The sequence below is a fragment of the Cyprinus carpio genome, chromosome B12, assembly GCF_018340385.1.
Source record: "Cyprinus carpio isolate SPL01 chromosome B12, ASM1834038v1, whole genome shotgun sequence".
Taxonomy (NCBI): Eukaryota; Metazoa; Chordata; class Actinopteri; order Cypriniformes; family Cyprinidae; genus Cyprinus; species Cyprinus carpio.
Window position 1 is genome coordinate 19070 of NC_056608.1, and position 144179 is coordinate 163248.

At 36.6% G+C, this 144179-nt stretch overlaps 4 protein-coding genes and 2 pseudogenes across 5 annotated transcripts in view; 2 read left to right on the forward strand and 4 right to left on the reverse strand.

The window, feature by feature from the left end:
• The first annotated feature begins 417 nt into the window (after window positions 1–417).
• On the forward strand, window positions 418–13884 carry LOC109052515 (germ cell-specific gene 1-like protein). Of its 2 annotated transcripts, XM_042734873.1 has the most exons (5): window positions 419–889; window positions 2964–3011; window positions 4400–4552; window positions 12272–12383; window positions 13477–13884. In XM_042734873.1, exons 1-5 carry the CDS (start codon window positions 595–597, stop codon window positions 13775–13777), a joined length of 909 nt encoding a protein of 302 aa, XP_042590807.1. In that variant the 5' UTR covers window positions 419–594; the 3' UTR covers window positions 13778–13884. The 2 variants fall into 2 exon arrangements, with proteins under 2 accessions (XP_042590808.1, XP_042590807.1); XM_042734874.1 differs by lacking the exon at window positions 2964–3011 and having other exon boundaries at window positions 418–889.
• A 2698-nt stretch (window positions 13885–16582) lies between these two features.
• On the reverse strand, window positions 16583–28934 carry LOC109112845 (annotated as a pseudogene).
• A 27497-nt stretch (window positions 28935–56431) lies between these two features.
• On the reverse strand, window positions 56432–63123 carry dhrs7cb (dehydrogenase/reductase (SDR family) member 7Cb). The gene is made up of 7 exons (XM_042734875.1): window positions 62957–63123; window positions 61625–61776; window positions 60136–60253; window positions 59009–59219; window positions 58830–58922; window positions 58033–58194; window positions 56432–56986 (listed from the first exon to the last, which is right to left on the reverse strand). The coding sequence occupies exons 2-7, from the start codon at window positions 61771–61773 to the stop codon at window positions 56775–56777; spliced, it is 945 nt and encodes a 314-aa protein (XP_042590809.1). The 5' UTR covers window positions 61774–61776; window positions 62957–63123; the 3' UTR covers window positions 56432–56774.
• A 1411-nt stretch (window positions 63124–64534) lies between these two features.
• Window positions 64535–112034, forward strand: LOC109073551 (myosin phosphatase Rho-interacting protein-like). The gene is made up of 26 exons (XM_042736024.1): window positions 64535–65437; window positions 74877–74954; window positions 76466–76531; window positions 81947–82098; window positions 82177–82261; window positions 83578–83752; window positions 83967–84393; window positions 86167–86293; window positions 89662–89815; window positions 91245–91393; window positions 94260–94328; window positions 94436–94525; window positions 95185–95294; window positions 95383–95908; window positions 96692–96826; window positions 98513–100702; window positions 103204–103351; window positions 104535–104652; window positions 105110–105250; window positions 105886–105907; window positions 107635–107745; window positions 107828–107914; window positions 108964–109126; window positions 109210–109295; window positions 111545–111557; window positions 111597–112034. The coding sequence occupies exons 1-26, from the start codon at window positions 65315–65317 to the stop codon at window positions 111653–111655; spliced, it is 5604 nt and encodes a 1867-aa protein (XP_042591958.1). The 5' UTR covers window positions 64535–65314; the 3' UTR covers window positions 111656–112034.
• A 13335-nt stretch (window positions 112035–125369) lies between these two features.
• On the reverse strand, window positions 125370–130418 carry LOC109099876 (annotated as a pseudogene).
• Window positions 130419–137514: 7096 nt separating this feature from the next.
• Window positions 137515–144179, reverse strand: part of LOC109099841 — a 25816-nt gene continuing 19151 nt past the window's right edge. The window contains exons 15-19 of the mRNA XM_042734877.1: window positions 141708–141819; window positions 141201–141329; window positions 140901–141089; window positions 139755–139908; window positions 137515–138440 (exon numbers count right to left, since the gene is read on the reverse strand). Coding sequence (XP_042590811.1) covers window positions 137870–138440; window positions 139755–139908; window positions 140901–141089; window positions 141201–141329; window positions 141708–141819 — 1155 coding nt within the window. The 3' untranslated portion in view covers window positions 137515–137869. The remainder of the gene's footprint in view (window positions 138441–139754; window positions 139909–140900; window positions 141090–141200; window positions 141330–141707; window positions 141820–144179) is intronic.

A 144179-nucleotide genomic window follows, 5' to 3' on the forward strand; every position in this document is an offset into this window, starting at 1 on the left:
TCAACACAAAACATTCTTAAAGTAATGTTTATAGAACGTTCTGATAACTTTATTCATATTTGGATATGTTCTCTTTGAGAAAATCTTCTGAGATCAACATGATGAAAACGTCCTTATCATGTTATTTGTAGTTGAAGTCTCATAGGCCTAATGTTGAGAGAAAACGTTCTTAGAATATTAAAAAATAATTATTCAAATAAAGATCGTTGTAAGGAACGTTTTTTTGTAACTTTCAAATAACATTCTAATAACATTCGAATATTAATATAAATGTTGAAATTACGTTATATTTTGGATTAAACTAGTTTTTTTTATAAATTTTTTTTATTTTTTTCTAGGTTTCAAAACAACGTGTTTATAGCCTAAACTGAAAAATCATAACCTAAACCCAAACGATGTCAGAGATGATGATAGCAAACACGCTTCAGCTCGAGATCCAGACGTGTTCGGGCTTCTCTGTGAGCGCTGGTGCCTCTGCTTTCACTGTGTGTCTGACATCACCGGGGAATGAAGCGCGCGGGAGTCAAGAGGAGACACATGACCGAGCTCCGGGGCTAAACGGGACTCGAGCAGCAGCGGGGTCTGATCGTGGGGATGGACCGGCGGCGGAGAGCCTCGCTCGCGCTCACCCTGAACCTCCTCGCGCTGATCCTCGCCATCTCCGCGCTGACCACCAGCTACTGGTGCGAGGGAGACCGGAAAGTTGTCAAGCCCTTCTGCACCGGACCGGTGACCGTCAAACAGACGCACTGCATCCGATACAACAGCTCGAACATGAACGACAGCCGGCTGGTGCAGTACATCTGGGAGACCGGAGAGGATAAGTTTGTCCTGAGGAAGTTCCACACCGGCATCTGGTTCTCCTGCGAGCAGAACGTCGACCTTGTCGGTAAGGATGCGGCTTTTCTTCCCGCCTTTCCCGAGCCTTTAGCTACCATTATACCACTGAGTTATGAAAAGATCATTTCTGAAAGTTTTCTAAACGTTAGAAACGTCCAGGGTTTTTTTTTTAATTTTTTAATTTTTTTTATTTTTTTTTTATGTTTTTGGTTATGTGAACGTTATAGGAACATTCCAAAACATTAGGAGAATGTTACATTTGAATGTTCTCTCAGCATTTAAAACCCATTTGTTACATTTAAAGAATTTTTGTTTGTTTGTTTGTTTGTTTGTTTGTTTGTTTTTGGTTATGTGAAGGTTATCTCACATAATTGTTTTGAAAACATTAGGAGAATGCTACATTTGAATGTTTTCTCAGCATTTAAAACCCATTTGTTACATTTTAAGAATTTTTTTTTTCTTATGTGAAGGTTAAATGAATATTCCACTGAATCGTTTTGAAAACAGTAGGAGAATGTTACATATGAATGTTATCTCATTAGAGGAATGTTGCATTGAATCGCTTTGAAAACGTCATGAGAATGTTACATTGTTATAATTACTGATGAATGTTACTGAACATAATTCTGCAAATATAAAATAACATCACAAGGACGTTCTAAGAACATTGTTTCCTTTTGACATTATGAGAACATTCCATAAACATTATTTTAGGAATGTTTTGTCCTAACATTTACGTTACTTTATAAAAAAAAAACTAGTGAAAGTCATGGTAACGTTCCCTGTTAGATGGGTTTCAAAATCCATCACTGTGTGAATATTCCTTATTATTACCACTTCTGAAGCACATAAACCTTGTTTTTGCCTTCCTGACATCACTGAATAAATGATAAAGTCTGTCTCCTTATTAAAATTTCTGCTTTTGACTTATTCATTCACATCAGGGGATGCTGTAGCCTGAATAATAGCTCAGAAACCTCTTGTTTTCATCATGTGTGATAAACCGTTTGACTGGTGATCTGGTTTTTGGGTGGTTTTGTTAGACTGTTAACTAGTTCTGTCCATCAGTTACTAGACACACCTCTAAACCTACTAACCTACATCCAAACACATACTCAGTCAGTGAAACAGCTGCTTTCCTCTGAGACCTGAGCATAGTTGTTTGAATAGTGCAGACTTTATAATAAGGTTACATTTTTTAATATTAGTTAACTACAGAATAAAAATTCTAAAGCATTAATCAATCTCAGTTGATATTAATTTCAACATGTACTAATACATTATTAAAATCAAAAGTTTTATCTGTTAATGTTATATAATGGACCTAATGTTATATTATGGAGCTAACATGAGCAAAGAATGAATAGCTGTATTTTTATTAATTGACATTAACAAAGATAATAAATACTACATAAATGTACTGTTCATTGTTAGTTAATGTTAGTTAATGCATTATATGTATGTATATATATATATATATATATATATATATATATATATATATAAAAAAAAAAACAAACAAAAAAAAAAAAAAAAACAAAACATATTGTTGTATAGTTCATTACTGTATGTGATTAAATCATATAATATTAATATAAAACATATTAAACACTTGAATGCACATAACTGACAACATAAGAAACATTCAAATGTATTTGATGGTTTATGCAGAAAATCTTGAGAATGCCCATTTCCCATAAATTGTAAGTAAAAATGTCATTTTAATAAATTTAACCAGAATATAAAAGAAAATATATTCAAAATATTAAAAACAAATATAAAAAAGGCTTGTATACAGTATATAGTTTATGGTTTACTGACAATAAAATTACATGTTTTTTTTATACTAAAGTATGATGTGTGTGTGTGTGTGTGTGTGTGTGTGTGTGTGTGTGTGTGTGTGTGTGTGTGTGTGTGTGTGTGTGTGTGTGTGTGTGTGTGTGTGTGTGTGTGTGATTTACCATAACTTACATCTAACCGTTTAACAGGCTTTTACAGTATAATTTATTAATAGTCATGGAGGAAAGTGAAGCCATGCTTTAGTTCTGATCCATCAGTCATGACAGTGAAGATCTCAGTCAGTGAATCTCACAGCGTTGTGTTGAAACTTTTTCCTCTTGCAGGTGAGAAATGCAGAAGCTTCATAAACGTGGCTCCTCCTCACGAGAGAGGTACGTCTGTCACTCTTCATTATGAACTCTGGGGAATATTCAGATTGTGCACGATGTTTTAAAAAACGGTGTCGCTCAGCGCCTCGGGGAAAGCGATTCTCCCGATGTCTGCTCTTTTATTTTGCACGTGCTCTCTGGAGGTCCAGTCACTTTTAATCAAACTTGATTTTATTAATCTTTCTAGCAGCCGAGCACCTGCCTCATTCTCATTCATGTAGATTTATGAACATGTCAATACGGACTCATTCCCTCAGCAGGCAGCGCCAGGATCTTTAGCATGATTGTTTCTGAGTATAACTGATAGATGCACGATCCAGACTAAAGATCCATCAGATATAATGATAGTTAATCATGACGATGATGACACAAGGTGACTCCTCACTGTAATTCAGCTCATTCTGCAGTGACTCTGACACAGATGAAGTCTAAATCAAGCGTGAGAAATAATCATCTTTAGGTTTTATATCCCAGAAAATGAAATGCATGTATCAGTATAATGCTATTGTTGTAGATTATAGAGTTTTTTAATGAGTAATCTGTGTTTATCTGTGGGTCATATATGGGTCAGTGACGAATATGAATGTCCACCATAAAGGAAAATCAGCTATATATATAATCTTAAAGAAATAAGTACTTTATGACACATTAAACTAATTAAAAGTGACAGTATTATTTCAAATAAATGCTGTTCTTTTGAACTTTCTATTCATCTGTGAATCCTGAAAAATCAAATGTACAGTATCAGGTAATCAAGTAATGATGCTGAAAATACAGCTTTGATCACAGAAATAAATTACAGTTTAACAGATATTCACACAGAAAACAGCTGTTTTAAACTGTAATAATATTTCACATTTTTACTGTATTTTAGATCAAATAAATGCAGCTTTGTTGAGCAGAAGAGACATTCAGAAATAACATCTTTCTGAAGTATTTCATTATTTTCAATCAAATGGAAAACCTTTTGTCCCTCGCAGCCTTGTTTTCATTTATACTGAGTGTGAAACTATAAAAACTAGACAACATCTTCCACATGTTGGCATTTGTGTGAATATTGTCATCATCCTCTCACTTAAAGTGCATGTGACAGCACGGAGACTTCCGCCGAGCTCTATGAAATATGTAGATGCATCCGCATGCTTTCAAAGCTGAGTTCTCCTTTTAAATCTCAGTGTCATGTTTCTGGTATTAATATTTCAGCCGCTCCCCGAGCGCGTCATCTCAACGAGCCCCAGCGGTTCAGTTTGTCGTTCTCCAACTCCACATCATCTTAATCAGCAGCTCTATCCACTTTCTGTCCTCGTCTTGATAGAACCATCCATAACTTCCTCAGGGCCTGTCAGAAACTCCCTCGATACACACCTCCTCTCTCTCTCATATCCTCACAGGTGTTCTGTGGCTCTGCATCGTGGCCGAGTGTCTCTACATCTTACTGCTGGCCACCGGAGGAATCCTCATGTCCATCGAGGTTTGCCATTTTGGAAACGTCATCGATGGACTGAAACTGAATGCCTTTGCTGCCATATTCACAGTCCTGTCAGGTAACGTGATGCATTTCTATAACAGCAAAACAGAGGACAAACGGACTATATTTAGTCCCTTAAGCTGATTTTCAGGGGCATTTTTATCTTTAAAAGGGACAATTTTCGAAACTTAGTAAAGAAGATGTCACCTATTATGAAAATTCCAATTAAATGAAATTGATATTAACCAAAGCCATCTTTGTTGACATTTAGATGTATTTACGCGCACTGGATAATGCAGCTCAGAGATGCAATGAATGCATTTACACCACAGTTACAACTGCATAAATAATGTTAAGAGATTAATGCATAAATATACTGAATATAGAACTATGAAATGATACTTTAAATATGAAACTAAAACCACCAGTAGGTGGCGACAAATCACTGCCTTAATAAGTGGATCGTTGATTTATTAATGATTCTGAAATAAAGCGTGTGACTTGCTGATTTTGGAACCATGTTCCAGCATACTATTACTATTTCTGCCATAAAAAGATGCTAAAAACTGTAAGAGGAGTATACTAGAATGCAGTTAGGCAACTATATGAATGACTTACTGAATCACTGACTCATTTGATTTGTTCAAACACTGTGAATCATTCAGGAATGAAACACCACAGTGTTGATCGTGGATGCAAAGACTGGTGAGATAGAGGAAAACAGTCCATACTAGACAATATTGTGTCTAAAATGTACACCACTACAAATTAACTTGAACATAACATTAACAAATTTCATTTATTTATTGCCACCGATCTTAAAAGGAGGACAAATGAGCATTCGACTCAAGCCTGCACCGGTAGGTCCAAAACCGGACTGTCTGACCTAAACCCAGATGAAGGGTCACTCTAGTTGTACGATCAGCACATGCTTGCTGTCGTTGTCTCTGATTATGAGGCTGATTTGTGAGTGTTCGTCTTTCGTCAGGCTCTACCCTTCAAAGGTCACCAGACTCATTGTGATTCTGTCCTGTTAGAGCCACATTCAAGACACATTGTGTCTGACTGACTAGTTAAAAAAACTCAAAACCAGGTGAAGCAAATATCCCTTTTCTATAGCATTGCATTGCTCTGAAGCGCTCTCCGCTGTCCTCACAGAGATGCATGAGTGGTGATGTCTATCTACCTGCAGGCTGTCCTTTGCCTGTTTTTTGTGGTGAATGTCTTTGCATTTATGTGCTTTCCGAGCCCTGCTGTTCCCCAGATACATACAGAAACATCCGGTCCACATCCCATATAAGCCTCACAGTACTGGTTAGCCAGAATGTCATCCAGGCTATTTTGGACAGATTTCTCAATTTAAGGGCTTATGGTGACATATGCGTTGAAATTCAATCTGCTTAAATCCTGCTCTGCTTATTTATTTATATATTTCAGTGTAGCATTGTCTATGTAACTCCATTGTTTGGCCGAGAAGTTACACTGTACAGCCAATATCCTACATTTATTATCATTATTATTAATATTATAATATCTATATAGGATAATATTTTCATCTTATATTGCATTAAAGGAGATGTACTACTACTACTATTAATAATAATTATATTATATTATATTATATTAATAGTCAAACTGATAATATCTTACCTTAATATATTATTATTTCATGTTATTATTATTATTATTATTATTTATTATATTATATTATTAAGAGTCTACAATAGTCAAACAGATATCTTAACTTTATCTTACTTATCTATCTTACTATTATTATTGTTGTTATTATTATATACATTGTATTATTATAATGTCTTAGCTGTAATGTATCATAATAATATGTATTACATTTTACTGAATCACATTACATTACAGACAAGACATAATAATAATGATAATAATTAATAATATTAATAAAGTTAATATATTATCAGTTTGACTATTCATATTATATACTCTGCATATAATTATATTATATTATATTATATTATATTATATTATATTATATTATAATATAATATATATATTATATAATAAAAAACTGATAATAATAATTAATATTATACGTTACCTTCTACACACTTCAGAATTACAGATGAATGTTTGCACATCACATGTATTTGTATTAAAATGAATACCTCCCATATCATAAGAAAAATGAAAAAAGATGAAAAATGTGTGACCAGCTGAATGTGTGTCAAACACAGAGTGAGATTGTTGAGAGTTTTGTTTTTGCATAAAGACTGAGGGATGCACTTACGGCCCACTGTCATCTCTTTCTTGAGCTTCATGAGAGAGCGGGATCCTGAACGCCGTGCATCATGGGAAACCACCTCAATTAACTCCTGTCTTCACCTGACACAATCAACAGAAGACAGCAGTCGACCGTACTCTTAACACACAATAAAAATACAAATGCACTTAGTCTCATAGCTAATTATGTTTTGTGACTCTAATAACCCATTACCTTTACTTCTTATAACTCAGATTTTAGTGCTGTTCACAAGCTCTGAGAGTGCTGATAGAAGTGATCTACTGCATCTTTGCATTGAGATGTAGTATTTGATAAAAATGCGATTATCTCAGCTTTTTGCTCAAAATGTTGCTTTTTTATGAAACCTACAGACATTCAAGTGTTGATAAAAAAAAAACAATGGTTGAAGCTCGAATAAAACAGATTTTTAATGACATTTTTTACTGACATGTGGCCTGACAACGTCTCATCTGACCACAGTTCACTGATGTTATATTGAAGCCCAGTTTCAGTCACCTGTACAGTTTTTCTGTCAAGCATCTAAAAAAGAAACAGAAGCAGCAGTTTGTGGAGTGGAGTAGCTCCCTGCATTAACGATGTTAAATATTTTTAATGCTATTAAATTAATCACCTGTGATAGCACTAATTTATATCATAATACTAACAACAACCAGCAGGAGTGCCCGTGAACTCCTCCAGAGAGCACTCCATCCCATAGCTTTGCCATTCACCCTTTACTTCATTTCCCATACTCCTTTGCCTGGTATCATCAGATCACAGCTGTCACATATTAGGAGGGACTGTGAAGGTTGCACTCATACTACCGGATACATGACTGACTATTGTTTGCCTGTACATTTCATTGTCTCCTGTGTTTTCTAACCATGTTTCCTTGCCTTTGTGTTTATACCTTGGACTGTCTTTCTGACTTTTGATTGTTTGCTGCCTGCCCTGACCTTTGCCTGTTGTTGGATTACGCTTTTTGCCTTGGATATTGTTGTTTGCAATGCATGTCTGACTACGCTCTTTATTAAAGCCTTGCATTTAAAACAACTCCATTGTGTTAGTAAAACACAAAAGTGCTTGTAAAAGTGCACAGTGCAGGAATAATCCAAAAACAGTCCTTTAATGATATATCCAGACAAGAAACAGAAAGAATCCAGGTGCAAGTGGTAGTACAACAAAAAAGATACAAACAATAGCAGACAAAGGAACCGGGGAAAACACAGGACTTAAGTACTAATAGACAAATGAGATAAACACAGGTGGAACCAAATTAACTAGACAGGGCAACTCAAGAAAACTTGGTCAAAAGGAAGAATAAGGCAGGAACAGGAACACAAAAGTCCATAACCTGTGACAGTTTCGCCCCATCCCAGAATGGCACATCCTCGCGCCGACAAACAAGTCCAACAGAGGAGAGAGGTGTGGGTCAGGAGTGGGCGCGTGGGGCAGGCAGGAGAAGGCAATTGAACAATGAGCAAAAGTTCATTCGGCTGGGATGACGAACTGACTGACGAACTCTGTTTGAGGGGGCTGGAAATGTCTTCTCGGCGAGGCAGACAGAGGAAATACAGTCCATTCTCTCCAGCACCCACGTCCATGAAAGCGGCGAAACGAAATCCTCTTGGGGACGTTAACTGGCAGAGTGCCTTACACCGCTCGTTAAGGCTGGTGTGATAGAAACGCTGAGGAGCAGTCAGGGAAGTGTGTAAGGCACGACAGATCTACAAAAAATCCCTGGTCTGTCCTCCAGCAAACGGATCATGTTGCTCCATTGATTTTACACCATTTACAAGGGGTTAGTCAGTGATTTTTAATTGCCGTCCGAATCCAGGGATGTTGGTGTTTTTCCGTCTCACCCCCCCGTAAAAATTCTCGGCGCAAATTACCTAGTGTTTTTTGACAAACACAGAGGTCGGTGGTTCTGGTAATTTAATTGCCGTAAGAATCAAATCTCGGTAGTTTTACAAGAAAATAGAAATTGATTCAAAATTCATGCTTAAACCCCTTTTGAGCACTCCCGCAACACCGTAAGGTACGTTTAACTTTTGTAATTCGGTGTAATTGCATACATATTATTTCTGAAATGCTGCTGGAAAAAATTTTAAAAGAACAATACTTCATAAATGCTCACAGCGACTGGGAGCAGAAAGAGAAAGAAAAGCACGCAAACATCTCGAAATGGGTCTTCTTTATTATGCCAGCAGCAGCAGGTATGCAAAAACAGTTTTAATATGTGTATTATAAACGGATATGTCGGCTACATAAAATCTAGTCCGTATATATATACAACTATAGCGCGTCTTTTTTTAAATAGGAGATTTTAAATAATCCAAATAACAAATAGGATTATTATATTATAAAAATATGTTTGGAATAATAAGATACATTTTACAAGTATTCTAAAATGCATTTTCCACAATAATTAAGAATAAACTTCATTGTATTCTACAGCAGGACAATTATGTGGACTTGGTAATCATGAGCAGCGCGTTCCCAGGTTTGTAGGATCACAGAACTCACTCCTCCTCTGTGATAGATCACCATCCGACTCCATTCATTCATGAGTGTTACACTGAGGTGATATGTAAATTTATTTTTACAGACGTTCTACATGCGGAAACAATTACCGTTCCGAATCAGGCTTAAGGCAGGAACCAGAAACGCAAAACAAAAAGTCCATAACTGTGGCAATTAGATTAGAGTATATTTATAGATACGACGTACTAAGAATAGTAATAATAATAATCATCAACAGTAATCATTTACTTTGTTCAAAACGTATATCAAAAAATATCCAAAATTTCATTCAGGCAAAAAAATAAAAAAACATAAAAGTACCATAAAATGTCCTTCGAGCTATATTGTAAGTCTTCTAAAGTCAATAGGGTTTTTGGGGGAGTTTGGTGGGGTGGGGGGCGGTTTTGGGGGTCAGTCTGGGGGTGTTTTTATGATAATGTTTTTTTATGTTTTTCTATTCTTATGTATTTTGTTTTTTAATTTCTATTATTTATTATTTTTTTTATTATTGTTTTTTTTGTTTATTTTATTATTATCTTTTTTTTTTTATTATTTTCGTTTTTTTTTTTTTTTTACCATATTAAATGTCCTTCGAGCTATATATTGCTTTTTTAGATAGTCATTCTAAAGTCAAATAGTTTTATTTATGAAAAAAGATTTAAGCTTATTGGTTTTTTTTTAAAATGCCTCCGTACCCAATGCGATTGTGGCAGGTTTGAGGTATGAATTGGACAGCAGAGGGTCATTGGAGGAATCTCCTGAGAATTCTATTTTGTGTTTTTCACAGTATTAATCTATTATAGGGAGTAAGCCTGAAGGAATCAGTCACATCCTATGCCCCATTGGTGCACTGGCAGTTTGCTGGGAAATGAGGCAAATAAAAATAACTAATTCATAATTCTGATGGGTTATTGTAGTGAACGTGGGGATGGGCTGAACAGAATTCTGCCCTGATTCATGAATTAAATGCAGTTAACAAGCGCTTTTTTATTGTTATTATTCAGTAGTGTGTGTTGTGTTGAAGAAGATGGTCTTGCCCTATAGACGGAGCGCTGCGCGGTTGGCATGGAGAGAGGTTGAGGGTAGGGTTATCGGTCAGACATGCATGTGAGGATTGAGATCGGACTGATACCTATAAGAGACACAAACTGCTTTTTATAGGGAGTCTGAAAGCTCAGACTGTCTTTTTCAGGTTGCTTTTGTTGTTTTTCCACTTAATTCTGTGATTTGGCTTTAGTGAGTGGATTTGCTGTGGCTCAGTATGCAGACTTAGTGAGCTGTAAATAATGTGTAATTTACCTCTGTCCTTGCTATTTCTGGTGAGGTGACTTTGATTGTCCGGACCTGCAGGTCTGACGCTGTTGATGTATGTCAAGGTTTGCATATCTGGCCAGAGCATTTAGAACTGCTTTCACTTCCACATAATGACCACCATTAAGCAGGAAAAGCCTGACCAGCGCTGCTTCTGCTGCCTAACAACACACTCATTCGTTTATTCATTCATTCATTCACAAAGTTTCCTAGCATTGTCCTCTGATTGATATTGACGTGAAAACTGCATTTTTATACGAGATTATTCAACTGTAAACATCATATACAAGATGAGAATTTTCTAAATATATTGGACAACACACAGTTCAATGCATTGAGATGAAATACATATAATACATAAGATAAAACACACATATATGCGTGTGTGTGTGTTTGTGTGTGGCGTGTATATATATTATATATGTAGATGAACATAAGTAGATGAATGGCTATGCTATGATTTTGTTTTAGGCTATCTATGATTTTGTCATTACAAAGAAAGTCATTACAACTGAATGTAATTTATTAGATTAGTCAGTCAATCTTCTGGACATGAGTGATCTATTTGACACTGTATTATGTTGAACATCAACATATTGTGTCTGTTTGTTAATGAAAACAAAAATTTTTTGGATACATTAATGTTTTGGACTTCGTGGAGTAAAAGTTTTAATTTTTTGTTGGCACGGAAGGCCCAGAGTGGCATGATGTTACTGGTGTTATTTATTTTTATTTACAGGGTTATTCAATAATCCCATGCATACTTATTATTCCTTTAAACCTAAAGGGCTAATGAGTGAAATCATTTCACTTGCATTCAAAGATGTTGCTATTATGATATTTCCTCAACTACATCATGGACGATTAAAGATGTAAAAATTCATAAGCCTGTATGTAAGTCACTGAATAAATTATAATTTTCCATGTTGTGCTTAAACAACTAAATTAGGAAGTGTTTCTATTTGTTTCCTAATAACAGGCTGGTTGATGCCATCATCATCCTGCACACGATAAAAAAACCCAACTAAATATGTTACACTTTTTTAAATTTAAATGCACACTTGTTCTGTGGGAATCTTTCCCACAACTTAACTTATACACACATAGGGAACCATGGAAGCATTGTAATCAGGTGCCGTAACACCCCCGTTTTAATGAACAGGTTTGGCTATTTCAGCAACACACAAAATACTAAACAGGTGCAAAAAATTCTCTGAATAGTATAGTAAAGCTATGAAATCTGCTTTACTACCAACATTTAATATAGATAGAACAATAATAGATAGAACAATACCTCAAGATATATTCTCTGAAAAAAATCTTCACAATATAGCATTTTCTATTATGGTTTGTTTGTTTGTTTTTCAATTTTATTTTATTAAAATTAATAATTTTTTCTTAATTTATAAAAAAATTATACAATAACACCTCATGATTTTCTGAAATTATACTAAATTTATACCTGGACACTTTTGGTTATGTAGTGTAGTTAATATGAGCTCATGAAAAATGGTCCATTAGATCAGAGTTAGATGTTGTTGAGCATGTGGACCTGCAGGATTCTGTGGTCGCAGTTTGAGGTGCAGTGTTATATTGTGAGTGTGTGAGATGCTCCTGGTGTTCATCTGTGCCGTGGTTCATCACTGCCTCCTGCTGGTGACAGAGGGATCAGTCTGTAACAGTGTTTGTCTCTGCTCTGGTTCACAGGTCTTCTGGGTATGGTAGCACACATGATGTTCACTACAGCGTTCCAGCTGACCGTCAGTCTGGGTCCGGAGGACTGGAAGCCACAGAACTGGGACTACAGCTGGTCTTATATGTACGTTCACTCATGCCATGTTTTCTGTTGTCTAGGTTTAAATAAGTGTTTAGAATGAAGCCAGCAGGGATGCATGTCTTGGTGGTTTTAACTTCTCTGGAAACAATACACTGCAAATGCAAAACCAATATTAACAATGCTTGAATGTGAGCTAAAAATTATAATATAATATAAAAATTAACAGCGTTAATTTACTTGGTAAAGTTAAATAAGTCACCTGTGATTGGTTCATGCGATAAATCCCGCCCATTGTGTTTGTGCACATTCCATATTCGTGAATCACAATATAAATTAATTTATAAGATTTAATAAAAATAAGACAATCAATAAGAAGACTAACTGAAAAAAGTAAGTAAACAAGTCACACACATAGATATAACCACGTTATATCAAAAAGTATACTTAAAATGCCATGGAAAACATGAACTTTTTAGTAAGTGATCAGCTTGGTGCAAATTTCAAGAAATGAATTTATATTTGATTTAAAGAAAAAAAAAGAAAAAAAACCTTTGAGGACTTTGCCTCCTCAGAACACCACCACATACCACTTTATACGTATATATTAGTGCTAACAAACAATTAATTGCGATTAATCGCATCCAAAATAAAAATTTTGTTTACTTCATACAGCGTGTGTACTTTTATATTTATTATGTATATATGTAGATACACTCACATACAGCATATATTTTCATACATATACATTTATATATTTATATTCTTATATTTTATATTATATACAAATATATTTAATATATAAACATAACATATTTTTCTTAAAATATATACATGCATGTGTTTGTGTGTGTGTGTGTATATATATATATATATATATATATATACACACACAGCACACACATACAGTATATTGAGTAAATGAAACACTTTTATTTTGGATGAGATTAATCACGATTAATATATGTATGTATGTATGTATGTATGTATAACAACAAACTTGTGAATTATTAGTTTCAAGATGCATTGATCTGATTTGAAACCCTCTTGACGTTGTTTCCTCCAGCTTGGCCTGGAGCTCGTTCACCGCCTGCATGGCCTCCTCGATTTGAAACCCTCTTGACGTTGTTTCCTCCAGCTTGGCCTGGAGCTCGTTCACCGCCTGCATGGCCTCCTCGGTCACCACCATCAACAGATACACCAAGACTATACTGGAGTTCAAACACAAGCGAAGGAACATTGAGAAGAACCTGAAGATCAAGCAGAAGCTGCTGGACCTGGACTCTCCAGACCAGGTATGGGATATGTACATCAGCTCCGTCCCCAGCACGACCGAGGAGTTTCTGGACTTGTCCAGTTCTGGACGCAAGCTCTCCGCCAATTCAGTCTTCCTGGACCTCAACGACCTGCCGTCTCCACAAGGAGAGGAGTACTGCTGAAGCCAGTCGTCATCTACGTCTCGCTCTTCTAGTGTCATTAACAGATGTGGAAACTTTGATTGGAGGTGATACGTTGAGATTATATAACTGTTGCATAAATGTTTGGTTTGATGTTGTGCTGTTGTCTGAAGGTGGTGCTGTGAGTTTTAGTTTGTTATAAATGTGCTGAAGATATTGTATGCGTAAAAATGGATTCTGGAACCAGACCTGTGACGAATATGAAACGACTTTCCAGAATAAAATGTGACACAAGGCATTTTTTATAATCTAACCATTGAAATTGCATTAGCAAAATATTCCCATTTTCTGAGAGCCACCACACTCATCCAGTAGAAAACATCTTTTTGTGAAAGCTGCCTGCTGCTTTAGATTTTCCCTCTCTGCTTTATTATGAAGTCATTTCCAAATCGATTCTGAGGGTCTGTTTTTTTTTAGATCAGTTCTAATGAGACACAGATTACATTGCTGAGTGCCTTTGTTTGTGCTATTGATCTTGGTTCTTTAACCGTAGCATGCAAAAGTCCTCGATCTGTTTATTTTATAGCCTATTTGATCATCCATAATAATCTCAACACATATCAAATTATGTAAGGGTTGCTATTTCATTTAGCTCAGTTTCATTAAACTCATCAGCTCTAAAATATAAATGAAAAATCAAGAGAATTATTTTGTTTTTAATTGTTATTCAAGTGCAAAGATCTATGTGTGTCTGTGAAAAGAAGAAGAATTGAATTCTAGATGAGCTAAGCGCATGCTAATGTTTGGGATAAAAAGAAGTGATTTAACTGTGGGACGCTGTGTTGTTCTGATTAGGATGGAAAAAACATGATCCATGAGGTCAAGTTACTTGAATTCCTTATCATCTCTTTCGATTCTGTATATTTGATCTCATTCAAATCATAAGATTAAATCACTTATCAGTTTAATCCATTCATGTATGAACCGTCTAAAGAGTCTCTGTACTGCCAAAATTTACTGTTTACATTTAATGTGCAATAATGAATGAAACATATACATTAGATAAATTATACTTTTTTACAGTAATGTACAGTGACCAACTCCTTCTAGACTAAAGGTGTAAAATGCATGTCAGCTTATGTCAGATTGGTCATGTTTAATTTCTCCTAAGTGAGCTGTTTGCTGTGTTTATTTGTTTGGTTTGATAGGTTGTTTTGTATTTATTGGATTTCTTTGACTTTATTTGATGAAATGTAAGCAGCAAGACACAAAGTAATCACTATATTAAATCAATGCATTATTATAATGATAAAGAGAAACTTTATAACCTGAATCATGCGTTTATTTTTTGCTTAGAAACACTTGATTGTTTTGGCCAGAGGGTGTCGCTATAGACAATGTTTTACCAACACTGCTAGAGGGGAAAATGAGAGTTTCTCTTTTGCATTTCCCTTTGGATGTCTTTTTTTCCTAGATAAATTAGTCAAAAGTGCCACTCTTAACAATCGTGAACAATAATATTGTGGTCAATAAAACAAAATGCATTTGTATTATAATTAAAATGACAACGTTAATAAAACGAATCACTCAAAAGTTGGAAAATCCTCGTTTATTTTTAGGTACATAATTGACCAGCTTGCTTGCTAACTTTGTCCCCACTATTATTTTTCTTTCTTTCTTTCTGTTGTAATTATTCTGATTATTTTAAAATAACATGCAAGGTGTTTATCAGTAGTGCCTCTTAACTGTGACCACACTGTCCCCCCCCCCCCCACTGTTTACATTACAGGCATTGCCTAAAAAAATTTTTTTTTCAGAAATAATCAAAGTTGTGTGTCAATTAAAGCCCACATATCATAGGCCTATATTTCATATACAATAATGTCTATTTTTCGTGTACTACCAATCGTCATGTGACACAACAAGGTCAACCCCTTAACTGGAGTTTGATTGACAGGTGATCTGACCAATCATAACGCCACCAAACAAACAAAACATTAGTAGATTAACGTCGATGGACTCAAACTTGAAAAATGGTGTGTATTGACGTCTTCTGATGTTCATTCGTGTTTATTTCATGCTATAACTAGTAAAGAGGAATAGATGAACGGTGCACGTGCCGCTTGAACTGGACAGGTCTTTGTTAAGGGTCAATTGTGTTGCTTAAAAACTGGATGTGCATGCATATTGATTAAAGGTTGAATCAAAATATAAAAATAAATCTTATGCATATTGATTTACCATTTGATGAAACTATCATAGTTGAGTAAATGAAGTTACCTACAGGCTGATACAGTAGAGAGAAAAAAATGATGTTCTTTTGAACTTTCTATTCATCAAAGAATCATGAAAAATAAAATGTATCATGGTTTCCACAAAAATATTTAGCATCTCAACTAACATTGATAATAATCAGAAATGTTTGTTGAGCAGCAAATAAAAAGGTATTTGAATGAATTCTGAAGATCATGTGACACTGAAGACTGGAGTAATGATGCTGAAGATTCAGCTTTGATCACAGTTATAAATTGGGGCATAGAAAAGCTGTTTTAAATATTTAACGTTATTATTGTTTTTACTGTAGTTGTGATTAAATGAATGCAGCCTTGGTGAGCAGAAGAGCCTTCTTTTAAAAACATCAAACTCTCTCCACACTTTTGAATGGTAGTTCACCTTTTGCACTCTTATTAGCCAAAAGCACTGTGAGGGGATTTTGTTGACGTGATGCAATTAATCATTTTATTTCCGAATTATGTGAAACATTAAAGAAATATATTACTTTGCATTAACATATATATTACATTTTACCAATTTGGGGGATTTAAACAAAGCAAAAACAACTACACAGGAGCTTAAAATAATTTATTGGCTTTCTAGTGGGCTGCATTTCAGACTACAGCAAATTCATGCATGCAGAGGGGAAATTCAAAAGGACCGGCCTCATATGCATATTGTCTACATCTGAACCAATTACAGCAGGCAATCAAAACCAATTTGAGCCACTGGATGTAGAATGTGATTGTAGACCAGCCCACACAGAGGCGCTACGATGTCTGTTTCTGTTCTGTGTAAATACTGCAACTATACATCTATGCTACACAGTTTATTTCAAATCCAGACTCTTTCTGATGTGAAGGATGGAACAAACATGACTGAAGCTTGACTAAGCAACATAAAAAAAGACATCAAAATGGCAAGAGCAGAAAAGTGTCTACTGAAACCGATGATTTAAGGTCATTTCTATCAGTTCCCTCGAGCTCACACCGACGGTCTGAAAAGACTATTGTAACCTGAAGTGCGCAGACCTCTATTTATCTGGCAGACGCATTGATTGGAACAGCTACAGAGCCATTGACCATCCTAGGATATCGTTTTTCACTTCGATCACATTTTAGACCAACTCAGTTTAATCTTAAGCCTCAGTATAGAGCCGTTATGTGTTAATGGTCAAAAAAGGTCATTGCCATCCGAAGTCCATGCCTGCCATTTGGTAGAACTCGAGGTTGTGAGGCTGGTAGAACTCCCTCAGGCTCTGAATGACCTCCGGGTCGATTCTGGGATGCGTCCTGCCTTTGGTTTTGCCCAGACAGTGGGGTTTGCTACTGCCTTCTGGCTTTTTGAGGCAAGGGAAGCCCTTGGTCTTGTTGAAATAGAAGTGTTTATCTGTGATGATCCTCTGCAGGCCGAGGAAGTCCTGTACTCTGCCCAACTCGCCCGCCGGGTCGCTTATCAGCCTCTCACCGTGGACGAAATGGATCTGCGAGAGCGGAAAGTAGGCCAGCCATCGCTCCAGGTGTCTGGCGTACACAGAGAGAGTCTATCTGTCCCGTGGATCGGTTCTTGAACGTCAGGCTCTCGTTTTGAATGTCAGGCTCTCGAAGCTGGGGATGTCGGGCGTCTTGGAGATGATCTGGGTGTAGTCTGAAACGGCGCGGGTGACGGGGTCTCGCACCACCACGATCAGCTTGATGTCTCGAGACGTGGTGTGGATGCGGCCCGGCGTCTCTGGGCTGACGAAGTATCTGGGCGTCTTCTCCATCACGATTTGCCCGGTCAGGGCTTTAGGCATCGTGCTCCTAAAAGATGAGAGAAGAGCAGGGATACTTGATTACTTCTCCAACAGAAATGTGCACTTGTTTTGAGTAACCTGTGCAGTAAGTCAAAAGTACATTTAGTACATTGAAGTTTCATTCTCTGGAAAGCCTAGGCTTGAGTAAATGTATCTTGTTTTAACTAGTTTTTAAATGTTTTAATTTTTACTGAGAAAATGGCATTTATTTAGAATACGGTGTATCAAAAGGTTATTATAATGAACTAAAACTTAAACTTGAAGCAACAAAATGAAAAAAAAAAATTTTTTATCTGAAATGCAATAAAATAAAAAGTATAACTTAGGTAAAAAAAAAAAATTACTTAAGCTATTTGCAAAAGCAACTTTTATCATTTTTATTTAGTTTAACTTAATGTAGGTTATGAAAATGAATAAAGCTAAAACTTAAAAATGAATAAAAAATATATAGATACATTTAAATAAAATTGACAAAAACAACAAAATTACTAGTTTAACTAAAATGGAACATTTCGAAAATGGAAAAATTATACAAATATTAAAACTAATTTAGAATATTAAAAGAATCGTGCTATAAGAAACCAATTATTATTCTGATATGGATTTTCTACATAGAGTTCACCATAAAATATGAACATATTAAAACTGTAAGAGTTAAAGCATCTGGCTTAGGATAAATGCAAAAGTAAATTACTTCTGCTGTTTAAAAATTGCTTCAGAACAGGGTTTATAAAATGACTTTTTATGATTGCACGTGGATTCTTTTTGTAGAATAAGTAAGAACATATATTATTTGTAGTACATTGTGTACTATTGTATACAATGTAAAATGCTAAAGCATTTCTTATCTAAACATTTATTATTGTAAAAAAAAAAAAGGAGACTACATGAAGAACATAAACAAATCCTACATTATCATAACGTAAACATAGTTAAAACTGCAGCCAAAAAGTAAAAAAAATGAATGTTAATTAATGTTAACTAATTTGGGACATAACAGCGGAATGTAACACAGGTTAAAAGTGTTACTTAAGCTGTATACTTAGTATGTCGACATTTTTTTTTTCTAACTGAATACATTTTAAAGTAAACAAATGACAATTCAATCTGAAATAGTCCCTTCAGACATCTAAATACCAGGGTTATTATTAATGTTAAATTAAAATCATAAAAAATACATTTCTTGAAATGGAATACATCTCAACTGAAATAAAATAAAATAAAATCAATAAAAAACATTAAACTTTTCTTTATTTCAGCTATAGTTGCCAGGGCAAGATTTCTTATTTTTGTTTAGTAAGTTGAAGCAAATAATTAAAATTAAAGAAAAAAAAAATCTAATGACAAAATTAAACAGAAATAAAAACAGAAAATATAATATAAAAATAACATTTTATTCTAAATATTAACAAAACCTGTATTATTTTATATCACTGATACTAAAATAAAACTGCAACATAGGCCTACTTTTTGCACTTTTGAACTCTAATCTGATTACCAATAAAGAAGAGTTAGGAAAGTCATCAAGTAAATAGACTTACTTTAGAAACTTACTTTTCCTTCCCTACCACCATCAATCTTGTGTTTCCACACATCTGTTTTACTTAAGAGCTGGATTGCGACTGCCAGCCCAGTATTGATCATCTAAATCACATCACGCCCCCAGCAGCCCGGAGCACATGACCTAATGAGGGGACACAGCGTTCTGTCCTCGAGCAGATCAGCCCGGGCCACACGCTCCACTGTGCCTCTTATTGGCTGTAAATGAGAAGTCAGCCGGCTCCGAATGTGCATCAGTAATGCTGCTTATCGTGCAGATGTGCAGCCAGCATCAATCACTGCGGGTTACCAACATACACAGGAAAACAAATGGAATGTGCGCATGTCTTTCTTAGCGTTGGCAGATGGGACTCATTTGTTTTAAGTGGCTCACAGGCGCAAGCTTTAATAGTCCACCTGCACCCCACCTGCCTTTGCTACACGACCACAACTAATGTCTATTTAAGGGACTCCAAGTCCAAATCTATCAAGCTCTGAGAAGTCAAATAGACCAACAAAAACTGAGCGTCAGAATGTAATGCCAGAACAGAGCAGCAGTCAAACACAAGACAAAGTAAATAATGAAGAATGTGCTCAAATAATACAAATGACTTCTGTGGTGATAAAAGCCATTATGTTATGAGGAACAAAGTTCTTCTGATCTGTTATCAGAAGATAAAAATGATTGATGAATCAGAACTTTCTGAGACTAAACTACAAAGAAGACTCTTTCTGAACTTCTGTGATTTGGTGACATCATAGTTGATAAATGCATGGATGCAAGACATTTCCATGTCAGTGATGCCTATTGTGATCAGAAACCTGGCCAATGAGGAGAATAAGCAGTATTATTCTTTTTTTACTCTTTAACTATTTAATTAAAATTGAACGTAAACAGGATTCGGAATTGTGGATCAAATGAAAGTAAAATTAAAATGAACTGAAATTTAAAGAAATATATCTAATAGAAGATAAAATAAATAAAAGAAATAGATCTAAATAGATGTAATAAGTGTCATCTTTAACTGTACTGGCAATTTTGTCAAGACAAACTTTGATTGATGGTTTGACAAAGCCTCGAATGAAATTGAGGAAAATTAAAAAGTTTTTAAGTTTAATAGGCCAAATCTGTCATCTATAGAAATTATCTTTAGTTCTTTATATTTGACAAACAGAATGCATTACTTGTTTTCTGAATTGTAAATTTCACATCATTGCGGTTCAACTTCCTGTGGGGTGTGGCCAATGAAATTCACAGTGGTTGTTTCTTAAAGGGACAGTTCACGAAAACATGAAAATCTGCTGAAAATGTACTCATCCTCATGCAATCCATCATTAATGCATTTAACTTTAAACCTTAAAATACAGGTCTGTAATCTATAATGACATAATAAAAGACCATCTCCTGTTGTCCTCTCACATCAAAATCCACCCACATATTTGTTTAGAGCTGTTTTGGCTTGTAAACGGTGTTTCATTTGTGCATGTTTCTCTCCTGATTCAGACCAGATGACTTTTTCACTGGAGGAAGTGTTATTATGGACTCGTTTTAGTTAAAAAGGTTTTGTTTCTTACAAACATGCAGCTTTTGGCTTCTCCAGATGTTAACTGATGGACTGGAGTGGTGTGGATTATTGTGATGTTTTTATCAGCTGTCTGGACTCTCATTCTGACGGCACCCATTCACTGCAGAGCATGCTGAGACACTGATGCAATGCTACATTTCTACAAATCTGATGAAGAAACAAACTCATCTACATTTTAGATTTAAAATGAAAATGGTTTTCAGCAAATTTTTATTTTTGGGTGAACTATTGGACATAAAAATTGATGAATATTACCATTCATAAAATGAAAATGGTAATAAAAAAACTATATGTGACCCTGCACCACAAAACCAGTCATAAGGATCAATTTTAGAAAATTGAGATTTATAAATCATCTAAGCTTTCCATTGATGTTATGGTTTGTTAGGATCGGATAATATTTGGCTGAGATACAACTATTTGAAAATCTGGAATCTGAGGGTGCAAAAAAATATAAATACTGAGAAAATCACCTTTAAATGTTGTTCAAATGAAGTTCTTAGCAATGCATATTACTAATCAAAAAAGAAGTTTTAATATATTCACAGTAGGAAATTTACAAAATATCTTCATGGAACATGATCTTTACTTAATATCCTAATGATTTTTGGTATAAAATAAAAATCAATAATTTTGACCCATACAATGTATTTTTGGCTATTGTTAAAAATATACCCGAGACTTAAGACTGCCTTTGTGCTCCAGGTTCACATATATTATATAGTTATAGTTTTATACATATGATATTTTACGACAAGGCTTTTACTAACATTACAAGTAGACCTTTAAAAAAGCAAGTAATTGTGTAATTCCAAACTTTCTACCACAATCAAGGACACCGTTTTTAAATGTATGAGGCTCAGTCGGTCAGACCCAGATTGCATTTGAGAGATGACAAAGACGTACTGTCCGTCATGCTGTTCTGATAGGTCACTGAGGATGGGCCATATAATGCCTCTAGTGTCCTCTAGCAAGGGGACAGACTCACATCGGTGTGCCAGCCGTCCCTGCAACGCAAGCTCCTATCGATACAACAACACATCAGCCCTGCCAATCCCCAGACCTACCTGCATTACCAATGACTTCATCTGAGAAAGCACTTAGCCTAAAGACTTCCCTGTTTACCTATGCCTATTATGGGGCCAGCAAGTCTATTAGATCCCTCCATTAATTATTCACTTGCTTCAAGCGATCTGACCGCTTCGTACTTGCATGTGCCCCTCAGAGTTTGTCCTCTAGCTAATGCAAGGATTTCTGATGTCCACCGACCTTTGAACATTACGGGATACAGAGGAATGAATGCAGTATTGGAATATGAGTCAATGATTATTTTTCACTCTATTAACTTATCCAACAATACCATATTATTATTTAATATACAATAATATTTTATTGTATAATAACAATATTATTTACATTCACACTTTTAATGCAATTCATGTATACAGTAACTTAAATGCACCTCCTCTGATGAGCATGTTTCTGATTCCTGAAACAATTGTGATATCTTTGCGAGCATAAAGTGAAAAATGTCAGGGTGATATAACACCATAGCATAAAAAGGCTCTTTAAAAAATTTAATTCTTTAAACTAAAACTTTTTAAGTAGATGTCTTTTATAATTATTTCTTAGAAAAAAAAACAAAGTTGCTTCACTGCATATTAAATATTTGAAAAACATTTTATCAACAGGAAAAGTGTCCATAAGGCTCATAAAATAAAGTATAATTTGACCTTTAATGACGTGTGAGTGCACAAAAACATCAGTGATATTTCTGAATTTATATTTTTAAAAATGTTTTACTGTGAAAAGATACCTTTAAAACATTTCTTAAAATAATGCCGATTATGACTCAGTTTCTTAAAACCAGGAATAAATAGATATATTTCTGATGTTTTACTAGATCTTTACTTTTTTATTGTGGACACTAGTGAATATATATACACAATTCAGTAGAATCTTATTTGCTTTAAATTAACTGAGACAATCTAAGATAAGAACAAAGATACTGATCCAAAGGAACATCAATTTAATTCAGATTAGTCTGTGAGTTGAAGTCAGTAATTCAGTTTATATTGAATATATGCTTGCTTGTGAGAATTTACCTAAAACTTGAACAGCCTTTTTGTAATCTGGGCAAATGCTTGATAGGTTATATGAATAGCCGGCATGATATTCTGAAGAATTAAAACTTAAAATACAATAGAGTAGACACATTTTACAGAATCCAACACAAAGCCAGGCCTGATTCAGAACAGGTAAGTCTTTGTTAGTTAGATGTTCACGGATCAATCTAAGCAGTATATATTTCCCCTAAGACCTAAACCGGCTTCATTGTTTGGCACATCACTCTGTGTCGTCCAATCCCAGCAGCCCACAGGAGCCGTTGGATAGGTCTCCTCTAATTGAGGCTGCATTTGGCCGGGCCTCTCTGAGGTATCCTGAATAAACCAAATGGTGCCGTGGGTATTGATCATGATGGGGGTATGGTAATGCGGGCCTCAGCTGCTGCGGGTGGCAGGTGGAGTTTGTAGATGGGCCACTCTATGGCCTCATCAGCAGCTTGCTGTGCACAAACAGATGTGAGGCAATTACCCTGTCTTCTGTCCAGGCATCAACTACAGCAATGGATGTAATAGGAATTTTTTTCATTCCAATGAATCTGTTTAATGGGATGATGAAGCCTTCGTTTTTCATTTTTAGAATTGCTGACTTACGAATAAACAGCTCTCGCACACCTGGGCGCTCATGGACAGGTGCGTTATTACAATTTAAAGAATAGAATTGGCTTGAATGTCTTTGTTTTAACATTTTGGCAAAAAGAAGCATATATCAGCATATTTGAATGATTTATGAAGGATCTGTGACAATGAAGACTGGAGTAATGATGCTGAAAATTCAGATTTGATCACAGCAATAAATTATATTTTAACATATTCTCATACAAAACAGCTATTTTAAAATATAATAATATTACACCATTTTGGATCAAATAAATGCAGCCTTGGTGAGCAAAAGAGACTTTTAAAAACATTCTGAAGTACTTCATTATTTTTAGTAAAATGGACTGAACTTTTGAAAATACTGTATATTCACACAGAAAACAGCTATTTTAAATTGTAATAATAATATTACACAATATTCGTGTTTTACTGTATTTTTGATCAAATAAATGCAACCTTGTTTAGCAGAAGATCTAAAAATGGTAGTGTGTGTGTGTGTGTGTGTGTGTGTGTGTGTGTGTGTGTGTGTGTGTGTGTGTGTGTGTGTGTGTGTGTGTGTATAAGGGAATTGGTCAAATTTTCTTATACATAAGAAAATTGGTCAGACATGTCTAGTAAATTTCGTTAATAATGACAAAGGAATGGCAAGTAATACTGAATTCAACATGAAATTTCGAAGTAGACAAAACAAAATAGAATTTTCTTGTGTAATGTCCTCCAATAATCTTTGTTTATAGTGTATAATAGTTGGTATTTGACTCATGCAGTACATTACCAATAAAAAACTAACTGCAACAAAAAAAAAAACTAACATAAAAACACTGAAATGCACGACGTGTTATGAACTGTACATTTTTTGTGCAAATACTTAAACATTTTTCACTACTGACACTTTGGAATAATTTGTGAAAATTAAGCATTTTGAGATGCTAAAATTTTGTCAATTCGTGAAAAATAAACAATTTAATGAAACCAATTTTTTATATTAAATTTTGCAAAGCAAAACGGAATATGCACTTGCAGTAAGACAATGGGGATTAGGAAATGTGTGTGTGTGTGTGTGTGTGTGTGTGAGTGTGTGTGTGTGTGTGTGTGTGTGTGTGTGTGTGTGTGTGTGTGTGCACGTGTGTGTGTGTGTGTGTGTGTGTGTGTGTGTGTGTGTGTGTGTGTGTGCACGTGTGTGTGTGTTTGGACCCAACCATCCGTTTCTTTGCATATAGAGGCCATTAAAGAGCCAGTCAGTTGTAACTGTGCCCTGTCCACTTCCCAGAAACATCCATCATCAAGGGGCTCAGACGCCAGATCCCCATTCCCACTCCCCTGAGACACCTAATGAGAGCTGAATTACCATTGGACCATCTAGCCTTATGTTGATTCCATAAACTACAGTTTACTCACGCCAATACAGACACCTAGCCAAAATAAACATACATACACAAACATTTCACACCAGACTCCCACATGATGCCATCAGGCATCTATTTCATGTAGTGTTATATATAATAACTGACAATCAGATCTGACTCTTGTAGTACGAATCATGTTGTTTAGTTGTGTTTTTGTGAAAAGCATGTGGAAGTTGCAAAATCTCATCGTTTTCATTTGTAAAAGCTCCTGTATTCCTCTATTAATATCACCATCCTATTCAGCAGCAGTATTTTGATGAGTCTATGTCCTTGTGAAGTAGATGCACTACTCATATAGACAGTGCTTTAATAATTAATGGCCTCAAAAAGCTCCTCTCGGGACAAGCCTATGAACTGCTATAAAGGCATGTCTTATTTCTGCATAACAAAACCCAAGGATACTCACAAACTAATTACGTTTTTTGGCGCGTAAACATATGCACGTTAAAAAAATCAAACCCTCTTGCCAAAATAAAGGTTTGGCTTTGAATACAAGGGTATGAATTTAAATGCCAATTTTAATGACCGCTCCATGAATTGCAAATGAATTCCCATAATGTGATGACATCAGATGCAACATCAGCAAACCAAATTACAGCGTGTGACGCAGCACTATTATCACAGTGAAGGTGCATTCCAGAAGGACTGAAGAAAACACGCTGCTTATTTTACCGGATGGTTCCAGGAAATCGGTCTTGAGATTTTCGGTTTGGCTCGCCTGAGCCTCTAGTACCTCTGAATCAATATATTGATGCTTTTCAGACTTCAAAAACTGCAAATGTGTGTTTCAAAGCTCTCACGTGATGGATAATGTTTAGATCTCACATATTGTTCACGTTCGCCCTCCTTCTTGTGCACTATTGAGGGTGACTTACAGCAAATAGATTTCTTTAAAGGAAAGTGACAGTATTGGCGTTTGAAACTTGAACTCGGGAGTCTCAGCAGAATAAAATCTCTTGCTAATTGTAACTGAATCTAACCGGTTTAATTCTAGCGTGAAGTGAAGGTCAAGCATTGGCACTAATCAATGGTAGAAACACTATAAGGACAAAACTCCATCTATCACCTCGGCCTTGTTACAGATCTTATCCGCACTCTTTTGCCATTTATTCTCTTTGGAAAAGATCTGAATTGAGATTGCAAAACCAGCATCCCACCCCCATCTACACCTACAGATTTAATCTACGCTTGATAACAAGATTAATGACCAGTCCATTCCATTAGACCTGAATAAGTCAGCATGGACAGATTCCAGTATCTGCGTTTGGCTGCTTATCTGTGTCTCCTCTGACCATATGAAGTCCCTGGCGCAGATCATTATGTTTGGTGGAAAATGTGACTCGGGTTAAAGATCAATTGACGGGTCTCACAATAATGTCAAGTGGCCCGTCATGCTGTGAGGTCCATCTGGTCCCGGGAAGATGACAATCTGCCTGCTCTCGGCTCGTTCCTCTGAGCAGAACACTGGGGATTTATGTGCAGAACACAAAGGAATATCAAAGCAATATGCTTACAGACAAAAAACAACCTTGCAACTATTTCAAAATCACAAAAAAACCATTCAACTTCTCAAAATACAATAAACAGGCTGATTTTGAATTGACAAAGCAATCAATCAGCTGCTTAAAAGGTAAGTAATTGAGTTTTGTCAACTCTCTGAACAGCTCAAAGGCAGCGTGACAAACCATAAAATTGAGAGTGAGACTTTATTGAGGATACGGACAGAATCTGCAATGGGCTTGTTGATCAACCTGCCACTCTGTTTTCTAGAGAAGCAAATAAATAACCGATTGACATGATGCCTCATTCCCAACAACTGCAGACTAAATTCCCTTTCCACCAAATTTGCCAGACACTTTTAGATGTTTCAAGATACCAAGACACATTTCAAATGCAGCAGTCGACACAAGTGTTTTCAATATAAAGGAACATCTGGCAACAGCTCCAGAGATGATTAACACTGCCAACTATCCAGCCCCACTTCAGTGGATTGCAATAGCCAGATGGCATTATTTTTCTCACTCAAACCTTTACGAATATCATAATATGGCCTAGTGTTATACTGATACCACGCCTCGTCAAATAATACGCTTTTGGGAGTAGATTGCACTGAGGTCACACAGAGGTGAATTTCACACTTTTGGACAGTAGTGTTAACTTGTGCAAATGTAACAGTGCCTGCTAACATATTACATAATAATATAAAGGAATGTACTACAACACAAGCTATCCTAAAGAAACTGTTTAGGAAAGTGTTAAGTACACTGTAAATAAAATGTGTAACTTTGTATTGTATTCTTAGATAACAGTTGCTGCTTAGTTTTACAGTAACAGTTGCAAGATTATGATGCCTACTGTCCAAGGAAATGCAGTTGCATTTTACTTTGACTATGCACTGATTTATTTAGCTCTTGCAGCCATTGCTATTATGATGTTGTTACTTTCTTATTGGTATGTAATGTTTTTATTGATTGATTGATTTAAAAATACTTCACCATTGAGTCATTTCACAACTTTCTCCGTGACTTCATTCTGCTGTACACAAAAGAAAATATTTTTTAAAAAGTGTTTTTTGTCCTTTAAAGAAATTTAATGTTGTTCGAAACCCAAGATTAGTCCAAATATCTTCTGTGTTCCGTAGTGACATTAGGATGAGTAGTTATTTATTTTTTTTTTTTTAAGATTTATTTTTCATTTAACATTACATTTTAAAAGAACAAAAGACAGAAAGCAAAGTATCAGAAAAGTTCCAACAGGAAAGGTCCACAAGCCGGGACTCGAACTCGGGACACCCGATTATGTCGGCACACTGCCCACGAGGATATCGGTACCGACTACAATGAGTAGTTCATGACAGAATTTTAATAGTAGGTGCACTTGCCCTTTAAGTGTCAATCACTAAACTTTGCTTGTTTTCATGACACCAGCTAATTAACAGTACAAAAGGATCCCCCCACCCCCGACGCAATTTTCATTTTTGGGTGCATACATTGATCTAGCATGCTCTAAGTCCGAATGCAGTGTTTAATTTTACTTTAAAGTACTCTAAAGCATTATTATATTGCAGTTCCAATCATTAACGGGCTAAACATAACAACATGCATTTATTACCTGTACCAGCCGAGTCCGCGTATGTAGTGCCTGTCAAAGAAGTGCGGTTCGGAGCCGAGCGCGCGGACGTCCGGATGAAGCCTCAGGAACTCCAGGAGCGCACGCGTGCCTCCCTTCTTCACTCCGATGATGAGCGCGTCCGGGAGGCGCCGGCTCGCGCTCCACTCCTTCCCTGAGCTGTTGCCATCCACGCTATCATCCGCCACATAGTGAGGAGCCGTCAATGTCTCTCTCAGCACGGTCTTATTGTACCATCCCAGCGGTGAGTTCTGCGAACTGTCCACCAAGTCCGGCTCGCAGCATCCCAGCAGAACGTAGAGGATCGAGACGCAGATGATGCTGAAGGAAAACATGATGACTAGTCTCTGCAAGAGTCTCCGGAGGTCCAGGGGCGCGTTGCTAAAAGTTGCCATCCCTTTGAGGACGTTCTGTAGACGGCCATTCTCTTCAGGACTTTATTCGCTTCACTTTGACCAGCTGGAAGCCAAACGCGCGAATGACAGCGGGCGCGTCCCATTCCGTGCGCTTCGCGGAGCGGCATTCCTCAACAAAATCCGCTTTGTAGAGTGTCATCATGTCAGAGGGAGATCGAGGGGACTCGTACTTCCATGCTTTGCGCGGACGGTAGAGACAGAGGTTGTAATATCCGTGCAGAAGAGCGAGGATGTGACTGTCCCTGGAGGATTGCTGTCCTGAAGCCGCTCTCATTCATTCATGAAAGTGCGCGCAGCGCTGCTGCTGAGTATGATTGGAGGGTGACGGCTGAAGGCGGGTTTAATGCTGCTCTGCTGATACATCAGATGAGCATGGGGTGAAATATGTCATCCATTATATGGACATAGTAATGTGCATTAATATTTTCTCTCCTTATAATAGGTTAATAGTAGGGTTGTTTACCCCAGAAAAGTGCAAACAGAGAACGCAAAAAAAAGGGATCATAAAATGTAGTCCACATTTGGTGCACTTCCCAACTCTCATTCAGTTATGTGCATATTTAAATATATTAAAACAGGACAGAAGTTTTCACACTTTTTACTCCAGTACACATTTTATTTCTGAAACAAAGTTTCTGTACATGATATATACTCTATGCTCTGTATATAACCTATTCTTGGATACAAAAAAGTATTGGCAATTTTCAAACTATTGAATTAGATGACTTGTTTTCAAATTGATTAGTTATTGTTCAGGACACAGCACCTGTCACCATATTATGCAGGGTAATTTCTCACAGCGAAGCCTGATTACAGGCTTTAAATAGCAAAACAAGGTAACAAACAAAAACATGGAAACAAAAAAATGTAAAACAATAAATATAATACTTTAAACAAAAATTATTTTTAAAATACATTGTTGTCATTGGTCATTTATAACACATTGTTGTCGTTAAAATGTTACAACTTGCCCCAAACTGACAAAGTCCTGTGAACACTTTTTAAAGGGATACTCCACCCCAAAATGAAAATTTAGTCATTAATCACTTACCCCCATGTCGTTCCAAACCCGTAAAAGCTTTGTTTGTTTTTGGAACACAATTTAAGATAATTTGGATGAAAACCGGGAGGCTTGTATCTGTCCCATAGACTGCCAAATAAATAACAGTGTCAAGGTCCAGAAAAGATATGAAAGACATCGTCAGAATACTCCATCTGCCATCATTGGATCAACTGCAATGTTATGAAGCGACAAGAATACTTTTTGTACACGAAGAAAACAAAAATAACAACTTTATTCAACAATTCATCTCCTTTGTATCTCTCTGCATCACCGCAACTCCATATAATATAATATAAACACAACCAGATTAAGCTTAAACTCTTCTGTGTCAGCCGCGCTGCACAGATGTGCAGTTTTTTTGTTCAAATCAAAGGATAAATACATGTAGAAAACATATCCTTGTGGCGCGGCTTCAACTCATATTCTCCAAAATGGCGCTACACTGATTTGAAGAGACACAGAGGAGAGGAATTGTTGAATAAAGTCGTGAATTTTTTTGTCTTCGTGTACAAAAAGTATTCTCGTCGCTTCATAATGTTACGGTTGAATCACTGATGGCAGTTGGAGTATTCTGACGATGCTTTTCATATCTTTTATGGACCTTGACACTGTTATTATTTATTTGGCAGTCTATGGGACAGTCACAAGCCTCCCGGTTTTTTATCCAAAATATCTTAAATTGTTTTCCGAAGATGAACAAAGCTTTTACGGGTTTGGAACAACATGGGGGTAAGTGATTAATGACAAAATTTTCATTTTGGGGTGGAGTATCCCTTTAATTTGCGTAAATTTAAATGACTATACGAGAGCTATGGCAAAGTGATTCCCAATAAAAATATGACCAGTTGCTTAGAGAAAATTTATATTTTAACATTCTTGCCTTCCTTTGCATACATGACTGCACAAAGACAGTGCATTGTTTGATTTGTATTTGGCAATTTTATTATTTTCACAACTATGGTAAATATATATTAATTATATATCTATATATATATATATATATATATATATATATATATATATATATTAGATATATATATATATCTATATATATATATATATATTGGGGAAAAAAACATGGAAGATAATATGAAAATATCCAGAGAAAAAATACTTTTATATATATATATATTTTTTTTTTTTTTTTTTTTTTTTAACTCCCCCCACCCCCGAAAGCGTCCAAACAATCAATTTAAGGCAAGGCCAAGATATCCACATATTTTTAAATACAAAATTGCAACACATATCAATCAGTAGAGTGAGAGGCATTTATTGCCTGGGTCAATATTTGGTTATTTTCCAGAAACTAAACAGATCCCAATTTTTATGGTAGTCCTTTAGTAGTTTTTCTTTCCAATACAATGTAATGTGCCTGAGCTTTCAAACAATTGTCAATGAATGGACCTCCTATGTTCTTCTGGTAGAATGCTACTAAACATCTTGCAATAACTAGACAAATGTCAGTCAGTTTAGTGTGATAACCTGGTAATGATAAACTTGTATTTTTATGGTAACTGGAATTTGAAACATATATCTGGGATGTTTGGGTTAAACTTATTTAACTTTTCAGGGGTGACATAAGTATGCATTATCCAGCTAAGCCCAAATTCTGGGCTCTAACACATATCTGGCTCTATTCTAAATCTGAAAGGTTATATTGCAAATCTATACCCCAAGCTTCACAAATATGGTAAATTACTGGTACTTATAGATGCACTGTCCTATTACAATTTTCGGAAATGTGTTTTCCATAAGCAAGTTAAGTTTTTACAATCGGTTATGAATATATATATTTTTTTAAGACTTCAACTGCTGACCAGTCCAATATGGAAGCTCCATTGACCCATCCCAGAATTTTTTTGTGAATAATGACTTAAATTTAGTTATCGTACGGCTTCAGAAGATAATATTTGGATTAGATTTGGATTTGCATTCAAGGCTATAAAACATCAAAACCTTCAAATTTCTGCATGACTCCTCAGACCTCCAGCAGAGCAAAGGCCTCCTTCTGTGACCCTCGACCAGATCCTAGCAATCTAATCGTCCTTTGTAACCGTTTCAAGATGTCAGGCGGGTGTTCTTGATCTCTTAATTGGTTTGGCATGTAGTACAGTGATCAGATCAGCACAGTAAAGCTGGTGATCACATTATACTTCACACAGGCACATGAGGACAGTGTATACGCTCTCCGTTAGAAAGCATCTGCAGACATTTATTACATACGACTGTTATTTTTAGGACACTATCATTAATGTACAGGGACCAGATGACAGACAAAGTGCTGGACAGGGCAGATATAACTGTGATTTTGTTACCTGCAAAAGCAGACTTCAGTAATGCTATATCAAGTAAACACTGAAAACATTTCATAGCTTTACAGTTCTGATATTTATTGCATTACCCTTAATGATCCTTTCTGCATCATGACAGCATCAGGGTAAATGCATTACATGGCCATTTTGTGCTGATTTGTCTGGTTTATGTTGTGATTTATCTCTCCCATCTTCCGAGTGCAGATGTGACCGGGGTCAAAAGGTTAAACGTGCCCTCTCTTTAAAAGAGCCGTACTTAGTCATTCTCCAAAATTTGTTGTGTTTTCTTCAAATCTATACTAATGTAATAATACATCATGATAATGTATGACATAGTGTAAATATAATGCAATACAACACAAATATAATAATGTAATTTGTCTTTCCACCACTTTTGTCTGTATAAGCATCATATCTAAACAATAATGAGACTGCATGATAAAAAAATAATTTTTCTATGTGCGTATTTTTCTAAATGCATTTAGGTGTCAAGCCATTTTTTATTAGTGCATTACTTTTTTTGTTACATGTGTTTTTTTAAATGCTATATTTAATTTTGTAAAATATTAAATATAGAAAAAAAAGACATTAAATAATTGTAAAATCAACCAAAAAAAGTAGCACTCTTTAAACCATGGCATATCACCTGAATGCGCTGGTAAGTGGCATGGCAGTATATTTGGCTGGATTTGTTTATTTTATCAATGTAACTTGTTTTCAAGGATCAGAGAACAAGGTCGCTCGTCTTCTGTGTGCAGTCCAAAAAGGGCTCGCCGGATGATGAAGTAGCCATCTATTAAAATGTGACCCCTGGGTCAAAGCCAGTGAGCAGCAAGACTGATTTATTTCCTTCAGGCTAGAAAACACTGTTTACAAAAAACTATAACCATCAAAATATAACTATCAACAGAGCTTAACCAAACCTCTCACCCATACCTAAAATCCCATTCTTAAAATGTTCAAATAAGAAATAATTGCTTTGCTTGCTGGCTGGCTTTCATTTTCTGCTGTGTGCAGGCAACGCACGCCCAACCAAAATCTGTATCCCAGGTTGTTTTCCAAGAGATATATGCTGTTGTTTGCGTCGAGAGGCAGTAAGATAAAGTTGCAGACGAAACCTTTCAATCTTTTGAAGGATGGAGCGGCCTGCCATAATTGCACAGAGGGCAGACTGAAATACCATTAGAATAGCGCCTTTCTACATTCAGAAGCTCGCTTGGCAATTGACAGTCTATTATTCATCATGGATTAATGTTGTATGTGACACGGATGAGGAAAACGAAGCACGGCGATGCACAGTTTGATGATGTCACAATGAGCTTAGTGTAACGCAATGGAAATATAATGGCTAGCTTTGCATCTAAAACATCACAGCTTCATTGGTTGCTCAAAATAAACAGGCTTTTTCTACTTTCAAACTTTCTTCTCAAAGTCATTCAAGGGAAATCACTGCGGCTGAAGTAAAGACAAGCGCTTCATGAATTAACCAATGAATTGGCATCTCTAACTGGGCAACATGCACTATGGAAAAGCAGCTAAAAAACCCCCGACAGCCTGGTGACGCGTGTGCTTAATGACCAGCTTGCGCCCCAACAGACATTAATATTTCAGACGTCAAGGCTCTCATGTCATACATTACTGAAAACATCCTCGCCATGCTTTGTTGTCCCCTGTAGTCCTTTTGCACTGCCGCAAGAAAGACCTTAAAGCGATAGTTCACCCAAAAATGGAAATTATGTCATCGTTTACAAACTTTCAGGTCATTCCAGACCGGTATTAGTTCACTTCTTCTGTGGAAAACAAAAGGATTATTAGAAAAAAATATTCTGGATGACCTTGTAATATAAAGTCACATGTCTAAAGCACTTTATACAATACAGGGCTGTGTTTCCCAAAAGTATCATAAGCATAAATTGATCATAGGACCATTGGTGACAATGGTTCTACAATCAGTTTAGGCTTACAGTGCTTTTGGGAAACGCAGCCCAGATTGTTTCAAATTGGCTTCACATTAACAAACCGGAAAACAGTGCTATTGTTGTAAAACTCATAAATTACAACATCAATAACATTAATCCTGTTGCTCCAGATGGCCAGTCCGCCACTGTGCCTACAGATTAAAAACAGACAACGAAATAGTGAGTACACTACAGTAGCCTACATGTTTTCATATCTTTATAAAGTAATTCATATATTGACTAGATGCTGCATTAGTGAAGAAAAGACAGCAGTATGTTTGCTTAGAGTACACGAACATTAGCAGCACCTCACACGCTTTGACCAAAACTCACGCAAGTCTGACCCAAATGTTTATGTTATCATGTATTTGCATTAGTTTGTATCCAGCTGGTCGCTTTTAGGCATTCGTTAACCAGTGAATTTGCATATTTTAAACTGGTCTCATAAAATACAAAGACATAACATGTGAGAGTCTTAATACAATTTACATATCATGTGTAGGCTACTCTCTATTTGCAATGCTATGGCCTTTGTGTAGAACCTTAAAGATGGCCATCTAAGCAACTGTTAGAATTTATATTAAATGGTAACACTTTGTTACATATAAGTTTAATAAATGCTGTAGAATTAGTTGTCCATTGTTAGATTATTAATTTCAACATTTACAACATTTTAAAATTTAAACGTTGCATTTGTTAAAAGTAGTTAATAAACTAAAATAATAGTATAAACAATAACTAACATGAATGATCAAGGTATAATTAATATATTAATATTTATTTATATTTAAAAAGCACAGTACATTTTCGTAGTTCAGTATACAGTTTTTTTATTGGATTGTTGGAAAGTCTTTCTACTTAAAAAAATTCTAATTAATTTAATGTTTCTTGGTAATTATTTGTAATATTTCCTAGCAATTTCTGAGTAAAAATAGTATATCAATTTTCTTAGAGTAGTTTATGGTCATTGTTTATCTTGATCACATTCATTTTCATTGAATAAGATAATGAAAAAAAATGTTGCTTCAATTAGTTACTGTATAACAGCTTAAAATATGTTGAAATAACTTAATTATTAATTAAGTAAATTAAACATATCATTTTAAGTCAAGCATGAACAATTTATTTTGTTCTAATGTTGAATTTTAAGTTGTGATAACTAATTGCAGAAATCTTTTTTTTTTCTTCTTCTTCTTCTATTTTTTATTTATTTATTTATTTTTTTACAGTGAGGATCATTTTGTGTTCCATAGAAATCAAAGCAGTTTGTTAATATCAAATGTTGGTCATTTCTGGGTGAACCATCCGTTGAAAGATATTTAAAGCTTCACATAAGAAATGTTTTTAAAACACTGTAAAAATGAACATAATTTTTGCATAACGTAATGGGAATTGTATTAGAACATCCGTGAGCATGAGCACAGACAGATTGTGAATGTGTTTGCTGTAAGCTGGAGTGAGAGGTGTGAGGCAGATTATTGGATCAAGTGCTTTTGTGTTTCAGTTTTAGAGCAGACTGCAGCCTCTGTTCCTGCTTCTGCTTCTGGCTGGTGCTGAAATCAAGAAGCTTCTGTTTTACATGCATTCAGTTTGTAAAAAAAAGCAGACATGCTTTCATTGTGTCTAATTAATCACTAAAAAAGGTTGCATTTCTAAGTCTGCGTGATTTATTCCTGGCTGTCCCTGTGTTTGGGCTCATCTGAAGTCCTCTCTTCAGGTCTCTAAACACACTAATCGCAAATACTATAACCCAGTTAATCGTCCCAATGCCGGTGTTGGACAAGCTCCTCTGTGCAGCACCTGTATTCCTAGCTGGAGTTAATCACTCTACTCATCCTGTGAAGCACAAAACCCTCGTAAGATGAAAGCCAGATTAGACAGGCACTTTAATTCGGCGCTAAAGATGCTTAGATTGTGCTGTCAGAAGATTTAAGGCTGGATAACTATTGACCTGCAAACCTAACTGGAACATTTCTGCCTTTCAGTTGCATGTGTTTTATCCAAGTCACGACTCATGGAGGATAAATACTGTATTCTCCATAAATGTCCACTGACATTTAGTTTTATTAAAAAGAACATTGCATTATGAAGGGTTTGAACATCACTAATGCTTATTAGTTGTCAAATAAAACCTCATTCCTCAAAAGTTCATTCTCTGAAAAACATTTGGTGTAAGAAAGAAATTTCACTTTAAAAGTTGTTTTTATGGATTAAAAAATCTAGTCAGTGTGATGTTGAGAGTGTCATTTGCACTGAATAATTCTGTGTTTTTTCCTCTAAACAAATTTTTATGTTATCGATTAATTGTGGACATCCCTTTTTTGGAAATACTCAGAAAAAAAGTTTGTTTTTTTTTTGTTTTATTTATTGAGATTTATTTTGAAACAATTTTCATGCAGAAATTGGCAAGCACAACATTCAAGAGAAATTAAATATTTGTCTTTTATTTTATTACTGCACTTAAACAGTAAATTATTAAAATATTATCTGCAAAATATTAACTTGAGCTTTTACTATACACTATTAGATGTACTGTATTTTTTAAAGCAATACATTTTCTTTCACAATAAACGTCATCCCACACAATTTTTTTTGCAAATGAACTTTGACAGCCCTTAAAAGTACATAATAATAACTCTATAATTTTCTTCTCTCAAATATTTTGAAGATTCCCTAAAACTGAATCCTCCAGTTTGGCAATCCCTGACATAGAAATAGATTATTTAACATGTACTGTATTTAACAGATTATGTTAAAATAAAACATTTAAGCACATTAGCACTATAGATGTACAATGGAATATAATATGAGCCCATTATTATGTGACATATTATTATTTATGTGACGTCTTAAATAGGTGGAAAGGGGTTTTGCTTTGAAAGGACGATGTTTTTAGGACACATGAGTATCTGAGATGGGTCTCAACTCAAAACAAGCTCATTTAACACAGAGAGCGAGCGAGAGAGCGAGCGAGAGAGAGAGAGATTACTACCTGCTGAATGTCTGACCTGATTCCCTGTGAGCCAGAACACATCTGGTATGGTTGTTTAATAAGACTGTTGTAAATAGTGAGGATTACAGATCACTTTAGGGTGGGGGTAAAACATCATGACAACAGAGCTGTTATCCTCATAAATCTGCCTGTATTTGTTCTGAAAAGTCCGCCGGATTAATGAGTATGGAGATATGGGCCAGTAATCGGCTCCGTTGTTGGCGTCACCTTTCCTGCTGCGCAGGGTGTCTCTTAATTCCACAGCACTTCCTGTGGCGTCCCATTTGTGGCCATTGTGGATGTTACATTGGATTATGAACTTAAGTGTGTCACTTTTAAAACCATTCTTTGTTAGATTTGAAATGTCTGTTCCGTCCAAATTCAGTCACATTGGTTTTATTATAGTTCAGAAAACCTTCAAAATTAATTTGGAGTCCAGTAGAACAACTAGCTTTGAAAAGAAAATGAAAAATGAGTTTGAATAGTCCCAATCAAGTCATACTTATGTTTCGATATGAGATGGTCATCTGATTTATTTTATTTATTTATTTTTAAACAAGGAAAGTTTAGGTTTTGGTAGTAAAAAGATTCAAATAAAATAACCAACAAAACAATTATAATCGAAACGTTATAAACTAAATGACAGTGGTGTTATTATCTATATGGGGTGACAAAGATTGCAAATTCAGTTCTCCCAGAAATTTACTTTTATTTTTATAGAACAAGTAAAAATTGAATGTTTATGCTTGTGGGTTAATATTAAATTTCTATATACATGTATATATTCATGCATTCTCTGAGAATTGAACCTATGATCTTGGTGTTGTTAATGATGTGCTATTAGGAGCAATTTATTTAAGTTCAATAATACATTCAGATTTATAGATACATTAAAATGTATTTATTTAGTTTTTTATTTTATTTTTACATTTTATTTTATTTTATTATACATATTTATTTTATTTATTTATTGCTTGCTTGCTATGGCTTTTAATTTTAGAAACACCAAGTTGTCCTTACATTCTCATGCTTAAAGGGATAGTTCACCCAACCCGTACCAATTCCCATAAAGCCTTACTTCAACTTTGGAACACATAATCCATGTAACATCAGGGGTTTAAGCGTAATTTTTTGAAGCTACGAGAAAAAAATTTGTGTGCACACAAAACAAAAATAATGACTTTATTCAACAATTCATCTCCTCCGCGTCACCCTAGCGCTATTTTGGAGTGTATTGCAACGTATGCGCATGCTTTGAATGCTCTTCTGTGTCATCAGAACCACGCGCTTACTTTGTTTAAAGGGGTCATATGATGCTGCTAAAAAGAACATTATTTTGTGTATTTGGTGTAATGAAATGTGTTTATGCGGTTTAAGGTTAAAAAAAACACATTATTTTCCACATACTGTACATTATTTTTTTTCCTCTATGCCCCGCCTTTCTGAAACACGTAGATTTTTACAAAGCTCATCTCTCTGAAAAGTGAGGTGTGCTGTGATTGGCCAGCTATCCAGTGCGTCGTGATTGGCCGAATGCCTCAAGTGTGTGACGGAAATGTAACGCCCCTTACTATACTGTGATGCCTTGTCCAGCCGAAGCGAAAAGACATAAACATAAAACCCATTATAAACATGATATAAACATGATTTCTAGTCGTGTCCTCTTTTGGAAGGCCAAACAAAGTAGTTTCGCTTTCTCAATGAAACAGCATCACACACCACGGCCATGAGTGAGCAGAAGCCGGATTCTACGAAGGAGCGTACCTTGTGCTTGCAGCAACCACATGTGATGACCCCGGACTGGACTTCGCTTTGTCCATGGTGAAAGCCGATTCTGTGATCCACAGAGCAAAGTTGATGTATTTCCTCAGCGACCAGCACGGATCAGCCCCAGGCATGACGAAGCGGATATCGTCCTCTTTTGGAAGGCCAAACAAAGTAGTTTAGCTTTCACAGTGAAACACACAGCGTCTATATGACATGGTGCCGGCAGCAACAACAATACTACAGCGGAGAAATAGCCGTTTCAGTGGACCTCCTTGAACAAACATCTTAGATATATATGTGCGTGTCATGAAAGAACCATCCCATTGCAGGCGGGGGGGCGTGGACGAGTCTCAACTTTTATAAAGAATATCTCTTTGGATTTGAGACTTTCAGTCTTTGCAACTTACAGATCTTCTTTATTCACCCAGACCTTGTAACTCTCCTAAGAGAAAAGAAAATTTTAAATCGCATCATATGACCCCTTTAACTTCAGATCAAAGCACGAGCATATGTTGTGATACTCGGTGTGACGCGGAGGAGACGAATTGTTGAATAAAGTCATTATTTTTGTTTAGTTTGTGCACAAAAAGTATTCTCGTAGCTTCAAAAAATTACGGTTGAATCCCTGATGTCTCATGGATTATTTTAATGATGTCCTTACTATGTTTCTGAGCCTTGATCGTGTTAGGATCCTTGCTGTGTATATGGGAGGGTCAGAGAGCTCTCGGATTTCATTAAAAATATCTTCATTTGTCTTATATGTTTGGAACAACATGAGGGTGAGTAATTAATGACAGAATTTTCATTTTTGGGTGAACTATCCCTTTAACATTTTTCTTACAGTTTAAATGGGTTTTCATTGATGAAAATATATAGATGTCTTTATATCTATATTTAAGGAAGGGGTTTCCTTTGGGATCATCAAAGTGGGGTGTCATTGGCATCAAAACATTAATTAAAAAAAACCTTTTCTATGCCATTATACACCACAATGTTAAGCTGTAGTGATTTTGTGTGAAACATCATTAATGTTGAGAAGAATTATCACTTAGGACTGTATAGATTAATATTGCCGACTCATTTTTAACTCATGCTGTTGTAATTATAGCTTGTCTATTAATGATAAATAATGTCAAAGTTGATTTACTTTTATTACATTTAATGAGTGCGCCTAATAGAAACAATGGTAGAAATCATAGAAGATTTTTCATGCATGTCCTGTTGAGAAACCTCTTTATAGATGTTTCTTTTGTATTTTTATTGCAAACTGCTTTGTGTTGTTTTTCCAGGAATCAATGGGTTGGTGTCTCAGAAACACAGGTTTGGCAGAACTCACGCCTCTCGCACAAGTAGGTCATCACTCATAAAGCTGCTGTTTAATTGCTGCTCCCCTCCACTGACCCATGACAGCGGCAACTATCTGAGGACTGATGACCCTCTTCATTTGGCCCGTCCCATGGGACGTCCCGCTCATTGTTCTTAATAGGATCTGATCAACACCCAGCTCACTCACCTCCAGCTCTCTGACTGTACAACAGCTTTGGTAATACAAACATGCATTGTGTTACACAGTTTACATACTTCATAATTCATAATTTTAGCTGTGTGAATTTGAAATAACACTACAGGAAGTCAAACTGAAATGACAGGAAGGGGAATTTACGGAATTACAGTTCAGAAATTCAACAAAATCACAAAACAGAAGACCTTCATCAGTCCAGAAACAAGAACTTCATTTTAACTAAATTATCTACGCAATTTAGACTAATTATGTTTATTTACTCCCTGATTTTTTATTATTATTTTATTATTATTATTATTTAGCTTTTTTTATTAAACATAGAACTTAGTTTGGAAAAATGTATGAATCATGTGACACCGAAGACTAGAGTAATGATGCTAAAAATTAACCTTTGATTACAGGAATAAATTAAATTTGTACATATATTCACTTAGAAAATGGCTATTTTAAATTATAATAATATTTCACGATATTACTGTTTTACTGTATTTTTGATTAAATAAATTCAGTTAGCATAAGAGACTACGAAAACATTACAATTTGAAGCATTGGTTGATTGGTTTTGATATTATATGTGTTTAGGTTTTTCACTCAAAATTAATAAAAAAAGTGAATATTTTAAGCATTGATTGTCAAAATCATCCAGTGTTTCTGAAAAAAAAATCACATATGTTGTGTTTTTTAAATTATTTTTATAGATATTTCATTCGAAACTAATAAAAAAATTAATTCAATAAAAAGTTTAATTTGAAGCATTAATAAATCAATGTCAATATTATCCAGTGTTTCTGAAAAAATAACACATTTGACAATATGTTTATAGGTATTTCATTTAAAAATGAACTGTATTATCAAAACAAAATAAAAAATATATAAAAAAATGTTTTTATAATTTCATTCACTGTAGTTCTTTTCTTTCTTTGTAAAATTTGAAGTGTGTAGTTTCTGCATGACTAGAGACACAAAACTAAAAATAAAATCGAACAGGTTTTCCAAACACTTAACTAGTCCATCACACAGTCCAGCCCTAAACCATTTCTGAAGTTATATTTTTGGCCGTTTTGATAGAACAGAAAGGAAGCAGTGGGAGAAGGGAACAAGATCAGGAAAGGGCCTTGAGCAAGGACCGAAGCGCAGGTCGCCTGAAGCGCTACTGTGCCATATGTCAGAACGACTCCAACTCCCACCATACGAGAACAGCTCACTTACATCGTCTGTCTACATCAAACTGGGCTATAGAAAATGCAAGCTTGTTTACAGTAACTTTTTATATTTACTATTTAAAATGGTATTGTGTGTTTTCTTCTTTGTTGTTGTTGTTGGCAATGATGTGTAACAGTGTAAATCTATAGGACACAAGGCAAATTTAGAAAGAAATTCTGGCTAGATCAAATCAGATTTTAGGACTTTATTCATTTTTTTTTTTTTTTTTTTTTGTGATTATACGTTACTTTTTTGGCACACTTGCTGCCAATCTCAGCAAGTGTGATTTCACCCAAATGCGACTCCTTTGGTGTTTTCTGAATGTGAAAGGCTTTAATCCTCAGCCTCTTTACATTGGAAAGCAAAACATTTTTGAACACGCATCCAAGAAGGTAATTGTTCTCCGTGTGCCTCCACATGCGTGTGTGTCCCTGTGGAGAGCAGATGTGAGATCACAGCCCGGCATATGCTCCACGACCCTAATGGACATTAGATTACTGCCCATTAGCCAAACACTATTGATAAACCGCAGAGCGCTCATCTGATCCCCCCACTGTTGTGTTTCGGTGGGTGATCGGTTAGCCAGGGAGAGCAGCCAGGAAGCAAAGATTTTAACGCATGAAATAGATTTTAAACGCATCATCAGTGTGTTAACCTTCCCAGAATCCCAGAATAAGGCCACTTAAACCCTGGGTTAAGAAATGTTCTCACAATGCACTTTTAACCTCTGGGTAACTCGGAACAAGGGGTGCTAACTTTGGCAACAGAACCAATCATAAGGTGCCCCAGGACTTACCTCATTAAATATTCATGAGCTCTATACAGCCACAGAAATGCTCAGATGATGTGTTTAGTTTCAGTATCTGAGAGGAAAATTGAAATATTGTATGAAGATTTTGAATGTTTTAAGAGACTTAAAGCTGCACTACAGGACAATTTTGGGTAAAATGTAACAAAAATGTTATTGAGCAAGCAGATGATGAATTTGTGTTTTTGCTTTACCCTGATTTACTACAGTATACCTGTATTTTCATAGCATTTTATACAATACAGATTGTTTCAAAGCAGTTTTAAAGTGATAAACAAGCACATATTCTAAAATGTATTTGAAATACATTTATTTCATGCTAAGTCTACTACATTTACATATTTACTGTATGTACTGTACTTAAAGGTGACATATCATTAAAAGCTTAGTTTTTCCAGGCTAAAGTGCTAAAATCCCCGTCACCAATACCTACACAAAAACACATCATAAATACTTAAAATAAAACAAATTTTAGGCTTAATATTAATAAACTAGTATAAACCACTAGTAGTACTCCAAATAAAGTAAGTCTTGGGCGATTTGTCAGTAAATATGATAATAGATTTGAACTATACTTATTATTAAATGTATTTTAAATATATTACTTTTTTACTAGGGTAGTAATGCAATGATGCAAACAGAAATCAACTCTGGTATATAAAGCAGCTCTAAAAATACAATAGTAAACAGTCATTATTCAGTTGCAATCAGTTCATTGTTGACCTACCATGATTATTTATTTTGAGCGGTCGGTCAGATTTGGCAGATATTTCATGCAAATTAAATTCCCCCACATGCACTTGCTCGTGGCATTTTTCCACCTCAAAGCATCAGAATGATCCTTGAAGAAGCGTTGTGTCATAACAGCTAATGTGGAAAAAACAAGTCTGCAAGTTACTTGCCGTTTTAGAGAGCCAGTTTTATAGTGGCGTTTGTGTGGCAACATGTTCACAGGTATTTAAAACCATTAGCAGGCTCGTTATATTACTATGGAGCCCGTTTCCACTACAGAATAAAAAAAAAAGATAATTGTGACTTAATTCTAACACACAATCCAACAGTTTAGTCTTTTCTCTTGTAATTTTGAGGAAAAAATTGCAAAATATTAACTAAAAAATCAGATTTTCTTAGAATCTTAGAATTCTGACTTTTTCTCTTTGCACACAATTCTGAATTTACATCTTAGAATTTTCACTTTTTTTTTCTTTCTTTGCATCTTGCGATTACGTTTTTTTTTTTGTTTTGTTTTGTTTTGTTTTGTTGTTGTTGTTTGCCATATAATAATAGGTAATTTCAAATTTTCTGTCAATTCTTACTTTTTTTTTGCAGAATTGTGCGAAAAATGTCTGAATTTTGAGATAAAAAGTTGCAATTACTGAAAACAGGCTTCCATTTATTATAGGTCTCATAATTATACAAATAAAAACATTAACTCATAGTTTACAAATATACAGTGTGAATCTTGAACATGATTTCCCAGATAAAATAAATGGTGTATAGTATGAAAGTAACATGATAAACCAGGGCTTAAAGTGGCCCTTGATTAACCATCCATACAGACATAGTAAAAGCTTTCTTTTAGCCAATAATAATGCAACATGCAAACTTATCAAAGGGGTCATATGATGCGATTTCAATGTTTTCTCTCTCTTTGGAGTGTTACAAGCTCTTGGAGCATAAAGAAGATCTGTAAAGTTACAAAGACTAAAGTCTCAAATCCAAAGAGATTTTATCAATTTTATCAAACTTTATCAAAGTTAAGACTCGTTCTAACACTCCCCCACATGTCTACCTCACTATGTGGGAAGATTTGCATAACGGCACCCAAATGTTCACGCAAAGAAAGAAGGAGTAGATTTTATTCTTGCTGTTGCCGCCGGCGCCATGTCGTGGAGACGCTATTTCATTGTGAAAGTGAAAATACTTTGTTTGGCCTTCCAAAAGAGGACACAACTATAAATCAGTGGTTAAGTTGTATTTAAACACTGTTCCAGAACAGTTCAACCCAAATATTCAGACGTGTGCTGCACATTTTGCAGAGGACAAGGACTGTTTCCTGTGAGAGTAGCCTACAATGTCAGTGTCCGTGTCTATAAAGTGGGGGCAATTCCAACTTTGCAAGGACAGTCTGGGCGCTTCTGACTCACAGCCTGTAAGTACGTTCATATTTAAATAAATTATCACTCACTAATCAAACAAAACAAAATTATCAATCATAGAATAGCACCTCTTGTTTGTTCATCACTCCTACCACAAAAAAATAAAACATTTTATTATGTTTACACGCCGCAATACGCAACGCAACACGTAAAAAGACAGTATAAGTCATTATAATCAGTATTATGTCCCCACTGATGGATGCATAATTAATTATATAATGGGTTTTATTGTTTTGGAGGCCAATCTGAGCCCACCTCATTGACATGGCTTCACAGTGCGGTAAGGGGCGTAACATTTTTGTCACATGCTTGAGGTATTCGGCCAATCACAACACACTGGATAGCTGGCCAATCTGAGCCCACCTCATTTTTCAGAACGATGAGCTTTGTAAAAATCGATGCGTTTTAGAAAGGCGGGGCATAGAGGAGAAACAATAATGCACATTATGTGGAAAATAATATGTTTTTTGAACCTTAAACCGCAACAACACATTGCATTACACCAAAATAATGTTCTTTTTAGCAGCATCATATGACCCCTTTAACACCAAGTGGCTTTGCTTCAGTGCGAGAGTGTCTGTGTGAGTTTCTGTGTGAATACATTTCACCAGTGTTACTGAGAGATGACAGCTTGTGTATTCAAGACTTGAGGAAAGACGTGGTCCACGGTTTGACAGGGGTTTTTGTTCTCTCTCCTGATGCCCAGATCTCTCTCTGTATGCAGCAAGCACTAACAGGTCTCGGATCAGTGATCCTGAAAAGAACACAGGAGCAGCTGCCATGTTTGCACTGTGAGCGAACGCTGTTTCATACGCTGTGTTATACAGTTTATTTTTAACATCTGAATGAAGGTTTTGTACTCCAATCTGAATGCGAGCTGTTGCCGGTGTGAAGTCTGGATTTACATTTTTCCTTCCAGTTGACATGATGTGAACCCACAACAGAAGTATAGATTTAAGTTTTTTTTTTTATGATTTCTAAGACACAAGCCTTCTCCCACAATGTTTTGACAACGTTCCTTTTAAGTCATTAAAATATTACTTATGAATGTCCAAAACATCCAGTGTACAAATGATTTTGTGCTGACGTTTTAAGAAAATTAATAAAAACCAGGTAACTTTGAACAAACGTTCTATTAGTGTTACTGGAGGAACATTACTGTAGTAATATTTTTAAAAAAACGTTAAACGTTCAACTGAAACATTTCAGAAAACACTAGGCTAGTGTAAATGATGTTTTTGTGTTAACATTTTGAGAACATTATAAACATTACTGGAAGACCGATTGTGTCATAACTTTGAGAGAACCTTGCAGGAACATTAACCAAAGATAGAACAACATCCAGGATTCATCTGAAGATTTGTTCAAACATATTTTGTATAATTTTTTTTTCAGCATATTTTGTTCAAAATATATAAGATGTCATTTTGATGACTTTACCATTGTCCAAAAATGTTGATAAACAACAAGTAGATAATCTGATATAATCTTATATAAGTGTCTGTATCATGTCCTAAAAACACTTCTTGCTTTGTCCTAGACATCATATGAAGGTTAGCTCTTATAAAGTGTAGTAAGCCCTATAGTGTCATATATGTGCCCTATAGCCTATACTGCTGGAACAATATAGCAGGTGATAAGAAAATGTCTCAAATCTCATCATGAGAGAACCATTCTAAGTATTTATGTCTAGTTCTACTTCTACAACGTAATGTTTTGGGGCTTGAAAACATGTGATGACTTCATTACCTGGACTGTGACGGCTCTGGTCCATCGGTTAATGACTCTTTTCATCTTTACCAGGGGAATCATACATTTCTCCGCACAGTTTTTCTGTGGTTTTCTCTCGGTGTGTAATGACCCTCTCCGTATGAAGCATGACTCTTCAGGGGACAGAGAGAGCATTTAACATCAGTAAAAGTCAAAAATGGTTATGGTTGCAGTTTACCTTTTATATTCACATTCAGTCATTTAGCAGACACTTTTATCCAAAGCATGTAAAACTTCATATGAATAAGAACAATTATCAATCTAGAATCAAAAATATTAGAAGTACTGCCATATCAAATTTCAAGGTTAAGCAAGAGTAAAACAATAACTTGAACAGATGTTTATGAATAAGTAGAGGAAAAAAGAAAAGTCCTATTTTGGTTAATAAGAAAGGGGCTGTAAATATTTATGATTATACATCGGTTCCAGTCCTTGAATTTGATTTACTAAGTGTGATTATAGATATTTAGCACTGGGAATTTCACTGTTTGTATGAAAACGCTTGTCTGATTTTTCTCGTTAATACACAATCCATCAGTCTGGCCATTAGTGGTGGCAATTTTTCAGTGACTCTTTCTGCATGTTACACAGTTACACCAGTGGGTTGCAACACAAGACTTCATAAGTGAGTCATTGAACCAACCGATTCATTCATACAAAAAAAATATTCGGTCAAGAGTGAAAAAAGTGACTGACCTTATGAATGAGCCATTGAACCATTCACTGAACAGATTTGTTTAAAACAATCATTCAGTCAGAAGTGAAAAAGCAACTGACTCTATGAGTGAGTCGTTGAACCATTCGCTCAAACGATTCGCGAAACCAATTATTCATTAAGGAGTGAAAAATTTGACTGACTTTTTGAGTGAGTCATTAAACAATTCACTCAAGTGATTTGCTTAAACTAATTATTCGTTCAGGAGCGAAAAAGTATCTGACATTATGAGGTGAGTCACACAAAACAAAACAAAAATTTAAAAAATTAAAACAGTCATATTCAGAATCAAAAAAGAAAAAAGCGACTGACTTTATGAGTGAGTCACTGAACCATTCACTCAACTGATTCACTTAAAACAATTATTATTTATTCAGGAGTGAAAAAAAGGAACTGTTGTGAAGTTGTGAGTGAGTCATTGAACCATTCACTCAACTGAGTTATTTAAAACAGTCATTCATTTAGAAGCCAAAAAGTGCCTGACTTCATGAGTGACTCATTGAATCATTCACTCAACTGATTCACTAAAGGCAATCATTCGTTACGGAGCTAAAATAGTGATTGACTTTATGAGTGAGTCATTGAATTATTTACTCAACAGATTTGTTTTAAAACACCAATTCATTAAGATATGTAATTCCACTTCTGCATATTGCTTGGTTGATTTTTTTCTACTGGATTCGTTTAGAGCTATTTTCTGGGCCTAAGCAAAATTCACAAAGTAATTGGCAATATTGTAACTCACTGTTTATTAAAAGAAACACTTTTTGCGCTTGCAATGATGTTGTTGCAGCTGCAGGTGAGGTCTGTTTTTCGATGACGTGTCTTACATTTGGTTTTTCAATGTTCAGCAAGGTGAGGAAGAAACGAAATACGATTTCTGATAGAAGATTCATATTTTGGAGTGAATTCTTTATGTATTAGGTCAACACCGCGCCATGATTTTTCATTTGGATCTGGAAAACAATCAAATTAGTGACCCTCACTTGAAGGTGTAGGTCTTATAATCACTTCAAGAAGCGGTAACCCATTTTTTCCTCACTAAAGAAGACATAAGATGAGCAGCCCGCTGCCCTTTGACCTGTGCATCATAAAGTGGTTTTCCAGTCTTCAGCACTGGTCAATAAGAGCACAGGTTTGAAGGGGCGACTGTAGCAGCACCGCTCATGAGAGAGCCAGGGTCACGCTGAGGTCACTCAGACAATCATTCTTTATGAAGTCCATCACACCCTCCAACACGTACCGTGTGTCCCGGTGGGCTCCAAAATAAAGCGCTCAAATGAGTACCTCTATCATTCCTTAAATCACATTAGGAATTCCATGACCCAACTATCAAGGAAATTCGATTTCTGCCAAGCAATAGTGAGTCTGCCGTGATGAAAGGCAACGGTTGTCATCGCTCCTGGTGGCAATAATCAAAAATAAAAAAGCAAGCCTAGAGCACAGCAAAAGCAAGAAGTGTGCGCATGGGATTATATGAATTATAAGTGTTCCTTTGCCCAATATTATTCCATAAACGTCTACATCTCTCTCTCTTCCAGCACATGTCCGCAGCAGCTCTGTTTTATTAGCTGCTCCTCCCTTTACACATTACCACACCAATTTAATTTCAGCTCAGGTGGAATGATCTGCCAGCGCCGCAACATTCCAAGAGCCAAATCCGTTTTTATGGCCCTAAACGGCTGTGGACCTAATGACCCCCCTTAATTACAAAGAGTCAATATTGTTGCATTCTAATCTTATTCCAATCACAAGAAGCTGAGCAATCGCTCACAGCCCACAATTCATGTCTATAAACAACGAGTCAATGTCCATTTGTTATGTCAGGACCAATGGGCTTTCCATTTCTTCAAAGCTTCATCTTTTTTAAGTTTGTAGGAATTTAAGTAAATGGGCTTATGATATGATGATAATTAAAAATGGGTGCGTTTAAGCACAAAGTCAAACATCAAATGACATTGGAGAACAGCGGCCTGATTGATAATGAGTGAAGCAGTCGATAGAAGAAGACGGAGACTTTATTAACGTCTCCAATCAGACATGAGATCAATATCCGCTGTGACATCCTGCCAATGAATGAGATCATCTGACAAACAATGGCAGACGGTCGCCTGAATGTGACAGAATCAAACACAACTGTGGCTGAACGTGTCATTTGGGATTTCTTCATCAGAAATCACGGTGTTTAGGGGAAATCCCACTTTGCACGAGCAACTGTAAATTGATATTGCAATGAAAATTCTGTCATCATTTACTCCTGTCATTATAAACCTGTGTGCATGATTTTTTTTCATGTAAACCACAAAAGAAGATATTTCAGAAAAAAAAAGTTGTAAATAAAACATTAGTGGAGTAAGTTTTTCTGTAGTGCACTTAATTATGAAACCCTGTTTCTGCCACTGAATAAAAAATAAAACAAGGAAATTGGTATTTTTTTTATTTATTTATTAATTTTTTTTTTTTTTTTTTTTTTGCAATTGTAAGTTTATGTCTCACAATTCTGGCTTTGTGACACTTTATAAAGTCTTGTTCTTACAGAATTTTCTTACAATTGCGAGTTGATATCTTGCAGTTCTGACGTTATTTCTAAGAAGTACAAGTTTATATCATGCAATTCTGAGAAAAATGTCAGAATTATGAGTTTATTTAATGCAATTCTGAGAAAAAAATTAGTTATAAACTCACAGTTGCACAAAGAATTGTGAGATAAAGAGATAAAATTACCTTTTTTTCTATAGTAATTTACAATTTATTATACTATTCCAGTTTCTCATTTAATTCAGTGTGTTATTTGCTGTTTCTTTGTATTTATTTTTGAAATTTACTAGCAATTTCTGTGTGAATTTTTATTCCTTTTTTTCCAGTCTATATCAAATAAATTAATTCTGAACTAACAAACAACCAACCACTTGAATTCAATATACAAAAAAAAAAAAAAAAAAAACAGACGTTTTTCTAAACTTCTTTTCCACAGAAGAAAGAAAGAACATTTGTAATGACATGAAGGTGAGTCAATGATGCCAGAATGCTAGGTTTTGGCGATTCATCCCTTTAAAAAAGCACAATGTGACAAACGTCAAACACTGGCTTTATCATGGTGCAGCTTGTGTGTACGGTGCATGTTTTTAATCTGGTATCATTCTCTTGGCAGCCGCTGACAAACAGCATGAAACAACAATCCCTCCATTTCTACAGCATCCTCTCTTGACCTGTCATAATCACAATCGGATTCAGTGCCGTGTTGGATTAATGGAGCGAAACACAAAAGCAAATCTCTTTTAACATACTATCATGGGATTTACAAAGGAAATCCTGAGGTCGACGTCTCAAACATTTGAACTCGGTGAGATACAGGCCTGTTTGTGCACGTGCATCATAAACACGCGTCCGAAAACTACTCTTAAAAAGTATCCTGTTAGAGGAAAGAAGATAACTAACATAAAAACTGATGTTAAGAGTGTACTTGGAGAAACAGGCTGCAGTGCAAAACTAAAACTGGGCTGTGCAGGAAATATTTTAGATGCATTTCCCGAGTTATTTAATGCCTGTGTTTGCTGCAGCCTCATGCTTCATTCATTTGGTCACAAATTGTGTTCTTGTTTTTCTTGCTGTCACTCAATATGTGTTGACACTGATCAGAGACAAAATCAATGAAGACTGTCATGTCAGAAATTGCTTGTAAATACCGATAAATGTAGCTTCCTTTTCAAATGAACTGATAATATAGGATGCTTTTAAACTGATTGTCAGTTAAACAACAGGAGATCTGACTGCTTTGAGCAATACCCAAAATAAATATTAATTCATTTATTCATTCATTCATATTTATTTAGATATTTTTTATAGTTAAATAGGTTTATAGTTTAGTTTTTATTTAAAATGTATTTATTTGAAATTATTTAATATAAATGATTGATTTGTAATATTTGTTTGTTAATTTATATTTTTACTTTTTATATTTTTATAAATTATTTGCTTAATATTATTTAAGTATCTTAAATGATTCATTCATTTTGCATTTGTTTCTTTGTTTATTTTAAATTATTTAAATTGTTATATTTATTTGTTCATTTATATTTTTTTATTTATTTAGCATTTATTTATCTTAAACTATTTCATTTAAATTATTTATTTATATTTTTAATATTTATTTGTTAATTTATATTTGTATATTTTTTATTTATTTATATTTTTTAAATTAATTTAATGTTTATTTATCTTAAACTATGTATTTATTTAAAAAAAATATTTAAATTATTAGATTTTTATATTTTTAATATCTATTTAATTTATATACTTTTATTTTTTTATTTAACATTTATTTATCTTAAAATTATTTCTTTCTTTCTTCCATTCTGGTAAATGTGTTTTGTCCCACGTCTCAACAATCTGTGATTTCAGTGCAAAGGCAGTAAGATTCGTAAAGACTGTAAAGTTTGTTTCAATTTTATTTTGAAATGAAATTGACATTTTGAAAATTCATTTACTGCTGAAATGAAAGACTGAATATAGGCAGCAGATTCCCTTCATTTGGATGAATGATTTAGCTTTCTGCCATGTGTGTCATAATGTCTGCCCATTAGTGTAATTAATGCCACTAATTAGCAGACCATCATTAATACAAGTCTAATGACAACTGCATGAGCAACAAAGACTTCATTTATGGCATCTGCTGTCTCACGAATCCTTCAGTCGCTATGTTTGACGTCCAAGCCCATGATGCACAAATGAAATCTTAAACAATGCTTCTTACTGTAGGATGGATTCATGTAAAGCTTTTGATTTGTGTTAAATAAAATCAAAGACTGACTTAAGGTCTCTCAGTATCTAACTGCAGCGACTTTCCTCGGAAATGAAAAATGAAACGCGGTAAATCCGGCCAAGTATCCTGTAAAGTAAGAGTTTAGTAAAAGATTAATTCAAACTCCATCCTCAAGATTAAAGTCTAATCTGGGATAAAGCATCCAGTGGGATGTGTTTGTTTCCATCAGTCAAACGAGACAAACGATGCTGAGAAACTCCAGTCCTGCGTGCACATTAATGAAAAACACCAGGACATCCATCCAGGCCACAGCACATTCGTGAGAAAATCAGGGCGTATTTTAATTCAGTGAGTGAGGCAGGTGTGCAATCAGAGGCTACGCTTGATTCATTAGAGCGCTGCCACATCACCCGTAAATCAACACGCTGTCAATAAATGTAGCCTTTAAATATTAATAAGCGAGGCTCCTTTCTTCATATGAGGGCGGCATCTTAACGCATCCCCCTCCTCGTGTCAGCTCAACCTCACGAGTATCTACTCAGCGTTTTTTTAGTAGGCCATTTACCAAATCACCAGGACAGAATGACACGCAATATGAAAAACCATTGTCTTTTTATATTGAGTTGTGTGCGTCAAACGCTTTATATCGTGTATCGCTCAAAAATATTGATGGTCTGTGTTGCAACAAAATGCAAAATGCTACACTCTCAAAATGTTTTCAATGTAGTGCTCTTGAATAAAACATTTTTTAAAAGCCACTGTGGGGCTTCCTAAGATATTGTTCAGAAATTGTAACTTTTAAAAACAATATTTATTTATTTATTTATTTATTTATTTATTTTTTATTTTTATTTTTTTGAAGTACATAACTTAATTTTTATAATGAAATTGTATCAAATTTTAATTATATATATATATATATTAAAATTATATATAATAAAATGTATTTATTTATTTGTATTTTATTTTATTTTGGCTAATTTTTAATTGAGAAGTTTAGTCTGATTAAACAATAACAGACCAAAAATAGTAATATTCCGTGTTGCTACAAAATGCAAAGTGCTACAGCTTTCAAAATGTTTTTCAATGAAATGCTTTTGAATGAAATATTGAATAAAACACACTATTATAATAAGGTTTCATTTTAAACTACATTAGTTAACGAACTATAATGATGAACAAAACTTCTACAGCATTTAATGTGAATTTATTAATACATTTTTAAAATCAAATGTTGTATCCATTAAAATGACTAAATGGTTATTATCTATTAACATATATTTGTATGATATCATTAGCAAAAATTTATCGATTGTTGTTTAAATCCTCGTTTTTATGTAATTTTGGGTTTATGGCGTTGCATTATCATGGTAACAAAGTTGTGAAATTATAATTTAAACACACACAAAAATTGTCACCATGTCTATTGTTTCTGTCATGCACATATACTTTGTTACAATGTTACAATGTAAAAACTATATTAATGTTTATTTTAATGTTTAAAAAGTGTTTCTCTGAAACAGATTTTCTTTCTTTTTTTTTCTCGTTTTTTTTTTAAGTGGAGGGACAAATGCATTCTTGAGGTATTCAACATTATGCCTCAAATGCATGGATTATGCTTATGAATCCTAGGCCTGTGAACACAACAGAGATGTTTTCTCATTCTGCAGTACAGATTTCATACAACTACTCCTGTTTTACAGATCACTACAGCCCAAGATCCAGTTCACATAAGTGCCACAAATACATTTTTGTCACTTTTCAGCCACTTTCTGAGACGAATGTTGCTCACATTTGAGGTGTTGGTAAATTAGCATGATTCATTCAGCTGTCAGTATGAAAGCAGGGTCAGATCCCCGTGGGGCGAGTGACCCGTCGGATAAAGCCTCGCGGAGGCCAGCTGGACTTTAACTCGGTGTCAAGGACCCTTCTCATGCTGGCATTAACATAACAACATAACAGTCTGTATTCATTAGGATCTGTGTTTGTGTGAGTGACGTGTGTGCCGTCAGGCGTCTCCTCACCTCTCCTACAGATCCGCTCGCTTTCAGCATTTGCCTTCAGCGTTCCTGCAGGATTACAGCCTGTGCCGTTCAAAATGAGCCCAGCTGTAGATTACTCATCTTTAACAATGTCTGCTCACAGCGCTGGTGCATAGAAACACACACACATACACACACACACACACACACACAAATCATTATTTCTAACCACTCCCTCACTGCAGGAACTGGAGAAAGCCTATAGGGGGCAAGTTGTCACGCCTCTTTCTCCAGTGAATATTTCCCCAGATAAGAGAGAAAGTTCTGGCAAGGTTCTCCTAAAGCGATAGTTCACCCAAAAATGTAACTCTCACAAAAATATCACACCCACATCTCTCCAAAAACCAACAACATCTCTCATCATCATAACAAAAAAAAATAAGGTATTTTTGATGGAATCTGCATCACACGCATGCGTCTTGGTGCTCTCGTGAATGTGCGTCAAAGACTGACACGGAAGAGAAGAATTGTTGAATAAAGTCGTTATTTTTGTTTTTTTTGTTCACAAAAAGTATTCTCGTAGCTTCATAAAATTACGGTTGAACCACTGATGGACATGGACTATTTTAACAATGACCTTACTACATTTCTGGACCTTGAACTTGGTATAGTTGGTCTATGGAGGGTCAGAAAGCTCTCGGATTTCATCAAAAATATCATACATAATATGAACGAAGGGCTTATAGGTTTGGAACAACATGAGGGTGAGTAATTAATTACAGAATTTTCTTTTTTGGGTGAACTATCTTTTTAAAATTAGAATGAACATTTAAAAAACACACACACATTTACACACATTGTCCGTGAACATTTTTCTGAAACATTTTAGTTGGAGGTTCTTCTAACTAGATGTTTGCGTAATTTTTTTAATGTTATTACTTGTTTCAGAACATTTAGGGAACAAAGTAAAATTTCCATGACAAAAATTGTTAAATTGAAAGAAAGATTTCATTTGCCATATGAATAACCCAATAAATAAATAAATTAGTTATTTAAAAGTTACAAAAACTTTCGGTAACACTTTAGTGTAGGAGAATCAATTCTCACTATTAAAGTTGATTATTAGCATGTTTATTACAACAGGATTTTTTAACTGCTTACACGCTTTTTCAAAACCTTGCCTCTTTTTTTTTTTTTTTTTTTTTTTTTTTCCACAAAACGTTACACACAAATCCAAGAATTGCAAATGCAAAATGCCTCACATCTCCTGCAAAATGAAGCTCTGCGTTCAAAATATCACAAACACATCTCAAAAGCAAACATTTGTCTTACACTGCAAACACCTTTGCCATAAGATTGGATATACACACAGTTATTCAAAACCTAAGCTGTTCAGGAGCTCCTGTGTACATTTCTGTACATTGAGATTGAAAGTAATTGGCAGAGAGATTCACAGTAAACACAAAAGCAATTTTTTTCACACATTACCAAGAATAGATGTACATCAAGCATGTGTAGTTGTGTAGATGTGTATTTAAAGCCATGATTGGTTGGTGTTCAGTAAAGCACATGTGAGGAGTAAGTGTGGGGCGCTGATGAATTAGTGTTGCATTTTGAAAAGTAAATCAAGAAAAAACCAAATAAATATACTTCCTGTTATATCTTTGAAATACATAGAGAATTGTGTGTTGTGTTTTGCAAAAAGTGTCGTATGAAATTGAAAACTGAGTCAAAGGCTGAGAATTAGTGAACGGTTTTGTGTCTGGAGTTTGTGTGTCAGGTTTTAGACATCGTGTGGCAAGTAAAGATTTTGTGTGTATGCAACTGTAACATATTGGCCGTTTATTAAAGCACATATTCTGCATGACCATATTCTACATAGCAAATTAGGATTGTATTGAGGCAAAACTCATAGTTAAATGGTTAGATAATATTAAGAATTGAACATGAACATTTTTTTTATGTAATGTTTTAATAATTGTATTTTTTACCCAAAACAAAACGTTATTTAAATGACAATTAAAAATACACCAATAACATCTAAATTACAGACTTATCTAAACTTCACCTAAAACTTTTCTGAAATTTCATTAAAACATTCTAATAACTTTTTCACCTCAAATTTTTATCATCTTTATGTTTTATATTTTTTGTCTGAATGTCATTAAAACGTTCAAGTACAAATAACATGTTTTTGTGTTTACAATATCTCTCATGTGTGACTATAACATATGAACACTAGATTAATTATATAACAGACGTGTATTAAATGTATTATTCATATGCTTTATGAAAGGCTGACTCTGTGAATATCAGTAGGCCTCATCAAGCACATGTTTGTACCATGTCTCTATTGTTTCCTGGTGTATGGCTTGTGCTTACTGCCCTCTTCAGGTGCAACAGTGCTTCTGTTTCATCACTAGGTGCCACTAACAGTGTCACATCACCGCAGCTTTATATGTGATTTCTACATGATGCATTGAAGAAAAAGACACAAAACACAACAAGCATTTAAATTGCACTATTTAGTTTATCTTATTCTTAAGTTAAATGGATGAAGAATAATCCTTTTCAAAAAAAATTATTATTTTTTTTTTTCAGATTTTAGACTATTTTGCTTTCATATAATGTCTTCTTTCAGACTAGTGGAAATAAAACATCCAAAATGCACATAGAAGAGTTTATTTTATTGCACTTTATCTATTTGCATCTGTATATTTCAATTCTTTAAAGAGTTATTTTTTTTCTCTTACATTCAGCAAACTTTACAGTTTTATTCATATCAATAGACTGAAGGGAGGTTTTTACTGAGGGGCTTGTTCATATATCATTCATACTGATGTATACAGCACTGGTGAAAATGTCTTTGTTTTCTGTCTGTTGACAGTATTTTCTGATGTATGGAGTGATAAAAAGAGAAATCCCAAAAAAAATCCCCTCTGGAGAAAACCAATAATGTGTCAACAAATTTCTAATTTCTGTTCTGGAAATGTATGCAAATAAGTGCATATTTAATTAGATGATGCCTCATTTGCATATTTAAACATACCATTCCAGAAAACTTTTAATAGAATGTAATAGTACTGGGATTAATCAACTGGAGAAGTATGATATCTATTGTTTAATACACTCGATCCTGTAGCAGTAGGCGTCTCTCTTTATTTCAGCTGCTCGTCCATGGCTCCGTCCTTCACGCCGGCGGCCACCACAGCGAAGAAGAAGCTGGGCAGCAGCGAGCGGATGTAGAGGGCGACCCACGGCACGGGATGGGCGAGGAGAACCTCTCGATTCTGCCGGTTCACCGTCCTCACGATCTCGTGGGCCAGACTGCTGGGACTCACGCCGTGAGTGTTCAGCTTACTAGAGATGTCTGGAACAAGACTGGAGTCAAAACCTGAAGAGCAGCCCTCGCTATTTATTGCCTACATAGGCAGCTGCCTTCTAAGGAACTGTGTTAGAGACAGATTTGGAACGATATACATAGACAACCAACTCTGTGCTTCATACAAATAGAACAGAGTCTAACTTTAGCAGCTGTTAATCTAACAATGTGATACTCTAATAAGCTAACTTTTAATTAGATTGAACTGTGTTTTAATCAATCCTATGAGAAATGTATATGTATCAAATATATTTATAATTATAATCAAATCCCCAAAAGCCATTTTGATAGGTTAGTTTAGTTTAATGTTTTCCAGGCTGTTGATTGGTCAAAACGTGCCAAATTGTAAAAAAATAAAAAAAAAAAAAAAAAAAAATTTAAATTATAGATTTTCTGTATTTTTCTGTATGTACATTTTGTATTTATATACTATATACATATATATATATATATATATATATATATATATATATATATATATATATATATATATATATATATATATATATATATGTATATGTATATATATGTCATCTGAACATAATTTTTTGTGCCACTTTAACTGCTCGATTGAGTGACATTTTCTTCATTTTAATATAAATATATATATATATATATATATGTGTGTGTGTGTGTGTGTGTGTGTGTGTGTGTGTGTGTGTGTGTGTGTGTGTAATCTAATATTTACCTATTTCATGTATACTTCAATAAAAATGTATGAATCATACTTCTGTCAAAACCAAGCCTATACCTACCCAATCTGGCAACACTCTATAGTGCACCTATGATGCCTTAAAGTCCTGTCTACACAGGCAGGTTTCTCACTAGGTTTCTGGACCAGAGCAAAGGTGTGACACTGACAGAGACTAGCAAACAGAAGGTGTGTGATGCAATTAGTGAATCACAGATGTCAGGAACTAGATGTATCTAAGGGTGTATGTCAGCATTTTTACAGTACAAAATGAACAAGTAGCTACACTAATACTTTGGATTATTGAGCGTTGCTGTGACTCAGTGGCTGTCGGGTTACTCACAGGCCCAGAGGGGGTTGGTGGGTGGTGTTTTGGAGGGAGCGCCGTTCTCTGCTACTGCGTTAATGAAGGTGTGGCTGATGGTGCTGACGGAGATCACATACTCCTCCACCTCTGCTCTCAGACAGTCAAAGAACGCCTGGACTGCATGCTTGGATGCGGCATCTCAAAACACATCAGATGCAAAGTAGTGCATATTTAATTAATGAAGACCTTATTTGCATATTTTGCTCAATTTGAATGGGTGCCATCAGAATGAGAGAGCTGATAAAAACATCACAATAATCCACAAGTAATCCACACCACTCCAGTCTATCAGTTAACATCTGGAGAAGACAAAAGCTGAAACAAATACATCATTAAGATGTTTTTAACTTCAAACCGTTGCTTCTAGCTAAAATATGATGTAATCATATAATCCATAATCTATAAGAACCCTCCCTCCAGTGAAATAGTCTATCTCCTGTTGTGTCTCACATCAAAATCCACACACATATTTGTTCAAAGCTGTTTTGGCGTGTAAACAGTGCTTGATCTGTGCAGATTTCTCTCCTGATTCAGACCAGATTACATTTTCACTGGATGAAGTGTTATTATAGACTCGTATTTTAGTTAAAAATGTCTGTTTCTCACAAGCACACAGCTTTTTTTGCTTTACAAGACATTAATTGATGGACTAGAGCAGTGTGGATTACTTGGATTATTGTGATGTTTTAATCAGCTGTTTGGACTCTCATTCTGACGGCACCCATTCACTGCAGAGGATCCAATGGTGAACAAGTGATGGAAGTGACTCTTACAGCATGTTCTGAATGGTAGAGCCAGTTTCCCTTGGATGCTGTTGACCAGCACAAACTGACCCGTCCGTCTCGTGATCATCGACGGAAGAATGCCTGCAACAAAAACAAGCAGTGCTTTAACATTCTTTCTGCAAGTAAACCATCGGCATGTTCCTCGCTGTGTTTCTGCAGAAGTCTACCTTTGGCCAGCGTTATGGGCCCGAAGTAGTTGACGTCCATGACGGTTTTGTCCATCTCCAGGGAGAGATTCTGCACTGGTGCTTTGACCTTCATGCTGCTGTTGCATATCAGCACATCCACACAGCCGTAACACTCTCCAATCTCTGTGATCACGTCCGAAATGTTCTCCATATCGCTGAAGTCCAGCAGCACTAGCTTGGGTGTGAAAGTCTGACACAGGAAGTATAGATAGTAGGAAACCAGATGCCACATTAATGCAATGAAAACAAAATAGAATTATTTTGGAGGTCAGTAATGTGTGTGTGTGTGTGTGTGTATATATGCAGTATATATATATATATATATTATAAATTGCATTTTAAAACATTCAGATGGTAAACAGTTATTTTTAACAGTTATTGCTAATAATAATATACAATATCACTGCTGAGCAGAAAAGTTCATTGTATTCAGATATGTTTAATGAGAGAAAAATTATCTTCAATGGAAGAAAAATTTGAATTGTTTTGGTGCACTATTTTTTATATAGAATGTTGTAGTATACGTATATTTTATGCAGTACCATACAATTTTTTTTTAGATGAGTTAAATTTTTAAAGATTAGTTTAATATTAAATAAATAAATTTAAGTCTTTAAAAGTAAAGTTGAGACTAAAATATCAAATATCTTATGCAGTTTTGCCTCTTAAGTAACTATTTTGTTTTAAAGGTATTTTTTTGGGGGGGAAAATTATGTTCTGCTTTATAATGAAGTGTTCTTTGATCATACTAGTACGGAGTGCTTTAAATAATTACCGTCTTTATACACTGCAACCATAATTTAATTTTTTTTTCCTTTTTAAAAGGAATTTAAAAATTCAACATTTCTCATGGCAGTATGATTATGACAAAATAAATGAAGTCAACATGTTGTTTGAAACAGCAGAGGACCAGTATTTTAAGAGACTCGTGGACATTCAGGAGGAAATCCTGCCATTGTTCATGACAGAGGAAGAAACGCTGACAGAGACACACAGACACAGCCTGAACTATGAAAATCCTGAAAGTGAAGAGAGCGAGTGATCACAGTGAGTATGAGACAGGCTTGCTGATGATGTCTGTCTTAATATTGTGGTTCAGTACTCACTTTACTGGGGTCTGATCCACTGCACAGAGAATCATACAGAGATTCAAGCTTATCCCAGCTCGGCCCACACAAAACCAGCCTCGCGCCGCCTTCATGAAACAGTCTGGCACATTCTGACAAACAGGCAGAGACAGGATCAGAGGATGACAATACTGGAGAAATGCCCTCTCAGTGGAGGATTCATGCAATGCAAATCTAGTTTGGCCAAAATGGAACACTAATACAGTGTAATTAAAAAATATATTATATATTTTAAGTTTTCTGAAAAATTTAGTTTTTAAATAAAACAAAAAAAACTACCTCAAACTAATAAAAAAAAAACTAAACTTCATTTAAAGTTACATTTATGAAAGCTTGCTTCTGCCATTGAATACAAAATTTTAAAGGTAATTGTGCCTTTTCATTTCAAAACTTTGACGTTTTTTTCTGATTTTCTTAGAATTGAGATAAGCAAATTCAGAATTGCAAGATATAAAAATAGAAGTGAGAGATATATACTTGCAAGCAATTATTGAAAGCAATACTTAATATCTTATGTTATTTTGATTCTCCAGTAAATGTGTCTTGATTTAGGAATGTTTAGATAAACAAGACAAAAGTACTGAGTACAAAATATCATTTTAGCAGTGTACAATAGCGGAAAGACCGGAGGACCTGCAAATAGTGTGATGAAATGCAAAACATGATAAAAGTGTTATCTGCTCGTTCCTTTCAGACACAAATATCTGTAAAGACAACAAAAGTGTCTGCTGACTCAATCACAACACTGAAACCCCCACAATCCCATCAGTCTGAAAGCACACAGCTCACGTTTTATCAGTCTTTCTGCTCTCTGCTTTCTTGCAGACTCACACTGACTGCTCTTTGTCCTCTGTACAGATGCATGGATGAGATCTTTTCACCAAACCCGTCACACATGAACTGTACAGAACACTTTGAATAATTGAAACAATAATATTTTCATGCAGTTTATTTTGTTTTAAAGGTATTTAAATATGGAGAAAAACTAATCTTTGATATTAGTATCGAGTGCTTTTAATAATTTAATGTCTTTTGAATTACAGCCATAATTATACTTTTTGGTAATAATTACTCATGGCAGCATGATTATGACAATAAACTATTGTTTAAAAAATAAATAAAAAGGGGTGGGCCATCATAAAATATTCTCAAAAACATAAAAAGAATTTATATGGTTCCATGAAGAACCTCCAATATCCATGGAACCATTTCACTGGACAAAAGGTTCTTAAAGATTATTAAAATGTTAGAAAAAATGGTTCTTTTAAGAAGTGACCACTGAAAGGTTCTTCAGGGAACCAAAGATGGTTCTTCTTTGGCATCATGCAAAAACTTCCCTTAGGAACCTTTATTTTTGAGAGTGTCATATTGGAACTAAAAAATGAGTGGAAGCCAAGTTTTATGCTGGCTTTGTTCAATTTTGTGGTGAAGAAATAATCAATAGACCATTAATAAAGCATTATCACTTCCCATTTCGGACACAGCATCTGTGATCACCACCACTTTGTTCCGCACCATGGACTTGGACATGAAGCGCATGACCTCATTGTAAACATAGTAAACTCCAGCGAAGACCACGATCAGCAGCGGCAGCACCATAACCGATGGGACACCCATCTTCTGAAAACCAAGAAAAATAGAGTTCATTTCATAACTAAAATAAAACCTTTGCATGTGAGCTTACAAGGAATGATCCTTCATTACTTTCTAAACTGGAGGCATATAAAAGGTGCGATGAACACTTCCTGTGACAGATGCTACAGTATCATTGTTTTACAAGTCAATATTTTTGGCTTGACTACATTTAAATTAATAGTTCACCCAAAATGAAAATCCTCTCATCATTTATATAGCATTGCATCACTTGTTCACCAATGGATGCTCTGCAGTGAATGGGTGCCGTCAGAATGAGAGTCCAAACAGCTGATAAAAACATCACAATAATCCACACCACTCCAGTCCATCAGTTAACATCTGGAGAAGACAAAAGCTGCATGTTTGTAAGAAACAAATCCATCAAGAAGTTCCTCTCACATCAAAATCCAGCCACATATTTGTTCAGAGTTGTTTTGGCATGTAAACAGTGCTTGATCTGTGCAGATTTCTCTCCTGATTCAGACCAGATCACTTTTTTTTTCATTGGAGAAAGCATTATTATGAATTATGGACTTGTTTTAGTTAAAAGTCTTATTGATGGATTTGTTTCTTACAAACACAACTTTTGTCTTCAAAAGACATTAACTGATAGACTGGAGTGTTGTGGATTATTGTGATGTTTTTATCAGCTGTTTGGACTCTCATTCTGACGGCACCCATTCACTGCAGAGGATCCATTGGTGAGCAAGTGACGCAATGCTACATTTCTTCAAACCTGAAGAAGAAACAAACTCATCTACATCTTGGAAAGCCTGGGGGTGAGCACATTATCAGTTTATTTGTGTGTGAACTATTTGTTTAACAAATGCTGATCAGCTGTATACAGTAATGTGTGTCACTAGCTCCATAAAAGTGTGGCTGAGGACAAGCTCTAAAAATAGCCAAGCTCTCGCCACAAACACTGGACACACAAGAAGCACATATTTGGACATACATGAAGAGAATAGATGTGCCCCTCTCACTGTTACTGAATTCTATGATTTAGCCAACAACCATTTTGTTGCTGTTTATCAAAACATTTCTAAGTCCAACACAAGCAGCAGTGTCAAAGATAGATTAACGCCTGACCAGCACTGAAATATAGCACACACACACTAACCTACATGCAGGCAACCATAATCTGTTTTATTTTCAGTGTACTTACAGTATGCGTAAAGAGTTAAGCCAGCCTTCAGTGGAAATGTGTGTTGTTGTCCGGTCAGGAAAGCAGACTGAAGCCTGCTGTCCTCCCTGTTCATTCAGAGCCAGTGGCAGCAGCGATACTCGTCCGGATCACGGCTCTTTTAATAGCATGTGGCTGAGCAACTGACGGCTCATGCATGTTGTGAATACTATCTCAGGCATGTAGAGAGGCATTCAAGGGTACCTTGAGGTTCTTTCTATATTGCATTGCATAAAACTTTATATTTTAAGATGTCTTTGTTAAAATGTAATTATACAGTCAAGTTTTGAGTAATATTAATTAACTACATACTTTACAGTTAGGGTTAGGAATAGGGTTTGGTTTAGGGTTAGTTGGATGTAATGCATAACGTACTGTTATTAATACAGTAAGGACATGTAATGTGTACACTGTAAAATAAAGTTTTTTATTGATAGGGCATATGTAAAATATTGTTAAATTGCACAATTTTTATTGATAGAATTTGTATTGATTTTTTTCAATGTTATTTTATTGATATTACATATGTAAATATATTGTTAAATTTCTCATTTTTTAAATGCTCATTTTTATACTATTGTTAAAATATATTTTACATTTTATTTTATTGATAGTGCATATGTAAAATATTGTTAAAATATACAGATTTTATATTTTTTATAGATTTTTAAATTTTATTTTATTGATAGTGCATATGTAAAATATTGTTAAAATATACAGATTTTATTTTTTATAGATGTTTTTTAATTTTATTTTATTGATAGTGCATATGTAAAATATTGTTAAAATATACAGATTTTATTTTTTTATAGATTTTTAAATTTTATTTTATTGATAGTACATATGTAAAATATTGTTAAAATGCAAAAAAAATCATTTTTATAGATTTTTACATTTTATTTTATTGATAGTGCATATGTAAAATATTGTTAAAATATACAGATTTTATTTTATTATAGATGTTTTTTAATTTTATTTTCAAAGAACAACACAGGAAGAATGATAGTGCATATGGAAAATATTGTTAAAATATACAGATTTTATTATATATTTTTATACATTTTTAAATTTTATTGTATTGATAGTGCATATGGAAAATATTGTTAAAATATACAGATTTTATATATTTTTATACATTTTTAAATTTTATTTTATTGATAGTGCATATGGAAAATATTGTTAAAATGCACCATTTTTATTGATAGAATTTTTATTGATTTTTTTCAATGTTATTTTATTGATAGTACATATGTAAAATATTTTTAATTAATGTGTGATTGCAAAGATGAACCGTTTGTTTTAGAATGGCTTGTAAAAAGGTTTTATCTCTTAATATGCATAAAGAAAGTAGACCTAACAGGAAAGCATCGGGAAAGGTTTACAAATGTATTTGCATTATTTGACAGCTACATTATTATTTATTAATTTTTTACCCCAGATGCCATTTTTAATTTATAGGCTGCTCCTTTTGTACTGAATTGTGCACATGTTCACTAGTGTCCACAGGGTGGATATCTATCTTCTCCGCTCCGGGACCGTCCTGCTCTCGCGCTCCGAACTCTCGCGAGAGAAAATGAAATTCCAGCAGCAAATCTGCGAGCTCGCGACGCGACCTCCCTCCATTGGGAAAGCTCGAGCGCGACTGAGGGGAGAGAAAACAGACCCTCGTTAGCCTGGGAAAGCTTCGAAACGACGCGTTCATCGCAGCTCACGGAGCCGTAAGGTTCGAGCTAAGACATGCCCGGTACCGGCGGAGGATATCGCGTCAGGTTCGCCGAGCTTTGGGATTTTAAATTTTTAACGCTCCGCTAAACGAGCAGGGGGAGAGGCTTCATTAGCGAGCTAACTGACGCTAGCAGCGAAGTGCGTGAAAACTTCGAGCCTAACAGACAATTTGCCATTGGGATTGAAAACCAGGATACCTCACCAGCGGGTTTTTTCCTTCTTCTATCGCTTCCTAGAAAGTCTAGCTTCATTTGACCGGAGGAACACGTGAAGTAATCGCTTTGTTTACCGCTTGCACAATTCCAGCATTGATTCGCGCAGAAATGAGATTAGAGAGTCGCTTTGTGAGGCCAGGCCATGAACTCAAGCACATCAGCCAAAACACTGAGCAGGCCTGTTAACTAGAGATCTGCTTATATAAACTACTCTCACTCTGACTCATTAGTCCGGCCGCTGCAGAGGAGATTCGAGGAGGAAAGCTGCTGATACCGGTCATGTTTTGCATGACGACCGTGTCAAGAATCGGATGAAAGAGCGTCGGGATAAGTTACGTTAATTGCTGTCTGTTTTCTTCTCGTTGCTGGGATTTGATACGCGCACAAATAGACGAATAAGATGTCTAGCGCCAAGGAAAACACGTGTAGGAAATTTCAAGCGAACATTTTCAACAAAAGCAAATGTCAGAACTGCTTCAAGCCCCGAGAGCTGCATCTGCTGACGGACCAGGATCTCAATCAGGTATGAACGGTTAGATGATGGTTATATCACTTCGAATTCGTTCGTGTGAACGGGTAAAGGCGAAATGGCTCGTTCGGAAAAAATGCAGTTTGTTATGTAGAGACTTATTGATTGTAGACAGTGAAGCTGACAATGGATTTCCATTAGCTGACAGCGCTTTATCGATCAATTTGCGGTGACCACTAATCAGCCTTTTAGGCTTATTTTGTTTAGAAAGGGTTTGTTGTGTAAACTCTAAACTGGTGTAATTATAGCGTTTTGACAAGGCTTTTTACATTGTTTTAGTGGCGCATGCAGGTACTTTTTAATTTTTTTAATTATTCTAAACGGATGATCTAAAGTATATACTGTATATGTGTTTTCAGTTGCGCTAAAGTGGTTGGAACGCTAAAATGACCAATCAGAAGTCAGTAGAGGTCTGCTCCTGATTTCTGATTGGTCAAAACCGCGTTACAACCGTTCTGTAATCTCTGTCGCTGCTCAGCTTCAATCACATATTTTTTTTTTTTTCTGCACAGAATCGTTAATTTATGCTCTAGTTGAAGTATGGCAAATAATTTTTTTAATAAAATGAGGTTTAATTAAATGTTTTTTAATTTTTATATATGTAGTAACTTTTAAAATCAGCCTGTATTTCAGGAATTGAAGTTGAATCGCTGCTGAAATTGTTTAGATTAGCGTAAAGATTCTCAATTTTTTGTTTTCGTATAGATCTAATAAAAAATTCTGAATTGATTTAGAAGTATTTTGTTAGACTTTTACAACCATTGAGCACTAAAGTGTTAAAACAGTGTTGTTACAACAACTACATTTTTTTTCTTCAATCATATTTTGACATTAAAGGTCTCTCACAATTCAGATGACTATATTTACAGTATGGCTACCATTTAACAAACCACATTGGCCATTGTACTGTACATTGGCTGCATGTAAAAACCTCCCATTTGAATATTTCTAAGATGTAAGAAGGCATTATTTTCTGCTAGAGGAGACTTTTAATTGTAAGGTAAAGGTGGCCAGAACCAGGGGTGCATTTTTCAAAAGCATAGTTAGCTAAATGTGGTCGTTAGTTCTATTGAACTCTATTGGAAATGGCCGAACTTGCAACGCTTTTGAGAAATGCGCCCCAGAGCATTTCCAAACCTCGTCAGGATTACAGATTAAGATTGGGAAATAATTGGCCATCTCCGTGCGTTTCTGGATGTGTGTGATTTGAGCTCATGTTGGAGTCCATTTCTTAAAAATCCAATGTATTTCCCCCCCTCTAATTATCTTATTCAGTGAAAGAAACCTTTGGTTGATTGCATAATAATACAAACTGTGACCATATTTCCATATGAGCTCTTGAAAGGGAATGAATGAGAGGAAAAGTTTTAGACCATAAGGGCCTGTTGTGTTTTTTTAATTGATCCCATACTCTTCAGGGCCGTCGAGCGACGTCAGCATCCTCCAGCGTGTGTGTGTTGTGGTTTGAGTGAGATTACCAACGGTTAACCCATTCTGTGCCAGATTCATGAGTCATTGTTATGGATTATATCACTCACTAATCCCGCTAAAATGACCCAATATTCATTACTAAATCAAACCCTTTTGGGCTCTGGTGTTGTGCAACAGTCATCTTCAGACATTGTTCATGATTTCTTTATTTCTGTTTTGACAACAGTATTACCAAATATTCAGATTGGACTCAGACCATACAGTTAGACCAAGTGCATTCTCCAATTTTAATATGAAAGTGAAAAAGTGAAAGTGCCCGGGGAGCACTTGGGGGTTCGGTGCCGTGCTCAAGGGCACCTCAGTCGTGGTATTGCCGGCCCGAGACTCGAACCCACAACCTTAGGGTTAGGAATGAAACTATCTAACCATTAGGCCAATACTTCCCCTGTCCATAAAATAATTTCCCCTGTCCATAATTTCCATAAAATGGAAATTAAAGCAATGGTTCAGCCATTGTGTTTAGGACTGCATCTCGTTCCTGAAAGCTTTCATTCCCTCTGTTGAAAGTCAATCAAAGCTTTGACACTCAAAGTTCATAAAAAGAACGAAATACAATCCAAGTCCAGAATTAATTTAGGCTTTTATTCATCGATCCACACATGTTCATAGAGCTCATCGGATATGGTCAAACTTGTGTGCTTGATGTGAGTTACGTAATGTTATAAGTGATCAAAGTGAGATCATCCATGTGTCAGACGTGCCGCTTGTTCACAGATCAAATCTAATATTCCTGCATCATCTTTTCTGTTTCCGTGGCACAGCAGAATATTCCAGTCACAACCTTTAGCCTCCATAAAAAAAATAATGAAAAAAGCATTTTGAAATGTTTGTCTTATTCTGTTGATTAGTAAATAACTGTCAAATGTAGTTTACGATTTCAGAGATGGTGCCTCTTAGGGCTTGTTTCTGAATCTGGCACAATCGCTCCCTTAGTTTGGTTTGTTTTGGCATATATGAACACAGCAGTTATGCTTGGATCTGCATCAAAACCGGAACAAAAAATCAGTCAGACATATCCTGAAATGAGATGGTCTTGGTCTGATTGAAAACCAACTCGAGCAGCTTGGTTTTGGTTGAAAAAGCAACCCGACTCAAACAAACCAGGCTTGATTGTCAATCCATCTTGGTGGATGATGATATGAGGAACATAAAGGTGCACTCTGACCAATGAGAGGACGGTTTTACTCCCATGTGACTTGCATAAACACTTTTTGATACACTGTGAATTGTTGCTGTGTTAAAGCAAACAGATCAAGAAAAAAATGCAACATTGTAACCGTTTAAGTAGGGCTGGGCGATATGGCCTAAATGGCCCCGATTTTTTTTCACCAAAAATCCGATTTACGATTTAAACCCACCCTACATGCCCACCCCCCTAAAATATTCAAATGACAAAGAAATTGTTCAAAACACGTTTTAATATAATTCATTATTTATTATTTACCAGTCAAATTTATAACTGAGAAGATGATTTTTAAAAAAAAATTATTTAATACTAGCCCATCATGCATCTAATCATCCACTCGGCGTTAAGAACTGTTAAAATTAAAATTGGCAACTACGCAGTGAGTCATTTTTTTCTTATATAAATTATTTGTAAATAGAGCAGACACTGTCTAACTGTGTCTACACTGGACGCGAGAGTGGTCGTGCTGCGCCCGTTGTGTTAAAAGTCTGTCTAAACTTGACAATCATCTGAACGTAGTGTCAGAACATTTTGTCATAAATAGAACGAGCATCAGTTTACTGATGGGGATCGTGTCGCATCACGCCGCGTCCAGTTTAGACAACATCACTGGGTTCTATTGTCTTTTGTCGGATCGCACCACTCATGCCCGGTGTAGACATTGCATGCGTTTTTAAATGGGTTATGTTACAGCCCTGCTTGTTTTTTATTTTTTTATTAAATATCTGTATTGACTGCATCATATCATCGTATTATTTACTGCCATGCGAGCCACAAAAGTAAAGCTTGGCGAGACGTGCAATGAGCATTGCTGCAGGTTGCTTTTTGGCGGATATGCTGTGCTTGTGCTGCCGCGGTATTGTTCATTTTGTAGGGCAAAACATCTCTCTCACTCGGTAGCGGAGTATGTGAGTGGAGTGGAGCGGCAACTATTTCCCTCCGCGTTCCGAGCATTTAACAATCACTCTACGCTCACTGATACCAGAAACACCACTCCGCCTTCGCTCCGTGGCTAAAGTCGATGCATTTCTTACAGATTTCAAAATCAGATAAAGATGAAGTATTGTAAGATTACATTTGTTTGAATGCATTATTGCATTAAATCATGCTTTAACCCAGAAATATTCAGTAAAAAAGAAAAGACAAACTCCTTGAGAACTAGCCTATAACTTCCCGCTCGGTTATTCCTGTCATTATAATCTTCTGATTTGAGAAATTCATCTGTATCAAGCTATAGCTAAATATGTTTAACATGTGAATTATTGCTTAAATATGCAGTTATATTACGGGCCGTTGGCATGAATTGTACTCGTGATGGAGCAGTGGAGGAATGCTCTTGGAGCGAGTGAAAACCACGACGCTCTGACTTTTAAAAAAACCCGCGCCTCGCTCCAGTCAAAATCACACCGCTCTACTCCGCGCTCCGGAGAAACATATTTTGCTCGCCAGCATGTCTTTATGGCAAATGCACGGAGGAGGGTTGAGCCCAATCGGAACAACGGGAGCCCTGAGTGGAGCGTCGGTGGATGTTAAAAAGAAAACCGATTTTCATTCAAACAAACCGATGTAAACTACACATTCGAGTTAATCGATAAAATCGATTTATCGCCCAGCCCTACGTTTAAGTTCAGACTTCGTAACAAAACAAATGTTGTAAAAGTCTGAAAATAACCTTAATTTTCATAGCTAGACCATTGCAGATCTATGAAATGTATACGTTAAAATCATCTGAGTTGCCTTCTATGTAATTTACAGAGGAAGTTGAACGTTACAGTACATGTTGGAGGTTTAAGTCAAACGGTTCCTTTCAGGAAATGTTGGCAGCACATAGTCATTTACTCACCCGGGGGTAAAAGGCTTTCAAAATACTGTAATCTTCACAGACTCATTCCTTTAAGAATGCTCCTGAATTCTCTCAAGGCCTTCCAGAGCGAGCTCAGTGGAATTGACTCTATGGAAAAAGGCTTTATAAGCATTTCCTCTGAAAACTCTAGTTCTGTGCAAGCTTCCCAATATCATATTTTCATATGTGTTCTTATTTGCGTGTTTTTGTTCCTGTTCGTATATTACATGTATATATAATATTTCACAATATTATTTTTTTACTTTATTTTTAATAAAGTAAATGCAGCCTTGATGAGCATAATGGACTTCTTTAAAGAAACATCAGAAAACTTTTGAATGGCAGTGTGTATATGTATGTAAAACATTTTAGCATAGTATATTAAACCTAACATTTTCAGTAAACCTAACAGTTCCAGAAGCTTTAAATATATTTTTTTGTGAAGGTGGATTGTATTAGTATTGCTCTGTCGTGTAACACTTAGTCAAAGATTTAATTTTGTGCTTAAATTTCTCACAATTTCGATACACTGCATTGCACCTGAAGTTGAGGGGCTAAATGAGAAAGCAATCATGCATGGAGTCTATTAAAAGAGATTAGCTCATATGGGATTTGGCTTTTATTAGCTTTACAGGACTAGATGTAAAAAATAAAATAAAATAAAAATTCTTCTGATTTTGAAAGCGACACTGTTGACATCTTCAGAAGCTTGATGCAGAAATAAAATTGCTAGAATATATTACAGTTTCCTACTGATCTCATTGCGAGAGCAACAGGAATCATACATGTATTGCATTTTGCTTTATACTTGTCTTCTAGAGTTGTCTTTTACGTCAAGGTCTAGCCCGCATGTTAAAAATGGAAACTTGCATCAAGTGGCTTGAAGCGTCCCAGTGTGATTCCCATGCAGAAGGAGGTCTGCTGTGAGCAGGCGGAACGGGGGCTTGTGAAAGGAAGTGCGTGTTGGGAAAGTGGAGCAGAGTTTCCCAGAGGTCGCTCCCACTTCTGAAGCTGCGGTTGGGCCCGGGGTGGGCGTTGGGTTTGTTTAGGTGGGGGTGGAAGGTCAGGGTGAGTGCGTCCAGGGGATGCAGGGATAAAGTGGACCATTGGGAGCCGGCCGCCCTCAGGATTCAGCCCGGGAGGAAATTGGGAGTTGAACGTGATGCGGCCGGTGGGGCCGTAGGGTTAGACGTGAAGCTGGAGAGAGGAAGGAAAGTGCAGGGGTGTGCCACTGCACACATGCTGGAGTCACAGCTGTGTTTTGTTTTGCTTCCAATCCCCCACCTCTTCCAGAGAGGAAAACGGATAAATTTGGTCCCCAGGTATCCTCTGTTTTTTTAAAGATGTATTTATGGGTACTTATGGGGGAGGACTGGGAGAGAAAAAAAAATCGATGCACTACGATTCTCTCTTCAGTGATTCTTGTAAACAGTTTTGTTTTAACAACAGGACAAAACATAGGAAATGTCAAAATATGTCTGTGCATTTGTGTGAATGCAGCATATCAGACCTGCTGCTGTCTGTGATGCTATCAGTAATAATCAAACAGCAATAATGCTCAGCAAAAGAGGCTGTAAACTGTCTGCTCTTTAGGGCCTTTCGCACCGCAGGAACCTGAACTAATTGTGGAACTACCCACTTTTGGGCGTTTTCGCACCGCCGGCACTGGGTGCGATTTTAGTACCGGACTGCCTTTTTCGAGAACCAAATTAGCTCCTACTCCAGAGCAGGGTCAATGATGTAAGTAGACATTGATTGTCCAAACACGTACGAAAATGCCCTCACACGCCATGATTTAAAACGCTGTGTAAACATACTGTAAACATTGTGTCAACTTATTTCGCAAGGATGGAGAACATAGATGGACGGACGCTGAAGTGCAGGCACTTGTAGCAAATGTAGCACTGCCAGTTGTCATTGAAGATTCTTAGTCCTCCTTTCCGTTCTTTCAATCGCTTTACGTATACGTCGACATTCCATGTCCATTATTGTGAAACCCGCGAGACACAACAAAAACACAGCTCCGATCACAGCATCCTCCATCCTCCTGTTGTTAACGTTGCTTTTCTTTGTTTTCATTAATGAACGCAGTGCACAAATGACGTGCTGTCGACCGGCTTACTGTCGGTGCAAATGCAACCCTTTAAAAGTTACTCGAAAATATCTCGTGCAAAACCATTCCAGTATTTGTACATTTAGTTCCAGAACTAAAGTGGTGCGAAAGGCTCTTTTGTCTGGAAGTTTTCCAGAGAAATTTCAGGCAATCTCAGATACTGAAAACACTTTTTGTTTGTTGCTTGTATTGCATTTCTTTGTTCTCCTTCATTTGATATATTGTAAATTTTTAAACTTTATTTAATAATTCTTCACATACAGTTGTTTTAATTTTATTATTAAATTTGTGATTGTGATTTTGAGTACTTATAATCATACAAGTAATTTAATAAAAATGCACAACTAAATTTGACATTCAATTACTAGGGCTGTGCAATGAATCGCATTCTATTGTCATGCGTATCTCGTCAGTAAAGCGGTTCCGTGATTAGTAGTAAATCACCATCACCTGGTTTCAGACTGAGCGGCTTTCACTACACAGAGCCGTAGTTCACTGACAAGCTAGATGATATCGCGTTTGTAATCGAATGCGATTCATCTGCGATTATGAGAGCGATTTTGCTTAATTGTCAGTTTCACTCTGTGTAGTGAAAGCCACTCCATCTGAAAGCAGGTGATGGTGGTTTACTACTAATCATGGGACCGGCTTAACTGACGAGATGCACATGACAATCAAATGCGATTGATTGGACAGCCCTATATTCAGTAGTGGTAAACTAATTCATGAATTGATTAATTAGAAAAAAATATTGTTTAGAACTGGAACGGATCATGAGGTGCCTAACGATTCCCAAGTAAAGTTATGTCACTTGAGCAATGCAGATTGTGTCAACGCAGCTTCAGAGTAATAAAAAGAAAAATGGCAAAATCAGTAGCAGAACCTCAACTAAGACAGTTCAGGTTCTGCTGTAAAGACAGTAGTGTCATTACAGTGCTTCCCACAGGTTTGAAATATATTTGCGGTGGTAGCCGGGTGGAAAATCCTCCTATTACCCATGACACAAAAATGGTCTACATGTGACAAATAACAAATAATGTGTAATTTTTAACAGTATTTTAATTTAGGCTACTATTGGCTACTATTATAGGCTACTATTGCATTTAATTACATACTGATATTATGCATTATTATATGCATTGTAAATTATGCAAAATTACAGCATTTAAATGGCAGAGTTCTCCTTACTTTGTCATATAGTGTCTCTCTCAGTGAATGAGATACAGATTTTACTGATACTAGTGAAATCTATATATTGAATATGTCAAATAATGTTCTTAGTCTTTTCTTCCTGTGGGGAAGCATCTCTGCCAAAAACTACAATAGTTTACTATGAATGAAATGGAAATTAAATGGAATTCAATTAATTGCCTAACCAAATACCAATAATGCCAAGAAAACAAACAAACAAAAACAAAAAAACCATAACGTGTGACTTTTAATCATAAACAAGCCCCGAAATACACCAGGACTCTTATTTCAGGAGTGTCAAAGTCGTCATCATATTGGTTGAATTCTACAGGATTTCTGCGAGACCTGTGTGTCGCGTTCTTTAAAGTTCTGCCTGGAAACAAAGATACAGTGGCGCCAAACCCCCTCACTAAAGAAGAAAGCCTAGTGTTTACAACTGTGACAATGAGTGCTTATCAGGATCAACTAAATGCTGGATTTTCAAAAGTATGTGAAATATTGAAAGTTTGCGGCATAGAATCTTTAAAATATGTCGAAGAGTTTTACACACTGGTCTGTTACTGAGGTGACATTTCCACGCCTCGAAACGTGACGATGGACAAAACGAACTGTGATTGGTTGTTTGACATGTCGGTCAAACGCCCTCATGGGCGGGGCTTGGCCAAAGAAAGCTGCCATAGATTCCTTCAATCTGAAGGTCTGGCTATGCGAGACTAATTGCGGGCTGATCCTACAGATGAGAGAGAAAATATGCATTCTTACAACCGTCTAAAACACATTAAATGAAGGTCATAAATTAGACATTGTCATAATTCATCAACTCGAGTTCATAAGCAATCGCTTTGCATAAATGTGCACTATTTATTGATTGAGAATCACTTTGAAGCAGTCTGAAGCGCATGAAATCATTAATGAAATCATTTTGAAGTTTAATAATCGAAAGCCTGTATCGTGATTTGTTTTTCCATCTCCAAAATATAAGACGACTTTAAATGATCATTAAGACGTTTGTTTTACCATTTCATGTATTGAAGACTTTTCATGGCAGTAGGTTTAAGAAAACTCATCCAGAGGGATTTTGCTTTATTCGCACACGTGCTCCTTAAATACATTTTACAGTTTGCGCACATCTATTTTTATTTGCGTTAATATACCTGGGCGGCCCACCCAAGTAAAGTCTATGTGTGGGCAGCACTGCATTATTTAGCTTAAGCTCAACTGATGGATAATATTACAACATCAGTCTTGCTTGTTCCTTTTTTTGTATGCATGCATGGGTAAAAAATATTCAAGTCATAATTTCGAGGTCATTGCATTCAGTGAGAAGGTGAGACGCTGCTTAATAACACTGCATTTTTAAACCTTTGAGGCAAACATCTGCTTTAAAGTGAAGTTATATTAACTTGCCTAGTCCTGCTTAGCTGCGTCTAAGCTTGCACCTGTAGCTAACACTTTAAAAGTAGTTATGTCAGTCACTCAAAATTAACAAAATCTAAAGTTTTTTACAGAAAATGAGAGCATTATCAAAATCAAACCACAAATTGTTTCTTTGACTCGAACATGTACAGTTGTTGACTTGATTTAAGAATATATGTTGATTGTGTTGCAGGCCAAGCCGATCTACGGAGGATGGCTGTGTTTGGCTCCAGAGGGGACGGACTTTGACAATCCCATGCAGAGATCCCGGGTAAGAGGACGTGACGTTATTTGTATGAAAGTTTGGCGTCTGTTTGCATTATTGTCTTGACACTGTACACAAATAAAGCTCACCTGATGTGTATTCAGGTGTGTTGGATACTGTATTTGCTTCTGTTGATGAATCACTCAAAACTTTGTATTAGAGCTGTCAAGTCAGAGCTTTAATTTGATGTGATGAATTGGTAACACTTAAGTATAACTATACACTTATAAAGTACTTATAAAGCAAACTATTAGTTTATAGTTTATTTGTAGTTTATATATTGTAGTCTCTACGTTTGTTAAAGAGTTACTTCTCTTAGAAGAGCTTAGAAGTGCCAGGACAATTTTTAATATAACTCCGATTGGATTCGTCTGAAAGAAGAAAGGCATATACACCTAGGATGCCTCGAGTGTGACTAAATTAATTTTTATTTTTTATTTTTTTTTAACACTTTAACAAATGGAGAGACTGCAATATATAAACTACGAATAAACTATAAACTAATAGTTTGTTCATTATTTGTATAGTTGTACTTGATGAATTTGAATTGGTAGCACTTAAGTTAAATGGCTTAACATGGAAAATAGAAATAAAATGGAAAAATCTGGAGCTGGACTTGGTTGGAGATGATTGAAAAAGATGAAATAATCAGAGAAGTCCAGCATTTCACCAGAAATTCAAGTTGCAACATATCGATAAAAAATCAGAAACTGAAATGCACGGGAGGATTGTTTACAGTAAGATCAATAACATGCATTTAGAATTTTAAGGAAAATTTCATTTAATGCAGACTTAAAGGGATACTCCACCCCACAGAGAAAATTTAGTCATTATTCACTTACCCCCATGTCGTTCCAAACCCGTAAAAGCTCAGTTCGTCTTCAGAACACAATTTAAGAAATACACAATTAAAACCTTGAGGCTTATTACTCCCACACCTTTAAGTAAATAAATAACAGTGTCAAGGTCCAGGAAAGATATGAAAGACATCGTCAGAATAGTCCATCTGCCATCAGTGGTTCAACGTAACGTTATGAAGCAACAAGAATACTTTTTGGACGCGAAGACAACAAAAATAACAACTTTATTCAACAATTTGTCTCCTCTGTGTCTCTCCACATCACTGTAGAGAGACACAGAGGAGACAAATTGTTGAATAAAGTTGTTATTTTTGTTGTCTTCGTGTACAAAAAGTTTCATAACATCGCGGTTGATCCACTGATGGCAGATGGAGTATTCTGACGAGGCTTTTCATACTTTTCTGGACCTTGACAGTGTATTTTATTTGGCAGTCTATGGGACAGTCACAAGCCTCCCGGTTTTCATCCAAGATATCTTAAATTGTGTTCTGAAGACGAACAAAGCTTTTACGGGTTTGGAACGACATGGGGGTAAGTGATTAATGACAGAATTTTCATTGTGGGGTGGAGTATCCCTTTAAATGTGTATTAACCAATAGACAGTGTATTTATTTGAGTAAATATGAATAACATTACTAATCTTTCCTTTCAACACAGAAATGGCAGCGGCGATTCTTTGTTCTTTATGAACACGGCTGCTTGCGCTTCGCTCTGGATGAATCGGTAAGCTGTCTGTTATTTACATCTCACACAATTGCACATGAGTGATCTGTGAATCTAATCGCATAGTTGAGAGATTACATTTGTTCTCTTTAAAGCTGCCCTGACCAAAGCCGAACCTTAGTGAAATCCTCTCCACTAAAAAGACAACATAACCATTCCTGAACTAAAATAATCCAAGAAAAGTTTATTGCTCCATCAGCTGCTCACAGATGAGAAATGCTGAGGGAGTCCATCGGATGTGAACTAGCAGAACACGGTCCTGTGGTTAATGAGAGGTCCAGCTCAGCCTGTTTGTTTCACAGGAATGTGACATGGGTGACCAAATTATCTGTTTTATCTGCCCGGAGATTACAGCGTTTGTGTGTAAACAGTGAGGCCCACACACAGGCTCAGTGCTAGTGCTGAGTCCCGCCAGACCCTCGACTCCCGACGCTTAGGTTGCTTACTGTAGCAATGCCCATTAACGCCATGCAATTCATCATCCTGCATTGCAACACGAGGCAGAAGGTTGGAGTCGCATCATTGTGCGAGATGGCTGAGAGAGGACATTGTTGTTATTTCCAGTGAGTGGTGAGGACAGTCCAAACTAGTTCAGGGTACTACAGAGTTTCCTGCTATTGTTTTGCTTTGAAAATGCTGTCAGCCCTGTTGTCTTTATAGTCTTTTCATCTGTGTGGGGAGTTTCAGGAAATACTGTTAAATTAGGTCAAGAAAAAAAGACTCTTCAGAGTATGGATATAAGCAGGAACGCTTTGGCTTAGGTTTTTTTTTTTTTGTGCAAAAATGTGCTTAGGGTTAAGTAGTAGGACTCTAACTTTGTTATAGTATTGAAATGTTGTGTCTCTAGTAAAGATGGTTGCATTACAGCTGTGAATTGAACTGATATTTGAGCACAAGACACACTAGCTCACTTCTAAGAGGCTAAATGGATTTACGTGAATGTCTTAATTGATTTTTCTCTTCTCTCCTGGGAATCTTCTCATAGCACAGAGTCTGTTTTACCTCTATATAGTCAGAGATACTGTTTCCTTAGTGAACGTTCCTTTCAACACTGGTTCATTGGTGAAACGTGCCCCTAATTTTTTTCAATAAAGAACTTTTTTTACATACATTTCACTTCAGTTTCCAGCCGAATTAACACTAGTAGCAGAAAAAAAACACCAACAACTTTTATTCCTTTTCACACAGATTATGATTACAGTAGCAGAACTCTTGCACAGTACTATGTTATGAGCTCAAAACACTTTAACCATAGTGCATTTGCAAACTAATACATTTTGATATTTGCATCACATAGCAAACTCCATATTTTTGTCTTTTTCTGGGGTAGTAAACTTGCTCGGTAGCGCACCCGGTACAGCTCTGCACTTGTGACGAGTCCGTCAAAAACACAAGTCGCGATAAAAGAACTTAAAGACTTGTAGAAGCAAGATAAAGTGGCATGATTGCTTGATCAAATGTGTTTTAACTCATTTCCTTTTGTTAACACTATCAGTAACGACTTGGGGTCGGGTTTAGTTATGCTATTTTCAAAATGCGATAGAGCATTCACCTTTTAGCGTATTTCATTTTTGAGAACTGAACACACTTTCAGTGTTGAGAAACATTCAAGAAGCAACGTAATATTATTTTACAGACATGTCATGATAGGCATGTTTTTCCATTGAACCTATGTTCTTTTTATGGCTAGTTTTTATTTATATAAGGGTTTGTTACATATACTGTGAACTTCAGTTGAGCTTAAGAAATGCTCAAGTGTGCTCATTTCACTCCAGGCTCTGTTTTAATCATATCCCAGTATGGTTGAAGTTGTTTTAAAACACATGAACTCTGTAAACCCATAACTTGTCAGCTGCATTAAGAGAGTCAGCCGGTAAGTAGCCATTCATACATCATCACAAACGAAAACTACAAACATGATGTGCGTTCAGCTGAGTACTCCAATAAAAGTATAAAAATCTTAAGACTGAGATGTTCTGAACGTGGAGTCTGCGCTCAGGATTGTGTTTCCCCCAGTATGCCCTTATTAGGAGAAACTGCAGAGGACTGTGGGTGACGGTGCTAAACTCTGAGAACGTTATCCCCCTAAAACCACATCGAAATGTTAAATATGCTTTGAGATTCTCGTTCCGCTGAGGGCTTTGCCACAACACCTAGAGAAAACCAGCTTTACAGAATAAAAGCAGACTTTCAGAAACAGATTTATTTTACATGGTACATCAAGCGACCCCACATTTAGCTTGGTTTTTCAGTCCTCTGATCATCTGAGATCTACTGGAGTTCACCGTTTGCTTTAGACAGAAGGGGCTGCCGTTTGCCAGGTGTTTAATATGAAATGCGTCTGTTTTACAGCCCTCAGGTGTTCCAGAGCCGGAAGATTCACATAGGTGTGTTTTAACAGAGGACATGGCACGTCTGGGCACATATGTGCTGTAAAATAAGAAGAGCTACCTGAAAATGGAGCAGCTTTGCTATTGTGCCACTTATATTTGCGATAAAACAGTTGTTGTGACCCAAAACATTGCTATCACTCCTAAAAACTTGTCCTTCTGGCTGTTTTTGTGTTTTAATCTGCCCTCATCAACAAATGGGACACTGTTGAGCTTTGCATCATGGCATGTTAGTATTTTCTTGTAAATCATTTTCCAGTAGTCTTTGTTTTATACAACTTTGAAACATCATTTTTGACAGTGTAGTTCATATGGCTCATGGGCTGTATTTTAAGCCTCCGAGAACCAAACTGAAATTTAAAAACAATGGTTTAGCCAACAATGAAAGTTTTGTCGATCCAAATCTGTATGCATCCATGATGTTTTTCTGCTTTACGCAGCCCTTTCCATACATCGACAGGCTCCAGAAACTACTGTTTTTAAAGATGGACAGTGGTTATAGAGGACCTCATTCACTGATCCTTGTTTTAACTGGAACATAGAGCCATTAAAAAGTCTTTTATTAAACAAGGAATCTGTTTTCATTCTGTTTCTGACTGCAGTTTAAATTTTTTACAATGCAGGATAAACTGGCAAGTGAGCATAACATTTTTAGTTTTATTACAGTTCTAAAAAAAGCTGAGCATAGCAAGACAATGAAAGGATATGAGATTTGATGTGTTTTGGAATAAAAACCACGATAATGTGAAATGAATGAATGGTGAGCTTGGCAAACGTAAAGTCTTTGTTTCCGATAAGCCATTGATTCACCGCCTATATGCGTGTTTACTAAGTGGTTATGATGGCTTCATTAACCGTAGCACACATTAGCGTTTGGCCCGGGCCGTTGCTGTAATTCACAGGGTCTGTGACTGTATTTTTAATGCGTGGGCCCCTTGTCCCTGCAGGGCAGATGTTTGAGGACCTCAGCGGGATGACATTCCCCTTGATGACAGTCCTGCTTCCAGCTATTGGCTCTTCCTGTTTTTCTTTTCTTTTTTTTTCATGCATTGCCTCATATTTTCCTCTCTTATCTGAAGATGACTTAAAGACTCACACCCCTAAACCAAGCGAGTCCAAAGATCTAAATGAACTGCTTGCGAACCTTAGCACACATAGCTCAAATTATTTGTGTGCTTGTGGCTACTGGCACTTTTACAGGGATTTATGCTACAGTTTTGGGTTTGTTCTTGAACGGCCTTCTGGATAAAATAATATGAAATTAGTAATCCGATACATCTAGGTTTCTATCATGATTTGTGGTGGAACAAAGGGATAAAAATGTCTCGTTGTGTGTTTTCGGGGCTGTGCACGAAGTGACGTGAGACTCTTTGTTGATGTGTCTTCTGTTCTTATGCTGCTGGTGTCTCGTTACCCAGATTTCTTTCCCTCCGCAGCACTCACTCTGTAGTGAAACAGAAACACTGCTGCAGTTTATAACTGTGACACACTGTAATTTCCATATTTGGCATTCCCTGGAGTTTACTGGCAGCTTTTAATAAAGCAAAATCAATCAAAAAAGGACATAAAAAAAATCTGAAAAAGACGGCACCTGTTTTACATCTCGAGTCTGCAGAACGTCTGATAACAGCCCGGGCAGAAGTTGCGAGACGGTGGAGTGTGAATCTCTGGATCTTAACACTGACAGAATCTCAGTCCAGTGCTTTAAAGAAACAGTTCACCCAAAAAATTAAGCCATTATATGCTCTGTTCTCATATCTCGTTCCAAACCTGTTTGACTTACTGTCTTTGTCAAGCTCCAAAATAGCAAGAAAGGACCACATATACAGAAAGCATGCACAGAATTTCAAGTCTTCTGATTTTCTGATTAAAAAAAAAATTGTATGACCTCATGTGAATTGAGATTAAATGAGGTCATAGTTAACATTCTAAAAAAAAAACAAGTGACACCAGAGGATATTTTAAAATAAATGTAGTCAGAAAGCTGGTTTTAAAATTGTGAAAACTTCAAAGAAACTTATGCACACATGACATATACACTTTTCTTTTTACAATTTATACTCTTTATATGCTTTTCTTTGTCCAAAAGTTTGCAGTCAAAATTGCTAAATATTACAATTTAAAGTAACCGATTTCTATGTGAATATATGTTAAAATGTAATTTATTTCTTAGATCAAAGTTGAATTTTACACAATCCATCAAAAATCATGAAAATATGCCGATTTGCTGCTCAAAAAAAATCTCAAAACATTATCAATGATTAAAACATTTGTGCAAACTCATACATTTTATAAACTAATACACTTTTATAAATAAAAATTCACAGATGAATAGAAAAGTTCGAAAGAACAGCATTTATTTGACAGAAATCATTTGTAACATTATAAAAACCTTTACTGTTGCACTAAACCAATTAAATCAATCAACAACAAACAAAAATATTCAAAAAAAGTACTAACCCCAAACTTTTGAATGGGTTTGTACACGTTGATCTGTGTGAAGTACCCATGTATCATGAGTCCTGAGCCACTGAGGTCATTGAACAGCAGTCTGACAGTGTTTGTATTGTTGATGTGGGACTGTAATGGATCTGCTGTCATTAGATCAGCTGCTGGGGGTCCAGTACAGATTTAATGTATGACGTGATCGGCATCTCAAAGCACACTAGGATGACAGGCATAAATAAAGGCATGTTTCCAGTGAAGTGCTTGGCACGGGCTGATGGTGGCAGGCCTCGAGCATCAGGGAACAATGGCATCAGCACTATAGTAATGATAAAGGCTGGTCCCAGCACGGATTTAATGATATGAGAAAAATATCAATGACGTACATGTTTACTCAGAAACTGTTGCTCTAGAACAAGCGGCTTCAGCCGGAAGTGAGGTTAAATGACAAAGATCACAATATATATTTTACTCATGTAGATGTATGAAATATCCCCATCTGAGCCATTGCTGTCTCTGTCGGACCAAAATTAATCTGGACTTTTGTCATCGTTAACTTGTCATCTGTTGTCGCACACAGCCAAGCACACTACCGCAAGGGACGGTCAACATGAACCTGTGCAGCGATGTGGTCGACGCCGAGGCCAGGACCGGTCAGAAGAACGCTCTGTGCATCATCACCCCGGAGCAGGAGTACTATATACGAGGAGACAACAAGGAGATCATCAATGGGTATGTGGCGTGTTCAGGGCGTCAGTCTCACTACCGATGGGACACGAGATCAGCTTGACCTCTTCTGTCTTTCACCAGGTGGAGTGAACAGCTAGTGGTTTATCCAAGAACCAACAAGCAAAATCAAAAGAAGAAACGCAAAGTGGAACCAGCAACCTCACAGGTACTTTATGACTACAACCTGTGCTCTGAAATCAGTTTTATTTGTACCAAATTCAAACTGAATTTTTGTTTTCCCAAATTCTGTGATTTTCTGGAAGTTTCTGGATTGTGGTTTTATTGCATTTTAATAATCAAAAAGGATGTCTAATCAATAGAATTCACAATTTTTTTTTATCTGTGCCTGTGTTTTATTATTTAATACAATATTATTATCAAAAAAACTAATCAAATGAATGCATAAACAATTTAATCTTTTAAGATGTTAACAAATGAAGTTAAATCAATTTCTTTCTGTTTAGCAAAGAAAGTGATGCACAACAGGTTAACTGTTTAAAGGGGGGACCTATTATGCCCCGTTTTACAAGATGTAAAATAAGTCTCTGATTTGCCCTGTGTATGTGAAGTTCTAGCTCAAAATACCCCGCAGATAAATTTGTATAGCTTGTTTAAGTTGCAACTTTTTAGGGTATGAGCCAAAACTCAGCATTTTTTGTATTTGTCCCTTTAAATGCAAATGAGCTGGTATTCCCACCCCCCTTTTCAGAAGAGGGCGGAGCTTCAGAGTCCGGGACATCGGCAACAACAAACAATCTTGCACACTGAAACTATCAGAAACTCTCAAGCGATCAACTCACATTGCTTTCATATGCATTTTTTAACTACCACATTCCTATTTACAATGGTTCTGGTAGCACGTGAAGGCAGCGTCAGTGAAAACAGCCAGAGACGGTGGTAGCTTTATTAACATTAGCCTCACCGAGTGCCAAGAAGCTCTTTCAGAGCGACCATTCGAAAACAAAATATGACGTGCTTGCTTTGTCTGGATCTGACGTTCGAGCATGAAGCGTTGGTATTGATCCCTCTTTCAGAATCAGACTTTGCGAAAATCCAGCATTGAAATGACCCTCGTTTGTGAGGTAGCCCGGTGTAAAATGATTGGCATGACTTTATCAATTTTTTTTCCGGGATATTTCCTTCGAAAATGAAACTTAACCACAGTGTCCTTAGCGGCTCAGATGTGTCCTGTGTCTAGGCTAATAGGGCAGAGAGCATCACAAATAGGTGGGACTTGTACCTAAGGGAGAAATCTGGAATCACTTGTTCTGAGAGACTGTTTATGATTTATTGGGATTATAAAAAAAATGAGTGGGTGTATTTCTACCATTACTGGCTAGTTGTTTTCACACACTGCAGTCACACAACTGTTAAAAAATGATTCCGTGACATTCAGCGTTATACAGTTCCGTTTTTATGACTGAATTCTATGATTCAAAACAGCGAGTAATGAAACAATGGGTGTTTTGTGTTTGATTTCAGGAACCAGGCCCAGCAAAGGTAGCGGTGACCGGCTCGGGCATCCCAGAAGCAGAGAAGACTCCAGACTCCAGTTCTATCATATGGCAGGAGGAGCTGCAAAGCAGAGAGGCGGAAGTGTCCCAGACGTGGTCCTCCAGCGAGATGCAGCCCCTCGGCTCACCACTGCCCTCTGCAGGTGTGGCAGACCTTCGGTTGTTGATTTAACACGTTAATTTGGTGCGATTAATTGTGGGAGAAATAATGCTTTAAAATGACACGGCTGACCAGTCCGTCAAATTTCTCAGGCCAAATAATTAGTCAGCACATCATTTAATTAATTAAATGAATTCAAATACATTAGTTTGGCTAAAACCCTTTATTAAGTCACTCTTTTCCATTGCACTTTATAGGTGAGGGGTCGATGGTGAGCCGGAGCTCGGATCAGAGCTCAGTGAATGGTGACGAGGTGGACCGAAGCGGGCTCTCCTTCCACTCGGCTGTTTCCCAGCCCTCTCATGACCCCCTGTCGCCCACGGGCAGCTCGTCCAGCCGGCACAGTGTAGAGATGGGGGGCGTCCCGCGCTGCCTGTCCCCTGCGCCCAGCGACCCCTTCCCCTCAGGCAGCAGCCTGCTGTCCAACGGCTCCCACATCAGCGGCTCCATGAGCTCTCTGGACTCGGATGCCAGCGGCAGCACCGACAGCCACCCGGCCGATCCGCTCGGACGCGTGCACCGCGCTCTGTCCCGCCGCGGAGACGCAGAGCACCGCAAGCCTGAGAAACGGAGCCGTCTGCGCAGCCTGGAGAGACAGGAGTCTGTGTTCAGCCCCGAGAGAAGGTGAGCGCAGGCCGTTCCCTCACACACTTGCTCTCTGCGTCTCCTTTTAAGGCATGCTGATTACACTCGGTGTATAACAGGGATAAAACCACATGTGCCTTATAAGGCCAGAGAGTGTTTTGCAACATGCTTTTGTCATGGAATAATGGAGGTCATTAGATAGGCGCCCTGCCGTAAACAGTCAGTAAACATCACTGCTTCCCCAATTCTATTTTATTTTTGATACATTTTGTTTTAATGTCCAAAGGGATTACATAACCCTGATTCTGTGTTTTTCTTTTTAATGGTTTAATTTAATTAATGGTTTCATCTATTGAATTTATACAATTTAATAATTTATTACAGTTTTAACAATAATTGGGACCTTTGAAGTAACACACATAATAACACTTATAATTTTCCCACCCCAGCATTTATAATAAATGTAATTAAATTATAATAAATAGCTTAAATTGTGCTGATAACTGTAATCTAAATAATTAGTTTTTAAATTATGATAAAAATACATTTGTTAAAACTATCCAAGTTATAGTTATCAGTACAATCTCTTATTAAAAAAATAAATAAAAAACAGAAGACCCTCACATCTGTGATTTGCAGGGTTATTTTAGTTAACCAAACCTATAAAAAAAAAAGTCACCGAAATAAAATATCAAAAACTCTTACACAATTTAGTTTAACTTGATGTACTAGAATAACTAAAACTAAATAAAAAATAAAAAAAATGTATGTAGACATAAACCAAAAGTGCTAAAAATAAACATGAAAATTAAAATTACTAAAATTTTAACTAAAATTAAAATATAAACAAAAACTGATTCAAGATCTAGTATAGCATCTCACTGACACACTGGGGATTTGTTCAGTCACTATTATCTAGCATTCCACATTATTTTCTTGTTAATAAATTGTAAAAAGAGACATTTGTTTAATCAAATGAAAGGAGGAAGGTCTCAGAGTCCTGAGCCTGTATTCAGCTGAAATCTATAAGCTTACATTTGCTTGCGTTTACCACTGAATTAACAGGATAAATGCTGCTGTCTTTAAGGAGCTCCCATCAACCCTCTGAGGTCAAAGCCTCGAGAGCGCCGTCTCAAACAACATCTCTGACGCACTTTAAGACGGCTCGGTTTTTTTAGTGACAAGCATAGATTAGCAGCACTGAAGAATTCATAGAGAAAGAACGGAACGCTCTCTACTCTGGTTGAATTTGGGTTTATGGGAATTGTGCCACTTTGTACCCAGTAGCCAATGAGGCTGTGAGCAGTCATGTGACACAAATACCTCACTGACTGGCTTTCTTGCTTCCTTTTAAGGAGGCTGACAATGCAGTGCAGAACCCAAATAAGGGCAAAATTTGAACAAATTCATTTAATATTTTCAGACATGGTTTTGTGAAACTGAATTCCTGACTGTATGTCGGGAAATGTTCGAGTGTTTGGGGTCATCAAAACCAGGAGACAAAGTGAAAATATGCAATAGAAACCTACACAAAATAACAGCTTTGAGATGACTTGAGATTTCTAATAGATACTGAGCAGCAGGTCTGTAATTAAAATGAGCTGTACATTTTACTGAATTTACACTGTAAGACGTGATGTTTTGATATTTTGGTGCACATTTTTTTTGGTTCCTCCAGTTTACCTTTACTGGTGATTTCCATGCGAGCACTGAGAGAGCAGAGGATTGAGAGGCAAATTAAGCCGGAAACTGCAGAATCTACACTGCACTGTGATGTCTCTGTTAAGATCTCTTTCTGTTTCTGCGTTCTTATGGGCGCTCGAATGTGATCGAGAAGCTGGAGGCGTTGGAGCTGGAGCACGCTGAGAGAATGGAGGTGGAGGAGAGATGCAGTGGAGTCCGGCAGGGCCGCAGTGAAATGAGACGATTCCAGCGGGAGGTAATGTATACTTACCCAGACCCCCAGTGTTCATATTCACAGACACTCTGATGGTTTCACAGCCGGCACTGTCATCAAGCACTTCCTGGAGACGCCGTCTCCTCACGCGAGCTCTCGATGTGAATGTTTCCAAAACTTGGAATCCCTAGAAACTCAGCATTTAAAGTTCTTTAATCGTCTTCTTAAGGGATACTTACCCCAAAAATGATCATTCAAGTCATCATTTACTCACTTATGTTGTTCCAAACTTGAATGAGTTTTTCTTCTGTTGAACATTAATTAAGATATTTTGAAGAATGTTGGTAATCAAACAGTTGTCGGCAGCCATTGACTTCCATAGTACGAGAAAAAAAAAAACATCTTCTTTAAATATCATCATGTGTTTCGGAGAAGAAAGACACTTACACAGGTTTGGAATTACATGAGGGTGAGTAAATGATGACAGAATTTTCATTTTTATGTGAGCTATCCCTTTAAAGCAATACAGAAAAGATGACCTAATGAATTTTTTTTTAAGAAAACGTTTAGCTGTGTTTTGGCTCTTGCACGCATGACCTTTTGCTTCAATTAATTTCCAGTTTCCATTATGTGCTCAGATTCCCCTGACAGTTTCTTTCCTTTCTCAGTCTTGTGCCTTGGGCCGAATAAATTTCTTTGACAGAAATTTATAGTTGCCACGTCTCTTTTTCGTCATGGTTTATAGAGTGCCGCATCTTGTCAGGGTCTGTTTTTTTTTTTTTTTTTTTTTTTTTTTTGCACTTGACTCAAATAATTTTTGTATTTCATTTAGGGCTGGTAGATAAAAAAAAAAAATAGATTAAAAAAAAAAAAAAAATTCAAGGGCTTCCATATGTTTTTTTTTTTTGTTTTTTTTTGAACTAAAGCATAAAATTACAATTATATGTTTGCACAGATTTCGGAGACATGCTTAGTTCACCTACTTGCTTCTCTAAAAAAAACAATGCTACTGCCAGGTATTGTACATTTAAATGCGTTCCTTGTTGGAATGTCTGTTTTTGTTTTGGTCTGTGTGACTCCGCCCACTACCATTTTAAGTTTCCATGTTGCCAGTTGTCGGCAAATACAGCGTACTGCAGTCATGTAGGCGTGTAAACGAACTGGGTCAGAGATAGCAGATTCTACAAAACCTAAAAAAAACCCTCTGCGTCCATCTAAAAATCTCTATGACCAGAGGAATATTAAATCACGAATAAATCAACTCATCAGCTTACAGAGTAAGGCTTGTTGCCTTTAAGTGTCAACTGAGCTTGTTTCTATTGCGTGTCCTCAACCTGGCAACCCACAGTTCTGAATCCCCCCCCAGTATTTTGAATTTGGACTGCAGTACCCATTTCAACCACTAGCTCTCAATATTACATACTACACAATTAAATAGTCAACTTAAAGGGATTAGTTCACCACCCTAAAATGAAAATTCTGTCCATTATTACTCGCCCTCATGTCGTGCCAAACCCATAAGACCTCATCTTCGATTTTTGATGCATCCCATGAGCTCTCTGACCATCCCATAGACACCAAGTGTCCTCAAATCAAGGTCCAGAAAAATGTAGCAAGGACATTTTTAAAACACAAAATAACTTTATTCAACAATTTCGTCTCCTCCCTGGTGCCATTTTGGAAAGTATCCACTGATAAAAGAAAACAAAACAACGATTTTATTCAACAATTCGTCTCCTCCGCGTCACCCTGGCGCCATTAAAAATAAGTCTGTTGCGCACACACGCACACACATGCCTACTAGTCGAGCTAGTATAAGTTCACTTTCCTTTGTGTCTGTTTTCCACTTACGCTGGTTCATAGTATCGTCCTCTCTCTGCCTCAACAAAATGAGCAAAAAAAACATTTATCAATCCTCTTCTTTCAATGAAATACCACAAACAGCATTTGTTTCATTCGCTGCGTAGGGTTTTACGTGTGTGTGATCATTGAAGGAGCACAAACGGCATTTGTTTTTCGCAAGCAAAGTGCTCCTGAAAAATAACAAGGATTATTGTCGCAAGTACACGCATCTGTCAGTGTAACCAAGGCTCAAGTTGAATCTGAAATGAGGCGCTGAGAGCTTCTCAGGCTGAAGATTGTTATTGTTTGTGCTGCTTTCAAGGTCGTCCAGGGTTTTGATGTGTGTAACTGGTGGTTTTCTGCCTCTTTCCGAAAGGCAGTTGATCTGTTTATGAAGCCTCTACAGCATATGGACCTAATTATGCATCTCTATCCAAGCAAGATGTTCAGATACGAGGCAAAACATATTCATGTTCAGATACGAGGCAAAACATATTCACTGCTCAGACAACAGGCAAACCATCTTCACGAATGGAGAAACAAGGGTCCACAAACTCTTGAATGAAAACTTTAACATCTGATTGTAACCCTTTAATAAATACTTTTATAACTATGGCAATCTGTGTGGATGCATTTATCACTCATTGTCCTTCATTAGAGACCATCTGGTGTTGGTCAATGTGTGGTTATATGTTGGAAATTTTATAATGCCAGTGCATTACATTTAGTTTACCTTTGCCTTCATTTAATGCTTATTTTAAGTTTGACACACTATTTAATGAGATGTTAAATGTGATTTTTTGCAGATGTTTTGTTTTTAAATGTATTTTCGCAGAAAATGTAGACTACCTTTCAAAAGATTTTTTAAATTAAGTTGATTTAATTATGAATGTTTTTATTCAGCAAGGCAGCATTAAATTGACAGTAAAGATGTTTCAAAAATTTTTCAAATAATTAAAAAAAACATAAAAAGGTTTGTTTCAAACAAAAGTTGTTCTTTTAAACTTTCTATTTATCAAAGAATCCTGAAAAATAAAATGTCTCATAGTTTCCACTAAAAATATGAAGCCCTCACAACTGTTTTCAACTGATAATAATCAGAAATGTTTCTCTGAGCAGCAGATCAGCATTTTAAATGATTTCTAAAGGATCACGTGACACTGAACACAAAAAAAATAAACCTGAAAATTCAGATTTGATCACAGAAATAAATTACACATTACAGTATAATCACACAGAAAGCAGTTTTTTTTTTTTTTACTGTATTTCTGATCAAATAACTGCAGCCTTGGTGATCAAAAAAGACTTCGTTCAAAAATCTCACTGATTCCAATCTTGTGAACACTAGTTTATAGCATTTGAAAACTAGCCATTTAGTGGTTTTCAGTCAACATGAAAATATTATTTATTGACTTTAGATATATTAACAAGATTAGTGCTTTTCTTGTAGATTGCTTGACTTGTGTTTGCAACCATCCTGTAAGCAATAGTGATGTTGTCTTCCCTGTATTCTGCGCACTAAAACATCATAAAGAGTAAATCTTCTTCTGTTTCTTTCACACATTCAGGAGCAGAAGATGGACCCGGCGCAGGGCTTAGACTTCCATCCCTGCACCCTGCCGCCTCTGAGACGAGCCAAATCACTGGACCGCAGGACCACCGAGTCCGTCATGACCGTAAGATCTGTCTCTCTGTTTTTCTCTCCAGCACACATGCTGGACAGTCATACGGCTTTTTCATTATAATCAGCCTACATTGTGTGTGAGGTGAACCGCTGTCAGGTCCTCCACAGTGGCTCTGTTGTTCTCTGAGGTCAAGGTTAACGAGAGCAGCAGCAGGATTTGGCATGATTTGAAGGACTACTGTTTTGGAATATTTTAGTCAGCATGATATAAAGAACATACTCGGTTTACCTACAGACTTTAGCATTAGATGGAGATCACTGCTGTCCAGAAATCACTCATTGCTGCTTTTTAATGCATTGTACAGGCCACAGTGATGTCATCCGGTGTCCTTTTTTTTTTTTTTTTTTTTTTAATGGAAATCTTTATTATTTTAAAATAACCACTTCTTCCTTGTTTATGAATTGCAAAAAAAACTTTTGTCAGAAGTGTCCTGTGCTAGAAATTCTTGTGACTCAGCGTCAGTAAATATCACATAATTGAGCCAAAGTTGAGGGTGTTAAAGTCATTTGGTAAATATTTTTAGGTAATAGATTTAATAATTCATGATATTTGGGAAAAAAAAAACTTTTTTCAAAAAAAAAATTTATATAAATAACTCAAAATAAATTTTCTTCGTAAATTTAGAATAGTTAACTAGAACTTAAATCATAAAAATAATTATTTTACTTGAGGTAAAATAAACTTTAACTAAAATATAATAAAACAACAACTAAAATCAAAACTGAAATATAATAAAACACCAACTCAAAATCAAAAACTGAAATAACAATAAATACAAATTCTATGTAGACAGTAATAAAACTGAAGGAATAAAAAATATTCAATATAATTGTATAAACTATAATTAAAAATGTACAAACTATAATTAAAATGAAAAGGAAGATATAAAAAAAATCAAATTATTAATAAGAACTTTAATAGTATGTAGATTACTAAAACTTACCATGAAATGGAAAATACAAAATAGGCTCTAATTCAAAATTTAATAAAAAAGTATAATAGTATATACATTTTCTAATTCTTTCAATGTTAAGTCATGAAAACAGAAAAAAATGTAGAAATTAAAAATCTAAATAAAAATGGACTGTACTTCAAAATATTAATTAAAAGCAAATATATACTATATCAGTAATACTAAAATTATGACTGATGAACAAGTGTTATATATATTTTTAATATAATTTTTCCTTTAATCGTGGACAACTCTCATGTGTCTTGACCCTGAAAACTTTCTGCTGGTATCTCCACTCAGACTAATCCTGGTCGGCCCTCTTGTTTCTCTTCTCTGTGCTATTTGTGTACTTCATTTGTTGTAAGCCGCGTACGTCCTATTCCTCGGGGGTGTCGCGTGTTTCCTCTCTCCTGCCCAGGTCAGCTCCAGCGCGTCCTGCATCCAGCTGTGTGTAGTTCATGTCCTCCTGTGTGCGCGGTCTCACCATGTTAACATATGTTTCTCTCTTTTTCAGTCTGTGTGTTAGGAGAGCAGTCCTTATCCCAGTGGTTTGTTGTGTGCGTGTGTGTTGCTCTGTACCAGCACTCTAACCCACAATGCTCTGTTGTGTTTGCTCCTCAGCAAGCTGTGAAGTATAAAAACAGATGCTCTGAAACTGGGCAGGTAAGTGGTGTTTTTCTCCTGTCTGTCGGGTAAAATCAGTATTTGACAACGTCACCATTTTTCGCAGTAACTCTATTCTAAAGTGCTGCTGACATGACACTTTTCCACTAGATGTCGTAACGAACCGAATTCACCTATATGAATAGAAAGAATAATCAAAAACAAATAGAAGTTATGTCATGGGGATAAAAGTGGCATGAACACAGAACAAAGTACTGAACTACTGAAAGGTCTGTATTGCTTCGTGTCAAATGCCTTGTTTTGGTTACTGGACATCTCAAGAGGCCTTCTTGTATGGAGAAACAGTCACATGTATTACTCAGGTGTGATTTGGGGCCATTCTTCCACACAAACTTCTTCGGAATCTGAAGGGTGTCTTTGGGCCTCTTCTATGAACTCTGATCTTTAGTATCTTATTTGTGACCCTGTAGCACAAAAAGCAGTTCTTAAGTCTCTGGGTATATATTTGTAGCAATAGCCAAAAATACATTGTATGGGTCAAAATTATACATTTTACTTTTATGCCAAAATCATTAGGATATTAAGTAAAGATCATGTTCCTAGAAAATATTTTTTTGTAAATTTTCCTACTGTAAACTTAATTTTTGATTTCAGAATATATCATAGCTAAGAATTCAGTTGGACAAACTTTAACGGTGATGTTTCTCAATATTTAGATTTTTTTTTTACATCCTCAGATTCCAGAAATTTTTAATAGTTGGATCTCCGGCCACCAATTTTGCATAGCATCCTAATAAAGATGCATGCATAAATCTCAATTGTGAAAAAGTGTCACTTAAAGGTGCTGTATGTGTAGGCGGATTTTGACTCTACTAAAGACATAAACAACATACCATATTATTTTGGCCAGATATTTAACTATACATGCTAAGTTTAACATAACTGTAGGTTATAAGTTTATCTGAAAAACAATGCTACGCTCGTTACTCTTCTTGAAAATGTGCGTTCGGGCCGGAATGTCGGTGTGTGTTGTGGCGCACACTGCCAGTTTACCCAATTGTATCGCCCCCGGTGTCTGCCAGTTGGTGGAAAACACTATGCGTAGTGCTTCGTTCATCATACTGCGCCGTTCTCTTTGGTGTGTCGTCAATTGGCAACCTGCGTGTCGTGCAAGTCTGAGGAGGAGGGGCTGGTGCAAAAACCTCTCCCACCTTTGAATTGGGCACTGCGTCCTGGTTAAACACCTCGTTGGCAATCCGGACATACTAGACCTTTAAGACGGTTTTGTGTCGGGGTCACATTTTCTATTTTGATTCGAGTCAGGTGATTAGCTGAGCCATTCTAGCAGCTTTATTTTTCTTTCTCTGAAACCAATTGAGAGTTTCCTTTTTGGCTGTGTTTGGGATCATTGTATCGCTGGAATGTTTCATCATCATCCTGGTACTGCAGGTGTTGGGACTGAACCAGCTAATATTGATTTCCACTGACTAGGGGCAGGATTGCTTTCTAATTACTGATAGATTTCAGCTGGAGTCTTGGCTTTCCATGTCTTTTTGCACCTCCCTTTTCTTCATGTGGTTTAATACGTTTTTCCCCTGTGTCAGTAACTCCATTTTATTACACATGACTTATTTCTGAACTTCCTTTTTTTCATGTATGGGTGACTTGGGTCGTTACGGACATCTGTTGAAAATGTCATGTCAACAGCAGCGTCAGAAAATATATTTACTGAGAAAAATGGTGAACGTGTTCATTCTTATTTTTACCCGCTGTAAGTGACTGTCAAGTAGTCCAGAAAAACACCCTGGCTTGCATTTTCTTTTTTCTTTAACCCAAGAGTGTCAAAGAGCAGAAAGGCTTGTTGAAGTGTGTTGTAGAAATGAGGTTGAGCTCTCAGACTCGAGGATGTGGAGTAAATGCTCAGCGGGCGGCTGTTCTTCACTCGGCACACCCGACATTCATTCAGTTCTTCAGCTCATAATGCATGAAGATCTGTGTGATCACACACAATATGACACGCATAACTTCCACTGCTTCTGTTTATATTTATAACTGTTTCCCTTTTGGATTACAGAAAAAAATCAACAAAAACAATAAAAATCTGATCTTAAAACAATAAAAACAAATAAACTCGAGCTTATGTTTTCTGTGTGAACAATAAACAAAATAATATCTCACCGATTAGATAAGACAGTAGTGTATGGAAATTAATACTGAATCTTTTAGTGCTGGGGCGATGTGTTGAATATTTCAGTGTTTTCACAGCATAATTGAAACACATATAAAAGCATTGCAATATTGCTGAATTTAGTGCTTTTTAATTTGATAATTATATTTCCAAAAAATATATTTTTTATATATTAAAATCTTTCAGTATTATTATTTTTTATTATTATATGTAAGTGTTTTTGTTGTTTATTACTCTTTTGTTATATTATAATAATAATAACCAATTATTATTATTATTAGTATTTATAATAAAACAATAATAAAATTAAACTTATTTAATAACTTATGTTATATCATAATTGCAAATGTATACGGGTGATGCACCTAAATTGTTTTCATTTTAGCCAAAAACTAAATTGTATTTAATAATAAAATAATATATTTTTGATTTGTACTAACGTTTATTAATAATAAATTAGTCAAACTTTATTTATAAATCAAATGTTCAAATGCAAAACCTTTAAATGTGCTTATAAGCTTTATTTATAAAGAAGTATAAATGTCTTAAAAACAGCCTACCTATACACCAGACACATGCAGGATTCTCTGGAAGGATCTGATACATTACATGTTTTATCACATGCAGGATTCTCTGGAAGGATCTGATACATTACATGTTTTATCAGGATTATATTTGATCTATTCTGATAATCTGATGTTATTGTTTCTGTTTTAGTGGAAGAAGTATTGGTTTGTGCTGACAGATCACAGTCTACGATACTACAAGGATTCGATTGCTGAAGAGGTAAATCACAGTCCCTGTAACAGCATTTATACCCCATGATTTTTTTTTTTGTTGAGATTTTCATTTGTCAATAATCTTTCTCTCACTGCTTTGTTTTTTGTGAACAGGCGTCTGATCTGGATGGAGAGATTGACCTCAGCACCTGCTATAATGTCACAGAATATCAAGCTCAGCGGAACTATGGCTTCCGGATTCATGTGTGTCTACAGCTTATTTATTTTAGATTTTCCTGTATTTTATGTAATGGTATTTTTATTATTTTATTGCCTCTTTTAATTCATTTTAATTCATTTATTTTTATTTTATGGGTGTTTTTCTATGTATTATTTTATTTTATGGACTTTTTATTTTTGCTGTGTTTTATGGATATTTTTAATTTATTTATGGGCCATTTTATTTTATAGATTTTTTTCTTATCTTTCTTATTTTTCTTTTTTTTATTTTATTTTATGCAGTTTTTATTTCATGGACATTCATTTTATTTTATGAACTTTTTTATTTTTTATTTAATTTGGTTTAATGGATATTTTTAATTTTATTTTATACGCTTCTTTATTTTTTATCATAGATTTTTTATTTTTTATTATAGATTTCTTTTTAATCTTATGTACCTTTTATTTGATATTTTATTTCATTGTTTTATTTTATGGACTTTTTCAATTTTATATTTTATTTTATGATTTTTTTAAAATTTTTGTTTCATTCTATAAATGTATATTTTATATTTTATTTAACCTGAATTTTATTGTGATCATGTTATAAAGGTGTTTTTAGTTGTACATGGTTCTGATGTACTTGTTGTTTATTAATCAGAGGTTCTTCTGATCTGTCTGTGCTCAATCTTTGCTCACACCAGACTCAAGAAGCAGTGCACACGCTCTCTGCCATGACTGCAGGAATACGCCGCAACTGGATCCAAGCGGTTATGAAGAACGTCCGGCCGTCCACTGCTCCAGATGTTGCTAGGTGTGTGACCATGCTTGATGCAGTAGCACAAAAATGTCTTTGTGTCTTTGAGATATTTAAGTCTTGCGTATAAAATGTTTTGAAACAGCCTGACAGATGAACACACGTCTGAGAGTCTCTCCCGGCCTGACGTCACGCAGGACTCCCTGTCCTCCGAAGCCTCGTCAGAGCGGGAAGGAGGATTAAAGAAGAGCCGAGCGAGGGAACGGAGGCGGGAAGGACGCTCCAAAACGTTTGACTGGGCCGAGTTTCGTCCCATCGCCCAGGCTCTGGCGCAGCAGAGAGCACACGAGGCCGACACCTTCCAGGCCGAGCTGGCCGAGAGAAACAAGAGGAGGGAGGAGAGACGGAGGAGGTACGAGAGCGTCACCGGCTCCTCCTTCGATCCTGCTGCTGACATCACAAAGATGGAGTTTGAGAGTGGGGGCGTGGTCCAGCTAGATGCTCCGCCCCCATCAGAGGAGCGGCAGCAGAGAGTGGAGGACGAGATCGAGCAGCGCTGGCAGCAGGTGGAGAAGACACCCATCAGGGAGGAGAGGAGGGTGCCTTTACCCTCCACCCAGAACAGAGACGCCTCCGAGCTGGAGAAACTCCTCGAGAGCTACAGGAAAGGGGTGCGGGCTTCAAAATCCAGTGCACAGTTATTCCTTTAAACTAAGGCTATCATTCTGTTAAATAAGAAACAAATTTGAATTGTTATTTTTTTAAATGAAACAGTGCTCTAAAAGAAAGTGAGTCATTGAATTATTCACTCAACCATTTCGTTTTGGAAACAACGGATTCATTCAGAAACGAAGCAAGTGACTCAGTTAATGAGTCAGTGAATCATTGGCTCACTTGATTCATTCAGTAATGAATCACTGCCGCGTGTCACTTGGAAAACAACAACAGTTCTGCTTTGGCTTTGATTGGAACTATTTTCGTTTGCGAAATTTAAAACGGACAACTGTGTCTAAAATATAACTGTATTAACTTCTCGTATATTTAACTGTTGTATAAAATCTCATTTGCAGTGGTGCAGATATCATGGAAAAGCAGCACTCTTACTGGTGTGATATTGATAAACTATATAGAAATAGGAATACAACGATTCACGCGATACTATTTTCTCACGTAAATGAGATTTAAGACGATTTATCAATTAAAAAAGGTGTCCTTTTATTATTTCTCAGACAAAATGCTGCACATTTTTTCGTGAAATTGAAATTAATGTCAAACAAATCCTAAATCAAATAAATAAATAATACAAATAAAAGAAATCTCTTCACATAAACAAACTTGCATTTCAAATTAGAGCCAAGCACTGCGTCCTAACTGTCGCGATTCGTTTAATATCTCCACCGAGATATTTATATTGTTCTGATCGTAACTTCTCTCTGTGTTTTGTGTGTTGTTAGGTCGAGGAGCTGAAAGCTCAGCTGGAGAGCTGCCACCAGCAGTTAATGGACTCCAATCAGCACAAGCTGGAGCTGCAGGGTCAGCTGAAGAACGCTCTCGAGCGCGAACAGCAGATCCGTGCCGGTTACATTTCACCGGTACGCCACATTTATGTCACCGTGTTCATAGTGTGTTCAGCTGTTGTCTGATTGAACACATTGTGTGTCATTGTTAAGGAGAAAAACAAACACATGGCTTCCATCCTTATCATCGAAGCTGCAAACGCGTGCTTTGCATGTCTAGAGAGCGATGCATGTAAACAAACAGAGCTCTTTTAGCCTCTACTTAAGATTCTTCTTGCCGTGTTCAAGCTAAATGACATAAAAAAAATTAATTTCATGCAAGCTGTATTGCATATTCTAACAAAGCAATGATTAACATGAACTGAACATGAATGAATAATTGTGCAATGGCATGAAAACACACTCAGAACGTAGACTCTCTGTGCCCTCCAGACACACTCATACTCAATGCATATTTGAAGTTAATGGAAAACATTTACAGCATATTATAAAAAAATTTAAAAAAAACGTTACACTTTACTTAAAGCCTTTATGTGTAATGCATTATAAAAGTATTCTTATTGTGCATTGTAATGCATTTTATCCATTTATAAACAATTGTAACCAAAGTGAAAATGCATTATAATATTTCACGGTTTGGTTGTCGTGTTCTAATGCAGTATACTTTCTAAAGGTGTAACAGTGAATAAATAATGTATTATAAGCATGGTTACAGTTATTCATAAGATCATACAATGCATGATAAGGTGCATTACAAGGAAAAATTAATGCATTAAAAACACTTTTGCTAAAGGTTTTAAGTAAAGTGTTACCTATATATATTCTTTTTAATAATATGTTTTCATTAATAGTATTTATGCAATAGTTTAAGATTAGAAAACTAGTTCTCAGTGCCTGATAATGTCCCCTGTTGGTATTTTCTCAAAAGCATTGGGTATCAGTATATCTTAAGGGTATGGGAAATTATTTAAAATGCTGTATAGTGCTACCAAAACATTGACATATGAAAAGATGCCTAATAAGAGCGTTTGTGCATGATGCGTTTCATATTTAACCATCGTTCATTTCATTTTAACCTTATTCTTGACTTCTTCCATATACAGTAGTGTGTGTGTGTATGTTTGTCTTTAGTGTTTGTTCAGAATATTGTTGCATTGTTTTCTGAGCTTAATGTGGACTTCTCAGAAAATTTTAGTGTCTTGTTTTGGCATTAAATGGCTACAGTTATTGTTCTTCTTTCAGTACACCATAGTTAAGGCTTTTATGTATTAAAAGCAAATGTGTGGTGATTTTTACCTGAAGCATGGCATTGATCCACAAATGTGAATATCTGTCCAGGACGCATTTTCATCTCCACCGGCTAGTTTTATGGATTTATTTACTCACCTATGAATCAAAAGGTTTGTTATAAACACACACAGTAGTGGTTGCTTAGTTAAATTGTTCCACAGAAGGCCTGCAGGCTTTTAACTGGATGGCATGTGACCGTTCTGGCATTCTTAGCTAGCACTAATTTTGCATCCAAGAAACAACTCTTTAACCTCTTAAAATGCATGCACTGTTTGTTTTGATTTACTAACCTTCTAATGCGCCTCATTCCATGAAAGAAGCTGAATTAGTTGACTCTCCCTTTAAACTTAAAAGATTGATTAGACTCCAATGTGGTAATGAAATGTGAATTTCCCTCAAGCTATAATCTAGCAATTGTTTAGCGATGTTCATCTGTGCTGACTGTTAACCAACTATCTGGTCCCTTTTCCGCTGGAGTCCCCTTTGAGTCTTGAGACAGAGCCCCAGGTGAAGAGGACTGAACTGGTTAGTTCTCAAGCTCAGAGCTTAACAAAGAAGTACCAGGAAACCAAAGAGCTCCTGCAGCTGCAAGAACTGAAAAAGCGCAACATGCAGGCACAGCTTGGCCTTTCTCTCTCACACTGGCCCGCAAAGGAACCTTACCTTTCTGACACCAAAACACCCTCCACCCCAGAGGTCTGTCCCTCAAACTCCATTCAGAAAACCGTCAGCTTTGTGCTTCGGGATAGCGAGGGAAAGATTAGAGAGCTCGAGAGCTTGATAGATGCCAGTGAGCCTCTGACGTTAGGAGAGCTGATAAAGCTCATGCACTCACATAGTGAATACCTTCGGGTAGAAAGTCCTCAAGGACAGGAAAGCAGTGGGTCAGTACGCGAAATTACGCAGAAGCTGTTGGAAAGCCTCAAGAACCAACAGGAGATTGAGAATGAGAACATGAGGAGAAGCTTGGAAAAGGCTGGAGACTCTATCCGGGACTATGAAGCTCGTTTGGTCACCATGGAGCACATGCTGGGAAGAGTCCATAGACAGAGAATGGAGAGTCCGTGTGTGTTAAGTTGCTCGAGAGAAGAGCATCCCGATCTGTCTCAGCAGGTGGAGCTGCTGGCGAACGAAAACGTAGCTTTGAACCAGCGCTTTCAGGAAATTGTGAACCAGCTGAGAGAAGCGGATCGAGAAATAGACCGGCTGAATGTTGAGCTTCGTCAACTGTGTAGCAGTCAGCAATATCCACGGGTGCAAGAAGAGAAAAACGTGTACGAGCGAGAACTCCACGAAAAGTCACAGAAGCTACAGGAGGCTCTTGTTAAATTGGAAACTCTTGGAAATAGTTTGAAAGATACGGAGAAAAGATTGCAACTTAAAGAAGCTACGCTTAGGGGTCTTGGATTTCAGGTGGCAGAAAGCGACACTGATGATAAAGAGTTAGATGTGGACGTCCTTCGAGCTAAGCTTTCCGAGAAGGACAAGCAGCTTCACAATGCTGAGCAAGTCTGTAGAGAACTTCAGGCGCAGAATGCAAAGCATGAAGAGACCGCGAAGAGGTGTAGTCGGATGCTTGTAGAGGCTCAGGAGGAAATCAGGACGTTGAAGGAGAAGGCAGGAACTCGAGGTGAGCCAGGAACAGATAGTGAGTGCCAAGAGTTGATGCAGAAACTCACGAATGAAAGCGTAGTTGAGGAAGTCGCGGAAGAGTTCAAGAGCAAGTCTAAGTCTCTGAATCATCTGCTTGACTTGTTGGTAACTGGCAGTAAGATGGATTTGTCCAGCACCAATATTTCGGATGAGGATCAGGGAGGAATGATGAAGGAGATGTTTGAGAGAAGGATTCTGCATGAGGTTTTAGCTGGTTTAGAGGACGCTCAGAAAGGCTCCGAGGCTGAAGCGGTAAGAAAAGCTGTAGAGCGTATGATGGTGGATAATAAAATGCTGCTGCTTATGAATAAGCTCTCCAACCTCCGAGAACTTCAAAGTGACTCAAAACCCGGAGATGGAAATGCACAGATGATGAAATCGAATGTTATGAATCGGTTGCTCAGTGATCCCTGCGTCCTGGAGACTCTCGCTGGAGTCATTCAGAAGAAAGTGACGTTATTGAATCGAACCGCTTCGGCTCTTAGGGAACGAACTCATGAGGAGCTCCGGTCGTTGGCTTTGACTCTGTCAAGCTGTGGCTCTCAAAGAAGCTGGTCCGAGTACGTTCGTGAGGCCATAATGGAGATAACATCAATGTACTGTGTAGTTCTGCAGAACTCGCCAAGGACGGAACCGTTAGACCGGTCTGCATGTCCAAACTGTGCTGATTTGAGAGCACAGCTCGAGTCTGAGAAGCAGGTCGAGTCGAGCGTCAGGGGAGATTTAATGGCAGTAACCCACCCGAGCGACTCTCTGGACGAGGCCATACAGCTTCAGGACCCGATGGCCAGGCATCAGAAGGAGCTGCGCGAATTAAAGGAGGCGTACGAGCAAGAAGCGGACAAGCTTAGACATGAAGTGGCCACGGCTGGAGAGACTCTGAGACTGAGATCCGAGGAGAACGTGAAAGAGATCGACTCTCTGACGCTGTGCATTGCGATCCCAAGAACATCGTGTCGACAGGTGTCCGCGACATCACTGAGGGAAATGAACCTGGCGACGATCGTGATTGCTATGCGACCTTGGCTGCGTCTGAATACGAGAGGATAGACCTGTTAAAAAACTCAAGGTCAAGAGTTCAGTGTTCTTGCTTGTTGCAACCCTTAAACCTGATCCTTTCCCCTCCTTCTTCTCTCATACTAACCCTGCTTTGTGGTGCTTTGGCCTAATATCTCTCAGCAGTGATGCATGGCTTAGGTGAATCCACTGGATAAACATTGTATGGAAGAGAAAAAAACAATAATATACAAAAAAACACATATAAAAAATAATAGAGTCCAGTGGAGAACCATTAAGTTTTGGAGAATGCATAATAACTGCACACTCCTTGCGTCTTAAAACGTGGTTCACCTGATCTGAACTCGTCTCATTAAACCTCTTTGCCTGATTAACAGCCAGTGCTCTGCAGAAATTGCTGCTGCTCACAAATCATGCATACAAAACAACCAAAACCATAAATAAAAAACAATCTTCTAAACAAAAAAAACGAAACCAAGCATGACAATAACATATTTCCTTATGCAGTATTATAATAGAACTAAATTAGTTTAATAAGCAGAACAAGTACTGACAGCTAATGTTTTGTGCTCTCTCACTCAGTTGCTGATTAAAAAACAAAGTAAATAAAGCTAAATTTTATAATAACTCCCACATCATTCTACTAAATAAAAACACAGTTGAATAAAAGACCAGAGTGGCTTGCAGTTTAAATTGACCATTAACATTTAAGTTTGTATGTTACGTACAATTTATTCAATTTATTTATGAGATTTATTCAATTCATTTAAGGTTAAGATTTAAGAAAAAAATATAATGGGGAAAAAAGAAATAGCTCTGAATACAAAATTTGTTATGAATATATGCTACTGGACTCATGTTTGTCCGGACAAAAGAGGAAATGAGATTTTCCATCCATAGAGGCTGCTCTGAGTAAACAAGTGGCAGGTGCGGCTGTGATACGGGGACAGGAAGAGTTGGCCTGTAGTGGATCAGGACGCAGGTCATGTCCCTGGACAGTAGACACTATAGTCCTTCAAAAACAATTGCTTAATTCACTCCCTGTTTAGAGCACAGAGGACAGAGATTAGGGGCCATTGAATAGACAGCAGAAATGCATTGAGTTTGCAAAGTTTTGAAGAGCATTGACATCTCTTGTACTGAAATTAAACTCCATGTTGATGTATAGTAGCTCTAATCCTATAAGAGTCTTCACATTTATGGCAAATCGTACAAATATAGGTGCTGCATTTTTAAATAGAATCCAGGTTGTTTTCAGACGTGGGTCTATATAAATTGAAATTTAAAAGATATTATTATTATATTGTAGCCCCCCAAAACATACTTGGACATTTAAGCTGCAAATGTTTGAATTTCAATGCATTCAAAATCTAAAGAAGTGTCTGTTACCCTAGTGAAAAACAAAATATCCTTAAATGAATTTGAAATGGTATTTATTTTGTGCTACGTCTACTACAAATGGGTTTTATCCTATTTATGCGTTTCAATAAAATACCCTGCAATTGTCTGTGATTTGCTATACTAAACTGGAATAATTAAGTTCTTCTAAATTTGAACAAACTTAGTTTTTGCTTAATGCACTTAAATTGTGCAGAAGCAGTGCTGAATTCCAGCTAAAGATATACTGAAGTATATTTGATTGAGCTAAAGTGGAACTATTGCAAATATACTTCAGGTGCACTTTAAATATCTTGCAACTGATTATGCAAGGATCACACAGTCCTTAATAATAGTGATATTAAACAATATTTTAGGCTTAAATATTAAGAAATGTGCATTGTGCAATAAAGAAATACTCCAAATAAAGTTTAATTATAATTTTATATCAGTTAGTCTTAATTTATGTCAATAAATGTTTGAATTATAATTAGTATGAAATAAATGTATTTTAAATTAATCACGGCATAGGATTTTTTTTTTACCAAATCAAATGCTACAACTTTTCTGAACAATTTTTGCATTGACTTTTAATTGATGTCAAGGTTGATTTTTCTGCATGTATGAAGTCAGCTCTCACAGTTTATTACTATCAACCATGATCCACTCAACAGCTGACAACCACAAACTGTCCAAACTTTTATCTATGAGTTTGAACAGTACATATACTGCTTTATCATTTGAAGACTCTTTTGCAGTCTTTCTTTATTATAATAAAAATGCCTTTGATATTTGTATCTAATCCAGTTTTATTCATGCATTAAATCTGGCTAAAGTATCCCAAGTGTTTGGGATGAACATTGAATGAACAAACAGTCCCATCATAGTGTGTGTATTTGTTTCTTTTGAGAAGCCGTCTCTCACTGGCCTCTGTGTCCCCTTTGTCATTGTAGGTTATTAATACCTGGCTATGTGTGGGACACTCTTCTGTCCACACATCGCTACATCTCTGTCCATCTGTGTAAATGTTGTCCTTGTCACAATAGAAGTGGCCTTGAAAGCGATCTGAAAGAGAATGCACTAAATGCCGCTTCATGCATTTTTCCCTACAGGCGACGTGTGAACGAGGCTTCGTCGCCATGGAAGAGTCTCACCAGAAAGCGATCGACGAGCTGCAGAGAAAGCACCAGCGGGAACTGGAGAAACTGCAGGAGGAGAAGGAGCGCCTGCTGGCGGAGGAGACCGCAGCCACCATCTCTGGTTAGTCAGGATGAAAAGGGCCAGGAGAAGACGTTTTGGGTCATTATATTGCTGAATATGATCATTCGCAGGGATCAGATCACATATACGCAGTGTTAGAATAGGAACATTCCAGAATCACTTCCAAATTCTTAATAAAAAATGCTCCTTATGCCAGAATCCATTATCTCCTAAACATAAAATATTAACTTGTGCTGATTTAACTCTTGCGCCATGCACCTTGCGGGCAATGCTGAAAATCTTACCTAATTTGGTGTTCCCAGTTAAAAATGACCAGACTTTTAAAATAGTTTGTAAAATATCTTATTTTATTAGGGATGCACGGTATTATCTGACCGGAATCGGCCGATAATGGCTTAAAATGTACATATCACCATCGCCTGATATGAAAAATTATACCGATAATTTTGCCGATCATTATAAAAGAACGTCATTATTGTTTATTTAATTTCTAACAAATAAGTTCTTGTTAAAAACTACCAAAAGTAAAAATAATTTGCTTATAATTTCCACACAGGAGAGACTTTGTTTCCAAACAAAAAGGAAATATATCGGTATCGGCTAAAATGAGTTGAAAAATATCTGATATCGGCAAAAATCAAATGTTGTGCATCCCTACTTATTATGCTGTATTATCACCAAATCTTGGATTCAGTCCTTGTTTTATTTCAAATAGCACAGGTTTTGTATTCTTTTTGCAATAGACTGAGGCCTCTGAGTTTATGAACAAATTTGTGGCTTATTTTGGCAGTGATCACTTTGGTGCATTAGCTCAGATCATTAAGGCCTGTGATCAATCAGATCAAAAAACAAATACAAAACTTGTTAACTGAAAAATCTGACACAAAATATTTTGTAATAATATAGGCCTAGATCTTTTTTGTAGGCTGGTCATATTTGATATGTGTAACAAGGTGGGCAAAAATACAAGAATTATAAAAAAGAATTTTTTAATCGATTTATAGTCTGTATGACCAGAAAGTTAGAAAGTTTTAGTCCAATACCATGATATTAACAAGCATTTCTGGAAAAAGAAAACCTTCACCAGGTAAAAAAGATAAAATGATAAAATTTTGAAGAGTCATTCCTGAATCTATTTGAGCGTTTTAGAGTAATGCCAATTTCTGATTTTAAGACACATTGCGAAATATACAGCCTTTTAATTATGTTTTCCTTTGATTAGCTATTGAAGCAATGAAGAATGCACATCGGACGGAGCTTGAGCGGGAACTGGAGAAAACACGCAAGGCCAACAGCAACACAGAAAACGCAGACATAGAGGAAATCCACAAACAGCACGAGTCAGTTGCTATTCCTTTACGCTATTTCAGCCTCATAATGCAGCGCAGCCGCACCTTTGCATTCTTTTGAAAAATAAACTGCCTCTTCAGATTGAATTGCTTGAAATGAGTTTTTTCAAAGCCACATCTCTACCTCGCTTTTATGATGCTTTTCTTCTGACTTCACTGTTGAAAGCTGTGATACGCAAATAAGTCTTGTGCATTCTGCATCTTACATTAATTGGAGTGGATAAAGGGTTTAAAGCCTGACTGCATGAGTGCCTCTATTGCCAAGTGTATCCTGGGGCAACGCAACCTAGATGCCAAATCTGGAGTGATTGCACAGTTTCTTTCTTTGTGTACATTCAAGCAATCTGCCCTAAATCTCTCTACACAAACACTATACAGGCTTAAAGACCTTGCTCTTTTATTATCACTTTTAACTGAGGAGAGAAATACATGTGCATTTGTGTTGTAGGGAAGAGCTGGTGTCATACCAGAGGGAGATCGAGGTGTTGTCGGAGCAGTACTCACAGAAGTGTTTAGAGAACGCTCATCTGGCTCAGGCTCTGGAGGCCGAGAGACAGGCGCTCAGACAGTGCCAGCGGGAGAACCAGGAGCCAGGAACTCAATGCGCACAAACCAGGTAACCAGTGCTAATTTCACTGAAAAATATGTTCCAGCATACTTTTCGTCCACAACTATTTTTCACTTAGGGCTCTATGATGCCAAATTTTGAATGAATAAATCAAAAGTAGGTCAGTACACTTAAATCAAATGGTGATACAGACTAATTCATGTTCTGTGTGTCTCTGTGAATGAATGGCGCAAACGCGCAGTTTCACCTGTTTAAGCATGTGACGCTCGCAACGTTTTCAGAGTCTGCCGTCTCACTAAAAGAGGACATAAATACATAAAACCTCCAGAACTGCTGACGAAAAAGTAATGTCACATCATATACACACACAAACAAAACTCTGCACGGCAACCCGTAAAAAAAAAAGTTCAGTTTAACTTGAAGAAATTGTGACAGAAATATATTACTGTTGTACAGTAAAATATAGTCTTACTACTAAAAATAAAATTATTATTAAAGCTTTATTTTTAGGAAATAATACATTTTTTTTCCATATTTCAAATTTAGTAATTAACCTCTGTTGAGCAGCATTTTGTTTGCCGAAAAATGTAAAGGGTTTGGTTAATTGTCATTTGATTAAAAGATAAATTGTATGTTTTATGCCATCATTATGCCAGAAAAAATAAAGCACATAACAGTGTTTCTGGAGAAGGGAAAAAAAAACCTAAACATTTAATTTTGATTATTCAAATTTAATTAAGCCATTAAAATGAAATCCAGAAAAATCTACACTGAAAACTCAAAAAAGAAAAAAAAAAGAAAAAGTAATAGGGCCCTAAAAATCTGATTTTTGTTAAACTTGTATAAGTTACATGATTTTAATTCATTAGAGTTGCTTTTTAATAAAATATAATTTAACCATTAAAACAGAATCCAAAGAATAAAATCTAGGAAAATTAAAATGGAATTTAGAAAAAAAATACTTACTTTGGGAAAGAAAATGAAAACTGATTTTACAGGGCCCTATTCACTGACAAAAATGAGACTACAACTAATGGCGCTTTTCCACTGCATGGTACAGCTCGGTACGTTCACTTTTGGGGGGTTTTCCACTGGGTACAGTACCTGGTACTGGTACCTTAGTACTACCTCGGTTGAGGTTTCAAGTGAACCGTACCGTTACCAAAATGTGTCACATAAACTCTGCTGATCACGGATTGGCCAGAAAGAATCGTCACTACCTGCGTCACTGAACTTGCGACACAAACACAAAAGAGATTTTAAATCAGCACAGCCAGCGAAGGATCGAACGCAAATGTTTTGAATGAGCGCACCTTTTTTTAACATCCAAAACGTTTCCTTGTCTGTTATGAAAGTACAGACGTTCCTCTCGTTGATAGCAGAGGAGTGGATCCAGTGACATCTTAATCTGCCCAACCATAATGAAAAAGTTTTTTTTAGGAGTCGTGGCATTGGAGGCTGCGCAACTATAACGATGTGTAATCCCGCCCACTCTAAGGCGATACTAAACTCCAGTGGAAACACAAACCGTGCCGAGCCGAGTCGTGCCACTCAGTGGAAAAGTGCCATAAATAAAAAAAACAATTTTAATGGACCAAACTATGGCAAATCTATTGACCTTTTCATCAAATGAATGAAAATGAGAGACAAATGTTAGGGAGAGAACTGAATTCTCTTTCTCATCTTGTTGTGATTTAACAGACAGATACGAAAAAATTATCTCAAACTGTCCACTGTGGTGAGTATTCAGTCGGTTATGTATGAAGTGAATGTAGGCAGCTGTGAGAATTTCAGATGTGTGTCAGTGTATCGGATCCATGCATTAGGTCTTAAAGTGACAGCAGCCTAATAAACCTGCTACTGTCTGTTTCAAAAAAGAGAAAATCACTCTCTGCTCATGACTGAATCACTTTAGTATTCATCTATATTTAGTTCATATAGATGTCTGCTTGAAAGAGTGAAGAAGGACATAAGCTAATTATTACAAAGAATGCATTATTTAACCACTGGTCTTTTATTGAAAACATCATGTTGTTGTTTCTTAATGAGAAGTTGTTTTATTTAATTTAAAGATAAATAAAGGCATGTTATATGTCTGTGTCTGTATTGCATCTTCAAACCTTAAAATCATATTAACAGGTAAATACATTGTTTTCTCCAGGAGTATATAATGAGTTTTTAGGACATAAATTATTAATGAATGCTTTACAGTTTAACATATAGTCGACTAAAACCGTTCAGATGACTAAAACTAAATGAGGTTTGTCAAAAGACTAACTAAAACTAAATCAAAATTTCCACTGCAGGTAACCATGACCTCAGCGCAAATAAATCCACTTCAGATGCACGTAAGAGCTGATTTTGTCCCCCAAAGTGTTGTTTTATGCTTCTCGTCTGTTACGCAGGAGCTAAACAATCGTCTGGCAGCTGAGATCACTAAGATGCGATCGATGACGAGCGAGGACGGCGGAGACGCTGGCGGGGTCATACAGGGGAAGGAGCTGTATGAGCTGGAGGTCTGTTTCTTCCCTTTATGTCTCGCTCTGTTCCCACGGCATCCTGGGAATGAAAAGCTCATCGTCACACTTGCGTTCACAGGTAATGCTGAGGGTGAAGGAGTCAGAAGTGCAGTATCTGAAGCAGGAGATCAACTCTTTAAAAGACGAGCTCCAGACTGCCCAAAGAGTAAGTGCTGCAACTTATGTTTGAAGAGTTAAAAAAAATCAAATTTCAAGAACTTGTTACACATTTTTAAAGACTTACAAAATGACTATTGTATTTGTTTTTTGTTCTGTTTTTATTAAACAGGCTGTGGCACACATTCAAGTTTAAAATATTATGTATTGCAATTGGTTTATGTTCTAATATAGTATCAGTACGTAAGAATTATAGGTCAATGATATTTGATTTTGTAGATATGATCATAATGTGTTCAAAGAAATAAACTGATTATTGTGCCGATAGTTGTAAAATATATAAACTGGATGGTAAATAATGTTAGTCTTAGTCTTTCCTCCCAGATTGAGTTAACGTTTAAATTTAAATTCCTGATAGTTTGTGAAACCAGAAAATAAACAAGCATTTTATGTATTATGCAGGACTTTTAATTATAAACAGTCCTGAAAACACTGGGACTCTTATTTTGAAATGTGAAGCTCTTGCACTCTTAAAACCATCTAGAACATAGAACAATGTAAATACCGTAACGTAAACGCAGACACAATTCATCATCAATAGATCATAATCAGTTGCTTGACATAAATTTGTAATATTCATTGATTTGCAAACTGCTGTTTTGATTTTGAACATGCAGTGCTCATATTTATTTAAATGCATCATTTTGATTTATTTATTTAACCTTTATTTTAACCTTTAGCATCATTGCCTTTTGAAGTTAATCATCACAATATGATGTATTGCGATTGCTGAATTTTATAAGATGGACAGAAAAAATAAGATTTTACTCAAGTACATTTAAATAAATTTTTTTTAATTGAAATTTATTAAATGTTTTATCTATTTTATTGTGATAAATGTTGAATCTGTATCTGCCATGTAGCTAATATGCCAATAAATTTAAACTATTAAATAAACTATTTTTGTACCCAAATTTAAGATCTCCTAAAATGATAATAAAGAGTTTTTATGACCTGAATTTTGATCGAACTGATTTTTAAGACTTTTAAAGGACCCTGATGAAAATGCTGATTAACGTGTGCCACGTCTCTTGATAGGATAAAAAATATGCAACCGATAAATATAAGGACATCTACACGGAGCTGAGCATCGTACGGGCCAAAGCAGAGCGCGATCTGAGGCGACTGCGCGAGCAGCTGCAGCAGGCCCATGATGCACTGGGGGAACCCGCGCTGGAGGACGCGGAGCGCAGCGGTTATGGTACGACCCTCGTCTCGAAATCAACCCACACTCGAATACATTCATGTGCATGCTATGAACTGACCGGCGGTCATGTCCTTCAGATATCATGAAGTCTAAGAGCAATCCTGATATTTTAAAGATGGCGGCCGCAGCAGCCAAACGCTCAGAACGCACCATGAGGTCAAAGGTAGGTTTTCCTCACACACGTTTAGTCCTCTGGTGTTGAGTAAGAGTTAGTTAAGCTCACACTGCCCACCCTCAGGTCAACACGTTGTTGCCTTTAAGACAAAATACAGCAGCTTCTGCTTGTGAAGTCAGGAACTGAACTGTGTGTGTGCTGTTTTGTGTTGTCCAGGAAAAAGCCTGATATGTAGCGGTAAGACAATGTCTTTTGCACATTCCCTCCTCTAACACACAGTCCTGTGTGTGTGTGTGTGTGTGTGTGCGCGTGTGTGTGTGTTTCCTCTGTTCTTCCCTCTGTTCCCAGTCTGTGAGTCGTGACATGCCCTGGGACAGCTAAAGACTAAACCTGAAGATGTTTGACTTCTGATTTTAGGTAAAAGCCCTTAGAAGGGAGCGCATGCGCTGAACTCCCCGTGCATCATTCAGAGGGATTCGTGCTAGGGCTGGGCGACAAACCAGATCACATCGAGATCATGATAAGCTCTGGTGGTTTTTAGTGCATCTGGGTGAATGTCAGTGTGTGTCTGTAATAATCTGCATGTTCTGCGTAGTTTCATGTACTACTCATCAAATCAATATGAACTTCACTTCAGCAGCTTTACGCCATTTACTTAAAGAAAAAAAACTACCGTCAAGTAGTGATAGGTGTGTTGTCATGAAACCGTGGTGAATCATCCAGTGATCTGGAGCGCGTCAAACTTCAAAAGCCACGTGATTTCAGCATTTCCTTCCTCATTAATGCTAAATGATTATTACATTTACATTTAGTCCTTTCAGCAGATGCTTTTCTATCAAAGTGACTTACAAGTTATGATATTGTGATAGTATTTTTGGCCACATCGCCCAGCTCTAGTTCATTGAAAGACAACCGATCAGATTATTTTCTGTCATGGTGCATGTGGTCCTGCTGAATGAAGGGCTGTCCGTGTCGTCTCATGTTCATCAGACGTGTCTCCTGGACTCAAGGGCATTTCCATATGCATTGCTGGAAATCGTTCAGATTTCAGACGGGACTGATTGAGTTTTCACGGGACCGTCGCGGCGGTTTCACGGCATGTGTGTGCGAGTGTGTGTGTGTGTCACTGGAGTTTGTTGGTGGCACAGCTGGCAGTTTTGAATACTTTTGTCATTTTTGTTGAGGTCACTGATTTAAATGCCATGAAAAAGCAGGAATTTGTAATGAAGAAAATAAAAGACTTTCTGCTTTGAACAGGGCTGCAAAGCAAAATATTTATATCTTCCTCTGTATTTTTGTTTTCCAACACCAATATCTAAGTCTTTTTAAATCAGGATACATTTTAAATGTTGCATGCACTGCAACACATGCATATCTTCCTCAGTGTTTTTGTCGTATTCCAGTACAAATATCTAAACATCCTTAAATCAAGATACATTAACTAGAGATGCAAAATGATTTCTGAGAAACTGAACACAAATAAACAAGTTTCTGTCAGTGGGGTGTGAAAACTTTTCCTTTTGAATTAAGTTGATATTTCAGACTCCACTGGGAGATATTAGTTCTTGTTTTAATCAAACTCGCTTCATTTTGATCAATATCACAAAAAAGTAAAGTATCTTAATTTAAGAATCTTTAGACATTCACACTGGAAAACAAGACAGAAGTACTTTTGCAGTGTGAGCAGAAGCAATTCAAAGCTTAAGCTATTTTTTTTTTTGTAAAATAAATAAAAAGTAATTGTCAAAAGCAGTATTTTCAGACTTTGAAGTGTTGCTAATACAATGCATTACTTGCAAAACAATACATGCATGTCCCTGGGCATTTACATTCACAGATCATATTGACATATGTGACCCTGGACCACAAAACCAGTCACAAGATTGAATAAATAAGCTTTCCATTGATGTATGGTTTGTTAGGATCGGATAATATTCGGCTGAGATGCAACTATTTGAAAATCTGGAATCTGAGGGTGCAAAAAAATCTAAATATTGAGAAAATCATCTTTAAAGTTGTCTAAATGAATTCTTAGCTATGCATATTACTAATCAAAAATTAAGTTTTTATACATTTATGGTAAGAAATGTACAAAATATCTTCATGGAACATAATCTTTACTTAATATCCTAATGATAATTTTGACCCATACAATGTATTTATGCCTATTTCTACAAATATACCTGCTTTTGTGGTCCAGGGTCACATTTGTGTTCCTTAATTGATCTTAAAACAAGTCAATTTTCATAAACCCTGCAGAAACCCTGTTGTTATGGACATGCTCACAGAAACCGCAGAGTCTGAAGGAAGGTTTGACGGCGGAGCAGAGACTTCATCCTCCTGAAAAAGGATTGACAGCAGAACAGAGACTCCACTTGTTCGACAACAAGGACACTAAGGACTTCTGACACGGCCTCGCTGCATGCTAATAAAGAGCTGCGTATTTTAGCCCAATAATTAATCACTTAGAGACACACTGGTCACAGCTACAGCGCATATTAAACATGGTATGAAGTTTGAGTTTTGTCTATAGTCTGCATTTCATGCACTTCAGTTACTGTGACGTTGTTGGTTTGTTTTCATTGCCATGTCTTAATGTAAATACTTTGTTTTTAACGAAGCATCTATCATGCGTACACTAAACACGACTGTGTAAGCTACTGTTTGAACTCTTTAGTTTGTGTGAATCGCCAGTGGAGGAAGTAATCCACGTCACGACTCGACTCTACCGATTATCATCCCGGCTTCAGGTTGGTGTGTGACGCTGGAAGTTTTCCTCCGGCTCTTTCTTGTTTTAGTGAAATGGGATGCATATAAAAATAGCTGCATTTAGTCGACGCTTGCATCATTAACCGCTGGCCTTCTGCAGCATCTCCGGATGTTTTAAAATAAAAGGAGCATTTCTGATGACTGTAAATCACACAGGAACAGACCTGGGAGGGTTTGGGCTGCTCTAAAGAATATTAACAAGGCTGTATTAGGTTGCCGTTATGAATGAATACCGGTCCACTCACATGAATGGGAGTTTTTTTTTCCATTCATCTTCAAACTAATAAAAACATTAGTGTTGTTCAGTGGCAGTCCATTGTATTTATTTAAATGTTATGAATTTTTGTCTCACATTTCCGTTCATCTATACATTATTGTAAATATACTGCAGATGTACACAAACTGACAACTGGTTTATTAGCAATAAATATTTTTGCACCCTCTTTTGCACTGATTAATCTGTCCTTTACTTATATTGCAGGGTGTCTGCTGGTATTAAAAGAGCAGAAAGCCTTCCATTTAAAGTCGTTGAATCGAATGTTGTTGTGTATATCTTTCTTCGGGATTTTTTTACATTTAAGAAATTTTACGAGAGTAAGTTGTTTTCTGAGAAAAGGAACAAAATGAGTTTTATTCTTCATATAAGAAGAAATATCTGGCGGTGAGAAATGAAAGTTAGTTTTCCATCTGAATTAAGTTTTGCAAATTAAAGTTAAAATATTACGAGTCCATTAGCAGATATTTTTTCTCGTTTAAAGCATAAACTCACTTAATTTTGATCAATTTCTAACTTTTGTCATTTTACTTCTCAAGAGATTTAAGAATATTTAGATATAAAAACAAAACAAAAATATTAAGGAAGAAAAGACACTTGTGTGTTGTGATCAGAAGGTACAGTAAACATTGTTTCTGTATTGTAGTGGTTTGTTAAATTTTGTATTTATTCATTTATTTGGAAAAAATAAAAAGTAGTATAAAAGTATAGAAATCCGTTGAAGGTTATGCTGAAAATTTAAGCACTGAGAATACAATACATTTACATTTAGAGACCATATGATGTATTGATACGGTTTTGATTTCACGATCCAATTCATGGTTTTTTTATTTTTAAACAAAATGATATTTAAGACAAATTATGAATTAAATGTGTCCTTTTATTATTGCTTGGGCAAAATGCTGTACATTTCTTTGTGAAATTATAATAGATACTATAATATACTAATATAGCGCTTGCATATTATTGCTCTTTTGTTAGTTTTGATTCCTTCTATTGTCCTCATTTGTACACAGCTTTGGATAAAAGTGTCTGCTAAATGACAAAATTTAAATAGAATGTAAATAACAAAACTCAATTGAAATTTTAAAACAAGTCTCAAATCAAATAACACAAATCTCTTCATATAAACAAAACAAGGCTTCGTCTGTGCTCTTTACATTAAAAATAAGAGGCAACCCACTGCATTTTAATCATGATCCAAACAAAGATGCTGCATACATTTCAACATGAGCAGTTTTTAATCTAAATTGGTTTGTATAATTTCAAAATTTTAAGGCAAAACAGAATGATTTGACTTCAGTTTTGTGAAACTATATATAAAAATATCTGCCTGAAACAGAAACAACAGACGAGCTGAACGAGATGCATATTCACTCTCTGCCAGCAGGCGGCGCTAAAGCGTTTCCTTGGTTTCTGCTGTAAACAAAGCAGCGCTGCACTTATGAACTTTAATATGCATTATACAGAGGCAAGATGAAAAGAAAAAAAAACATCTAATCTTTTCTAAAGACAGTAAGTTCCCCTCAGACATACATTCATACATTCATTCACATACATAGTTTATACTCCTACCCCTAACTGAATCGTGATTTGTTTAGCATCTCAATTTGAATTGTCACATATTTAAATCGATTTTCAACCGGGTCGCGGTTACTCGTTACATCTCTCTAATTGTGCTCCATTAAATTTATTCCCTGCATCTTTTTACTTGGTCTTAAAAAGGTCGTTAAAAAGTTTTAAATTTACTTGCATAAAACATGCAGGAAGTAGGAACCCTGTGTATTGTTGCTTTTTTATATTATTAGTCATCATGTATTTATAAAATGAAATATGACAATTAGGTTACTTTTTTTAAAAAAATCTAATTTTATTACAGTGTCCTGAATAATAAAACTTAATTGCACATACATTTGGTCAAAAGATCATTTAGGGAAAAAAAAGAGCAATAAATTCATATTCAATAAAGAGTATTATTTAATTGCTTTTATTTATAATAATAAGTTCACGAGCAACCTATTTTAATATTTGAGAAGGAGAACAATGGTTTATGTGTGTTTTTATTTATTTGCACTGGTTTTCAAGTAACTATGAGGCTCTCACATCATTAAAAACCTGGAAAGTTTGAAAGACTTTGAAAGAAATGTGCTTCTTAGACCCTGGATGCTTTCAATTACAGCAACTCTTAGAAATGCATTGTTCCAACTATGTGTGAACCCTGAAGTAAAAACGCAAAGAGATGCATCGCAATTCTTTGCTTTGCATGAACATCTCGTGTCGCATAATAACTAGACTGCTGAGTGGACTGCCTACAACAAGTCCCATAATGCTGCGCAATGGCTCTTCGTGACTCTGACAGCGCAGCAGCGCAGCAAAACCACCGGAGCCCAAGAGTATGAGAAGCCCCCGTTTCATGCATTATTCAGTCCGAACTCAAACAGAAGCGACAGCACCCGAAAGAGAGTGTTTCTTTCCAGCGGGATGGCGTTTGCGATGGTTTCGTGAATAAATGCGTCTGCTCGGGTGAGTCTGTGCACGCGCGTTTCTTTGTTTAGCTCGCTTTGCTGTGCTAACGGAAGCCTGCGGTGCTTCTCCAGCGCTCGTCTCTGATTAATTGCGCTGCTTAATTGGGATTCGTAACGACTTACATTTGCTGTACGCGTCGGTGAGCGTTATTTATTGTAGTTAGAACGTATATTAGCCCGCGTGCTAACAGCCTGCTATGCTAACGTTAGCATAACAAACGCCAGACGGAAAAGCGACAAAGAACCACAGGACACAGGTAAAGCGACTCCTGGAGAACCCGGATTACATCTGGTCCGGAGATGTGTGGCAGTTCTGGATGTTATCAAGATCATAAAGAGTGATTTTATTTCGTGCAAAAGACAAATATTTAGCTGATTCTGGAGATAAAACATGACTGACGTTATTCCAGCATGCCATCAGTGATCGTTTATGCGCTAATAAATCCATTAAAGCTCTTAAACGTAAATGCAATCAATAAAACTGATTGTTAGGCCTTTAATTAAGGCCTCGTCATGAGTTTTCGGTTTTGCATCAAATGCATAAATCATAAAAGGGATTTATAAAGTATCCAGACACTAAACTGAAGTACAGCAAATAATAATCCGTGCTATGCGTGCTGTACTGTCTATGCATTACTTGTGGTTTATATTAAAATACTATGGTGTACGAATATAGTAATCGTTCATTACGGTAGTAAATATTAATCTGGTATTCCATAAACAGATTGAGAAAAATAAATAAATAAATACGTACATTTTTAATAATGAAAAGTGCTTTAGTTTGTTTCAGTAATATTTATCCTTTAATATTTTGTATTTCATAGTCCTACACAGTATTAAACTCCAAATTAGCACCTTTTTATTCTGTAAAAGAATACAAATAATATAATTTTTTTTAAAATATTATTTTCAGGTAATACAGTAAGTTAAAAGGTTAAAGAACAAAGGTGTTGAAAATCTGTGAGAAATAGAAATAAAGAAAATCTCGCCCTGCTTACAAGTTTGACTGTAAAGACCATTCAGGCTTTTTTTAAAATCATGCCCACTATTTTTTTCCTTTTCTCTTTTTTTCAATGTGCAGTAGCCCTTGTCTTGCGTAATATTTCCGCTGTGGCGCAAATGGCTCTGACACTGATTACATGAATCTAAAGCAGTTCAAAAATGTGGTTGTCATGTTGGTAATTTAGAGCAACATTAACATCATTTTCAGGATTTTAAAATCCAGTTTGAAGACATATTTCTAACATTTGGCATATGACCAGCTTTATTATATTTATATTTGAATTTTATCTAGTTTTTAGCCTTTTGTTATGTTTTGCATTTTTATTGTCAAAGCACATTGGTCAACTTGTATTGTTTTTAGTGGTGAATTTTGTATAAATTTTATATACATAAAATTGGCACATTTCCAGTTTAGTTTTTTTAATTATTACTAGTATTATTGTAGTTTATTTTAGCTTTTGCATTTTTAATGCAACTTTTTTTTTTATTAAATATTTAATTGTTTTAATATTAAACAATGATCAAATTTCATCTCTCAATTGATACTTAATAACAAAACAGATACTCATGTTTCTGCTCTCAGTTGATATGGAAGAGCCTCCCAGCGACTCGGATGGTTTTCAGCCTCAGAATCTGTCGTCCGCCTGCATCTTCGATCTGACGCGCAACGCTGAGGAATGCCTTCTGAAAGCCAACCCCATCGGCGCCTTGCGTGTGGTCCAGACTCCGGGCTGGTTCGTCAATCCCGGGACCAGCAATGGGATGCTGCTTCCAGAAACCGACTCTGATCTGCTGCCGCTCTCCACAGGCCAGATCCAACCGGATAATGCATTCCCCAACACGACCGTCATGCTCTCCAACCAGATCCATACGATTCCACAAATCCTCACAACAATCCACAACTGCACATTACTCCAGAAAGCTGGTGAAGGATCAACCCGCCACATATGATGCTGGACAGCTGGTGACGGATGCAGGAGATGCTGCGCTTTCGGTGGACCAACACTGTCTCCAGCAGGTGTCTGTACCAGTGGGACTGGCGGCCTGCGATCAGTTCGGCTTCATGTCGCCGGCTCAGGTCGTGGAAAACGTGGCGGCGTTCTGCTACCTTCAGCAACCTCCGGATATGCAAGATGTGGAAAACCTGGCTTTGGAAACGCTCAAATCTTTACAGGCCGATCCCAGTGAGTGCAGGTTTCCCATCAGCGTGGATGAGCTTCAGAACGGAGCTGCGAATGGACTGTGGAACGTCGGACCCTTCGAGGGAGGATTTCCGGAGGACGACGGTGCGAACGCAGACGGTTTGCACCGGAACACCAATCCAGAGCTCGTCTTTCTCATCTCCAGATCCGAGGAGCCGGTGGTTTTACCGAATGACGGCTTCGCCATTTCGTTAAACCAAGACTTCATGAGTCCGTTGGATCCGTCAGGAGAGCAGATAGAGGATGTTTTTGCGAGTTCTCCGAGTGGAGCAAAGCAGGAAGAGGAGATTGATTCTACAATGCCGGAGGCAGCTGAGACCGAAACGGCAGAAACACCAACAGGGAAAACTGACAAAACGTGCAACACCGAGTCCGTGCATGTCAACGATGAATCTGCAGAACAAACCGACACGGATGCATTCAAAACAAGCAATGATTTTTCTTCGCTTGAGAGGAAAAGACTGCCTCCGAGAGCTAGACGAGGTGTAAGAATGGGAGCCATTGTTCAAGACATCCATCCCATCAGGAGTCGCGTCCGTAAAAGAAAAGTTCAGAAGAGCACGTCAAAGAAAAAGGTGCTGGAAAGGATGTGCAATGTGGCGGATGTAAAGAAGAAGAAAAAGACAGAAGAGACCGACGTCAGGCGTTCCAGCAGACGTAAAGCCACACTCTCTACCTCAACTTCTGCGAAGACGTTAGATGCATTTGTAAAACGCACAAAGAAAAAATCCTCCGGAGGGATGAGAAGCCTTGATCCGGTACAAGTCAAGCATCAAAAACCAATGCCGGCTCAACAAGGCCTGAAGAAATCTGCCAAACGGAAGAGAAAGAAACACGCAGCCGGCCGGGCGTCATTTTTCTCACCACAGGAACCCGAAATCAAACTCAAATGTCTGAACTACAAGGAGAAAAAGGATGTGCGGGATGAGACCTTCGCGCCTTATGTGCGCATGCAGATCAAAGACTTCCCCGTCTGCACGGTGGTCAACTATCCCGAGGACAGCGTCCGGATCAAGCAGGGGAAGCAGCGGGCGTGTGGTGGGTTTGCATCCGGTGAGATGCCCGTGACGCCTGGGTTGCAGTACGGTCGGGTCTGTGTGGATGTCACACAGCGGGATGTTCTGGTCTGCTGTCTCTGCGGCGGCTCGGCCAACGCCATGGACCTCGGAGACTTGCATGGGCCGTATTACCCCGAAGGCTTCAAATCGGACTCTAAAGCGGTTTGTAATCCACAGGAAGAGGATAACAGTGACCAATACTCCCCCGTCCAAGAGAACCAAGACAGACTCACACACTAACAGCTACAGCCATCCGTCCAATAGTCCCTCGTCTAAGAGACCCAAGACAGACGGAGACACTGATTGGTTCAGTCCTCCCGTGGCTCCTCTCGATGCTAACGAGCACTGGCTCCACGAGGACGGCTCGATATGGTCCGCAGGCGTCTTTCTGGTGCGGGGAAAACTGTACGGGCTGGAAACCGCGGTCAGGCTGGCCAAAGCGTCGGTAAGATTTCAGATACGCGGGTTCTTCAGTGCTCAGCAGCCTGCAGTAATGACACTCAACCGTCTGTTTTTTTTTTTTAGGTTTGTTCGACGTGTCAAAGAAGGGGGGCAACGTTGGGCTGTGTTTTCAAAGGCTGCCCGAACAAATACCACTACATGTGTGCACTGCAGTCCGGTTAGTCATCTGCAGTCCTCTGTGTTCTGTTGCACAATAGACACACACACACACACACACACGTTACATTGTGGTCCGAAACATCAAAATGCTGATCTGCCTGTTAACAGACGCTTTTGTGTCTGCATTTGCTTAGCAGACGTGTTCAAACTTGTGGTCAGACACACATGGAAAATAAACATGCAAATCTGCCTGTGCGTGAAAAATATGATGTGAACTTATATATTCTATATTTATAATATATTTATGCGTCCCTGGAGCACAAAGGCAGTCTTAAGTCTCTGGGGTATATTTGTAGCAACAGCCAAAAATACATTGTAAGGGTCAAAATTATAGATTTTACTTTTATGCCAAAAATCATTAGTATATTAAGTAAAGATCATGTTCCATGAAGATATTATGTAAATGTCCTACCATAAATATATCAAAACTTAATTTTTGATTAGTAATATGCATTGCTAAGGACTTCATTTAAACAACTTTAAAGATGATTTTCTCAATATTTAGTTTTTTTTTGTTCCCTCAGATTCCCCCAGATTTCAAATCGTTGTATCTCAGCGATAAATTGACCCTTATGACTGGTTTTACATCAATGCAAAGATTATTTATTCAGCTTTCAGATGATGCATAAATCCCAATTTTGATAAATTGACCCTTATGACTGGTTTTGTGCTCCAGGGTCACATATATACATTTAGCAGAGAACCAGATATTCATTCTTTATTATGATTTGCTGTTAACCTCCTGAATAGTTTTTTTTTTTTTTTCTCGAGAACTGTACACTTTATACCCTTTGAAATGAATTGATGTGTTTGCCTTCCTGTTTTTAAAGGTTGTGTATTAAACGAGGATAATTTCTCAATGAAATGCAGAAAGCACAAGGTATATGTGAAATATTTTATTAGATGACAGTTCACAAAAATGTTTAATTATTTGATTTATGCATTTATTTTTATTTAAATATTTTAGAATTAAGATGCTAAATATTACAAGCATGTTGTACTTTGTGTGAATTCCTCAAATTTGTCGTCTTTTTTTTTTTTTTTTTTTTTTGTCTCCTGATGCATTAGAACAAGTCCATTAAAGGATCATCTTATCGTCAAATCAACACATGAAAACAGAAATATCACGAAAATAAATTAATGAGCTCTTCACTCTATACATGTATACCGTATTGTCTGGAAAAGAAGTCGCATGTGACTTTGAGTCAAAATTGCATTTTTGAGAGAAGAAAAACAGGCGTGTGGGTTTACAGATAATATAAATGCTATAAACATATATATTTTTTCTAGTCACTCCAATACAAATCCTTTAAATTTGATGGTATTCAGAAGAAGTTTATATATACAGTGCATTTCCCACATGCCACAAGTTTTGCTTTAAATAAATGAATTTCTGCTTTGCTTTTATACAGGGTTTCAGTGGTTCTTAAATCAGAGCAGAAAGTCTTACATTTATAAAGTCATGGCATACACTGTTGTTGCATGCACTGCAAAAGAAATAGGTTTATAATGAATGCCTCTATAATTTGATTGTTTGACATTTTTTGTCATCTTTTCATCACAAATGTATGGCTTTGAGCATGTGTTTTTTGGCATAAAAAAGCACAAGTTATATTACAGTATTTAATAGTGACGCTCCCTTCTGTCCTCACAGAGTGCGGTTGACCTCTAACTCCAGCGTTCCTCCGCGGGACCTTCAGACAGAACGGGCCAACACCCATCCACCTTAATAATTTTGCTGTTGCACTGCTCATAACACCTGTCACTATCACACAAACGCCACTTTGATGGTGAGACTCACAGTAAAGACAGAGTGGTTCTGCGAGGTCAGATGTGAGGACTGTGGGGAAGGTCAGAGAGCATTGCACAAAGCAGAAGAACCACAGCACAAACATATGTGCTCAGCCAATATGATTTAACAAAATGTATGTCATATTTATATGTTGGCGCAAAATCAGTTTTTCATTCTAAAATAATTTGTTCATTCTGTCTTAATTTATGGAGGAAATTAATTTAATCAACTGAATTTTAAATATACTGCTTGTCAAAATGTTATTGCGCCTTTTATAATCAACACTTTCTATTCATTTGGGATCTAGTCGAGAAAAATGTTCTTTGTAAAAGAAGAAAACAAGTAAAAAAAGTTGTGCAAGCAATTAAGAAGGGCACTTTGTGTAAAAAATTGGAAATGATGATGATTCATGTATGTTGGCTTCGTAATTCAAGCCCATAGTTTTTGTGCGTTTCTTAATCTGCGTCTCGAATGATGATCTGTTTCTTCCTTCATAACAGCAGATTTACACACTTAGATCAAGAAGTGTGGAAGACGCTCCGTGAACGTGCGCCGGCATTTAATCTTCATTTTCAATTACATTAATTGTACAATTCACAACATCCAAACATTTATTGTAAATGCTGAATATTAGTGTTCCGGTTACTTTGAACCACAGCCAGTGAATTTTCTTGTTAGTTCTATGCACTTACATGCATCTCCTCTACATAATCTATATTTTGTAGTGTAAATGACAAGCCTGCATTAGTATTGACGGATCACCTTGACGCCATCAGAAATGACCTGTAGGAAAGTTTGGAAACCGCTCATGCGATGGCATCTTTTTTTGGGATTTGTAACTTCAGGTGCCCTTAAGATTTTCTTTCGACCGTTGTGAAATGTTTCAATGCCGTTTGTTAATCCATAATTCTTTTCTGTTCATTTGTTGCTGCATTGCTAAGACAAATCACTATCAGTTTATTTATGACTCTTACCCAGGAAGCACTTGCTTTATGTTTGATGAAAGAGAGCAGTATTCGGAGACTCGTTCTGTAAATGTACAGTGCATTAAACAACACTGCACTGATGTGTGCAGACTATTTATGTCAATATTTCTGTCCAAAGTTTAAGATGAATCTGGAATATGTGCCAAATACAGCGTGATGTACTTTGGCAGCTTGTGTTTTTACACATTTAGTCCTTAAATTACTCTCATTTCGTTCCAAATTTACTCTCATTACTTTACATATACAAATCTCATGAAAGAATCTGTACAAATCTTGTGCAATGGGTTTTTTTTTTTTGGTCTTGAATGAATTGTCACATTTTAGCATCATACCAAATGTACCAAAATCCGTTTTTGTTTGCATTGTTTTTCTCATACGTTAAACCTTTCCGATCTTAATCTCAGGGTTGAGCAGGGTTCTTTTGTGTTGTTGACATTCTTACCCAAAATGTATTTATCCTGAACTGACTAAACCCAGTTGGTCAGCGTAATAAACTGGCTTCTTTTACTTTGCCTAATGTGCTGTTGGACACTCATTTGTATTTACTCCCATAGTTTTATCATGATTAATATGGCTAGCAGTATATAAATATAATTTTCTACTTAACATTTATGAATGCTTATTTCTGCCACAGAGAGAGAGACTTTAATTCTCACAATTCAAACTTTAAATATATATATTATTTTTTCATATACTTTTATATCTCGCAATTGTTAGAAATCCCAAGAAAAGAAGCCAGAATTGCAAGAACAAAAGTACGGAGCCCCGCACATGACATCCAAGAAAAAATAAATAAATTGTGCGCACAATTTACTAATTCGTTCCCTCGATTTATAAATTGTGTACACGATTTAGCAAATCGAGGGACCGAATTAGTAAATCTTGCGGACAATTTAGTCTACTTTTTTTCCTGAATGCCATGTGCAAAAGACAGAATTTTAACAATTCAAAGAAAAAACAAGATGTACATTTCGGAATTACAAGGAAAAATCAGAATTATAAAATTTAAACCCGGAATCCTGAGTCAGGATTGTGAATCATGAATTTGGAATTCTGAGAAAAAAGTCCGAATTTTAAATTTTGAACTTAGAATTCTGAGAAATAAAATCAGAATTGTGAAATGTGAACTCGAGTCAAAGTTGTGAGATGCAAAAGTAAAAAAATAAATAAATAAAAAAAAGACAATTGTACAATTTAACCTCAGAATCCTGAGAAAAAAAAAAAGAAAAAAAAAAAGTCAGATTCGCAAGATGCAAACTTGGAATTGTAAGAAAAAAAAAGCCAGACTTGTGAAAATTTAGACAGAATTCCAAGACGTAAATTTAGAATTCTGAAAAAAAAAAAAATAAAGTCTGAATTGTGAGATATCAGGTAGCAACTGCGAGAAACGTTCTGAATTGTGAGATTAAAGTCAAAACCAAAACCAGTAATTCAAACCCTAGAGAAACAAACAAGTGCACATTTCTGTCAAGATTTATTTCTGAATAAATCCGCACTTACAGGAAGACAGTTGTATTGCAAAGACAGATTTTAGACGGTTTTGATGACTGAAAGCCCACTGATAGCTAATGAAATCAAAACTATCACCAGAAACCAAAACGCTTCAGCGCGACAAAGGCTGACCGATCACAGAATCTCCAGGTCTTTTCATTCGTTCCTAAAACAAGGCCAAGTACTGCTGAAGGCGTTCTATGGTCAGTATGTGTAGTTTCCAGCAGAGCTGCATGTCTACGATATGAAAAGAACACGATATTTTATGTTCTGATGGGCCCCTTTTGATGCAAAGAGGTTGATGCGACTATATACTAACCTTTTTTTTTTTTTCAGAACATACGCCCAATACGTGTTGAAAGCTCATGCAGACATGTAGCATAAAATAAAGCACACCAATTCTAAATAAAACAACACTTCATCATGTATCAAAGGCCTTGATTTCAATTGAAAAATTCTTAGTAAAACAATCCGGTAAACCATCACCTCAATAAGACAACTACAACATGCATCAACCACTAAAATCTCGATCATTGAGAAATTAACAACAACAACAACAACAACAACAGTACACAAACACAACAACAAAACGAACAATTCAATTGGCTGGCTGGATGTTTCGCCCTACGTCATCTACTACAATTTCACCCTGAAACATTATGCAAGAAATTGTGACAGCAAAAATGTTCACATTACAGTAATTCTCACATATCTTCAATGTTTTTTTGTTTTTTGTTTTTTCCATCATGGTCATGCAGTTATTAGAACGTGAATGCTTACGCACATCTGCGCTCTGTTTTGAGATTCAGTTTAAACCAATGTAGAAAAAATATAAGACTTTAAAGGGGGACACCAAAGAAAACAAAATTGTACAGTAGGCAAAAATACATCTTTTCAACCTGTCAGTCTTCAAATACATAGTGTTCACCACTACTACCAGTGCACGAGGTCCGACTCGTAAAGTAATCACAGCCGAACACTAAAAGAAAATACTCCTAAACATTGTGATAAACTTCCGTGTTACCATGTTTTAAATTCATGTTCATCATGGAGCAGCAGCGGACCTTCACATCTGCCACAAGAACATCACATTAAAAAATAAGTTTGGCACAACTGTGCTAAAGTACTAAAATTAAATTAAAAATATCGATGTTTGTTAATCACAACATAGCAACTGAAAAAATATATATTTCTGAATACTAAGAATCCTGATAAATTAAGTCAATTCAAAACAACAGTCTACAAGTCAAATTTAGACACACTTCGAGTAACATGCAAAATCTGTCACGTGATCATGATGAGCGTCGGGAACCTCTGGAGAAGCTTCGTTGGGTTGCACGCACTGAACACCAGGCTTTAAATAATCTCAAACACGCGCACAAACTCACACATTACCACAGCAAATATCAATGTCAATGTCTCAGATCTCACTGTCTGCTTATTCACTGAAATGTTTATTTGAAGAATTCCTCACAAGAATGACGATCCCAGATATCCTCCTTTCTTTCTTTTTTTTGCTTCATATATTGCTTTAGAGACGTTTTGGGGAAGCCCTCGAAATTCTTCCCGCAAGCTTCTTTGAGCTGGGACTGGATTCAAATGTTCAATACACTCGTTTATTGGTTCATTGCTTATCCATGAGTAAAGGCCCATTCACACCAAATTTGATAACGATAAATCATCCACACTACAGCTATAACAATAATGACACTCCAGAAAGGAAAAAAAATATGTTCTCAGAACATTTTGCTAATGTACCCATTAAGATGTGAAAGCGTTATAAAAAAAATGTGATTTCTGAATATTCCGTTTTTTAAATGTTTTGAAAATGTTTGGTCTTCTAAAACAATTCCATTGTATCATTTTGGAAACATGAGAGCGTTACTTTCGAATGTTCTCTGAACAAAACGTTAACAATTTAAAAGATGAATGTCCAACTAAAATGTTTAAGAAAAAACCTTCCAAGAAAACAATATTGTTGTAACCACTTTCAGAATGATTTTTTTACTAACATTCTAGTTAAATTAATGACAACATTATATTATACATTAACATAACATTATACATTAACGTTAAGGAAACATTCCATTTTATCATTTTGCAAATGTTACTTTTGAAAGCTCTCTGGATGTTAGACGTTAGACAAACATCCGACTAAAACGTTTCAGAAAAAAAACCTTCCATGAAGGATGATGTTTTTTTTTTTTGTGCTAACGTTTTGACGACGTCATTACAGACCTGATAACGTTGAACATTCTATTAACATTACTGGAACATTTATGTTTGTTCATAAAGTTCTGAGAACATTCCCTGTTAGCTGGAACAGAGGAACGATAATCACTTGCACAACTTCACAACATTTTAATCCTACAAATGAACAATAAAACATTGATTGCCAATCAGAATCCATCTGACTTTAAAGAGTTGACAACAAAACTGCTGCATGCTTAAAATAAACAGAACATCAGTTGGTGTGGACACAAATATATTCATCGTTATAGTAATCGTTCTTGGTGTGAACGGGTCTTTAGAATGCATAACCTGCGCGGTATTTCAGCGCGGTAACGTTTCTTCGCAGACCATTTCTAGATGCAAATCTCTGTTAGGAATGTAAGTCGAGCTGACCGGAGAATCGAACAAAATAAGTTCGTAATTTTTTGCATTGCAACTAGGGCTGCATGATAAATCGTATGCGATTGTCCTGCGCATCTCGTCAGTAAAGCCGGTTCTATGATTAGTAGTAAATCTCCATCACGTGCTTTCAGATGGAGCGCCATTTAATACACAGAGCCGTAGTTTGCTGACAAGCTACGTAATATCGCGTTCATAATCGCAGCTGAATCACATTCAATTATGAACGCGATATTTCATAGCTTGTAGTAGTAATAGTAGTAAAACTGTAGTAGTAACATTAGTAAATTGGAGATTTACTACTAATCACAGAACCGGCTTTACTGATGAGATGCACATGACAATCGCATGCGATTTATCGTGCAGCCCTAGTTGTAACAGACTCCGTTCCAGATGTACATGAGAGTTTAGAGTCTCTTGTGGATGCGTCTGCTTGTGTGCGCATTAATTTCGCCAGCAGTTGGATCTCTACACGCAGATCTCTATCGGCGTCGTGACCAGGATGCGGCTGCTAGGTGGGCTGTCTCTGGCCGAGCGCTCGTAGCTGTTGGTGGAAGACACGGAGCTGTTCGTGGACACGGAGGTGAAGTGGTGAGCCGCTCCCGACTCCATGCCGTTGGTTTTGGAAGCTGTCGGAGACAGGGTCTGCTGCTTCATACGATCCACCAGTAGCTCCTCTTCCTCGGACGAAGAAATCAACGCACACTTATTTTACCTACCACCAGCCCTCCCACCCAACATCCAGGAGCTTCCGGAACATGCGCAGAGCTTCCTTTGACCGAGCAGCGGCGCTCCTGCTCCAGGGCCAGGAGCTTCCGGAACATGCGCAGAGCTTCGTCCGTGAACCTGCGCCACTGAGACGGCACCGCGCTCGTCCTCCGCCTCTCCCAGCGCACAAACTCCTCGTAGAAGCTGTCGGAGGGCATGGCCTTCTCCCAGGGGAAGTTCCCGGTCAGCATGCAGAACAGCAGCACTCCGAAGGCCCACACGTCTGTGCTGTAATCCACGCAGAAGCCCTCGTGCTTGGTCGTGTCACAGAGCTCAGGGGCCGTGTACGGGATGGTGCCGCTCACACGCTTCACCGGCGAGCCGGCACGGCGCGTCATGCCGAAGTCCGACAGCTTGACCTTGTGACACTCCTTGTCAAAGATTAAGATGTTCTCGGGCTTGACGTCTCTGTGGACCAGCTTTTTGGAGTGCAGGTATTCCAGAGCGATGGCCACCTGATGGGCACAGCGCTTCGCCGCCGGCTCCGGGAGCCCCACCTGAGCCAGAAGATTGAGAAGAATCAGTCACCGACACAAAAATAATCAGGTGTAGGGAAATTATGCAAGATTTAAAGGGACAGTTCACCCAAAAAACAAAATCGAAAATTCTATAATTCAATCTCTGGAACATCAAAGAAAATATTTTTGAAAACAAGAACAGTTGACGCTAGCCAATGACTTTCATAGTATGAAAAAAATACTCAGTGGACATTCTAAGCTCATTCTTTAAAATCTTCTTTCAGAAAGGTTTCGAACAACGTAATGGTGAGTAAATGGCAGGTCACCCACAATGACATATTTTGGCTGAATATGAACTATGTTTTGTAAACGCATTGTTTTAAAGAAAATATCTAGTAATACTGGCGATCTGACAACATTAACAGTTGTTAAACTAAATCGATTCAACAGTAAATGTGAACTGAGATGAATCATGACAATTCAGAAACAGCTGAATTGAATTTGTTTCAGAATTGATTGATTTTGCAAACTTGACATTAATTGACTAAATCAACATTGAACCGAATTGATCTGAATAATGACAGTATTATCTTCTGTAATTCCTTTATAGCTGGACTGAACATGTTTTATAATTGATAAACTCTGATAAACATTGAGACTGTAATTTACTAAACTGAATCTAAACTGAACTGAATTAAGCCGAATAATAAGTGCTGTCTTGTGTAGAGCTGCTTTAGAGATGAAATTAAATTTGTTTTATAATTAATGAACTTTAAAACACTGCAACTAAATTGATTCAACAATGAAGCTGAGACGAATAATGACAGTTCCGAAATACAGCTGAATTGAATTCATTTCAGAATTGATTTTTTTTTTTTCACAACTGACATTTATTGCACTGAGCTGAATATTAACGCTATTACCTTCAGTAGTTTCTTTAATAGCTGAATTAAAGTTGTTTTGTAATTGATCAACTTTGCAACACTAAACTGAATTGAGCTGAATAATGAGCTGCTTTATAACTGAATCAAATTTGTTTTAGAATCGATTCATTTTGCTACTTTGCCAATGAATCGATGAACTGAACTGAATAATGAGACTAGAGTTTATTTATAGCTTAATTTAACGGATTTAATAATTAATATAATTAACATTGACAGTTATTAACTAAACTGAATCAGCATTAAAATGAATTGACTGAATAAGGGACACTTTAGTTCTGCTGCTTTATAGATGCATTGAATTTGTTTCATAATTGATGAATTATAACACTGTTTCCTGTTTATTACTGTCAAAACTGCTTTATATAAAGCTCTACAGAAATGAAGGTGACTTGACTTTATGGCTTTTTTGTATATTTTGGATCTTGATTAGCAACACCTTTTTTATCCAATGCAAAATAAAAAAAACCAGGTTTTTAAAAAATTATGATTTTGAAAGAAATTATTTTGTTTTATTCATGTGCATTATGCTTGTTAACAGTCAGTGCATCACCTGTGGTGGAATGATATCGAACAGGTCTCCAGACGGTGCATATTCCTGCGCAAAAACATAGTACTCCTCTGTTTCAAACGCAATGCCGATCATGTTGATGATGAAGGGACACGGAGAAAGATAGAGCGAGATGCTGTACTCTCTCAAGAAGCTCTTCAGCTTGGTTGTTTTCTTCTTTAGAAACTTCAGAGCCATCTTGGTACCTATGGGTTGAGGGAAACAAAACATGACGGGTGATTTCTTTTGTTGAATCATTCAATTAAAGCATTTATACTTGCTTAACTTTCTTTTTGCTTACTAAAGACAATTATTTTACTGACAGCTCTAGGTTTGAACAGAAATAAATAAATCTAAACAATTAGGTATTCACAAACTGAGAAACATGTTGGAGTTTGTATAGAAATATAGATATTAACAACAGTCATGTTCCACACATGCATTGTTTCTTACAATGTTTAATGATTTTTCTTGTATGCATTAATTTCAGAACACCTGTTATCCTCTCATAATAATGTTAATGCACATGTTTAACAACATTATCCTTGACAGTGATTGTAAAATAATAAAGCACCTTTGTCAGTGGTATAAAAATAGAGACATAGTTGCTAAGGCAACGTTTCTCATTTAATTTCTCATTGCATTTGGTTTCTATATATATATATAGAAACCAAATGCAATGAGAAATATATATAATTAATTGCAAAATAAAATACCCTGTGAAAATACCCACAAAAGATTATTTAAAGCTATTTTTGTGTTAAATGAGAAAGTAGACATTACAAATTGTAGCTTTAGAAAGAAATATTTTGTTTGATTCAACATAAAATGTATTACACAAAAATTTAGGCCATAACATAACCTATGGACCATAAAAGAAGATAACTTGAGAATCATCTCAGTATTGTTTGTACATACAGTGAAAGTCACTGGTAAACAAAACAGCTTTGTAACAGGCAGTCTTCAAAATACCTTCTTTTATGTTTCATGAGGGTGAGTAAAAGATGACAGAATTTAAATTTTTTAGGTGAACTATCCCTTTAACGTTTTTATTTTTATTATTATTATTTATTTGTATGAAATGGTACACTAAATAAGAAACTAAAAATGCCAGCAGGTGGTGGTAAATGTCTTTATGAGATTCAGGAATGAAGTAACTGGCTCTCTTATGAACGAGTCTTTGAATCATTGATTCACACGATTAGTTCAAAACGCGGAATCATTCAGAAACTAAACACCGCTGTTTAACTCGAAGACGAGCAACAATACTGCTATGACTTAAAGGTAATATTTTCTCTGCAAAATTTAGCAAAAACATAATATTGTGTTTAAAATATAACACAATATCAACTTCTTATTTACTGAACTGTTTTTATAAAATCACATTTAAACACGTGATATTCGGGCCCTGTGGTATTAATATAATGTGCTTAAATACTTTAACATATGTAAAATTAATATTAGTTATTACATACTGCAAATGTGTTATTTAAATTTTTTTAAGGTATCTATTGTTATTATTGATTTAGTTTTTTAATTTTAGTTTTAATGCTTAAATTCATACCAAATGAAATAAAAAAATGCTGCCTTGACAACTGAATAAAATACAATAAGAGTAATTAATTTATGTTTATTTTAATGTAGTGAAAATGTTATGTGTGGTTTTAGTTTAAGTTAACTAAACTAGCGCTGGTTTGTATCTGTGCTGTACCTCTGATCTTATGGATGACAAGGTCCACCTTCCCGTAGGTGCCCTTCCCGAGCTCCCGTAAGACTTCATAGTATTTGTTGACCTCGGCCTTCTCCAGGTTTTGAGCTGTGAAGCGCTGCAGCTCCTCCAGGATGTCGATGGACACGCGTGAGACGACGGGAGAAGAGCTCATTCTGCTGGCGGTCGCTCAGCTTCACTGCAACACAAAGAACAAGGAACAACGCATTTCAATTTAGGAGCCGCCTTCCTCTGCTGAGGACTGAGCAGTGGTCTGCCGCAGGGAATGTAATTATCCTGCAGATACGGGACACGTCCTCCGAGGAGAGGGATTTCACTTCCCCTCATCTAACCTGCTGATCTCTCCAGCGCGTCATGCCTCAGCAGTCTCGCTCTCGCAGTGTTTGGGTGCAGTGGCTTATGCAATATTATAATCGTCTGGACTTTACAGGCTCAAACTCAAATATTTATCACTTTGCTACATTACAAACCATAGCTCAACCGTTCACAAGTCAGATCTGACCAACAATATCCTAAAAGATTGACTAAGATGGTCAAATTAGTACAAATGTATTTGAGAAGATTTAGTATCTGTTACATCACACTTCTTCTGCATCAACCTACTGATCACGTGATTTAAGATGATCCAAAATGCATCTTGAGATTCAACGGAAGAATATCTAACCATAAGCATAAAGAGAGCTGTATATTACACATATATGTCAGTGCAATATTAATTGCGTACCGTTCAATAACTTCAGTGACTTTTAAACACAAAATTGCCAATTACTTTGTCTGTTTCTACTCCTTTACAGAGCAACAGCAGAATCAAGCATAACGTGTAACTGAGCAACACACAGATGCAGTGTTTTCTGAACGAATCAGTGTTTTGAATAAAAAGTTTGAATGAATAGTTCAAACCTGAATGAATCAAGGTTTTGATGAGTTGGTTGAGTGAGTGATTCAATGACTCACTAAGCTGTTTAATTCCTGAATTAAGTGTTTTGATGAGTTGGTTGAGTGAGTGATTCAATGACTCACTAAGCTGTTTAATTCCTGAATTAAGTGTTTTGATGAGTTGGTTGAGTGAGTGATTCAATGACTCACTCAGATGTTTAATCCCTGAATGAAACGTTTTGATTAGTTGGTTGAGTGAGTGATTCAATGACTCACTAAGCTGTTTAATTCCTGAATTAAGCGTTTTGATGAGTTGGTTGAGTGAGTGATTCAATGACTCACTAAGCTGTTTAATTCCTGAATTAAGCGTTTTGATGAGTTGGTTGAGTGAGTGATTCAATGACTCACTAAGGTGTTTAATCCCTGAATTAAGTGTTTTGATGAGATGGTTGAGTGAGTGATTCAATGACTCACTAAGCTGTTTAATTCCTGAATTAAGTGTTTTGATTAGTTGGTTGAGTGAGTGATTCAATGACTCACTCAGATGTTTAATCCCTGAATTAAGTGTTTTGATGAGATGGTTGAGTGAGTGATTCAATGACTCACTAAGCTGTTTAATTCCTGAATTAAGTGTTTTGATGAGATGGTTGAGTGAGTGATTCAATGACTCACTAAGGTGTTTAATCCCTGAATTAAGTGTTTTGATGAGTTGGTTGAGTGAGTGATTCAATGACTCACTAAGGTGTTTAATCCCTGAATTAAGCGTTTTGATGAGTTGGTTGAGTGAGTGATTCAATGACTCACTAAGCTGTTTAATTCCTGAATTAAGTGTTTTGATGAGATGGTTGAGTGAGTGATTCAATGACTCACTAAGGTGTTTAATCCCTGAATTAAGTGTTTTGATGAGTTGGTTGAGTGAGTGATTCAATGACTCACTAAGGTGTTTAATCCCTGAATTAAGTGTTTTGATGAGTTGGTTGAGTGAGTGATTCAATGACTCACTAAGGTGTTTAATCCCTGAATTAAGTGTTTTGATGAGATGGTTGAGTGAGTGATTCAATGACTCACTAAGGTGTTTAATCCCTGAATTAAGCGTTTTGATGAGTTGGTTGAGTGAGTGATTCAATGACTCACTAAGGTGTTTAATCCCTGAATTAAGTGTTTTGATGAGATGGTTGAGTGAGTGATTCAATGACTCACTAAGCTGTTTAATTCCTGAATTAAGTGTTTTGATTAGTTGGTTGAGTGAGTGATTCAATGACTCACTCAGATGTTTAATCCCTGAATTAAGTGTTTTGATTAGTTGGTTGAGTGAGTGATTCAATGACTCACTCAGATGTTTAATCCCTGAATTAAGTGTTTTGATTAGTTGGTTGAGTGATTGATTCAATGACTCACTCAGATGTTTAATCCCTGAATGAAACGTTTTGATTAGTTGGTTGAGTGAGTGATTCAATGACTCACTCAGCCCTTTCATCCCTGAATGAATCAGTGTTTTGATGAGCTGGTTGAGTGAGTGATTCAACGACTCACTCAGATGTTTCATTCCCGAATGAATGTTTCAATGACTTGTTTTATTTCTATATAAATCTGTGATTTTTGATGAACAAATGATTCAGTGACCTCACTTGTTTTTATCATTTGAATAAATCTGTGTTTCTAAATCAGTTGAATGAATGATTACTTCCCAAATGAATCAGAGTTTTGGAGAGTTTTGGACTCGGTCACCTGTTTTGTTTCTGAATGAATAAGTGTTTTTCAACAAATCGTTTAAATGAATGATTCAACAACTCTTCTCAAATGAATCAGTGTTTTGGGCAGAAACAGTTGAATGAATGATTCAGTGATTCAGACAGCTGTTTCATTCCCAGTTGAATCAGCGTTTTAGAATAAAACAGTTTAATGAATGATTCAGTAACTCAGTCACCCGTTTCATTCCCAATTGAACGAATAAGTTCAAGCCACCTAACTAGAGTAAAGATGTAACCTGCAGAAGGAGTCACTGAAAAATCCCCACCACTGACAGAGACTGTCTGGAACAAACACAAACAAGTGGAGTGATACGAACATCCCGATGCTATTTGACAGGGATACCAGCACTCTTGGAAAGACTCAGCCAATAAGATTCAAGGACCCGAGCCAACCTAATCAGACAAAACCGTTGTTCGATGTTGTCAATATAGTTAAATTACCCCCAATTACTCAGTCTGGCTTAAACATCAGCCAAGTCCACTCATTCTAATCTTATTATTACATTGGAAAACAGTGATACATAATGCCTGAATCACAGCCCATCTGTTCCTCAGTGGCACAAACCATTAGTTACTGCCAGTGGAGCAGAAGTGCTTAGCACTGCAGGTTAACAGCCGTGATGGTTTTGGTGCGAGTCAAGTAAACTCACATTTATTTCGATAGCACTTTATACAATGCAGGAAGTTTCAAAACAGTTTCACAGTAATATTGACTTCGACAATGGAACAGCAGTGGAATGACTTTATTATTCACAGCTTATGTTATCGATCGTACACCTGCATTACACATTACATGTCACGACATCTTCCTTCTGCATGCACACAAAACATCAATATATATTTCTGAATAATGCATGACTATGGTGATCTGGGTGGTTGCCAGGGCACAGAAACGTGGGTTGCTAAGGTGCTCAGAGTGGATGATTAGATAACTCACCTCTCCTTAACAAACGGCATGAATTCAGCTGTCTTTCACATTAACGGTGCATGACAAGTTGCATGCTAAACACTTGAAGCTTGTTCAAAGCCCTCACTAACGACCTGCAGCAGGCTTTATTAAACAGACTTCAAACGCAGTCTGCAAATCCGACACATTCGCAACCAGGACTTCATAAAGAGAAGCTGGAAGCTGGGCTGGTGCAATATGACTCACAGGGTCAAATCTGCGAGCGAGTCTGTGTGGCTCAAGGCAGAGAGATGCAAATATAGAAGATCTCTGCTGTAATGTCAAACTCTGACACGCTGATGTACACATTCTGGTACAGGACGTTCTTTGCACACAAAAGCAGGCACAGTCCTTCCTCTGCTTCTCGTCATTAGACAGTCATTTAAAAGCGTGAGACGGTAATGGCTCATTTATTCCCGTGTGCAAGCTATTTTGTCATTCCGCTCGCTCCGCGGTTATCGCAGTCGCAGCCAGGAAAACGCAGACAAGAGGGAAGAAAAGGAAGGGAAAGTCAAGGGAGGTGAAACATGGGCCTTTAATCTCTCTGTTCTGTCTCAGTGCTTCCACACTAGAATATTCATGTCGCTGCCGCTCTGCAGGACTCAGCGGGGTTTGGGAAAGTAGCAGTGCATTTTTCCCTACAGACCCGCTTGTTTTCTTCACTAACCCTGAAAGGCTTGGCTTTCACACACAAACACGATGGAGAAGGATTTTGATGGAAGACTGGTAGAAAGCCAAGCATAAGCTTTTGCTGATAGAGAAGAGTCACATGACATTTGACCTTTGCAACTAATATGTGACCCTGGAGCACAAAAGCAGTTTTATGTCGCTGGGGTATATTTTCAGCAATAGCCCAAAAAAATACATTGTATGGGTCAAAATTATCCATTCTTCTTTTATGCCAAAAATCATTAGGATATCAAGTAAAGATCATGTTCCATGAAGATATTTTGTTAATTTCTTATTGTAAATATATCAAAATTTAACTTTTGATTAGTAATATGCATTGCTAAGAACTTAATTTGGACAACTTTTAAGGCGATTTTCTCACTATTTAGATTTTACATACTGTCCATTAATCCATTTCTGTGGTTCAAACTTTCTCAAATGTTCACTTGCTCTTCAAAATCATTTTTCACGATTAAGATTTTCAATTTCCCAACACACTGCATAAGACATTTAAATTAAAAAGACTCGCAGGGGAAATACCAGAAGTCACTTACTGTGGCAGTACCATGGTATAATGACTGTTTACTGTGGTAACTATATTCATTAACATGCCGTGACACTTCAGAATACAACTGGAAAAATTTTGTTTTTAACAACACACGTCAAAAAATCAACAGCATAACCGCTATATCCAAAAACATGGTGCTGATTTGTTAATGATTGCATGTTAATTATTAAAACTGATTGAAGAATGAACATGAGCATGTGGACGACTGTAAGAGGTTGGACAATACTGTAAATATCTAGTGAAGCAAGCAGTGAACAGGATCAAACCACAAGCGCCTTAAATAAAAACAAGCCAGCAACTCTCACACCTTGTGTTCAAACCACAGGGGTGTGAAAGACAATCAAGCCAGCAAATCCCTTATCGCACGTTAACGTTCATTTCCCAGCATGCACAGGACGGATGTGGGGCTGTTGTCCGGCAGGCATGTGCAAACAGAGATCAGTCTGTCTCTATCAAACAGAAAACCAATGTGCAGAACTGAAGCATTGCACGAGTCTGTGTTTGCATTCAGCAGCAGAGCTCAGGGCCAGGGAATGGAAACTGCACTGCTGTCCAGCGTCCACCAGAGGAGATCAGCATTTAAACACTCTTATTCCCCTGACCGGTCCGCTCATTTTTCATCCAGACTCTGACAGCATCCATTTAACGCTGTTGAGTTCTGGGTGACCTGCGGATACCTGCAGACTCATCCTATCCGCACTGAGAACAACAGCAACAGCAGCAGCACACACACACACACACACACACACACACTCCTCTCCCTCACTCTCCATCAACACACACACACACACACACACTTCTTAAAGGGGGAATACGTTTACATGGTGAACAGGGCAATAGGAAATGTATCCATAGGTCAAATGCATATAAAATAAACACACACACACACACACACACACACACACACACACACACACACACACACTTACATGATTATTAATAAAAAAAAATTTCATCCAATTCGCTGTACTAAGCGAATAATAATAAGAAAAACAATAATAATAATAATTGTATTATTATACATTTTATTATTATTGCTCATGTTCATGCTTCAATTTGTATTAATAAATAATTATTTTATTTTATTTTACTAGTAGCATAAGGGCATCACTCTGCAGTGCTGATTAGCGGTAACCTCGGGTTATTATAACATAAATCCTTTAGTCTTGAGCAGGACAGTCCATTTATATCGAGCATTATGCATCAATTCCACGTCAAAATATATCAGCGGCTGCATTATTATAATAATGCTGACAATCACGCGGAATGCACTCACCATGAAATCCGTCCAGACCCGCAGTTCTTCTGTTTCGAGGCAGATATGCCGCAGTGAGAGTCTCTTCTCACGGTACAGTGGCGTGTCTCTCTCTTCCCCGCATCTGTGTGTCTCGGTGCTGCTGAGAATCAGTCGCTCCGCCGTATCGTAGCTCACCGGCGCGGACCTCACCGAGACTGGAGAAATCACAGCTTCCGAGACGGGCTGGCGAAACCCCGCCCACTGCGCGCGTCAGCCAGTAAGAGCGCAGGTCACTCCCTCGCGTCACCTGATTACGCTCCACCCACTGCGAGCGTCAGCCAATAGCAGCACGAGTCGCTCCCTCGCGTCAGGTCGCTAAGGGTGTATATTTTAAATGCATTTTTTATTAGTATAAATATGTATTTTTATTTTTAAAAGCTTAGCTTTATTGCTTTTATCTTTAAGGCTGTACGTTTAGAACTACGTGTATTTTAATGCTCAGTGGTAGTGAAAAAAAAACATTTAATTTATTGTTTTTTTTATTAAACACAAACTAAAGATCAATCAGTTTCTTTTCAAGAACGTTCTTGGGTTTTGGTTATAAAGTAAAACCTAAAAATAACCATTAGAGAACGTTCTGTATAGGTTCTCATTTGATTGTCTCAAAAAATATTCCAGTTCTAGCAAAGTTAGTTTTTGGTTCTATTATTTTATTTAAAAAAAATTAAAATAAAAGAAAGAAAGAACCAATTAGGAACCACGTGTTAATGTTAGGGGGACGTTTTACAGTAATCAATAATACACAACAGATGCCAGTCACAGAGCTGGACTTGTTTTGAACCTGGAACATTTCTTCAAAGAGACTGAAACCACTATTTCAGACATTACATCAGTTCCTGAATGACAACAACCTCTTATGACATCATGTGACATCAATCAGACCCAGCTGCAGGATCTTTAATTAAAGGGACAGCTCGCCCAAGAAACCTGGAAAAGTTTCTTCCTCCTGTTGAGCACAAAAGTCATCATTTTAAAGAACGTTGGACGGATTTTTTCCCATTCTACAAGTCAACTGTTTGGTTACCAACAGAAACTCATATGTTTGGAATAAGTAGAGGGTTCAAAAATTATTTTAACGTTTTAAAAACTTGTTTTTCTTGGTTGTATGAACATTATATATAAGGGAATGTTGCATTTTAGCATTCTGCAAACTTGATAGCTACCTTTGTATGTTCTCTGAACCATCTCAAATCAGTATTCATGATTAGACAAACTAAAATGTTTCATGAATGATGTATAAATGTTTTCGTGCTAACATTTTAAATGCACGTTCTATTAAAATAACTGATAGAATGTTTGGAGGAACGTTCTCTGTTAGTTGTGTCCATAAAGATCTAAGAGCGAAACATTCCAAATCTCTCCATTTTCGGAACATTTCTTTTATTTACGGAACTGATTACAGCACAATCCAAAGAGTGAAGATACACTTTTACAGTAGAGCTTATGAAAGAATCAATGCAAAATCTGTGCTTTGAATACATGACCGAACATGTGGATAGAGAACATGTTGATTCTTTAAAACGTTTAACTATAACTGGCCACTAAAATTGTGCACATATCGCACATATCAGTACAAACAGTATCAGTAGTTTAAAAAAAAAAACAATTAAAAGAATCGATGAACAGGATAGAGTGCAAACAGGCAGAATTGTACAGCTAACATAGGTCAGAAATGTTATTCTAAAACAACTCGAGATTTTCAGTGAGACGAAAGATGGCTACACGAATAAAAAGAGTTCCAGGGACTTAGAGTGCAGATGCTGCGCGAGGTTCTTGATGCGACAGAGACGCACGTGCTGCGCATCTCCAGCGCCGTACACTCGGTATATGTGATACCGCTCCTTCTCCTTCAGTGCCAGATCCAGCTCGTTCGCAGACATGTGGATGAAGTGTCGATCTCGCCTGACCGTCGTCTTCACCTCCACGAAGACTTCTTGCGTGCTCCCGTTATTTGTGAAGGTCAGCTTGAAGTCGCATGCGCGGCCGCTCTCTCCTTTCTCGTTGAACCAGGTGATTTGACTGGGGCCGCCGTTCTCTCTCCAGTGCGTGAGGAAGGAGTGGACCAGCTGCTCTCCCCACTGTCCGATGCTGCCCGTGTCTTCTTTGTCTTTAGGCAGCACCAGGGTTTGAGGCATGGTGCAATCCAGCGGCAGATCCTCCAGAACTTCCTCCGGAGCCACGGCTTTGCTCCAGACGGCGCTGTCCAGAGTCATGGGCGGACGCTGCAGGGCTTCAGCTCCCTGGAACTGGCTCAGCACTATCTCTGGAGCCTGGGCTGGGTTTTGGCTTCTGGAAAGAAGTGAAATCATTTCAAAATGTATTGAAATTTGGCCAGTCATGCGATTCATATTTTAACCCTAATTACTTGCCATTTTGGCTAAGAAGATTCCCCCCAAAAGATAATTTGTGACTCTGGAGCACGAAACCAGTCTTGAGTCGCTGGGGTATATTTGTAGCAATAGCAAAAAAATACACTTTATTGGTCAAAATTATTGATTTTTATTTTATGTCAAAAATCATAAGGAAATTAAGTAAAGATCATGTTCAATCCTGATTTTTTGTAAATTTTGTACTGTAAATATATTAAAACTTAATTTTTGATTAGTATTATGCATTGCTAAGAATTCATTTGGACAACTTTAAAGGCGATTTTCTCAATATTTTGATTTTTTTGCACCCTCAGATTCCAAATATTGACCTCCTAACACACCATACATCAATGGAAAGCTTATTTATTCAGCACTCAGATGATGTATAAATCTCAATTTTGAAAAATTTACACTTAAGACTGGTTTTGTGGTCCAGGGTCACATTTGAAGTCATTATTGAGTTAAATGAGAAAAGCGTTGAACGTAGCTTTAGAAATAAATATTTTAATTCAGCATTGCATAAATAATTACAATACATGGGCGTTATTTTGTTTGTTTGTTTTTTTGTTTGTTTGTTTGTTTGAAATTAAATATTAAACTATGAATGTTCAAAAAATTGATATTGAATTGACACTGTCTTAATGAGTGAGTCATTGAATCATTCACTCAACCAGTTCATTCAGAAACAATGTGAGTGTCTCTCTGAATGAGTCACTGAATAATTCGCTCACTGTGTTTGTTCAAAAACAAGGATTCATTCAGTAATGAATCACTGCTGTGTGTTGCTCAGTCTCAACAGTCCTGATGTGGCTTTGATTAGAACTATTTTTGTTGACAAAATTAAAACATAAAAAATGCAAACTAAAAATAAATAAAACATAATAAATGTTACAAGTTTATGAACTGTGCAGATATTGAGGAAAAACAGCACTCTCGCTGATGTGATATTGCTAAAATATATGATATGATATAAATATAACAGGGTCATTTTTTGCACTCATATCTTGAATTTTAGGCTTCAAGATATTTTAGGCTTCATCACGCAGTCCATTGTCCTGCATCATGTTCATCAGCAACTGCATCAATGTAAAATGATGGACAGGTCTGGACGAGCGCTGCATTAAATGTCTAAAAACACGTTATTTTTTCCATAATACATCACGCCACAGTGAGGAGTCAAAACAACAGCCCGATTTGAAATGCAATAAACGAAGGCAATAGTAATCACACATACAGCAGTGTTGAGTGGTCATCATCTGCTGCTGGTGGCGGGTTGGTTTTGTCCACTGTAGTTTCTTCTCCTTCATCTGTAGCTGCGTTTGGTTTCACAGGCTGCTGAGGACTGACCACAGACTGGACATCCTGCACAGCGGACTCTTCCCTCCGCTCTGAGCAAACAAGTTTAATATAGCAAACAGAGATCAGTCAAACCCCTTTTACATGAACTATTTTCTTTTTTTATTAATACTTCATTCATGTTCACGATTCTTTGATGTCAGTTAACGGTCACAACATGCAAGTAAACAGTATTTAATTTTAGTAAATGTTTTTTTATTAAGTTACAATACTAATATTTATGTCTTAAACTTTTCACTTTCAAACATTAAACCATCAAGCTTTTATTTTGCCGGTAAACTACAGGCAGATCTTTAATTCTCTGTGTTCAGTGGAAAAGTTTCTAAGCGCTTCTTGCTGCAAGCATTTGTCCACAAAATGCAGAAAATTAAGTTAACATAAAAAAAAGTGATCCTGCTGGCGCTGCATTCCTTCAGATTCACTGCATGCAGAGATGGACTTCCTGTGAAGTAGCTCACTGCACTAATCAGTTTTATTTCCATTATATGTGCAGCCCAATGTATTTATTCGATTTTTACCTTTTTATTAGCTTTTTACTAGCAATTCCCTCATTTGGGAAACTATTAATTAAATGAAACCATGATGGGGATATTTTTTGGGATAATACAAAATAAATCCGTACCTTCAAGAATCAAAAGAGCAAAATGCCAAGCCAACAGACCTGAGCAATACTGAATATTCACTATTTTTATACGTATATACATATATGCAATGAGTATTTTAATTTTAATATCGCTTTTCAGAGCTAAACTTAAGCAAGACTTAATACAGCTGGTTTGGTGTTCACAAATCAAATTGTCAATTTCAATCAATCAATATGGCATTTTTAAAAAGTAATTGCATATGAAAGTAATTCCTGTTCGCTGACTGTAATACAGGATAAAAAGTCTTCAGTATTCTTTACTATATATTTAATGTGCTTTAGTTGCAAATCTAATTGGCAAATTTTTTGGAGGTGAAAACAAAAAAACAAAAAACATTTTAAAGCCACTTTAAAACCAATAAATAAATTTAGTGGCCAGACCTGTGGCTCGTGGCGGGAAGCTGCTTGCTCTGGGACTCTGTTCATGTTGAGCTCTTGGTTCTGTGTGCAGTGGAGACTCCGCGGTTCTCTGATGAACGCTGATATTGGACGAGCTCCTCTCGAGACCCGCAGCAGCTGGAGCAGCAGGAGGAGGCCACATCTTCATCACCTCTTCAACAGCCTGACTGCCTGACTCCACAAAACACACATGCATTATGAGCCTGATCATAACCACAAGATATATACCATATAGCCAGCGCTCTGAATATATATTCATTAGTCTCCATCCACAGTCTGTACCTGAACTGCTGCCACTTGTTTTACTGAGAGAGGCTTTTGGTGGCCAGCAAACCAGCCGGTCCTCTTTATTGTGTTGTGTCTGCATTTCCTCCTCCTGCACGTCTCCTGACGGCCGGACCAAAGACGATACTGCAAACACAAGCAGCACAATTACAGCCGAACAGCCACAGATGAACGTCACATCACAAAAACTGACCCAAACAGGTCTCACTGTGCAGTGGTTATTACAGTGTGTGGCTGATGTGCAGCTGAGCAGAGACAGCTCTTCCCTTCGCCCTGGCAACAGCTGCGCTTTCATGTCAGCGAGCAAACCCCATTAGCATATGTGCACTATGCACGTGTGCGTGTGAGAGGAGCGATGAAATGAGGGCGAGAGGCACAGATTAAACTGGAGGAGAAATCAAAGGGAACAAATGCAGCTGTGCAGACGATGCGTTCAGAGCAGCGGGACTCACTGTCTGTCCCTTACCACCGCCTCAGTTCAGGCACGTCAAGAGAGATGCTTACCGATGGTTTCTGCTTTTACTTCCACCGGCGCCGGCACCTCCCATGGTTCCTCATTTGCAGGGAGCTCTCGAGCGTTTTCTCTGTCCAGAAACCTCTTTAAAGCAGCTTGGTCCTGAGTTACAGCAAGACAAGTCACAAAACATCATGTGATGGAAGCCTTTCATTGTGTTATAATTTAATGCCCTTGAATGAGGGGTGCAAAATTGGGTATCACAATAACTTTGAGATTAATATGCCAACTACTTAACGTCAATCACAATAAGGTTTTCTTTACTTAGACACATTATTTTTATGTATGAGAGAAATGTGTATTATATTAATTAGTATAATAATTATACAAAATATAATATCAGTTATAATAGGATAAATTAAATTACACTAATTCTACTTAATTATACAATATATATATATTGTATTAATAATATAATTTTAAGAGAATTTTATTTCAAATACCCTAAATTAATGTCATCAACATTATTATTGTTTTTGGGTTGTCATGCTACACCTCACCTTTGCCTTGTCATAAAAAGGTCATTTTATCTAATATTTTGACCTCCCTATGATACATATTTCCTATTTTGTTTTGTTTTTGTTTTTTCTACAGCACATGCCTTTGATTTGGCAAGCATTTTTTATATTAAAGGCACAATATGTAAGTTTTTTTTTTAATTAAAATATCCAAAAATCACTCAAACAGTGTTATATATTTTACTGACTTGTGTACTTAACATTATCCTAAATGTTTTGAAGAATGTTTAAATCCAGAGAAATAGGCATTTTAAATAGTGGCTCGTCCCTGGTTATTGCGTCGCCTGCCAATGAGGTCATACACCCTCGAACTCTTTAATACTTTATTATAAAACATTTATACCCCAAAGACGCTTTAATATGTTGTGCGTTTTAATAGAACGGTGACGACTGCACAAAGTAGCACCAAAACAGAACTTTCAAATGTATCTAGTATGATAAAACAGAGATGCTTTACCCCACATATGCATGACCGGAATGAGAAGAAGCGGTCAACTGTGGCATAATAAAACCTCTGCTGCTTTCGAACCGTGTGTCACGCTCGTTCAGTGGCCTCGTTTCGCTTCGACGGCTTTCAGCCTCACCCTGCTTCATACTATAACATTAACAAATCATTAGCTCATCCATGAACATGATTTCTGCCCGAGTCCCATCGGATAGCATCTGCTGTGGGGATGAAGACGACAACTCTATACGATTCCACACTCAGTCACAGCGTCATCAAGCTACGCCTTTGTTTCTTCTGAATACACACACTCTAGCGGCGAAAACTTACATATTGTGCCTTTAATAAGCAATACATTAATAAGAAGTAAATTCATTTAGTGTTCTTAATTTATTTTCTAATTTATGCATGGCTCGGGGGCACAATTAAATTAATTTCAACACCGTATTTTTTATAATTAAATGTGTTCAACTTTGAGTACACCCAGCACAGCTCTTCTCTATGATCTCTGGAGTCACGATCAGATGAGTCACTCATGCACCTGTGTGAAAACTGGCCTGACGCCCATCGCAACGACTCCAAGAGTGACTATATCACACCAGGTGAGAGAAAACCCTCTATATAATCCAACAGACCAGCAACAACAATACACACTCTAGCAATTCACTTAAGAGGCAGCATTTAGTGTTTTGAAGGCCATTCATTTTGTCTGAGCTCTCAATCCCCAAATCTGTTTTTTGTAAACAAGGACAGAGTCACCTTGGACAAATAGCTACCATTACTGTGTGTGTGTGTGTGTGTGTGTGTGTGTGTGTGTGTGTGTGTGTGTGTGTGTGTGTGTGTGTGTGTGTGTGAGAATGAATATGCTGCTGTAGTTCCTCAGACTGCCTGGAGACTCGTTCTAATCACATTCTGACTCTAAACCACACTCCAATGTCAACATCTAGCTATTTGGGGTGCCTCAGGGCTCAGTTCTTGGAACATTTCTCTTCTCTGTCTACATCACTAGGTTCTGTCATTCAGAACATGCCTTTTCATATCACTGCTATGCTGATGATACTCAACTCTACCTCTCATACAATCCTGATGATCCGACAATAGCTGCTCGCATCTCAGCATGTCTAACAAATATTTCTTGCTGGATGAAGAACCATCAACTTCAACCCAACCATGCCAAGACAGAGCTGCTTGTGGTTTCAGCCAACACAGCACTTCATCACATTTTCGTCCATCAAGCTAGGTGCATCAAACATAACTCCTTCAAGGACAGCCAGGAACCTTGGTGTTGTCATTGATGATCAGCTGAATTTCACAGTCAAAGCCAATTCACCTTATATAGCGCTTTTAACAATACAGATTGTGTCAAAGCAGCATAACAGTATTAAATAGGAAAATAGTGTGTAATACTGCAAAAGGACAACAGTAAACACAAAAATTAACCATTTTCAGTTAAAGTCAGTTTATTATTGATTCAGTGATGTCATCATCCAGCTCAGTTT

Coding starts and splice junctions, on each gene's coding strand:
- LOC109052515 (XM_042734873.1), top strand. CDS start 595: ATGGACCGGCGGCGGAGAGCCTCGCTCGCGCTCACCCTGAACCTCCTC. Junction 4,553..12,271: donor CATATTCACAGTCCTGTCAG/GTAACGTGATGC, acceptor TCTGGTTCACAG/GTCTTCTGGGTATGGTAGCA. Junction 12,384..13,476: donor GACTACAGCTGGTCTTATAT/GTACGTTCACTC, acceptor TGTTTCCTCCAG/CTTGGCCTGGAGCTCGTTCA.
- dhrs7cb (XM_042734875.1), bottom strand. CDS start 61,773: ATGGGTGTCCCATCGGTTATGGTGCTGCCGCTGCTGATCGTGGTCTTC. Junction 58,923..59,008: donor GCCCATAACGCTGGCCAAAG/GTAGACTTCTGC, acceptor TTTTTGTTGCAG/GCATTCTTCCGTCGATGATC. Junction 58,195..58,829: donor TCTACCATTCAGAACATGCT/GTAAGAGTCACT, acceptor ATGTGTTTTGAG/ATGCCGCATCCAAGCATGCA.
- LOC109073551 (XM_042736024.1), top strand. CDS start 65,315: ATGTCTAGCGCCAAGGAAAACACGTGTAGGAAATTTCAAGCGAACATT. Junction 94,329..94,435: donor AGGATTCGATTGCTGAAGAG/GTAAATCACAGT, acceptor TTTTGTGAACAG/GCGTCTGATCTGGATGGAGA. Junction 103,352..104,534: donor GACCGCAGCCACCATCTCTG/GTTAGTCAGGAT, acceptor TCCTTTGATTAG/CTATTGAAGCAATGAAGAAT.